The 142,328-nt window shown below is 49.5% G+C and overlaps 2 protein-coding genes across 15 annotated transcripts; one reads left to right on the top strand and one right to left on the bottom strand.

Annotated features, from left to right (window-relative positions):
* Positions 1-24,436: 24,436 nt before the first annotated feature.
* RIC3 (RIC3 acetylcholine receptor chaperone) lies at positions 24,437-75,704 on the top strand. 11 transcript variants are annotated; one of them, XR_007189577.2, is made up of 8 exons: positions 24,437-24,638; positions 42,779-43,005; positions 44,350-44,425; positions 46,466-46,559; positions 54,592-54,737; positions 65,814-65,912; positions 66,030-66,643; positions 70,527-75,704. XR_007189577.2 is itself a non-coding variant. In XM_057316638.1 (7 exons), the coding sequence occupies exons 1-7, from the start codon at positions 24,515-24,517 to the stop codon at positions 66,245-66,247; spliced, it is 984 nt and encodes a 327-aa protein (XP_057172621.1). In that variant the 5' UTR covers positions 24,481-24,514; the 3' UTR covers positions 66,248-75,704. The 11 variants fall into 11 exon arrangements, 5 of the variants coding, with proteins under 5 accessions (XP_026341925.2, XP_048073135.1, XP_057172621.1 ...); XR_007189579.2 differs by having other exon boundaries at positions 24,481-24,638; positions 66,502-66,643; XR_007189578.2 differs by having other exon boundaries at positions 24,481-24,638; positions 65,775-65,912; positions 66,502-66,643; positions 70,527-70,965.
* Positions 69,876-130,171, bottom strand: TUB (TUB bipartite transcription factor). Of its 4 annotated transcripts, none has more exons than XM_026486219.4 (12): positions 92,162-92,318; positions 83,641-83,692; positions 83,000-83,162; positions 81,357-81,500; positions 79,994-80,161; positions 78,894-79,015; positions 78,238-78,435; positions 77,839-77,951; positions 76,747-76,864; positions 75,088-75,186; positions 74,697-74,868; positions 69,876-74,245 (listed from the first exon to the last, which is right to left on the bottom strand). In XM_026486219.4, the coding sequence occupies exons 1-12, from the start codon at positions 92,197-92,199 to the stop codon at positions 74,112-74,114; spliced, it is 1,521 nt and encodes a 506-aa protein (XP_026342004.1). In that variant the 5' UTR covers positions 92,200-92,318; the 3' UTR covers positions 69,876-74,111. The 4 variants fall into 4 exon arrangements, with proteins under 4 accessions (XP_026342004.1, XP_057172619.1, XP_057172620.1 ...); XM_057316636.1 differs by having other exon boundaries at positions 69,876-74,020; XM_057316635.1 differs by lacking the exons at positions 69,876-74,245; positions 92,162-92,318 and adding exons at positions 129,462-129,509; positions 130,015-130,171 and having other exon boundaries at positions 74,671-74,868.
* Between the last annotated feature and the right edge of the window lie 12,157 nt (positions 130,172-142,328).

The raw sequence follows: 142,328 nt of genomic DNA, 5'->3' as shown, positions 1-142,328 counted from the left end.
CACCAGACATAACCCAGCTCAGGCTTAATGCCCCTGATCCCACGAAGTTGGGGAGAAATCTGCAGATCGCAGAGCTTGATGGTAGGAGTTCAGGGGTGTACTCCCCAGAGAGCCAAGGCCAGGTGCAAGGAGGGTGAAGCATCAGCAGGCCACAGGGCCCCAGCCACAGCAGGGCAAAGCCGGTCTGGGTGGAGGGAGCTTAAGAAGATGGCATCCCTGAGCAGACCACCCAATGGGGCCTTGAACCAGTTAGGATGGAGTGATCAGCCCTGGGGCATAAGGCAGGGACCAGATGTGATAGTGAGGCCAGAGTGACATCTCCTGGGCCACCCTGAGGCCACAGGTGGCTTCAGTGGCTGGTGAGAGAGGAAGGAAGGAAACCAAAGAGGCAGCAGTTCGTTCCTCTAAGCAGTTCCTTTGTTTTTCCTGTGACTCCACAGCAAGGGCTCCCGGTGCTGCTCCTCGGGGTCATTCCTGTCCTGAAGAACAGGTGCCCTTAGGGCCTGGACCTCTGTGTGGGAGGATTAACAGAGCCCCAGGCCTCTGGGGAGGCTCAGCGCTTGCTCTGAGCACAGAAAGGAGCACAGCTCATGCTCAATGATCTTTTCATCGGTGCCCTCCCTGGGGCTCTTGGTGCATCAGAAGGCTGCTGAATAACATCAAAAGCAGTTACCCATCATCCATCATTCTGCCAGGTTAAACGAGTGCCATTCTGATTCGTTAACAAACCCTCACAGAAAAATAACCTTCCATGAAGTAAGCAAAACATTGACTTGAGACCCTACGGATTAGCCCAAGCCCTAACCTACCAAATTAGCAAGTACTTCTGAAGCTTCCCAGAATGTCAAAAACAGTCCCTTCCCTTTTACAAAGATGTGCACACACATGACTTTTGCCCTCAGAGGGCTCCTTGGCCCCTCACTGAGCAAGTCTGTTCCTTTGGACACCTTGGGTTTGGGTCATCTTGTCAGATCTTGGGATTGGAGGCGAAAAGTGGGCTAGAGTCTTGGCCCCATCCCTTTTGGGGAGTGAGCATGTGACCCAAGATTGGGGGTTCTGCCTGCACAAGATGGTGCAAGAACAAGACACCCCCATCCTCCCCTGCCGGATGGAATCTGTTTTGGTTATGTGTCAGGAGGGCTACTAGACACTGGTTCCCCTTGGAGAGACTCCCATAGCCAGCTGGTGGTGGGAGAGAGAGAGAGACAGTGAGAGGTAACAATGGAACAGAGACATGGAGTGAGACATTGAGAGACTCAGAGACAGATTTGGGAGAGGCAGAGAGAGACATCAAGAGCGCTGGTTGGTTTGTGCAAGAGAGAAGGGGAGCTCTAGTCTTTGGTTAAATTATCTGGGACTCTCCTTTGGCTGCTACAGAGACTTCCTGTGTCTATGATGAGAGATACCAGGAAGGGAGTGGTGGAGGGCTGGGACCCTGGAGGTTTTCCTGACTCCAAGTCCCTATTCTGGTCTTGAGTCTCTGGCTTCCTGTGAGTCCACAGTGGGCTCATTCTGGAGCAGACAAAAAGCTGAGCTTGTTTCCAATCCCCTCTGCCCCTTCTCCTTGAAACACCGGACTCTTGGGAGCCTCCAACCAGTGTCCACCCTGACTTTGTAGATGAGGGAACTGGATCTCAGGGTGCGTCCGTGTACACACTATACCCACTGGGTCAGGTGCTGGGCTGGAACTGCAGAAACAGCCCTCTATCCCTCTTCAGTTCTCTACCTCCTGCCCAGCCCTCTTTCCCTCACCTGTCTCTATCGAGGGGGAGTCCAGGCCCCGCCACCAAAGGAAAGAAAGCCTCTGCTCACCTGAAAACCAGCCACAGAAGCAGGAGGCCCTGAGCGCGCCTGCGGAGTTTGGAGCTCCTTCAACTTCACGACTAATTGCAGAGAGGCAGTGGGCGGGCTCTTGGCAAGCGATTAGCTGTCCCGCTGCATGAATAATTTGCATAGAAAATGCTTTATTTTGGCAATCTATTAAAGGGCCCACAGTGCTGTGGCTTATCTCAGTCTCACAGCAAGGAGAAGGCTTGGCTATCTCGTTAAGTTCTGTTGATGCATAACAATTTGAAATGGGCACAAGCTAGTATGACATTTAAAGATGCCTTCACTTAATTATATTACACAAACATGGGTTGTTTATCCTTGGGAATAAAGTCTTTTTGAAGTCAAAGTTGGCATGTGCATAAAGGAGGGCATTTTAACTGATTTTTCAAGAGGGGGCCTCCTCACTTCAAACTTGGGGGGTTGCATTTTCCTAGGGCCTCGTAACACAGAGGTTCTATGGCTGAGATGCAGACTTTGAGACTGGTTCCCTTGTTCTTCTTCTCTGGGGGTGGCCTACAGTTTGGCACTTAATACAAAATCGTGGAAAGAAAAACTTATTAGAGCAAGGAAAAGAGACTCACTGTGTGACCTTGGGCGAGCCCCTCCCCATCTCTGAGCCTCTGTGGTGGCCTCCCGTGCAACATGTGGGGTGGGACTTTCCTGCTCGAAGGCAATGAACGGTGAACCACAGTGTATTTTTGCTTTCTCTTTGCCTCTCATCTGGTTGACTCTCTAAATAAAAATACAGTCTCTTTGTGAAGAGCCAAAGGGAACTCAGGTCCCCATCATGCTCTTTCTAAGGACTGGGAACATGCTAGGAAAGGGAGATTGGGGGAAACGTGGAAGGGGCTCGCAGCTGCAAAGGTGCGGGTATGTGTTTTGCTCTGCCAAGCCAGAAGGCCCCAGGAGACTACAGAGCCAGCAGCCTTGCCTCACATCCCGGAAAACCAGGAACCAGGCCCTGGCTGGAGGGAATGCAAGGAGAAGCCCTAGGGGCATTGAGAAAATCCTCAAAGCCCGAAGAAGCCTGCTCTGCCCACAAGGTGCTCAGGGAAAAGCTTACGGAGGACACTGGCTCTCTCTTCACCTCTGAGCATTAGAGCAGAGACCGTGCTGCCGTGGGAGGAGCTCTGGACACAAGGTTAGGGGGGACGGTTTCTGGCAGGGTAGAGCCTTTGATGTTTCCGGTGATAGTGCTGCCTGAGTAGGTCTTTCAAGAGAAAAAGATGCAGAGAAAGGAGGGCTTGTCCAGGGCCCTGCTTCCAGGCTCTGTGTTCCTCCTGGAGTTAAGCTTTCTGGAAAACAGACTCTCATCCTGCCTTCCAGGCCCCTCTTTGCCCCCAGGACTGAAGACTGAAATTCTCCAAAGCTCACAGACAACATGCTCCTACTCTGCCTCTTCCTGGCACTAAAAAAAAAGATTTGTGATTAATGGACACATTATCTGTGATTAAGTATGGAGACAATTCCCATTCCCTTATGACTTCCTAGAAACAAAACTGTTAAAATAATTGAGAGACTATTAATTAGCATTAATAGTTAGTTAACCTTATATTTAACTGGTGTGTACCACTTTGAATAAAACCTAAGCAAATGCTAACTCCCAGACACAATTAGGTAACTCCTTGGCTTGTCACTAACTGTTGGTCACTGCCTGCTCTAACATGATTGTCCCCCAGTCTTAAGGAACACCAATCTGGATATTGAGTATGTCAATCTTGAGTCAAAACCTTCCTGGTGGTTGCTAGAAAGAGCGTCCTCTCCAAATGTTAGCACTAAACAGTCAAGGTGGGGGAACTCACACACTGTTAGGCTTATACCATCTGGATAAGAAGAAGCAAGGTTGCCATTCACTGAGCACTTGTTTGGAACTGGGCCCCGTGTTAAGCACTTTGTTAGGCTAAACTATACAAAATTAGTGTTTTTGTAGTTCAAAAATAGCCAACTGGTGGCCACTTCATAGGACTCAACCTAATATCTGATTTAATCCTTACTATCTCCTTACCATTGTTATGACTCTTTCCATAGTACACATGAGGAGAATGAGGCACAAAGAAAGTAAATGATTTGTCCAAATTACAGAGCAAGTAAGTGGGGCCAGGGGCCATGGGCATTGACTCCATATGCCTCTAGCCCTGACACCTTACCTCTTACCAACATGTTCCTATAAGTATTTCTCATGTTTTAATCAATGGACGTGCTCAAACTGAAACTGGTACATACTGTGTGCTCAGTTAATGTTTATTAAATGAACAGACGAATGAAGGATGGATTACAGGGTGCCCGAGGCCCTGGTACCAGGATGGTACCCAGGAGTGGGCTGGCTGGATACTACCGAGCCATCGAGCACTTGGCCAAGGATCCTCACATTATCTTCTCCTCCTCCTAACCCCCCATACCAGGTTTTTTTTCCAGAGTGAAATATGGGGCCAGGCATGGCTTGAAAGGTGGTATGGAGTGGGGGGATTGACCCAGGAGCTACATGGCTGTCAAGGCAGAGCACTAGGACAGGGGTTCATTTAGAGAAGCAGAGGAAAGAGGGTAAGTGGAACCATTATGCCATTAGCCACTATGATTAGGCTAAGAAGCAGAGCCTCCCTGAATCTGGAATCCCCCTCCAGATGTAAAATGCCCACTAACATCAGAGAGTCCTTGTGCCACATCCGTCACTTCCTGAGTACTTAGAGACCTTTCTTCCTGAGCCCCAGGTCTAGTCTCTGGGCTTGAGTCAAATCTTCCCTCTCACAGCCCCTAAACCTCAGCTTCTCTTAACCTTGCCCTGTGACTGTGCCCAGGAGACTGAGGTTGGGCATATGTTGTGGCCAGCCATGGAAGAAAGGAAAGGCATGTGAGCACCGATACAAGAGACACAGGGCACCCCGTGGTGTCATGCGTGGTATGAATTAATGGGTTGTACTGTAATTTATATATTTATCAATTTTTGGCCAAACATAACTAAGAAATTGAAAACTGTAAAATGACACATAGATGCACAATAATTATAGCTCCCCTAATGAATAGCTTCCAATAATAAGAAATGGATGTAGTTAGCATAATTGTTGCTTTCGGTTTTGCACTGAGCAGTATTCCTGAAAGTGATGGATTAATAGATGCTGACGCCGCACGTTGCCCTCCCTTCGGGCGGCAGCCACACTGCACACAGTGATGGTTATAGAAGTCCGTGGTGACAGGAGGCACTTGGTGAAGTTGGAGATTCAGAATCCAGGCTATTTCCTCGAGGCCCAGAGGGATGGGTGGATGGGTGCAAAAGGAGGAAAGCTAATCCCTGGGGAATGGCAGATGCTGGAAAGCCTCACCTTCCTTGTGCCTAAAACCTCCAGATCTGGATTACTACTAAGAGTCTTCTGAAGAAAGAAGTTCAGTTTCATTCAGTGACTTACTTGGCATTTCCATACTGCCCTTATCGAGCCCTGGGGGACTACACAGAAGAACCACCCACATGTTTTGCCCTCAAGGAGCTCGCATATTTTGCCTGGCTAAGACCTTATCTTGGATGCCATGCTCAATCCTTACCGTTGCAGTCCTAACCCCACACACCATGTTTTATGATCCATAAGGCTCTTTCAATTCATTAGCTCATTTAATTTTGCAATGACCCTATAAGGGCAGAGATAATTATTCCCAGGGGAAACCGAGGCCCCAAGAGTAAGTGGCCTTTCCAAGCTCACTCAACAAGTCAGTGATGATGAAGGGACCACAACATCAACGTTTAATTTTGAGTCTGGAACTCATCCCACAAAAGCACACTACCTGCTAGGATGAGGTCGGGGGAGGAGGAGAACCCTGCTCTGCCAAGATGGATCTGGTGTGGAACAAACAGGGTAGAATTCATCTGGCCTTTGGGACTCACACAGCGAACACGAGTCTTCATGAAGACAGCGTGCAAACAGGATGGAAGAAAGCAACAAATGGACAAATCCTCTTCCAGACATGCCTACACCTGGTTGAGTGTCCTGAGTTATTTATCATTCATTTAACAAATATTAACTGAGATCCTACTGTGTGTAAGACGCTGTCCTGCAGAATATCCTGGATGTGAAAGACATCCTGTTATAATCCCCCAACTCTGTCCTCCCCCTCCTCCCGCCCTCAGTCTGGCTGTCCCAACCCCAACAGGAAGGCGGAGCATTGGTACCACGGACAGCTCAGTGGATGTAACTGAGAGCAACAGGCCAGAGCACACACACTTCCTTTCCGGGAAACAACCTCATTTCCTGGTCCCACCCACCGCCCTTACATTGAAGACAATCTATACCCCTACCCTTTTGGTGTATGGCATCCAAAGGCCTTGAAAAATGATCTGGATGCTCCAAGGCTGCCCAGAGAAACCACCCAGACCCACTCTTCCTTGCTCCTTCCTCTGCTTTTCCTTGTGACACCATCTCATGTGACTCTGTGCTCTTGCTTTACAACCCAAACTCTGATCCTACCACCGTCCTTTTAGACTTCCAGTTTGTTCTGGGTGTTTCTAGTGCATCAACTTTGCTTTTTCTTAAAATAGGGTCTGATTTAGCTTGCCCCTGTCCTGCCTTGGATAGGAGCTCCCACATGGTACCCAGACTCCCTTGTCAGCCATGTGCTTGTGTTCCCTCTAGGCTAAACCTAACAGACAGTGGGGTTGGACGTGTCTTCAAAATGGCTCACGAGGGGAGGAAAGAAAAGCCGGCGTTTGAGAACCAGCTAGAGCAAATTGACAGAGGTTGCAATTTATAATTGACAGAAAAGGGCATCAAGGGAGTTTCCCTATGAAGTTTCTTATTCCTTAGGGCTTTCTGATATGAGTGAAGTGAAGGAAGGTTTGAGGGCAGGGAATCAATTCTGAAATAGTTTCTGTGGAAAGCAGGAGACAGAGATACTGGGGACCGACAGAGGGAGGGATGGACAGTGCTGAGGGCTCGGCAGAAAGGAGCCCATAGTTCCTAGGGTTCTGGTCCTTGTGTTTGGGTAACTGTCTCCAGTAGCACTGCATGCAGAGATTAGGATAAGGAGTTTACCTACAAGGGCAGTGGGAAAATAGAGGTCAATGGAGTCAAGTGTGTTGACGAGACCCTGCTCTCTTAGCCCTGCAAAATCCTCCGCTGGGGATTCCAGAAGCCGTTGCTTTCGTTCCCATGCGCACACTGCCATCTGCTGGGAGGATGGAGGAGCAATCCAGAGGCTGCCTGGCACTTGAGCCCAAGCCAGATCCCATCCTAGGAAAGCCCCTCTCTCCTGCTAGTCCCAGCCTGTCAGTCTTCAGCTTCCCTCCCTCCCTCCCTGCCTGCTTCCTCTGGCCTCCCAAGCCCTCTGTCACACCCCATCAGGGTACTGATCCCCCTCTGGCTTAGGTTCCTCTCCCCCAACTGCCCTTCCAACCCAAGCATGGAGACACAGGCACAGAGCACAGACCTTGGGGCACGTGGCCTCTCAAGCAGGACAAGCTGCCCGTCTGCTCCATCATTCTGGACCAGGCCAGGCAGGAAAGAGGCAGCCATGGGGCCTGCCTTGTCACAGGTCTGGAGGGGAGGCTACATGGATGTGCTGTTTCCAGTCTGCCTGAGGGTTGTCGGCCCAGAGAACCAGGCCTGTTCCAGAGCTAGCTGCTCTGTAGCTGCACTGGGAACAGAGAATGGCCCCCTGTGATCCCTGGGAGGAAGGCAGGGGAGTCACCTAGTGACCACCAGAGAGGGAAGACCCTCTGAGACCTCCCAAAGGAATCCCCATTTCATGGATGAGAAAACTGAGGCCCAGAAGTAGGGTGTATCACACTGCCCCTCCTGATGAGAGGGACTATTAAAGCGCATTCCTAAAGGACTCAGAGGACATCTAGTCTAATCCTCTCTCTTCTAGGTGGGGAACACCAAGGCCTGGAGGGTAGGAGGAGGGAGGGATGCTGACCTGCTCCAGGTGGCGATGCTAGTTAGCATCTGCCCTATGCTCTCTCTGTGCACCGGGCTGCCCCGGTTTGAAGAAGTCAGCTCCTGGAGGAGGATCTGCCTGAACACAGGAGGGCTCTGGGGAGGGGGTGGGCAGGGAGGCCGCCCAGCCTTCTGGAAGAATGCTGAGACAGCTGCCACCGGCTGCCCTCTCCTGCTGCGGTGTTCCCACCCTTTCCTTTGCTGCTCAGAGCAAGGCCAAGGTAGGAGGCTTATTTATGCCTGTGCTTTTATTTATTCATCTTTTATTCATTCACATCCTGTCAGTGTATATTGTTTACATTATAAATCATATGTATTCCCACACTCCTTCTTAAGGAAAAGGCCCAAGAATACAGATTGTTGCAAAGCTGTGAACACAGTGGCGGTGGCAGCATGGTGCCTCCACCCCCCTCGGGCCTCCTGGCGGGGCTGCAGAAAGTCTTCCTTATGGCAGGCTGAGGGCTGAGACCACCTGGATCTCCACAGGCACCCACCGCATGCGGCATGCACAGCCCACCCTCAACAGAGGGAGCAGAAGAGGGAAGAGGGATGAGAGAAGGCGGGGGTCTACAGGGAAACCTCAGGATGGCATTTTCCCTGCACCCTTTCCTGAGCTGGCCAGGCTGGGCCGGGGCACCAGCTTCCTGAAGCCTTCTGAAGGGAGTGAGCCAAATCTGAGCTAGTCTGTAGGGAAAGCCTTAAGCCACCAGAGAGATGGTTGCAAATGCCAAGACCAAAAGAAGAGAAGCAGATTTGTGAAGGAGAGATGGAGCCAAGAACTGGCAACCCGGTGAGGCAGGGCATTCGAGCAGAAGTGGGTCAGGAGCAAATGCAGTGAGTTCTGGAAGGGCCTGGCGGGAAATCACGGTTTGTATTTACAGACTGCCCTAAGTGAGTGGGAGGGCCTAGAGTTCTAGCCAGACAGGGGGTTGGAAGAACTGGACTGAGCAGATGTACCCTGCAGCTGCCAGACAGAACTAATGAGAACTTGTACATAGATCTCTGTGCGGGGTTGGGGGGGAATCATTGTTTCAATCGTGTATCAAAACCTTCAGATATGTCTAAAGCTATCCTCGGAGGTGGAGTCATAGACTCAGATGCATTGTTAGACAAGATAAGTAACTAATAGCTAGTGCAACAGGCAAACAGCAAAATTGCAGTGGCTCCACACAATAAAAGTTATTTCTTGCTCATGCTACGTGCCTGTTCCAAACAGTTACTTAAAGATGCAGGCTGATAGAGAATCTTCTGTCTTGTAGCTGGACCATCTGGGACACATAGCCTACAAGGAGGAGGAGGGAGAAAACATACTGGCTCGTAACTGTTTCAATCCAGAGAAAATATACACCACTTCTGCTCACAATGCATTGGCTAGAACTAGACCCAGGGCTGATCCAAATCTCAAATGACGCTGTGATGTGTAGGGGAGTAGCGCATATATAGCCAGTGAGCACTGTCCCGCCACACATGAAACATTAAACAAGAAACAACTAAAATAAATGACTTAAGCGTCCGACTAAAGAAACTAGAAAAAAATAACAAAATCATCCTAAGAACAGTAGCAAGAAGAAATTAATAATAAAATAGAAATTCACTCATTAAGAACAACTTGTTAACTGCCCAACTGAAGAAAAGACTAAAAAAGATGAATTTCTAGTTAATCAGATCAAAAAAGAAGCAAAGAAGCACAAGTAGACAAAGTAGGGAAATAACCACAAATACAGAGAAAATTAATTATAACTTAAAAATTTTACAACTCTATGTTAATGTATTTTACAAAGTGTGTGAAATTGTTTCTAGGAAAATGATATTACCAAAATTGGCTGAAGATATCATGGAAGATACTGAGAAAAAAATATTTTAATGATTTTCTTGTATGTACACACACAGTTTCACAAGTGAATTCATTCAAATCTCTGAGGAACAAATAATTCTGGAGTTAAACTGTTCCAGTGCATAAAAAGGAAAGAAAATCTCCAAGTTATTTGTCACAGAACTAATAAAATATGGATAGCACAGCTGGACAAGGCAAAATAACTACTACAGATTAATCTCATTTTCATAACAAAACAAAAATCTTAAGTAAAATATTAGCAAGTAAAACTTAGCAGCATGTTTTTAGATAATACATAATTACCAAGTAAAATTCAAAGCAGAAATGCAAGGGTGATTTAAAATTAGGAAATATAATTTACCATATTAATACACCTAGATGTATGTTCTCAGACTAGAAGTTAGCACCATTCTTAATGCTGACACATTAAAATCATTTCCATCAACACCAAAAACAAGGTCAGAACATACTCTTGTACTATTATTAGGTAATATTGTTGTATAGGTACTGATCAATGTAAATAGCCAAAAAATAAATTCAAGATATAAAATTGAAAAGAAGAGGAAAGTCATGGTTATCTTTAAAAGACATGAAAAGTCCAAACAATTTGAGGGGAAAAAACAAATGGTAAATAACAATTAGAAAATTGATGTAAAAACTAGATGTTTTCTGTGCAAAAAATAACCAGGTTAAAAATAATATAGGGGAAAAAAGTTCACAGTCACAATGGCAACAAAACAGAAATACATTTAAGAGAAAGTGTTCAGAACCTATGAATTTTTTTTAGGGATTTATTTATTTATTTTAGAGATAATGAGTGTGGGGGGTGGCAGAGGGAGAGAATCTTCAAGCATAGTCCCCACTGAGCATGGAGCCCAACTCAGGGCTCGATCCCTTAACCCATGAGATCATCACCTGAGCTGAAACCAAGAGTTGGATCCTTAACCAACTGAGCCACTTAGGCACCTATGAATTTCTGAAGAATTAAAAGAATAGAATGAATGAAGACACAACTGGTGTTTGGCTGGGAAAACTCAAATTTTTTAATGTTTTAAAAAGATTTTATTTATTTTTTAGAGAGAGAAAGCACACTAGAGTGGGGGGGGAGCAGAGGGAGGAGCAGAGAGGAAGAGGAAGAGGGAAAAAGGATCTCAAGCAGACTCCCCGCTGAGCACGGTGCCTGAGTCAGGGCTCAATCTCACAACCCTGACAGCATGACCCTAAGATCATGACCTAAGCCAAAACCAAGGGTCAGACGTTTAACCAACTGAACCACCCAGGCAACCCTGGGAAAACTCAATTTTATAAAGATGGCAAACATCAATAAATTGATCTATGCATTCATTGTGATACCAACCCTACCAAACCACTTAGAAAGTGATTCTAAAGTTAATCTGGAAAATATATTTGTGGGAATAGGGAGTAAAATTCTGGACAAGAGAAAGAGAAATGATAATGAACTAGCTCTACCAGATAATAAAACATATTATAAAGCTTCAGTAAATAAAACAGTACACTACAGACACAATAGACTGATCACTAGCACATAATGGAGAGTTCAGAGAGAAATCAAAATGTGTGTGGATTTACTATAAGAATAGTATTTTGAATCAATGGTGGAAAGATGGTTATTCAATAAATGTTGCTGGGTCACCGGCCAGTCTTTTTCTGGGGAAGGGGAGGAAGAGGATGGGAAGAAGAAGAAGGATTCCTTTCTCGCTAGTTTAGTAAAGTGAATTTCAGATGGGTCTGATATAGACGTTGCAAATAGGAGCATGAAAGTACCAAGAGAAGATACTGATGGATGCTCTTCAAATTCTTAAAGTGGGGATGGCTTTCTTAAGCATAAAACAGAACCCCAAAGCCTTAAAGGAAAAGGTTAAAAAATTAGGCTACGAACAAGGTAAAATCTCCTCTTTAATGGAATCTGCCATAATTAAAGACAAAAGAGAAACTTGGGGGGGGGGAGTCTGCCACACATTAGGCAAATGGAGCAGCACCCATAGCTCCAGGGAGAAGGGAACAGGAGAGTGAACAGAGGAATGAGAGGAGAAAGAGCAAGATGACAGAGGAAGAAGAGGGCAGGAAGGTGGAAGCATTCAAGAAAGAAGAGAAGAATTCATTTCCTCTGCTAGGAAGTTGCTTCCCCTGGGGTGAATTTCCCTCTTTCCAGTCCACTCCTGGAAGACAGTGTGGTCAGCTCTTCCCTGCAGACAGGGAATATTCCAACACCTGGTGACTGCAGAGAGGCTTGGTGATCACAGGAAGGCTTGGTTGACCATGCACAAGAGGCTGCCAACTCTAGGCTTGCAGAAGTAGCTTAGACCTGAGCCAGTTATGTCTCACCACCAGGAAACCCGCAAGACCTTCAAACGGCAGAGGTGACTGCCTTTAGGCAAACTTGGTGACTTCTTATGGGTGCCAAGACTAGACTTAGCACCTTTGAAGTAGGCCAGTATTTTCCACAGCAGAACTCTTTTGTTTTTCAAATGAAAATTAAAAATACCTACTTACCTATCTTTCACACATTTTTCTTCTCCCCTGCCCTGGTCTATCTGTATATATGCTCAGAGATTTCTGAAATAATGTTCAAGAGTTGTAGATGGTTCTATCCAGGTGGTAGAGTTTAGGAGTGGATATTAACTTTCTTCTTTGTATCCTGTATTGTTTCTTATAGTAAACATGTGTTAGTTTCATAAAAACAAAATCAATATATTTTAAAAAGGAATTTAAACAATTAAAACAACCTATGGCTTTGAAATGTCAAGAATTAAGAGCAACGATATACAAAAATTAACTCAAAATGACTAATGGTCCTAAATGGAGAACTCACATGGAAGAAAAACATAGGAGAAATTTTCTTGACTTTAGGTTAGGCAAAGAGTTCCTAGGTATGACATCAAAAGCACAATCCAGAAAGGAAAATATTGGTAAATTGGACTTCATCAAAATTGAAACTTACGTTCTATGAAGGATACTGTTAAAAGAATGAAAAGATCAGCCACAGGTTGGGAGAAAATATTTGCAAATCATATACCAGACAAATGACTTGTACCCAGAAAATTTAAAGAACTCTCAAAACTCAACAATAAGGAAGCAATTCAGTTGTTTAAATGGCAAAGATTTGAATAGATATTTCACCAAAGAAGGCATATTAATGACAAATAAACACATGAAAAGATGCTCAACGTTGCTCATCATTAGATAAATGTGAATGAAAACCACAATAACATACTAGTATGTACACATCAGTTGGCTAAAGTTACCAAACAAAAGCTGACAATACCAAGTGCTGATGAGGATGGGGAGCAACTGGAACTCTCTTCCACTTCTGGTAGAGATGCAAAATGACACAGCTCTCTGAAAAACATAGTGTAGCAGTTTCTTTAAAAAGTGAAACATGGGACACGTGGCTGGCTCAGTCAGTGGAGCACGCAACTCTTGATCTCGGGGTTGTGAGTTCAAACCGCATGTTGGGTGTAGAGTGTACTTTTTAAAAAAATCTTTAAAAAATAAAAATTAATAAATACAGAGAGAAACATACATTTACTTATGTCCCGTGAATCCCCCTGTTTTTGTTTTCATCCTAGAGAAATGAAAACCTATGCTCACACAAAAACCTGTGCACAAAAGTTTATAGCAACATTTTGTAATCACCAAAACCTGGAAACAAAATCCAAACACCCTTCAATAGGTGAGTAAACTGAACTATATCCATACAATAGCGTACCACTCAGCAGTAAAAAGCAGTGAACTATTAATACACAACATCTTCAATGAATCTCAGATGCATTTTTCTAAGTGAAAGAACCCAGTCTCAAAAAAGATTACATACTGTATGACTCCATTATTCTGGAAAGGGCAAAAATAGAGAAACAGAAGACAGATCCATGGTTGCCTGGAATGGATATAGGGAGAGGATCTGAAGTTAAAGGAGCAGCACATGGGAATTCTCTGGGATGTTGCAATTTTTCTGTGTCCTGTGTGAGGTGGTGGTTAAAAGGATCTGGGTATGTATAAAACTCATAGGAAAAAAGCGAATTTTACATTTGTAAATTTAAAAACTTTAAGAAGACTCCCCAGTGAACATTCTGCTTTCCACATGCAAAACCTTGATGTGAATGAACAGCTGTATCAACCCAGACAGAGGGGGAGAGAGTATAGACTAATGCTTGGGGCGCCTGGTTACCAAGACTTTATGGAAAGACATAAGATTGGGCCCTTGTGGTGACACTAGTTTATTCATGAACGTAGCTGCACCCATTTCATAAGAAAAACAAAACAAAACAGAAAAAGAAGACCACCCAAAGTACCACAAATACAAAATAATTACATGTCAAAAAAATATCGAAAACAAGGGCTATTGAGGAGCATGTCTACTACTTATCAGTTTCAGCACCCAGTCAATTTCCACCTTTTTGCTTTGGTCACACAGTATTGAGAAGATTCTGATACCTAGAAAAATGTAGTGCAAATGGCAACGTATTTCGAGTTCACCTTGCAGCCTCAAGATAATCTTCTATTAACCTCAGAAGCTTGAAAGAGAACAGAAAACTGGTGTGTGTGTTTGTTTCCAACAGAGAATCACCAAAGGTATCTGACTGCTTGCATTCCTTATTAATAAATAAATAAGGTGTTACAAATGGAGAACTCCAAACTTACGTGTTATGGCCATATTTTTAAGAAATCAAATTTATTTATAGAAATGAAAGAAGAATCTTTATTCTTGGGTTCTACTTTTTAAAAAATGAGTTAACGCAACAGTAAGCATTAACACATCAGGAGTTGTCAATAGATTCAAATTTAATATATACTTAATTTGAGTATGTGTTACTCTAATTACAGTTAAAAATGTATTTGAAAAAAAATTAAGAACAAACATTGAAGAGAGCCCTGCAGCACCTGAGTTTCTACAGAATACATTTAAAAACCACTCAGCTACAGCATGATAAACACCATCCAAGCCAAACATGAGAATGTGGGTGATCAATCATTCAATGGAAACCTGTTCCCGCCTCATTTACGCGATGGTGGTTTTCAGCTGCTACATAGTTTGCATGTAACTTATTTCCAGCCAGTTTAGGAGCTTTTTCAAAGCACTTTATCTGTCGAATCTATACATTGTCATCTTCATTCATCCATTCAAAGAATAGTTATTGATACCTACCATGCACCAGGCACTGTTCTAGGCACTGGGGAAGCAGAAGAAAGCAAAACGGACCAAATTCCCTGCCCTGATGCAGCTTAGACTCTAGAGGGGAGAGAAAGGAGAGAAAGGAGAGAAGCCAAAGTAACAGGCTGCAGGAGGTGGTAAGTGTTGCTATAGATTGTATGTTTGTGCCCCTCCGAAATTCATATGTTGAAACCTAATCCCCGATGTAACGGTATTTGGAGGGAGAGCCTTTGGGAGGTGATTAAGTCATGAAGGTGATGGGCTTCATGAGTGTGATTAGCGCCCTTATGAAGGAGACCCCAGAGAGCTCCCTTGCCTCTTCCTCCATGGACACTGGAAGAAGAGGGCTATCTGGGAACCAGGAAACAGGCTCTCACCAGGACACCAAATCTGCTGCTATCCTGCCCTCAGATCACAGCCTCCAAAACTGTGAGAGAGAAAGTTCTGTTGTGGATAAGCTACCCGTCTACGGCATTTTGTTACAGCAGCCTGAACTGGCTAGGACAAGTGCCATGGAGGAAAATAGATAGGGCAGGTAAATAGAGGAGTGCTTTACCTTACATCAGGTGGCCAGGGAAGGTCTCACTGAGAACGCTGATAGTTGAGCAAAGACTCGAAGGAGGTGGGGGTTGAGCCATGCAGATGTTTGGGGCAAGAACATCCCAGGTGGAGAGCACAAGTGCAAGGACTCAGGGTGGCACTGCCCAGGCCTGTGTGAGTGTGAGCAAGGCCAACGTGGCTGCAGCTGGAAGCAGAGACATCACAGTACACGTGTCCAGAGAAGGAAGGACACTGTAAGTACAGACTCTGGCTGCTTTGGGACCCTTAACCACAAAACAGTAGGCTCCGATCCTTCTCTGCCCCTTTCCCTTCCAGGATCACTGCCTTCCGTTGCATTTGGGAGAAACAGCCTTTGTCCCAAGTGCATTCTTACCAAACATGGAGCAGACTGCCTCTCTGCCTCCACCTGGCCACCGCACAGCCCTCTGCACACATTGTTTCTTGTCATCTTGGTTGTTGGGATTAGTATTCTCTGCTGATTCAATGCTGCTCCTTCAGCCCTGGTCTTAGGAGATGAGAGGGCCTTGCTCCAAGCAGAGACCAATGCCCTAACCAGATTCCCGAGCACCAATGGCACAGCCCATGGTGTGTCACGGACTTTTCTAAGGGCTTGAGGAAACCATAAGAGGAATGCAGTGCAGGAGGAAAGCCTGGATATCACCACCCCGAAACCACCGCCCACCGAGCATCTCTCATCACAGCGAGCTCTTTCCTGGTTGACTCTCTAAGAGGCCCGCTCCTCCACCAACCACAGCACTTCAAACCCTGCTGTCTCTTCCCTAGTCCTTCGTTGTCAAACTCCTGTCTCTGCCCTCAGGAGAAGTCCCAAATCTCACAACATAACAGCCTCTCCTTGAAGAAAAACGTCACTTTATTCTGAAAAGCCCCTTGTCCTCGTTGTCTTAACCCCAGCTCCATCCAGGTGACCCTCTAGGCCTTGCCTTGCCGAGCCAGAAGGTGCCTAGAAGCATCTCCCCTGTGCCAAGGTAAGACTTCCACCATTCCCTAGAATACAGAAACACCAGCGTTTTCTAAAAATGGCAACATTTTACTTCTGTGGTGCTTGATACAATCAAAAACAATTATGTGTTATAGAAAACACAAAGCAGGAGCCACGTTACTAAAAGGTTTTAATTTCTCTTAAACCCAGAAGGAAGAATGAATTTTTAGGTAGGCGGTGTCTTGATATATAATAGTAACATATTTGTCTTTATAACAATGTAGCCATGAAATATAATTTTAAATATGTGCTATGGAGGAGGGGACCCATCAGGGCTCCCAGCAGGAGCCCCATGACAGTCCTAAAGTGACCCTGCAGCCAGTCAGAGCCTGCCATGACTTGAACCTGACCGGGGCATTCGCGCTCAGCAGTTTGCCTATGCCACGCAGACTTGGTAACAAAATTAGAGCAAAATAAACGTGATCCTTAAGCAAAATAAAATAATGTTTATTTCAAGTTATGAAAAAAGACAAAAGGGAGGAAATTAGGTAGAATTAAACTGACTTCTTTTGTGACTCTTTTTTTCTTTTTTAAGATTTTATTTGTTTATTTGAGAGTGAGGGAGAGAGAGGGCATGAGCAGGGTGGGGGCAGAGGAAGAAGCAGACTCCCCGCTGAGCAGGGAGCCTGACTCAGGGCTCCATTCCAGGACCCTGGGATCATGACCTGAGCTGAAGGCTGATGCTTAACCAACTGAGCCACCCAGGCGCCCCTTGTGACTCTTTTCTAGGCTCTAGGTCCTTGATCCATGTTCCTTTCTGGAAGCAGGTCAGACATTGAATAATAACAACATGCTCTTAATAATAATAGTAGTAATGATGGTAGTAACATTGAATCTGACGCAAGCTCTAGTCCAAGTGCTTTGCATGCAAACTCACTTATTCTTTGAGAAAGTCATGATACTTTTAGTTGCAAGAAATAGAAATCCCACTCTAGGCAGCTCTTTCTGCCCACGGATCCTGCCCCATGCTTTAATAAAAATACCTTAAAAAATAAAAAAGAAATCCAACTCTAGCAAGCAAGCTTAACACATATGAAAAAAATGGGAGAAATATATTGACTCATATGGCTGGGGAGGGTTCCGAGCAACCCACAGAATCAAAGGAGGGTAGGAGCAAGGAGAGTCTTGGGGGTGGAACCTGGATTCAACACCAGGCTTGCTCTCCATCCACCTCATTTCTGTTCCCTCATCATCTGAGAGTTGCCATAGGGCTGATAGCTCTCCAGCAGGCCAAGCTTGCTCCCCAGGTTAGAGACCAGCCTTATGCAAAGAGACGCAGGACCCCAGCTTGTACACAGGAAGTATCTGCAGGTGACCTGAAGGGTGAACCAATGGGACCTGAATGGAGCCCCTGGAACATTCACTACAATTCTTTATAGCACATGGCCTCCCAAATGGGGGAACTGCTTCTCCTCCAGCCCCAGCCCCAGCAAGCCCTGTGAGGCACCCTGATCTAGCAGGCTGAGGTCAAGTTCCCACCGTGGACCAATCACAGGTCAGGGGAACAGAAGGATGCTCCCTAGGGAGGGGGGCAGCTTCATCCGTTGGGAAAGAAAATGTTCCACTAGTCTTTTCCTCCACTCTCTTCAGTAACTAAAAGCCATATTCATCATATAAGTACTGAGTCCTAAGGCAACGACTGGCTTGGCTTTGCCCAGCGACCAAGGCGCAGACGGACACAAAACTGCCTGTTTCTCCAGTTTTCACCAACTTGATCCCCTGCAGGAAGAAGACAGTCGTTATCAAAAAGGCAATTGTCATTCTCCTCTTTAGAAAAATTCCCATTAAAGATAAAGCAAATTTTAATTAGATTAAGTATCCAATTACTGTAATTACATTTTTTAAAAATTCACATCATGAAGATGACCCTTTTTAAAAGGGCTACAGGAATAATTAGTGTATTCATATTAACCAAAATGTATTGGATAATATTTATACCCAGAAGACAAAGTACATTACACACATTTCACCTTTGGGGAAAGCTTGCAAATGTTTTGGCAGTGGCATGAATATTTATAGGCAAGAGTGTGCTTTAGCAAGATTATGTGAGGAAGCATTTAAATGCTCACCAATTTTTACCCAGGGGTAAAGTATACAGAAAATGTAGTGCAGAGATTATGGATATGCAAAGTGTGACTTAGGCAGAGAATTTCTATCAGTTTGCTTAATTAATTGGAGCCAAAGACTATTTCTTCTCATTCGAGGCAGAAAGGCCCAAGGTATCCAACTGTGACTTCTCTCTGCTCGGCATCTGCCGGGGGCAGGGGCCAGTGAGGAGAGGTGCTAGGAGAGTGGTAAGGACACTCTTACCTTGACCATACACCACCCAGAAGCCTGGGTCCTCATGCCCCCAGCCTCTGCCCTCCCACTCCCAGTAGGGGCAAGCTTTAGGGTGAGGAATAGGGGCCTTGTAGAGGCTTCCTCCCGATAGGCTTGCTCCTGAAACCGTCTCCCCTTTTCTGATTCTAGTTTTCTTCCTTTTACCTGCTTTGAGGTGTAGCTATGACTGTTGTTTCGTGTTACACCCAATTGCCTTCCAAGCTCCATCACATTTGCTAGCTCAGGGAGAGAGGCAGCACAAAATCCATTTCACAGGTGACAAAACCGGGGCTCCGGAGCTTGAAGCAACTCCCAGAACCATGCCACAGAGCCCGCCTCTCGAGGGATCTCTGCTGCCACTGCTCCCAGGCCTGCGTGGTCTCAGCTCCGCCTCTCAGGAAGCTGCTTTGGCCGCCACCAATGGCGGGGACATCCCACCTCTGCCGCCACCTAGGACCATCAAAAAAAAGCAGCCCAGCCATTGCTGTTTCCTCTCAGAGATAACTTCCAAACCGAAGTTGGGCATGAGCAGGTCTGGCTGGGGAAGCAGACCTACGCCTGGTGGCAAGGGGAAGAATAGTTTGCTGGATTCTCCATTGACAATGTGAGGCTCTTGACACCAAAGAGAGGGCATTCAAAAGATTTTGGCCATCCACCATGAACAGGTGTTTATTACATTTCCTTCATCCCCGATGGAAATTCTGCCCTTCTTCCAAGGCCTGGGTCTGATATACCCTCTGTGTGCATCGTACCCCATCTCCTGCCTCCTTCTTTAGCTTCTTCATTCTGGGCTTTGGAGTTATAGGTCTTCCTCCCTTCTGCTCAGTGTTCTCGATATTTGGGTCTCCTTTCCATGTGGACCACCCCAATTTCCTGCCTATATTAAGGGTCCATGACTTTACTGTAGTTCCTTTGGGCTCTTCTTTAAAACTGTTTTCAGAGATCAAGGTGCATCCTTGGAATCTCCTCTGGGATGGAAATCCTCAATCACAGGGGCAATTACATTTTTGGAAATAGCCAAAGTCACTGTATTTGTCTGAGTTCTCCAGAGAAAGAAGAAATTGGATATGTGTATGTGGTCAGGATGGCAGGTGGGGTTGCAGGGAGAGTAAGAAAGAGAGAGAGAGAGAAAGGGAGAGACTTATTTTAAGGAATTGGCTGATGTGACTACAGCAGTTGAGCAAGTCAAAAATCTTCAGGGTGGGCTGACAGACTGGAGATCTGGGAAGAGCCCATTCTACAGTTCACGTCCGAAGACCTCCTGCTGCAGAACTGTCTCTTACTCAGGGGAGCTCAGACTTTTGTTCTGTTCAGGACTTCAGCTGATTCGGTGAGGCCCACCCACATTATGGAGGGCAATCTACTTTATTCAAATTCCACAAATTTAAGTTAATCTCATCAAAAAAAGCACCCTCATAGAAACATCCAGAATAATGTATGACCACATATCTGGGCGCTGTGGCCCAGCCAAGCTGACACATAAAATTAACTATCATGGTCACTAGGGGGCAAATATAGTGGATGAGGTAGAGTGACCTATGGTGGGTGAAAACAGTGACTTTTTGAAATGAGACTCTTTGAGGTGACTCTATTTTTTAACCATGTCTTTTTTAATTGAAATATAAATATATTGAATATTGAAATTGATACAGAACATATTAGCTTTAAAAAGGAACATATTAATTTCAGATGTACAACATGATTCAATGTTTGCATATATTGTGAAAGGCTGACCAAAATAAGTCTAGTTAATATCTCTCATGACAGATAGTTACAATTTTTTTTCTTATAATGAGAACTTTTAAGATCTCTCTTAGCAACTTTCAAATACACAATGCATTATTACTAACTATAGTCACCATGCTGTACATGACATCCCCAGGACTTATTTATTTCATAACTGCTAGTTTATATATCTTTTGGGGTGACTCTTCAAGGAAACTCTGACTGTTGATTCCTAGGAAGATGCATAGTTGCCTTGGAGCAGTGGCAAATCAGTGTGTGTGTGTGTGTGTGTGTGTGTGTGTGTGTGTGTGTATGTGTATGTGTGTGTGAAACCAGCAGCCTCATACTTCAGTAAGTACCTACTGTGAGCCAGTTCTGTGCTTGGTCATGTCGTGGAAAGCAGACATAACCCTATCCTCCCAGGGTTCCTGCCCAGGTGAAAAGACCCAACAAACCCATGATAAACAGTGTCCACAGCAATTCAATGAAAGAAGAGCTAGCATGAGCTGGAGCACCCAGGAGAGCTTCCTGGAAGGGGTTCGGATTTATCTGGGCCTTCTATATTAGGCAAGGTCAGCTGTGAAAGGGGTGGAGGGAAGGAAATCATTGGCAGTAGCTACAGGCTAGTGGCTCCAGCTGTGGGCCCTCACGGGCTTCATTATCAGGCAGCCCTGCTGGTCATTAAAAGGCAGAGTAGAAATAGATTCCAAGGAGAAGGAGACGGAGGTCTTCCCCTTCTTTGGGGTGTAAGGCTGGGAGTGCCCTTCTCTGCTTCCTACTGCATAACCAGAGAAAGGTAGGTTTTCTGTCCTGGGTCTTGGGATCCATGAGCAGTTTGTTTCTGGGCTGAAATTGGATGTCAAGATAAGTGGAATAAAGGTAAATCAGGACTGTTGGGAAGGCAACTAGCATAGGGATAAAAACGCCAGCAACATGGGAGAAAGCTTCTAGGGAACAATACAAGCTCCACGTCAGTGGGATGGCAGGCAAGAGGAAAAAAGCTTAGTTCCAGTGCAGAACGATTAAAAAAAAAAAATACAATGAGATTAAGCACTTAACGATTAGGGTCAGGCATTTATTCAGCGTTTTGTATTATCGTCAATGCATTTCTGTATGTAAGGGACTTAGAAGTATGCCTAGGAGAGCCTGCTGCCACCAGAACCACACTCAAAACCAGCAAACAAAAAACCTACCACTCCTTACAAAAGCATGTCTTCTGGCTGCTCATTACACCTTCTGTTTCTGTCACCTTCTAACTTCCCAGTAACTCTTTATTCCAGATTTTAACACCTGGATCACTACCTTCTTTTCCACCCCACTTCTGTCCTCATACTTGGGAACTTCAACATAGTGGTGTAATCTAGGTTTCCCACTGCAGCCTCTCATCACTCTGCATGAGCCCTCTTGCTGCCGTTAGCTCCTCCCAGACCTCACTTACTATTGAAGGGCCAGTCGCTTCCATATTTGCTTCCAGCGCAAACATATCTTTTGAGCTCCAGACCCATATATCTAACTGCATAGCAGTACCTGGATATTTCATGGAACTCAAATTCAACTAGTCACAATCTGAACTCCTTGTCTCACAAACCTGATTCTTCAGTTCTCAAAATGCTGTTATATGAACTCAATGCCTATCCAGTCAACCAAGCCTGAATTTCAGGGGTGGGTCATCACAGTTTTCTCTGCAGCTCTTAGAAGCCATATCCCGTAAGATACCACCTCCATAGGCTGCACCTGTTGTCCATGAGTTCAGAGCTTCCCTAGTTCCAGAGAGTAAAACTGGTGGTTAAGAGGGCAAGTCCTGGAGTAAGCATGCCTGGGTTCAAGTAATAGCTTTCGACTGATACTGTGTAATTGTTGGGGAATTATGTAAGCTGTTTCTTGGTTGTCTCATTGTAAAATGGGTATATTGCTTACTTCATAAGATTGTTAGAATCAGTTGTTATGGTATGTAAAATACCTGGAATACAGTAAGTACTCAATAACTTTTAGTGATGTTGTGATCTCAACAATGATGCCTGAGCAAAGCTGGTAGGGGTAACCATCCGGCTGCAATAATTGAGGAACAAGATGTGGAGGATTTCACCTGCTTCTTAACTAGACTTTTTTTTTAAATGACTTTATTTATTTATTTATTTGAGAGAGCGAGAGCATGGGGGGGAGGGTCAGAGGGAGAAGCAGACTCCCTGCTGAGCAGGGAGCCCAATGCCGGACTGAATCCTGGGACTCCAGGATCACGACCTGAGCCAAAGGCAGTCGCTTAACCAACTGAGCCACCTAGGTGCCCTTAACCAGACTTTCAACCAATCCTTTATTCAGCCCCAATCCACATCTTTGCCTTTAGAGAAACTCAGTGCCTCCAATTCTTAAGACCTCCTAGGTTCTGAGGGGCAAATTGGTTTGCCTCTTAAGGGCTTTCCCTCAGTAGACACATCACTCCTTAGGCTTTACACCTGCACTGCCCAATATGGCAGCCACTAGTCAGGTGGCTATTAAGCCATTGAAATGTGACTTATGAGTGCTATACATGTTGAAATTATATTTTCGGTATATTGGGTTAAATAAAACGTATTAAATGAATTTCACCTGTTCGCTTTTTAATGTGGCTACTAGAAAATTTTAAATTATATGTGACTCACTGTATTTCTTCTATTGGAAATGTTGCATCTTACAAAATGTTGACATTTCTTGTCTGTTGTTATGTTCTCACTCATTCTCCTTAGTCTTGTAGTGGTTATACTCCATCTCTTTATTTTCATTTTTGTGAGGTGTCTGGGGGAGGAAAGGTAAATGGGTGTGTTCCATCTGCCAAGTTGAACTGGAAGTTCTATCCAGGCTTCTTACAATCTCTCTCCTGCTTATATTTGTATCCTGTCCCTTTATAGCCTCTATATTCTGTCAGGAGCCCTATGGCCCAGGCAAAATGAATCACTTGTAATCTTCGGAAGGCACACAGGCTTTCGTGCCGTTGCTTTCTCTGCACCGTTTGTCTGAATACTCTAACTCCTCCCACCTGTCTGTCTAGTCACTTACTCTTCAAAAACTCAAATTTCACCTACTTTCAGGAGCTTTTCTTGACCCCTCCTTCCAGTTGAGCTGACTGTTTCAGAGTCCGGAATACTTCCGGTATTTTCTTGTTCAGATACGGATCTGCTGCGTAAGGAAACCCGTCTTATTCATCTGACCCTATAGTACCATTTCCTGATTTGATACATTGTAGGAACTAAATGTTTATTAATCTTTGTAAAACAAAGACAGAAGGAAGGACTGTGAGAACACCGAGGAAGGAGAAGCTGACTGGAGAAGTCTCACGAGGGTAGTATTTTTCAGTTGTTCTTCAGAGAAGTTTTTCACCAGCGGAGATGGCGTTGGGAATTTCCCGGGCAGAGGGAACAGGACAAGTCAAGCTTCCCTGAAAGCAAGGAATATGCTGGGGAAAGAGCAAATGATGTAGTCTGGTGCAGCACTGCTAAGAACGGATCATTGGGGCGCCTGGGTGGCACAGCGGTTAAGCGTCTGCCTTCGGCTCAGGGCGTGATCCCGGCGTTATGGGATCGAGCCCCATGTCAGGCTCCTCCGCTATGAGCCTGCTTCTTCCTCTCCCACTTCCCCTGCTTGTGTTCCCTCTCTCGCTGGCTGTCTCTATCTCTGTCAAATAAATACAATCTTAAAAAAAAAAAAAAAGGAACGGATCGTTTAGGGCTTGGAGGTCTCGCACAAAGCAATGTGACGGTCGTGCTGAGGGTGGAGAGGCCTTTGTAGGGTTTCACACCGTGGAGCGAGGTCATCAGGGGCGCGCTGCGCTTCTCCGCTCCGGCTGCGGGCGGTGGGAGCGGCTTGCGGTAAGGAGCTGCTGGCGGGCTCGGGGCGGGTGGCCAGCGGGGCGAACGGCGGACCGGGACAAGGAAGGGCACAGCCGCCAGCCTTTCGGTGGGGCAGAACGCACCGCGGGGCGTGGAGAGGGAGGAGCTTCCCGTTGGCCCAGACCCGAGGGCGCGGGTGCGGTACGGACTCCGGGACCGCCGAGCGCGTGCCTCGCGCACTTGTCCCTCGCGCGTCGCCGTCCGCGCAGCCCGCGGTGCGGTCGGAGGAGGCCGCCGGCGCTGCGGTTCCGGTTCCGGCTGGCGTCCGCACCTGTGGCGAGGGAGGCGGCCATGGCGTACTCCACCGTGCAGAGGGTGGCCCTCGCCTCGGGGCTCGTCCTGGCCGTGTCGCTGCTGCTGCCCAAAGCCTTCCTGTCCCGCGGAAAGCGGCAGGAGCCGCCGCCGGCCCCGGAAGGTAGGCGCAGCCTAGCTCCCTCTCCGCGTTCGGAGAATGCGGCTCCAGGGTGGGGTGACTCGAGGTCTCCTCCAAACGGGCTACAGAGGGTGGACCGGGCGGTGTTTGGGAGGTGCCAAGCCCCGCGGTTCCCTTGGAGTCGGCAGACAGCCGGAGTCCACCGAGCCCGGGTCGATCCCGACCTTCTTCAGCAAGAAGGGCCGGGGATGCAGGCGTGCGTGCCTGGGTACCCTCCAGGTGGCCTCTCGCTCACCCCATGTTTGCAGCCCCTTCCCCCCACTGGCTTCACTCCGCTGTCACATCTGTTCAGGTGCTTTGAGTCCAGAGGGCCTCCCGCTTGGATTCCCCTCTCTGGGGTTTCCGTGTGCTTTGTGTCGCGCTTTTTTTACATTTTTTTATTTTAATGTTTTTTTTATTATGTTAGTCACCATACAGTACATCCCCGGTTTCCGATGTAAGGCTCGATGATTCATTAGTTGTGTATAACACCCAGTGCACCATGCAATACGTGCCCTCCTTACTACCCATCACCAGTCTATCCCATTCCCCCACCCCCCTCCCCTCTGAAGCCCGCAGTTTGTTTCTCAGAGTCCATAGTCTCTCATGTTTCATTCCCCCTTCTGATTACCCCCCTTTCTTTATCCCTTTCTTCTCCTACCGATCTTCCTAGTTCTTATGTTCCATAGATGAGAGAACTCGTATAATTGTCTTTCTCTGCTTGACTTACTTCACTTGTGTCGCGCTTTTGTATGAAGTCGAGTCAATTGGAATTGCTATTGTTAGCCTGAAATCATCTTGTACTTCCGGCTCCCCGCTTCAGGCTGGTTTTTATGCCTTTAAAAATATAATCTGAAGATTTTAATTCAAACTTCAATTACTGAGATGACCGAATTACTACATTCCCCCTAAGTGTTGGCTAATCCTTTGTTATTGGTACGGTGTATGTGGTGTTTACGAATCCACCCTGTTGGTTGCGTTCAGGGGCTTTTACAAAGTAAGGGTAAAGGGATGGATGTCCAAGCTGAGAGAAGGAACTAGAACAATTCTTTGTAGCTCCTGAAGTTCTACTGGTAACTTTTTCCTGTAAATTATCTCTGTAATACCCGTGAGGATGGTTTTACAGTTTCCAAACACTTCCACTAATGTTCAGCCTCTTGATGATTGGACAGCTCCTTTTGAACTGAAATCCAGTTCCCTGTAATGTGTGCACAGTGACTATCGTTCCATTCTCTTGCACATCATAGATAGAAATGCTGCAGATGCAAAGCACTAAGCTCTACGGGTGGAGGACAGACTGAACCCAGAATCCTCTTGTTAGAATATGCTTGATAAAGTTTAGGCTTGTGAAACTATCTCCCTGAAAGAGACTTCTAAAATATCATGTTGGGTTTTTTTTCTGCCTTATTACAAAATCCCAAAGGTTTTACTCATTTTGTCTAAGGATACTGTCTTGTCTGCCTTGAAGATTAATCATGATGATCTTGAGCCGTAAAGATTTTTCTAATTCAGTATTTTACTGAATTGAATTCCATTATGCTGAATTATGTTGAATAAGTTGTATTGAATGTGAGTGGGAGATACTCTTCTGAATGTTGCATAGAGATTAAATGTGGCTCTTTCCCTTGAGAACTCGAGTTGATATTCAATGTTCTCATCTTAGAATCTTCGCACTTTCTGTTCTTCTTATTCCTAGAGTTTCTTCCCTCAGCTTCCATCTAATTACTCAAGTTTCTGCTCAAATGTAACCTTCTCAGAGACTTTCCCTAGGGACCCTAGCTAAGATGACTCCACCCCCATCCTTCCTTGTTCCTTCATGTTGTTCTGTTTTCCTTCTTGAAGGAATTTACTGTATGATATGAAATGTTCTTATTTCCTTTTTTTCTGTTTCTACCTTCAAGAATAAAAGTTTGATGAGGGCAAGGGCTTGGTCTTGTTTACCACTGTTTCTTTAGCATCTGCCTAAAATGGCAGTTGATAAATATTTTTAAATGAATAATTCAAGTTTATGAAGCTGCTAATATTGTGAATTCTTTTCTCATTAGTTACCAACAGAGTATAACCTAGGAAAAAAACTTCTCTTAAATGATATATTTCAGTAACTGAAATTTTGCCAACTAAACTCTCTGCCCTTGGATGGACCTAAAGGGTATTATGCTAAGTGAAATAAGTCAGAAAAAGACAAATACTATGGATTTCACTTATATGTAGCATCTAAAAAATGAACAAACAAAAACAAATCCATAAATATAGAGAACTGATGTTTGCCAAGTGGGAGGGGTGGTGGGGGAATGGTCAAAATGGGTGCAGAGGAGTGGGAGATACAGGCTTCCAGTTATGAAAAGCGTAAGTCACGAGCTCCTTCTCAAGTTGGGTCTGTCCTCTGACTGCTGTCTCAGGATAGCAACAGTCGTTGCAACAGTACCAGCCATCACCTCTCACATTCCATTGTCCAGAGAAGGAGCATGTCCTTTCTTTTAAACTCTTCCTTCACTCGCACCTTACTTTTATCTACCCCGCACCCCCACCCTCGTTCTTTCCCAGTAGTTCTGGCTAACCTATGCGTGCATTTTAATGGCTTGAATTAAGTTACTTGCAGGGCTTTTGGTAGAAAGAATATATTGGTTAACTAGTGATTAACCACTATGAAGTTGAGAGAGATTCTCAAAGGGATACAGAGGTACTGGAGGAGGGAGGAAAGAGGAAGTAGAGCAGGGGAGGCTGTCATCATTAGGTAAGAGGGAGGAGAACAATTTTAAGAGCTTTTTTAAACTTTTATATTTCTCTGGTTTTTATTTTTGTTTTTATGATTCGAAATTTAACATTGTTAGAAATTTCAGTCTAAGAGCCATTTTTAAAGATTTGAGAGAGGTGCACACATGTGCGCATGTGGGTGTGGGTAGGCGCAAAGGGAGAGAGAGAATCTCAAGCAGATTCCACGCTAAGCGCAGAGCCTGACATGGGGCTTGAGCTCACGACCCTGAGATCATCCCCTGAGCCAAAATCAAGACTCGGACGCTTAACCGACTGAGCCACCCAGGCGCCCCTTAAGAGCCGTTTTTAAGTAGAATTGGAAGGGGAAGGGGAGGGAAGCATCTTGGATTAGTCTCAAGCTATTGGCTTAGGTGACTAGACAGATGGTGATGCCCTTCACCAAAATAGGAATGGAGGAAAATAGATTAAAGGGAAAGTTGGTGAGTTCAGGAATTTGAAGACTAGCGTTAGGGGCGCCTAGGTGGCTCAGTCGTTAAGCGTCTGCCTTCGGCTCAGGGCGTGATCCCGGCGTTCTGGGATCGAGTCCCACATCGGGCTTCTCCGCTGGGAGCCTGCTTCTTCCTCTCCCACTCCCCCTGCTTGTGTTCCCTCTCTCGCTGGCTCTCTCTCTCTCTGTCAAATAAATAAATAAAATCTTTAAAAAAAAATGCAGACTAGCATCATGTCCCCTTCTTCAGTCTTTTTCCTACGTTGACATCTGAAGTAGTTCATCCATTCCTCCTATGACCTAGTTCCAGGTTTCTCAGCACAGCCCTCTAGAAGGCAAATAATAGTAAGTGGAAGCCTATTAGCTCATGGAAGAGCAGACCTGTTTCCTCCCTGCCCCCAACCCTCCTTTTAAAAACTCTCGGTTTCTATTAATGCACCCTGAGGATTGCTGTAGATTTTTGGCATTTTACCTGCTGACCTTGTGATATATGGAATCCCGAGCTGCTTTTGGTTTGTGGTTGCTGCTCATCTGGGTTTTGCCCATTTTGTGCTGTTGACTTTGTTTGGGAGCACAGGTGGGTGGGTTAGCGGTCATCCTGATTTCTGCACTTGGTCTCTGTCACGGCTGCAGACACACCAGAGGCAGGGGTTTCTCCTTTCGTGGCCAGTGAAAAGGCTTGGCTGCTGGAACTGCAGGGGCACCGGTGTGTGAGGTTAGCTTTCACTCTCCCCAGCACAGGATTCACTTTGGCGCGGCGCTGGTCCTTGCTGGGCTTGTTCGCAGGGAGTGGTGGGGCTGGAGCCACTTTGGACAGCTGCCTGCCAGGCTGCGCAGGGGAAGGTGGGGCTGCACACACGGTACTGGCAAAAGAGGTGGAGAGGGTTCGTGCTGGTGTTTGCAAATGTCTGGCTGTCTAGGCTTGGGGAGGGGAAGAGAAACGGCGTTTGCCAGCACTTCTGTTGCTGGAGTCTCCTGAAGATGCCTGCGTCTCCAGCACATGGTCTGAGGTAGTAAATACATCTCCGTCACGTGTACCTCAGGCACTTTTCAAACTTGTTTCTATGCTGTGTTTAAAGCCAAGTTATTTATTATGCTTTAAGGCGAGGACTCAGTTTCCCATCTCCCTTCGGTTTTCCTGGAGTTAAGCAGGTTGATTTTTAAAGTACCCAGAGTTAAACCCTGCTGATTTTTTTTTTTTTTTTAATTCATTCGACAGAGAGAGAGACAGCCAGCGAGAGAGGGAACACAAGCAGGGGGAGTGGGAGAGGAAGAAGCAGGCTCTCAGTGGAAGAGCCTGACATGGGGCTTGATTCCAGAACGTCAGGATCACGCCCTGAGCCAAAGGCAGATGCTTAATGACTGAGCCACCCAGGCGCCCCAAACCCCGCTGATTTTAAAAGCTAAGTTAAGCTCCACTGATTTTTTTTTTTTTTCCCCAATGCCATGTGTTAATGGGGACTCATCTTCCCAGTGTGAGTCCCCAAAGCCTAGGGTGGGGTCTGATCCTCTAGCTTCTCCATGCTTGTGGCCTCCTTCCCATTTGTGGTTAGTCTTACCTGGGTTTCCCCCCCATCTCAGCTCTGCTCCTCGGCCCTTTTTCAAAGCGGCCTTCCTTCTCAGCTCCCCCCCCCCCCCCGCCAGGATTAAATGTGGAAGCACTGTTCTGCCAGTCTTCGGGTCATTCTCGGAATTAGTCGCACAGAGAGAGCTGTTATCTCTGTGTTCCCACTGCTTAAGTTCAGGACCCTCCTAGTCTGCCGTTTTCCTCACAATCTCCTGAAGAATGCTGTCTAGAATCTCATCCGAGAGCTACAGTGTGCTCACTTCTCTATAGTTGAAAAGTCCACCATCTACCTTTTACAGACTGGAACAATAGTTACCTGCTCCATTCTTTAAAATTTTTCTCTATCAACATAATTTCTTAAAGTTTTCTTTTAGTTTAATGACCTTTCTTGCAAGTTTTCTAGTCTTGGTAGAAATTACTTAGTGGACAGACTTATCCTCCTCACCCATCTGAGATTTTATTTTTGTCTTTAGGATTGCTGATTCTCTTTCATTTAACCCCAAATTTATTCCCTTTGATAGAGAATATGGAAGCAAAATAGAAGTTCAGAAGTTCTGCTTCCTCAGCATTACATTTTTATCAGGTAAATTGCCTTTTTTGCTCTAAAAATACCTCTTTCGCTTTGGCTAGCCTTTTGGTAAATCTTAGTTTATTTTGGACCTTGGCCTCCTGTGGTTCCCCCAAGTCTTGCCGCTCATTCAGTTATGTGTCTTTTTGTTCATCTTTTCTCTCTTCTCTTAGAAGAACTACCTGTATATCTTCCCCCCGCCCCTGCCTTTCCTATCTGACTGACAGTTTTTGAAATGCCCAAGCAGCAATGCATTTTAAGAGCTTTCCTCTTAGGAAAGGGTCTCATGCCGTGGGGCTCTTTGTTTTCAGAACGTAATTCTGCCTTCCTGGGGCCTGTGCCACACAACCCTTACTTTGTTGCCACAAATACTGAGTTGGCACAGTCTCTTTCTCCTGCAGTTCTCTTTTCATTTCACCGACCGGTTTCTTCGGTCAAAGTAGCAGTTCCCCTCCTTTCACCTTCGGTACCTGTGTAACGTGAAGACCTCAGCATGCGAGGCCAGGAACTTGTCAGCTGTTCCAGGGTTAGCACACTGAGGCTTCGAACAGGTGCCGAGTAGTCGAAGCTCTCCAGGGCGACAGTATGCTGCTTCTGTGCTGGAGTCGGCTTTGGGAGAGTCCAGCTCACCACCTCCACAGCTGGATCCTGGGGTGCTCCCACGACAGGGTCCTGTCTGGCATCTCTCCTCCTGCTCCTGCCTGCCCATGTTTTCCAGTGGGTGACTCACTCTGACTACTTATAAATAGGGTTCCTTACCAGTACCTCCCTAGTGGCCCTGTTCCTCTGAAATAGCTCAGACTCTTAAGTCACCGTGTTTTCCTCAGGTGAGTTCTGCCCACTGACCTTGAACTATCTAAGATGTGGAAGTATATACACACGTATGTACAGTTATGTGTCCATGTATGTGTATATATGCATATATAATACATATACGTATTTAATTTTTAAATTAGCTCTTTGTTTTGGTGTATAAGTGCTTGAGGACAAATGTATTATTTTGGTCCCTTACCTTTTTTCTCCTAACGAATCCTCAAGTCTCTGCTCTGAAAGAGTGTCAGAGAAGGGAGGAGACAATTGGAGACCCTATGAACACATGTAAATTAGGCACTTTTTCAAGTTCAGAAACTTCTAGGGGAGCAATTGTGGAGCAGAGTTGTGGGTGAGGAGCACCTTTACCAGTCACCCTGACTGTCATTTTCTGTTCTCAAAACTAAAAAACACTCAGGATAATGACGTAAAAAATTGTTAGTCCTGAGAGTAGCTAATTGTGCTGGGTCTTGAGATTCCAGTAAAGGCGAGCAGGCCCAGTGTAAGTCATCCAGGTAAGTCCAGCAAAGTATACAGCATGCAAGACCCAGAGCATACCCTGTAGGGGACCCAGGTGCAGACAAGACACTAGACTTTTATTCAAGAAGTTCACCGTTCGCCCTTCAGCCACAGAGCGCAAGGAACGCCTGTAGTTACAGAAGCTGGATTTACTACTTGCGGCAAGGGAGAACGCACCCCATGGGGGCCTGCAGCATCACAGCGAGGTTGTTAGAAAAGCTTTATTATAGGGTGTGGACATGTATTAGGTGATTTTGAAGGACGTTTAAGGATGTGGGGCTTTGCTCTGGATTGGATGCCGTCAGGAAGTAAGGCAAATTCTGCGGCTGGGTATCTTAATAGTTTATCTAAAGGGAGAACACACTAGAGAAAGGCTGAAGCTGTAATTCGTGAAGCAGCAGCAGCAGTCACTCATTGTCTGGGAATGGGGGCTATTTGATATTTTTTAGCTTGGGTAGTATTCATGTTTTGTCTGTGTTCAGGCAGCTTACAAAGTGGTCTTACTCTTTTGTCTTGATCCACGGTGGTCACAGAATGTTGATGTTCTGAGATCGCTGACGTTTAACAGGAGAACGCCAAGACCTGACTATGAGTACCAGGCCAGCTCATACCAACACCACGGCCTAGCCAATAGTACTAGGCCAGCTTCTGGATGTCAGAGGCATCTTTTCTGGTGCTCTCAAAGGATTTATAGGTTTTAGTCAGCTCCGAATAAAACTGGGTAGAAATAGAACTTAGTGGAAGATTTTATCTATTTCTGTTTCTCGGTCCATTCAAGTAGAGGCTGTAAGGCGCATAAATATAACTTTTGAATAAGGCCAGTTGTGATAAGTGCGATTAAGGAGGTTCAAGCAGTGTTTTCTTTTCTTTTTTTTCTTTTTTTTTTTTTAAAGATTTTATTAATTTATTTAACAGAGATAGAGACAGCCAGTGAGAGAGGGAACACAAGCAGGGGGAGTGGGAGAGGAAGAAGCAGGCTCATAGCGGAAGAGCCTGATGTGGGGCTCGGTCCCAGAACGCCGGGATCACGCCCTGAGCTGAAGGCAGATGCTTAACGACTGCACCGCCCAGGCGCCCCCAAGCGGTGTTTTCTAAGTGCATGGGAGTGACATGGGAAAAGGCATTGGGGATGTGGGCAGTATGTGGCCTGGGCCCTGAAGGATAAGCTGGATTTAGACATGTGGAGTTGGAGAGAAAAGCAAAACCACTGGAGTCAGCAAAAAGCAAAGGCTTAGTGGTACGAAATCACAAGGCAGGCTCAAAGCATGGTGGGAAGTCTAGTTAGGCTGAATCAGGAGTATGTAATGGGAAAGAAATATGAAGAGGTACTTTTGGACTAGATTATAGAATTCAGTTGTTTGTAGGGAAGGCAAAACCAGGATTTGTTAAATACCCACTGCGCATGCGTGGTGCATTGTATATGATATTTAGTCTGTAATCCTTCTTGTAAAGATTCTGTTTGACAGAGAAGGAGAGTGCTTGTGCATGCACACATGAGCACAAGCAGGGGGAGCAGCAGGCAGAGGCTCCCCGCTGAGCAAGAAGCCTGATTCGGGACTCGATCCCAGATCCTGGGATCCTGACTTGAGCTGAAGGCAGACATTTAACCGACTGAGCCCCCCCACGTGCCCCTAATCTGTAATCCTTGTAACAACCCTAATTATATCCGTTTTACAGATGATCAAAGTTAGCTCTAGAGAGGCTCATTTAGGGCCGTCTGGGTGGATCAGTCCATTAAGCATCTGCCTTTGGCTCAGGTCATGATCCTGGGGTTCTGGGATCAAGTCCTGCATCGGGCTCCCTGCTCAGCAGGGAGTCTGCTTCTCCCTCTGCCCCTCCTCCTGCTTCTGTGGGCGCGCGCATGCAAGCTCGCGTGCTCTCTCTCTCAAGTTAAATCTTAAAGTTTCATTTAACCTCCAGTTAAATAGTTGGAGGCCTAGCCAGTGTCTTAACTAATAGCTCTGAAAAGATAGTACTGATTTTACTCACTTTGCTGGCTCCTGTGTAACACAGTCTTGTCCTCAGTGGGAACCACTGAAAGCTTTTGATGGGAGAAATGGCAAGACCCATTAGGATTATGCTTTAGGAAGAGGACTCCTAACAAAACAGTAATAATTAATATGTGTAGGGTATATGGACTAGGCCCTGTGTTAACGACTTAGACACACAGTATCTCTTAACAGTATGTAGCATGACTTGGGAGTGGGGAGGTTGGCAAAAGATGAAGAAAAGATCTGGTTAAACCAGAAAATCAAAGCCGTGGTGGGCAGAGCCCCGCTTTAGGTAGGAGGGGATGTAACAAGATGAGGGGCCGTGGAGGAGACTGATGAGGGACAGTCAGCTGTGGTCCCAGCCTCCACTTTCAGTAATGCCGAGTTAAATTTGGCCTCTAGAATTTCCTCAGTATTTAAGGAGAAGCTTACATATCTTAAGGAATTGGCCCAGAAGGATCTTTCTTAAACTGCGGTAATCATATATAAACACATCCAGTTCTTTATTGATTGATTTGTCTTAAGAATGAAATGTTGCAGATGGTTTAATGCTGCTTTCAGAAAGCTCTTCTGTTCACAGTGCTAGAGTTTTTGTTTTTAGCAATAAGGATGGTTATTAACAAGGGAAAGTAGAACTTCACTCTGTAAAATCCAGTAAGTTTGTAGTCAAGCTTAAATGATATGCTAAGTGAAATTTTAATAATTAAATAAACCTAAATATGGGGAAAGCTTTCAATAAACAATTAGGACTTAGTCAAGTCCCATTTTAGAGAATATTTAAGTGCATATAGAGATAGTGAACACAGCTGTTTTCTATTTTGAAAAGTGCAGTTTTAATGTTCTAATATCTTTAATATTCTGATCTCTTGAGCTGTGGTTTTTTTTTATTTTTTATTTTTTATGTATTTGAGAGAGTGCAGGGTGGGGTGGGCTGGGGTGGGGGAGGAGCAGAGGGAGAGGGAGAAGCAGGCTCACCGCTGAGCAGGGAGCCTGATGTGGAGCTCAATCCCAGGACTCCAGGATCATGACCTGAGCCAAAGACAGACGCTTAACTGACTGAGCCCCCAGATGCCCCTCTTGAGCTGTTTTTGTTTGTTTGTTTCTTTAGGCAAAATTTTTTAAAAACCACAAATCCTCTTTGTAATGTAGCTATAAGGTAGAATGTTTATAATAGTGAAAAATAGAAAAGTACCTAAATATTCATCGGCTAGGGAGGAGGTGAGTAAGTTGTGATAACGGGCACACTAGGAGGTGCTATATGGTAGTTTGAGCGAATGAGCTGAAGCTACAGATATCAGTCAACAGGGTGCATCTCTCGGCCAAAATGCTAGTCCCCACCCAGAAAAGGGGCAGAAAAGGGAAGCTGCAGAAGAAGGGGTATAGTATGATATAAAGGTTTTTTTTAAATTGTGATAAAATATGCATAACATAAATTTATCACTTTAACCAGTAGGTGCACGGTTCAGTGGCAGTAAGTATATTCATATTGCTGTACGACTGTCACTACTGTCCATTCGTAATATAAAGTTTTAAAACTCAAGACAATACCGTAAATAGTTTATGAATACAGACTTCACATGGTAAAGTATAAAGTGCACATTCCGACAGTCCACGAGCCTTCCAGTTACATCTGTAGTAGGCAGGTGTACAAGTGCTCATACGTTATCATTATACTTTTTGGTACACTTGGAGTATTTCACTTAATGTCTAGTCAAAAATTTCTTTTTTAACAAATTATTTCCAAATGTTTTATAGCCCTTGAATTTCTAAACATCCTGGGTTCAGTTCTAAGAAATGTGGTACCAAGATCCAAGAGGTGAAGTTGTTCCCTGTTGAGGACAGTTAACCTTATGGAAAAAAACCTCTGAATTCTTCCAAATTGAGCATTCTGACCCTAGCCTACCATCTCAAGAATTTCCTTGGTCACAGGTGGCAGAGGTTATAGGTCTTAAGCTTAAAGGTCTGAGAGAACCACTCTGTTTAAAACAAAACAAAACAAAAACCACAGGAGAGCAGGTTTTGGAAGGTGAAAAATGAGTTTCGTTTTTAGGTTTAACATGATAGTCCAACAAAAGGACATATGTACGAATGGAATTTAGAGTAAGAGACAGGAGCCTGAGGGGGAAAGGTCAGAACTAGAGCTGTCCATTTTGAAACTTATAATGGATCCATGAGAATGAATGAATTTGTCAAAGGAAAAAGGATAAAGAAAGGATAAAGAAAAAAACATGTTGAGACCAAGATCTCAGGGAGAGGATTAAAGAGACTGAGAAGGAATAGGTTGAAAGACCAGTCGTTGGAAAAGAGCCCAGGAGAGTGGTGTGCCAGTGAGATGAAGGCAGGAGAGTTTGACAAGGAGGTGTTCAGATTCATTCCGTAGTTATTGAATGAGTAGTGTGTGAGAATCACTTTCTTGTGTTGTGGGTAAGTCATAAGAGTGAGACCTGAGGGGAAGAGCTATTGGATTTGATGGTAAGGCACAGTTGCCTTGTTGCTGGAACTGTATTGCTCATCTCTAAACCCTTTAATTTAAAGATAGGGACTCTGTGGTATTATTTTTTTTTTAAGATTTTATTTATTTATTCAATAGAGATAGAGACAGCCAGTGAGAGAGGGAACACAAGCAGGGGGAGTGGGAGAGGAAGAAGCAGGCTCATAGCGGAAGAGCCTGATGTGGGGCTCGATCCCATAACGCCAGGATCACGCCCTGAGCCGAAGGCAGACACTTAACCGTTGTGCCACCCAGGCGCCCCAGTGGTATTATTTTTTTAAAAATTTATCTATTTTAGGGAGAGGGGGAGAGAGTGTGCACACGAGTGGGAGGGGCAGAGGGAGAAGGAGAGAGAATCTCAAGCAGACTCGGAGCTGAGCACAGAGCAGGGTGCAGGGCTCAATCCCACAACCCCGAGATCATGACTAAGCCGAAACCAAGAGTCGGACGCTTAAATGGCTGCACCACCCAGGTGCCCCTGTTTTATTTATCATTTGAATCTCTGTGTCTGGCACACTGTGTTCATTAGTAAATTACGTGAAGTATTACACCAAATACAAAATGCTGAGGTTTCTCCTATGATATAAAACCTATTTTTACCACCTAGCCTATCTGTTCCATAGCTCTCCAATTCCTTCTCTTACCTTTGAAAATAGTTTTCCTCCACTTTTCAGCTCCTCTTTGTTTTTCGTTTGTTTGTTTCTAAAGATTTTATTTATTTATTTGACAGCCAGCGAGAGCAGGAACACAAGCAGGGGGAGTGGGAGAGGAAGAAGCAGGCCCCCAGTGAAGAAGCCCGATATGGGGCTTGATCCCAGGACCCTGGGATCACGCCCTGAGCCAAAGGCAGATGCTTAAGGACTGCGCCACCCAGGCGCCCCTCAGCTCCTCTTTGATTCCAGTGTACAAGCTCTTTATCAGTCGTTTCCCTCCTTCTTGCCGCATCACATTCAGTGCCGCTCTTTGAAACCCTGCATTTTATTTCCTTTCTTCCGCCCATATTAACTCAATATAAAGAAGGCTGTTCTAACAGAGCTGTTGAGAGGCGGCATGAGCTTCGTGGGGGCAATACTGAATTTCCTGTTTCATTTTCTTCAGCAAAGTCAGGACCTCCACTTAAGGAAGGTGAGGGTATTGAACTCAGGTGGTTAGACTAGATGAATTTTTTTAAAAAAAACTTTGAGATATAATTCACATACCAGGCAATTTATCTACTTAAAGTGTACAGTCAGTGGTTTTTAGTAAGTCAGAGTTGTGCAACTGTCACCACAATCAATTTTAGAACATTTTTATCACCCCTCCTACATACACAAAAAAAAACTCCATACCCATTAGCAGTCACTCTCCTTTCTGCTGCCCCCCCCCAGCCCTAAGCAACCACTAATGTACTTTCTGTCTCCACAGATTTGCCTGTTCTGAACACTTCATATTCATGGAATCACGTAACATATGGTCTTGCATGACAGACTTTTTCTTTTTTCTTTTTCTTTCTTTTTTTTTCTTTTAATTTAGCATAATGTTTGCAAAGTTCATCCATGTTGGAGCATGTATCAGTACTTCATTCTTTTTTATGACCAAATAGTATTCCTTTGCATGGGTATACCACACTGTACTTACACATTTATTGTCAGTCAATGGACTTTTTGGTAACTATGAATAATGCTGCTGTGACCAGTTTTATACAAGTTTTTGTGTGAGCCTATTCTTGACTATATACCTAAGAGTAGAATTGCTGGGTCATATGGAAACTTCGTTTACCCTTTTGAAGAACCACCAGGCTGTTTTTCAAAGTGGCTACACTTGTGTACATTCCCATCAGCAGAGTATGAGAGTTCGATTTTCTCCACATCCTTGCCAATAATTTATTATCTTTTTTTTATCATGGCATCCTAGCAGCTGGTGTAATATGGTGTATCTCATTGTGGGTTTAGTTTGCATTTCCTTGATAACTAGTGGTGTCGAACATCTTCTCATGTGCTTATTGGCCATGTGTATATCTTCTTTGGAGAGATGTCTGTTAAGAGCCTTCAACCTTTTTTAGTTGAGTGGTAGGAGTTCTTTATATATTTTGGATACTAGAACCTTACCAAATCTATGATTTACAAATATTTGCTCCCATTTAGTGTGTTGTCTTAACTTTCTTGATGGTATCCTTTGCGGCACAAAAGTTTTAAAATTTGAAGTCCGGTTTACCTATTTTTTTGTTTGTGGTTTTGGTGTCCTATCTAAAACCATTGCCTAATCCAAGGTCACAAAGATTTATGTGCTTTCTTCTAAGAGTTGTATACTTTTCTTACATTTAGGTCTTTAATCAATTTTGAGTTGATTTTTAAAAATAGTGTGGGTAAGGGTACAACTTTTCTTTTGCAGGTGGATATCTAGTTGTCTCAATACTACTTGTTGAAAGACTGGATGATTTTTAAAAAAAATTTTTTTTAAAGAGTTTATTTATTTATTTATTTATTTATTTATTTATTTATTTGACAGAGAGAGAGAGAGAGAGAGAGAGAGATAGCCAGTGAGAGAGGGAACACAGGCAGGGGGAGTGGGAGAGGAAGAAGCAGGCTCCTAGCAGAGGAGCCTGATGTGGGGCTGGCTCGATCCCAGAACACCGGGATCATGCCCTGAGCTGAAGGCAGACGCTTAACGACTGAGCCACCAGGCACCCCAACACTGGATGATTTTTAAGCCTTCTTCTGACTCTGAAGATTATATGATTCGTAGTACATTGGTTTCTGTTATTGTCTGAATAGGTGGATAGTCAAGATTTCATAGGATGACCATCCTTTTCTCAAGAATACATTGTATCTAAAAATAGGGATTGTCATTAGTCTTTCATCAGTTTCTTCAAAACTTCACATTTGCTTTCAATTCTGCTTTTTTTTTTTTTTTTTTTTTTTGGTTAAATTCTCATTTGCTTCTGGTCTTCTCTGACAGCTTCATTTTCTTTTCTTCCTCTTTTTGCTCATAAGTACACCTATTCCGCCAACACTTTTAATATGGGAATAGTTCACTCATTTTATTTTTTAATTAACTTTCTCATTTAGGTAGCTTAGAGTTTCTTCTCAAGCCTAACTATAGTCTAATAAAAATTTCTTCTGAATGTGCTACCAACACCTGGAACTTAGTGTGTGAAAAATGTGTACTCAATCTTCCCCTTGTCATAAGCCCACCCAGTTTTTTCATTACCTTTTCTTAGTATATTGAACTCCTGATGTTGGAGGTTTCTGACCTTTCCCTCATTAGCTCTGCATTCTGCTCAGTAGTAAAGGCTGCTGATCATTCTGTGCTAAGAGCCCTTGGACCTGTCGCTTCCTCCTTGTAGCTACGGCCAGCACCTCAGGCCCTTACATTTTAGAGCTTAATTACTGCCTTCTTGTTGATTTCTCAGACCCTAGTTTGTCTCCGCGTTGGGCCCTATACTCAAATGATAGATTTGATCCCTTTCAGGTAACCTTCTCATTAAGTCATTTTCCTGATCTTAGACCCATAGTATCAAATCTATTCACCAGCATTTAAACCCTCCACCTCCACTTCCCTCTCCTTACTCTCGTTACTTCCCTAAATGGAGCCAAACGAATTTGGGAGTTAGACTTCTTTATTCTTATTTCTTTGTCCTCATCTCTTTCTTGTTGCCGAGTTCTTCTTTCCTCCTGGCATGCCTTTGCTTCTTTATTCTGTCTCATTGCCTTCAATGAGTTGATCCCGTTTGACCCTCTTCCTTTTTCCTTTGCATTCTTTTAATGCTTACATATTTAGTTTATCTAGTAATAAGGTCCGTGATACCCTGTCCTTTTTTGTTGTTTTGAATATACTACTTTTTAAAAGCATTGTTCAATGTTGGAACTGTTGTTTCTATTTTATTTATGGCTCGCTCCTACCTATAGACTAGAGTCCTGAACATAATAGCTGTCCCGTAAACCTTCCTGGCTGACAGACTGTAAGTGCTGGGGAGAGAGGTGTAGTGTTTAGCGTTGTCACCATTTTTTAATTTTAGAAATGCAGATCAGAAGGGGGAATGAAGCATGAGAGACTATGGACTCTGAGAAACAAACTGAGGGCTTCAGAGGGGAGGGGGGTGGGGGAATGGGATAGACTGGTGATGGGTAGTAAGGAGGGCACGTATTGCATGGTGCACTGGGTGTTATACGCAACTGATGAATCATCGAAATTTACATCGGAAACCGGGGATGTACTGTATGGTGACTGAGACTAACATAATATAATAAAAAAACATTAAAAAAAAAAGAAACGCAAAAAAATATTTTTGTGCCATTACCTGACTTTTATTTTTAATTTTTTTTTTTTTTTGGTTTTATACCAAGTTTTGGAGACCGTGTTCTCAGTGCAGTATAATGAAGTTCAACAACATGTATTACTACAAATATTAAATCTAGTGTATTGAACACTAGCCATCTGATATATCAGATTCTCTCAAGAGAAAGGTTAGCTTCTTGGATGCTGGCTAGGCATTTTTTGAAGGTGCACTATAGCCTCAAAGCCATTACTCACGTTTATATATGAAGATCCCTGACAATTTAATAGCTACATAGTCACCAGCACCCAGAATAAGGAGTGTTGACCTGGTTTCCTTCTGCTGTCTGAAGCTCTGCTTTTGTTGCTGTCCTCTTAAAAAGCACTTCTTCCCATAATTTCCACATCCTCCAAAGTCAGTATTGGGAGGAAAAGGAGGATTATTGGAGTGGAGTTGGCTGAGAGAGCGCTACAAGGTAGAAGGCGGCTTCCCAACCTAGCAGTGGCTAGCTGTCTTACCTCTCTGCCTGCCCGCCCGCTTTCTTTCTTACCTGAGGAGCACAGTTGACTTAAAGATAGTTATCAGTTTATAGCACCTTATTAACACCGTGAGTGCAGGTTTCCTGTCTTGTTCTTTTTAACCCTTTATCTTCAGTCCCCATGCCCATTCCCTTTCCCATTCATATGTACCTACTCTGTTTATGTCCCTATAGTACCATGTATTTGCTTGAACGATATGTAGTATAATCATGTCTTCAGCTTTAATAATGGTATTTGCTTTTTACTCAGTGCCATGCTTTTTAAGATGTATTCATGTTGCTGTAAATACATCTGAAGTGTGATCTCTAAAAGCTACATAGAATTCCATATTTTGTCCACTCCATTTTGATTTTCCGTTCCTCCAGTTATCGAAATCAAAGTTACTTCAAGGTCCCTGCTACATTCTCGTCACAGCAAACATTCTCACACAGACCTATAAAGTCTGTAATTTGCTCGTAGACCATCCTATTTGAGAATTTCTCTGAAATTTATCCACCAGAGTGGGATCACTGGATCGCATAGGATGCAGACATACTTGATGTCACGAAGATCTCCTAGCAGAATGGCTGTATCTGTTTATCCTCTTCCCGACATCTTTGCTAACCTTTGCTATTATCTACCATTCTAATTTTTGCTCTTCTGATTGGTAAGAACGATGCTATCTCATTATTTTAATTTGTATTTTACTCATTGCTTTTGCTTTGAATTTGATCACCTCTTCATTTACTTGCTAATCATTTCAGCTCCTTTTTCTGTAGGTTCTCTACCCACAGCTTTTGACCATTTTTCTTTTGGGTTTCTTGTGATTTTTTTTTAATATCAAGTTGTAGAAATTCCTTATCTATTCTAGACAATTAATCTCTTATTTTAGATGTTGCAGGAGCTCTTCCTTGTCTGTCATCTATTTTAGCTCTGTTCGTTGTATTCTTTATTGAACAGAAATCTGTAATTTTGTTGAAGTCAAATCTAACAGTATTTCTGTATATAGTTTGTATTTTTGGAGTCTGATTTATGAAGTCGTCTTCTGTCTCATGTTTTCTGCTTTGTAGTGTTAGCTCCCAGTGCTTTTTCCCTACAACCCTGTTTACATGACCTTTTGAAGAGAGGTCTTTTCCTTTCTCACCTGTGGCTCTCAGGAGGCTTGGCAGTTGGTGTTAATGTTTGACTGCCCCGATGGAGGGGAAAAAATGCAAGAAAATTGGGGCATGTTCCTTCTGTGAGCCCTGTGCTTCTACTCACAGGACCCTGTGGCCCTGTTTGTGCTACGTGAATCCCGTCTGCCCAGCAGTAGCTGACCAGAGAGGAATGGATACTGCCCCGAGCAGAGTAATCAAAATCTTCCTCCAGGGAATTTGGAGCTGTGACTAGTCTCTGCGGGCCTCTCGAAGGACATGCAAACTGAAGGATTTTGGGGTGCCTATCTTCCTCCATGTTCACAAAGAAGCTAGAGAAATGGTCTGCCAGAAGAAAGAAGATCTGCACAGAGGAGCACAGGAAAAAGCCTATGGCCCCATAGAGAGGGAGACGAAAGTAGGCTGTGAGAGTAGCTGTCCCGGATCCTGATGGCTTTCCGGTTTCTGGTTCTTCTCTCTTCTGGGACCAGATTGTACTTCCTTTTCTGTAGTAGTTAAGGGTGGCTAACTGCTGGAACAGACTCCAAAGTGTATAATGGCCCTAACACAATAGAAGTTTGTTTCTCACAGAAACAGGTCCAGATGGTTCTAAGTTGGTGGGGTGGCGGCATTGGGAGGCTCTGCGCCACACAGTTATTCAGGAACCTAGACTGATGGAGGCTCTGCCATGACTTCAGAGGTCTCCCTAGGTCAGCATGAAGCCTGCAGATGGGAAATGAATGTGGAGTTTAATACACGGGAAGTTTTATAGGCCAGCCCTGGAATCAGCGCATATCACTCCCATTCCTCTGGCTGGGACTCCATTGCACGGCTACATTTAACTGCATAGGAAGCTGAAAAATGTTACCAAGCTGTGGACCTAAAAGGGAAGAGAAAATGGATTTGGTGAAGAGCTAGAGATTACCACATCATATGTATTAGCTGTGTGATACCTCTGTATCCTTATAATCAAGTTCCTGGTTAACTTGTTTCGGTTGGTTTCTGTTATTTATGCCTCAGTGCATGAGATGTGTTCATAAGAGCTATATTTAAAATAGTAGAAGAAATAAATACTGATTATTTTCTCAGGAAAGTTGGGCCGATTTCCACCCATGATGCATCATCACCAGCCGCCCTCAGATGGCCAGACCCCCGGGGCTCGCTTCCAGAGGTCTCACCTCGCAGAGGCATTTGCAAAGGCCAAAGGATCTGGTGGAGGCGCTGGAGGAGGAGGTGGTGGAAGAGGCCTGATGGCACAGATCATTCCAATCTACGGTTTTGGGATTTTTTTGTATATACTGTATATTCTATTTAAGGTAAATGGAATCATCTTGATCATATTACATCAAAAAAATCTAGTGTCATACTAATCATTTTTGGCATTAAAATTCTTTACAGTTCATAGCCTTTATTCAAGTCCTCTTTAAACCTTGCTTCCTCTTTATGAGATACTTAGGATAACTGTTATCTTGGTTTTATAGAAGAGAAGATCTTAGCTTAGAACTTAAAAGGTTTGCCCTAGAATTCCCAACTAGAAATGCAGAATCAGGATTTGAGCCTGGGTCTTCTAGTCGCTAATGCAGTGAGCAATAAAAGTCAAAGAAAGCACCCTCCCACCCCAGTTTGTTTTTGTTTTTGTTTTTTTGACTGGATGTCTTTGCAAGCTGAAAAGGCATAAAGGTATTTTAAGGAGAACTGTATTATTAGGATTGGCACCCTGACTTCCGAGTAGCTACTGTGAGGCCAAATAATGGCCATACCAACACCACTTTGTCCTCCTTTCCCTCTCCAGTAGTGTGAGGTGCTGTTTTTAACATCCACTGCAGTAATTCTGAAACAAAACTGCCAATCCGGAAATTAAGCCTGATGTCTCCCAGCTCTGGGGAGACATGCTTTGGGTCCTTTAAAAGCGGGCTCCCAGTTAAGTTCCACCTGTAGGCAAGCTTCAGCAAGCTGTGGGCCTAGACACCGTGAAGTGGAGCAGAAGTCACGTTCTGGTCCTTCCTGGAAATCTTAAATATTCACTGTGCCCTTCTAACCAGAGTAAGAGGCAAGTCCTTGCCCAGGAACTCTGCAGGGGGCCTGAGGTGCCTCTGTAAGAACGCCCTGGCGGCTGCACAGCCCCTTTTAGGTGAGTGTGGGCAAGGCAGATGACCTGGAAAGAGATTGATTGATTGATCCCTCCCTTTTTTTTTTTTTTTTTCCTATCCTTGAGCCTTGATGGTTTTTCACTTCTTGGGAACCACCTTCTTCTTCTTCTTCTTCCTCCTCTTCTTCTTCTTCTTCTTCTTCTTCTTCTTCTTCTTCTTCTTTTTTTTTTTTTTTTTAAGATTTTATTTATTTGAAAAAGAGGAGAGAGCACGAGCGGAGGGCGAGGGAGAATTCTGGAGACTCCCCGCTGAGCAGGGAACCCATACGGGACTCCATCCCAGGACCTTGAGATCATGACCTGAGCAGAAGGTGCCCCTCTTTGGAACCTTCTATTGGTTCTTTCTCTCCTCTTTTTTTTTTTTTTTTAAATGTTTTTCTGATACTTGATTTGATTTCTGACTTTATTTTTGTCTCCCAACCTTTTTTTCTTTTTTCATTTAATATGAGGGGTTCCATGACTTTGAGGTTCTGAGCTGCTGTTGATGTGCTGTACCCCCTTCAATTCTCAGCTTTCAAAGGGGAAAACTCCTGCAGAGGATCGGAAGTGCTCTACTGCCACAGCTGGAAACAGCCACCGGAAAATTAGTAAGTGCCCCTTCTCAGTACGTGCACAAGTTTTTTTGAGTCAGACCGCCATAACACAGAGGGACGGTCTGTGTGTCTTAAAAAGCATTTCTCAAAAATGGCCCCAAATTAATCTGATGCCATTTTTACCTAAGCTCTGGGAATTCTCAAGTTTCCAAATTGATGTTGGGCTTTTAAGAGAAAGAGTTACAAAAAGTACAAAACTGTCCACTTACTTTTTTTATATATTTGCAAATTAATATTTCATATTTGGAGTGGGGTACTTCTCATTTCCAGACTTTAGAATATTTGTAGCAGATACCTTTATTTCACAGAGAGGAAAACTAAGGAAGAGAGATCCGTTCGTTGCCAAAATCAGTTATTAGATCTAGGGACAGGGTTTAACCCTTCTGGCTCATGAAACATGGTCATCAGGATTTACTGACCAAGTAGAATATTCTGTGCTCTCTGGGGAAATGAAATGTATATAGCATGGCTCTTCCCCCTAAGAATTCATAGTCTGGGATGAAAAATAACTTGTGCAGAGTTTACTGTCTAGACGGGGACTTGGCGGAAGCCTTATGGGAAATGACATGGAACCAGGTCCTGCCCAATAGACAGGATGGCTTGAAGACACAGCCTGACCAAGGACGGCTGTGGGAAAGAAGGCCTTGAGGAGTAGGTGGGTTAAGCCATGTCGTTGAAGGCCTTGGAGGCCAAACTGCTTTATCCTGTGGATAATGAAGCCTCCTCAGAAGTGTTTAAAAGAAAGGCCGCAGCAGAATGAGCCGGCGGAGCCTCTGCCCTCGGCCATAACTGCTCTTTGGATTTTCTTCAGATTCTCTGTGGAAGTAGATACCCGATCACAGTCTGCATCCTATTCAGAAATCCTAAATATTCAAGAAATCCTTTAAGAAAGCTCTTGTGTTCTTAATTGAGATAATGTCTAACCAACAGTTATGGTAAATGAATTGGTAAAATTAAAAAAAAATTTTTTTTGGACTCTAAGAATAGCAAATTCTGTATCCAGTCACATTATGCATTGAAAACAGAAGTAAATAAAACAAATCCCTAAGAAGAGCTGTTTTATAATGTAGCAGTTGTATCTGCGTCTTATCCTTCAATTTTGTATCATGCAGAAAATAAAAATAACCTAAGCATTTATGTGGCACAGTCCTCTAGACACTTTGCAGATGTTAACTGCATGCGTAAGAATTTGGTTTAGAAGTATTAAAAGGCCTTTGAAATATTATATTTTACAGTGGCCTTCTGAATATATCTGGGTAGAAGGGTACTCGTGTATGAAACAGAAAACCTGGATTATCTGTATAATGAACAGCATTTTGTTTTCCTGTTCCTTAAAGTTCATTTAGTTTACTAATCGACTTATTTTTTCTGCTCTACCTCTAGGGTCTTAGTGTTAATGTCAGTAGGTCAATGTGATCTCTGTTGACCTTGTTGAGAATACTGGGGGCCAGGGTTACACCACTTCATGCCAAATGACGAGGGTAGGAAACCTTGGCTGGGAGGCTTCAGCCCTAGTTCAAGACTTCCCCTATTGAGGAACCACAGCATTGAAACCATGATCTTCCAGTATGTTTTCAGACTTCGGGTGCAGGTGAAATACTACTCATTTCAGGGTCTTAAGTCCTTTTCTAAAGTACCTTGCAGGTTTGGGACTTTTACCCTCAAGTATCATTTGGATTAGAAAGGATAGATTTATCTTCTTGATTTCTTCCTGGGTTACCGTGTTGAGGGTTTTTGGTTTTGGGGTTTTTTTTTTTTTTTTAGCTAGGTATTTTCTTTAGCTGGTCCTGCTGTATTTCTGTGTGTAAGAGGAGTGATTTGTTCATTACTCCCTAAACATGTATCCTTTAGATCTCAGTGCCCACACCTTGGTACCCTTTGTGTCCTGATTGGATTAGCTAGAGAGACGCGCGGACTCTTCTCTGAATCTCTGAACCTGCTGGCATTTTTGTAGGGTGTCACAGACAGTCAGTTTCGGAAAAGAGCTTTTGGAGTTGTGTATGATGGTTCTTAGATTTGATGCTTGTTTTTCAGCCAATTTTGAGCTTGTTCAACTGCAAGAAAAACTGAAGGAGACAGAGGAAGCCATGGAAAAATTAATCAACAGAGTGGGACCTAATGGTGAGAGGTAGGTTTTCACATAACAGGACTCAGACTATTGCCCATTTAGAAAATCAATTCAGAATTTTGTTTTTCTTTGATTTCTGGACCACTTACTTTCATTTTATGTAATTGTCAACTTATTTGTCATTTATATATTTCTCATTAAGCATTTCCGTTTTCATACCATATGCTTTCAAGAGTCTCAGCTTTCATGAGTCTTTGTTCAGTGTTGTGCACATTATTGCGAGAAGTGTCTGAGCAGTTCTGCAGGGTGAAATAATCAGGTTCTAATGAAGATGATTTCATAGCTGTCTAATAACCTGGTTTTACTTAAAATTATGCCTTTTTAAATCTGCTTGAGACAAAAAGAAGACGGCAGGTATGATCAGATCAGGCATTTATATTTTGTGTTGACTATGCCAGAATAGGATTAGACCTGTGAAGTGGGTGTCAGGAGTCACACGGGCCCTTTAGGATGCTCCACGGGGGAGGCAGCCCTCCTTCTACAAGGCTGAGGATCTGAAAAGGTGGCTTCAGGAGGCTGATGAAAGTGGGCAAAAAGGAAGAAAATATGGATGTGGGAGGCCAGGGTGGAAAAGCCAGAATGTGACATTGAGAACAAAGAGGGATTCAGTCTCCGCTAGGCCTTCCGACAAGGATGGAGGAAGAGCTGGGAGGTGAGCGGCAAAATCCCACATGCTGAAAGGTCCCTCCTGTGGGCTCACCGTGGGGTCTTTGCCCCCAGAAAACTGCTGCGCCACCGGGACCTCTTCTGTTTGCCGTCTTGGTGGTGCCAGTGCCCGTCTCCTTCTCTCGGCTCCTTGGCTCCAGCCTTGGGCATCTTTGGCTAGAGAAGGCAAGAGTGAGTGCCTCAGATTGCAGCTCCTTGGCTTGGCTTTTTCTACAATGTCTGCACTGCTGATGGAGTGACACAGATGAGGCTGAACCTTGCCTGTCTGCGCCCAGAAGCCTTACTTTTGGTCCAGAAAGCAGAGTGACTATGCAGACGGTTCGCCAGAGTGGTAGAGGAATGTGTACGTCCTCATGCATGAGTACACCTCTGTAAGTGTGTAATAACATTTGATGTTTGTTGGGCCAAGCTCTGAGTGAAGGGCTTTATATACATTATCTAACATAGGAGTATTTGTAGGAGTGTGACTAAACCAATCTGTGCAGCTGTACTTCTCTAATCTTTTCTGCCCTTACCCTGTACTACTCATAGTCTGGGTGGGGAACTATCAGCCTTTTATGGACCCTTGTCCCCCAAAAAGTGTCTATACCCTGGCTCTGGTCCATTTGAAGACCCATGCCACACCTAAGAGTCATGAAAACCATAGATGAAAACCTGTGGGCAGGGCCTCCCAGCTGGGAGCCTTAACCACTGGGCCTTGGAGTAAGAAGCCAGAGGAAGATATTTTCTCACTATTGCTGCTGTTCACTCCCTTAGCTCAAATCACACAGCTCCAGCTTCCCGCCGGTACATGCCGTCTGCGCACTGCCCAAGCCAGCGATGCGGTTCTGTGACCCTGACTACTTTCTGCTTTGTGCGACGGCTACTTCTCTGTAAGGCAGAGTCGTCCCCAGCCTGCAGCTGGAGTTCTGCCATCTCGTTGTTTCTGGGGCCACAGGTCCTAGCTCCGAATGTTTACTCCTTGTAAGATGCTAAGGTGTGGACTCCTTGAGAGCCTGTAGAGTCCAGCTGACTCTACTCCACCTTTGACATTCTCCACCTCCGCAAATGGCGCCGGCATCTACTGAATCGGCCAAAGCAGAGATCCAATATTATCCTTGATTACCTTGTCCTTCACCCCCTAGATCTCTTCAATCATTCTGTCTTGTCATTTCTTCCTAATTAATAAGTCTGTCTCCCTGCAAAAGACTCTAAGCTCTGCCAGGGCAGGGATTATCTGTATTATTCCCAGAGCTTAGCATAGGCCAACAGTAGGCTCTAAAAAAGTGTTAGTTGAAATGGAAGAATGAGACAGTGAGTGAGTGAGTGAATGCTTTTTTTTTTTTTTTTGAAATGTAGTTGACATACAGTGTTCTGTTAGTTTCAGGACACATAGTGCTTACCACAATAAGTGTAGTTACCATCTGTCACCATACATTATTACAATAGTATTCACTATATTCTCTGTGGTACTTTTCATCTTATTTATTTTATAGCTCAAAGTTTGTACCTCTTAATAATGTCCTTTACCTACTTCACCCATTTCTGCCCCTCCCTCCCACCAGCAACCACCAGTTCTCTGTATCTGAGTCTGTTTCTGTGTTTTTTTGTTCTGTTTTGTTTTTTGTTTGTTTTTGTTTCCACATGTAAGTGATAAGGTATTTTGGTATTTGTCTTTCTCCGTCTGACTTATTTCACTTAGCATAATACCCTCTAGGTCCATCCATGTTGTGAATGGCAAGATCTCATTCTTGGCTTGGTAATAGCGTTCCATTTGTGTGTGTGTGTGTGTGTGTGTGTGTGTGTGTGTACACACAACACATCATCTTTATCCATTCATCCCATCGATGGACACTTGGGTTGCTTCCATGTCTTGGCTATTGTAAATAATGCTGCAGTAAACACAGGGTGCATACTTTCTGAATTAGTGTTGCTGTTTTCTTTGGGTAATGCCCAGTGGTGGAATTACTGGATCATATAGTATTTCTGTTTTTAATTTTTTGAGGATCCTCCGTACCGTTTTCCACAGTGGCTGCAACAATTTACATTTCCACCAACAGTGTACAAGGGTTCCTTTTTCTCTATATCCCTGCCAACACTTATTATTTCTTATCTTTTTGATTCTAGCCATTCTGACAGATGTGAGGGGTATCTTATTATGGTTTTGGTTTGTATCCCCGACGATTGGCGATGTTGAGCACCTTTTCATGCATCTGTGAGCCGTATGTATGTCTTCTTTGGAAAAATATCTGTCTGGTCCTCTGCCTATTTTTAACTGGATTATTTGTTGGGGAGGCAGTTTGGTGTTGAGTTGTAAAAGTTCTTTATGTATTTTGGATATTAACCCCTTAGCAGAAGTATTGTTTGTAAATATATCTTCTCCCGTTCAGTAGGTTGCCTTTTCATTTTGTTGATGATTTCCTTCACTGTACTAAAGCTCTTTACTTCAGTGTAGTCCCAGTAATTTATTTTTACTTTTGTTTTCCTTGCCGGAGGAGACATATCTAGAAGAATGGTTTCAGGTCTCACATTTAGGTCTTTAATCCATTTTGAGTTTATTTTTGTGTATGATGTAAGAAAGTGGTCCAGTTGTATTCTTTTGCATGGAGCTGTCCAGTTTTCCCAATACCATTTATTGAGAAGACGGTCTTTTCTCCATTGTGTATTCTTCTAGCAATAGGTAGAGTAGCTATATGCTAGAAGGTTGTAGTAAAAAGTTCCAGCAAAGGTAATGAATAGGTCAGTGAGAGTGGAAATGAGAGGCCAAATCAAGGGGACTTGACAGAAGGGAGAAAAAAAAAATGCAGGCTGTTGGGTGCCTGGGTGGCTCAGTCGGTTAAGTGTCTGCTGTCAGCTCAAGTCATGATCCCAGGGTCCTAGGATCGAGTCCCACATCAGGTCCCCCGCTCAGCAGGGGGTCTGCTTCTCCCTCTTCCTCTGCCCTTCCCACCCACTTATGCTCTCACTCACTCACTCTCTCTCAAATAAAATCTTTTAAAAAAAAATTGCAGGCTGGAGGCACCTGGGTGGCTCAGTCAGAAGAGCATGTGACTCTTGATCTCAGGGTTGTGAGTTTGAGCCCCATGTTAGGTGTAGAGATTACTTAAATAAATGAATGAATAAAAAGTTCAAAAAAAAATCACAGGCTGTTTTCAGGATTCCTTGGTAGCAAACAGCCAACACTGGCTGGCAAAAATTTGGAGAAGGTGACAGAATTTATTGGAAAAGTGGGGTGCTCACCATATCAAAGGAATAGCTGAAGATCCAGGTTTCAGAAAGAGGGGGGACCAGAGCATCTCTGGGGAGTTAGAGGACAGAAACAAATGGACAGGTTCTTCAAGGACTGCTGTCAGAATGAATTAACATGAAAAGTTTTCAGATCTGGCTTATTGCATTCAACACCCAGTTTTAGGAGGAAGTACAATTGGTCCAACATGGATCCTTTCACACTCCAGGGATGGAGTGTGATGTTTGGCTTTGGGCCACGTGGCCACCCTTGAAAGAGAAAACACAGAAACACTATGAGCAAAAGAGGGGTTGGTTCCCCAAAAGGAAAACTAGGTAATAGCAATGAAAGAGAAGAAAGAGATAAAGCTGAGTTGGAGATTGTGGCCCAGACGACAAGGAAGATTATGATGTCAACCAAGATGAAAACACAAAAGGAGAAAGAAGATAAGGCTTTGGTATAGGGATCATGAGTTCAGCTTTGAATATGGTTGAGGTGCCATGGGAACATCTGTGTATGATAAACACCAACAATAGGAAATTTGGGTATTGAGGTCAGGACAAGGACACGAGTTTGGAAGTCATTTGGCTGGAGGTAAGCAAGGGCCATGGGGAGAGAGGCGATCCCATTCCTGAGGCACGTCCTACTGTGCAGTAGCTTGCAGTCTTCCTGGTCTGAGTTCTGTCCTAATCACGAATGGTGTCGTAAGAAACTGTTTCATTCTCTCTGTGCCTTACTTTGGATTCAGAACTTGATGATACCTCTGGGTTTATAACATTCGAAAGTCTGGTCTTCCAACTTGACCTTCTGTTTTTCTAGCATCTTGGAATCTGCCATACCCAGCCTCTGCAAAGCTGGCTGCTCATGCAGCGGTTCCTCGTCCTGGGCCAACTAGGCCTGGCTTTGAAGAGTGAATTTAAGGTTAACCTCATTAATAGCAAGGCCTGTAAGTTTCTGCCTCGATCACTGGAGTTGTGAGACTGGTTTTCATGTGGTAAGTCAGGATTAGAGGTAGAGTGTGGGTATCATCTGTGTAGAAGCAGTGGTTTAATTTGTGATACTGGGTCTGCTTCCTGAGGGCATGACTATAAGAATGGACAAGTGAGAGCCCAAGGATTGAGCCTTCAGGAAAACCATGTGTTTAGGAGGAGGATGGGGGGGGGGGGCGGGTAGTGAGCCAGGATCAGAGATCCAAGGAATGGTTAAAGTGGGAGGAATACAGAGGTCTCAATAGCCAAGGGAAGAGAACATCTCGAGGAGAGGATGGCCCACAGTACAGAAGAATGAAATGTAAAAAAAAGATTCTTGGACTTGAGAGTAAAGTATTACTGACGATTTTCACAAGTTTTGGTATAATGATGGAGTAGAAGCCAGATTTCAGGGAAGTGGGAGAAAACAGGTGGTAAGGAAATGGGGACCAGTTAAACTAACACATACTTACTGAGCGCTCGCAATGTTCATGGCTCTGTGCCTATACTGTCTGAATTTATCAGTGCCCTCCAGGACTATAAAACCAAGCTGAGAGAATGAGGAATCTCTGAAAACCTCATTACATAAATTCAGAAGCCGTAAGGCGGACCATGATTAATTGCCTAATGCATGACATGGACAATAAGAATGTGCATGTTCAGAGGTGAAAGAGGATGCTTTAGAATTCTCTGAGAAAGCTTCACCTGTTTCTGCTCCTAGCCAAGCTATCCCTTTTAAAATTAGGGGTTCTGGTTTTCCCTGAGTTAGGAAACAGAGTCAAGACTGTTTCATTCAGTAAAAATCAAAGCGCACGGAGTACAGTCCAGAGAAGTAGCACGTGCAGCCCAAGGGCCAGAGCTTTGTGATGAGCACAGTCTCTTTTCTTTTCCTTCCAAGTTTTTATTTAAATTCCAGTTAGTTAACATACGGTGTAATATTAGTTTCAGGTGTAGGATTTGGTGATTTATCACTCGCAACACCCAGTGCTCATCACGGCAAGTGCCCTCCTTAATCCCCATCATCCATTTAACCCACCCCCCTACCCATCTCCCTTCCAGTAACCCTCAGTTTGTTCTCCGTAGTTAAGAGTCTGTTTCTTGGTTTGCCTCTTTTTTCCTCCTATGTTCATCTGTTTTGTTTCTTAAATTCCACATATGAATGAAATCATATGGTATTTGTCTTTCTCTGCCTTTTCGCTTCGCATAGTACTGTCTAGCTCCGTCCATGGCACGATAAATGGCAAGATTTCATTCTTTTTATGGCTGAGTTATGTTCCATTGTATATGTGTAGCACGTCTTTTATCCATTCATCAGTTGATGGACATTTGGGCTCTTTCCATAGTTTGGCTATTGTTAATGCTGCCATAGACATTGGGGTGCATGTACCCCTTTGAATTGGTATTTTTGTATCCTTTGGGTAAATACCCAGTAGTGCTATTGCTGAGTCATAGGGTAGCTCTATTTTTAACTTTTTGAGGAACCTCCATACCGTTTTCCAGAGCGGCTGCACCAGTTTGCATTCCCACCAGCAGTGTAAGAGGGTTTCCCTTTCTCTGCATCCTCACCAACACCTGTTGTTTCCTGAGTTGTTGATTTTAGTTATCCTGACAGGTGTGAGGCCATATCCACCGTGGTTTTGATTTGCACTTCCCTGGTAATGAGGGATGTTGGAGCATCGTTTCATGTGTCTCTTGGCCATCTGTACGTCGTCTTCAGAAAAATGTCCATTCGTGTCTTCTGTCCATTTTTTGACTGGGTCGCTTTTTGGGGGGTGAGTTTTATAAGTTCTTTCTATATTTTGTTTCTAGCAAATAGGCTTTTTTAGCTAGGGGTGCCCTGAGCCAGAACCCCCCCACAAAGTGGGTTGTTACAGTCGTAAGAATTAGGGGTTCTACAGAGCAGATGAGAGTCGGGGTCCCCGTAGGGATAGGAAGACTAGAGCTGTAAGAGGCCCACTACGTGTAAGATTTTAGCTGAATGTGGGACAGACAGGCGTCTTCAGTTCGTGGCTTTGAGACCATTTGGTGTGGAAGAAGGGGAACTCATGGTGCTTTTTTTTTTTTTCTCCCCACTGAGGTCTGTGGGAATGTCGCACCTTTTGTTTTACGCACTTACCATGTTAACATTGGAGGGGGGACACTTTTTTCCCCTGTTAGTCATTAAGGCTAAGGTTTGCAACGCTAAGCATAAAAAAGACTGGCTGATTAGGAAAAATTGATGGCACCTCCATGAGCTAGTATTAAAGGTCATTTTTCCTTCTTGAATTTACGTTGCCTTCGAATGTTTTGGATTTTTAGGAGGAGAATAAGTGGTCTCTGTTAAATCCTGCCCCTAGAGAAAACCGGTCCCAAACCAGTTCAGTCTTTTGAGTAGAACTTTGTCGGCCTCTGAGGGTGATGCAGTGCTTCCGTCTCAAAGAAAATCAGCCTGCCATTAATCTTAAGCCTCATCTTACTTTTGTTCACATTTACCCAGAGTTATCCAGCTAAATTGGGACTCAGACCCAGGTTTTCTAAACTGGAACTTGAGCATTGTGCTGTAAGAATTGCATAGAATGCAATCAGAAGTCAGGAGACTTTAGTTGTAGTTCAGGTGCTGACATTAACTAGCAAATGGAATGAATGTAGAATTTCCCCTCTCTGGCCTCAGTTTCTCTGGTCTAGATGACTGATTTGCCAGAATGATCCAGCTCTGAAATGTTCGGCTGTATCTTTATTTCCACACAAGTAGATGCAGCCTAGTGATTCCAGGGTTGGGCTAGTAAGATATTTTTCCGCTAGAGTCTAATGACTCAGCACATTTTCTTTTAATGACCTTGCTTCAGAGAAAAGTGGCTTATAGTAAATGGGCAGTAAGAGTAACTGTGCAATTTCTTGGAGATTAGAGAATCAGGGCAGTGAGGTCTACTGAAAGAACACTGAACTGAAAGCTGAAACATCTGGGGTCTGGCTCCAGTATTGACCTTAATTCATTGTGGGACCTTGGGCAATCACTTGATCGTTCTGAGCCTTTGTTTTCCCATAACATATCTAGTTATCAGCTGTGCATTTCCAGGATCAATTTCTAGAATACTTACCTGCTGCTGTTGGACTTCCTATTCTGGGATCCAGACAGATCGTAGTGATGTCTCTGTTCATTGCCCAGGAATTCATTTATCATTAAATGGCTGGGTTGTCTGTTATCTCTAAACAGAGCACAGACTGTGACTTCTGACCAAGAAAAACGGTTGCTGCATCAGCTCCGAGAAATCACCAGGGTCATGAAAGAAGGAAAATTCACTGACAGACCCACTCCAGAGAAAGAAGCTGAGGAGGCCCCTTACATGGAGGACTGGGAAGGTAAACAGTGTCTTGTCATTTCTTGGTTAGCTGTCAGCCCAGAAAAGAGATCTTAAAAATTTTTTTAATATAATATATATATAATAAAATTTACCAGTTTTAACTATCTGGTTGGATAAGTTTTAAGAAATGTATAAAGTGGTATAATTATACCGCAATCACGTTCTAGGACGTTTCCATCCTTTCAGAAAGTTCTCTTCCCCTTTGGAGGGAATCCATTCCTTCCTCTGCCCTGGCAACAATGTAACCACTTTCTGTCCCTATAGTTGTACCTTTTCTATGTAAATGGATCATATTGCACATGCTTTTCTGTTTCTGGCTTCTTTAATTTAGCATAATGCCTTTGAGAGTCATGTGTTGAATGTATCAGTATTTTTTTTTAATCGCTGAGTAGTACTCTGCTACATGTATATACTGTTACTTGTTTTTCTGTTCACTAGTTTAGGAACATTTAGGTTGTCTCCAGCTTTGAGCTATTACGAATCAAGCTGCTATGAACTTTTGTATACACATCTTGGTTTGAACATGTATTTATTTTTCTTTTGGGTCTATCCTAGGAATGAGATTTATTTCTGGGCTTTTATGTTAAGTGTATGTTGAACATTTTTAGACGCTGTCGACCTGTTTTCCAAAGTGGCTTTGCCATTTTGCCTTCTGCCAGCGATGTATGAGTATTGTAGTTACTCCACATCCTTGGTAACACTTGGTATTGTCAGTCTCTTTACTTGTAGCCATTCTAGTGAGTATATAGTGGTTCTTCAGTTGTGACTTTAATTTGCACTTCCCCAATGACTAATAATGAACGTTTTATAATGTATTTATTTGCCATCTGTGTATCTGTAGTGAAGTGTTTGTTCACATTGTTTGCCAGTTTTTATGGCAACATTTTTATGGGTTGATTATGTTTTTATTGAGTTACAAGAGTTCTTTATTATGGATATAAGTTTATTATCAGTTATGTATTTTACAAATATTTTCTCCTACACCGTGGCTTTCCCTTCTGTTTTCTTAGTGGCATCGTTCAAAGAGCAGAAGTTCTATTTTGATGAAGTTCAGTTTATCATTTTTCTCTTTTATGATTTTTTTACTTAACCCAAGGTTTGCCTAACTCCTATGTTTTCTTCTTCTAGAAGTGTTATAGTTTTAGCTTACATTTAGGCCTATGAGCCATTTTGAGCTAGTTTTTATGTATGGTGTGAGGCATTAGGACTGAGGTTAATTTTTTTCCATGATGATATCCAATTATTCCCACTTATTTGGAACATTTAATTACTTTGGCATGTTGGTTGAAAATCATTTGACCATGTATGTGTAAGTCTATTCTGGATTCTCTTTTAAAATTTTTTTATTTATATTTAAATAACATACTTAAATAAATATATATATATAACATATATATAACATATTTATATATAAATAACATACAACATATGTTAGTTATATGTATAACTAACCTACAGTGTTACTAGTTTCAGGTGTACAGTATAATGATTCAACAATTCTATACATACTTAGTGCTCATCATAAGTGATGACTCTTAACTCCCTTTACCTATTTCATCCATCCCCCACCCATCTTTCTGGCAACCACCAGTTTGTTTTCTATATTTAAGAGTCTGCGGTTTTTTTCTTTTTTTTTTTTTTTTAAGTTTATTTATTTGAGAGAGAGAAAGAGAGAGGGAGAGAATGAGAGAGCACAAGTAGGGGAGAGTAGAGGGAGAAGAGAAGCAGACTCCCCACTGAGCAGGGAGCGTGATGTGGGGCTTAATCCCAGGACCCTGAGATCATGACCTGACCCAAAGGCAGATGCTTAACTGGCTGAGCCACCCAGGTGCTCCTGTTTCTCTTTTTTTGTTTTGTTTCTTAAAGTTCACATACGAGTAAAATCATATCTATACTTATACCAATATCACAATGTCTATACCACTATGTCTGTATATTAAGTCTTGAAATCAGGTAGCGTAAATTCAACTTGGTTTTTTCCCTTTTATTTACAAATTATTTTGGTTATTCTAGGCCCTTCATATTTTCACATAAATGTAGAATCGGTATGTCAGTTTCAATGAAAAAGCCCAGTGGGATTCTGATTGGTATCATATTGAACCTTTAGATCAACATGGAAAAATTAACATCATAGCAATATTGAATCTTCCAGTACATGAACATTTTATATCTCACCATTTATTTAGGTCTTTAATTTTTCAGCAGAGTTTATAGTTTTCAGTATATAGGTCTTGTACATGTTTTTTTAAACTTATGCTTAAGTAGTTCATATTTTTGAAGAGAATGTGTTTATTTTAAAATTTCTAATTGCTTGTTATTATATAGAAATACAACTTATTTTTGTATTCTGACCTCGTTTCCTGTCACCTTTCTAAACACACTTAGTTCTAGTAGGTTTTTTTTTTTTCTTTAGGTTTCTAAGGATCAAATTTCAAAGAATTTTCTACATAGAGAATCAAATTGTGAATAGACAGTTTTACTTCTAACTTTCTGATCTATAGGTCTTTTATTTTTCTTGCCTTATTGCACTGTTCATAAACTCTAGCACAATACTGAATGGAAGTGGTGAGGGCAGACATCCTTGCTTTCCTGGTATTAGGGAGAAGCACTCACATGTTCCCTGTTAGTGTGATATGAACTGTTGGTTTTTCATGGATGCTCTTTTTCAGGTTGAGGAAGTTTCCTCCTAGTGTTACTTTGCTAAGAGTTTTTAATCACAAATGGGTATTTAATTTTGGGGAATGCCTTTTGTTAACTGAGATCATATTTTTCTGTTTTCATCTGTTAATCCAGTGAATTACATTGATTTTTTGAATGTTTAAACAACTTTACATTCCAGGGATAAACTCTGCTTTGTTATGATGTTCTATGTGGCTAGGTTCAATTTGCTAAGGACTTTTTATTTTTGTGTTTATGGGGGATGTTGGTTTGTGCTTTTGCTTTCTTGTCATCTTTTTGGTTTTGATTTCATGGTAATGTATTACAAAGTGTTCCTTCTTATATTTTCTGGAAGAGTTTGTATAGAATTCTATTTTTTTCTTAAATATGGAATTTTCCAGTGATACCGTCAAGACCTAGAGTTTTCTTATTGGTAAGACTTATATAACTACCAATTGAATTTCTTTAACAGATACAGTGCTATTCAGATTATTTCTTCTTCAGTGAGTTTTGATAGCTTGTTTCTTTCAAAGAATTTATGTATTTCATCTATAAATGGTCAAATTTGTTATTAGTATAAAGTTGTTTGTATTCATTTAATGTATGTAATGTATAGGGATGTTCTCTGTTCTGTTCCGGATACTGGAAATTTATTCTTTAAATCTTTTCCTGATCAGACTGACCAGAGGTTTATATCTTTTCAAAGAACTATATTTTGGTTTCTGTTTCCTATTTCCTTGATTTCTGTTCTTTACTGTTCTCTTCCTTCTGCTTACTTTTGGTTTAATTTGCAGTTTCTTTTCTAGTTTCTCAAGGTGACAGCCTCGATCCTTGATTGATTCCCCCCCCCCAGCCACTTTGGCCATTATTTTATTAATGATATCTCTCTCTCTTTTTCTCTTTCTCTTTCTTTCTTTTTGTCTTTCTACCTCCTCACCACTTCTGATTCTCCAGTTGCACTTTTGTTAGACCTTGGAAATTGCCCTATAGGTCACGTATGTGTTTTTATTCATGCCATGCTTAATTTTACATAATTTTTCTTGCTGTGCCTTTAAGTTTGTTAATCTTTTCTTTAGTAGTGTATGATCCGCTCTTGGTCTCATTTAATGTATTTTTTTTAAAGATTTTATTTATTTATTTGACAGAGAGAGACAGCCAGTGAGAGAGGGAGCACAAGCAGGGGGAGTGGGAGAGGAAGAAGCAGGCTCCCAGCGGAGGAGCCTGATGTGGGGCTCGATCCCATAACGCCGGGATCATGCCCTGAGCCGAAGGCAGACGCTTAACGACTGCGCCACCCAGGCGCCCCTCATTTAATGTATTTTTAATTCAGATATTGTATTGTCATTTTTAGATGTTCTGTTTGGGTCTTTTTTATGTCTTTCACTTAAATATTTCATTTCTCATATATTCTTATACCTTCTTTAAAATATGAGGCATATTTGTAATAGCTTCTAAAACAGTCTTAGCTGCTGATCTTATCATCTGAGTCTATTTCTGGTGATTAATTTTTCTCCTTGCTGTGGGCCCTAATTTCATGCTGTTTTTGCATGCCTGGTAAATTTTGACTGGATGATGGATGTTGCAAATTTTACATTATTGGATTCTGGATTTTGTTTTAGTACTTTAGTTGTTGGACTTCTTCATAACACACAGTTACCAGAAATCAGTTGGATTCCTTTAAGGCTTGTTTTTAAGATTCGTGAGCATGGGGTCCGAGCAGCCTCTACTCTGGCTAATTTAGCCCCACTAGTAAGGCAATACCCTTCTTAGAATTCTGTCTAGTGCTCTACAGTGTTTTTCTACTCTGGCTAGTAGGAACGTGTACTATTCCCAGCTATGTATGAGTGCCCAATTTTTAGGCCTAATGCAGTGGCTCTTTTCCTGGCCTTGGGTAGTTCCTTCACGTATATGCACAGATCAGAACTCAGCTAAACATGAAGAGTTCTCTCTGAAGATTCCTGAAGCTCTTTGTCTACAAAGCTTCTTTCTTTCTAGTATTCTTCCCTGTAAATTCTAGCTGCCCTGGCCTCCCTAAATTCTAGTCTGTCTTCCCAACTTAGTGAGACCACTGGGCTCTGTTTCCCTTTTCTCAGGGATCATGCTATACTATCTATTTATGTTTGAAAATTGGCGCTTCCTTTATTTCATTTGGTTTTCTAGTTGTTTAAAGAAAGGGGTCCCCATGTTTCCATCACTGCTTGAGCAGAGTAAGAGCCTACACATTTAACAGTGAAATAATTCCAGATACACTAAGTAGTTAGGGATGGAGAAGAGGAAACTTTGAAGAGTAGAAAAAGTGGTTATGAATATGTACTGGCTCTCCAGCAGAAAAGGGTTTCTTGAGCATAGAAGCAATGCAAGATCCAGTCATAATAAAAACTCTCAGAAAAATAGGAAGGAAGGGGAATTTCATCAACCTGATAAAGAGAATCTACAACAATCTACCGCTAACATTATATTTAATAGTCAAAGGTGAATGCTTTCCCCCTGAGATTGGGAACAGGCAAGGGTGACTACTCTTCCTCGGCATAATACTAAAAATTATAAGTAATGCAGTAAGGCAAGTAAAGGAAATAAAAGGCCTCCAGGTTAAAAAGGAAGAAACAAAACTGCTCCTCTTAGAAGGTTACATGATTGGCTATGCAGAAAACCCCACGGAATCCATTTCTAAACTTCCAGAGTTGGGGCACCTGGGTGGCTCAGTCAGTGAAGTGTCCAGCTCTTGATCTCCACTCAGGCCTTGATCTCAGGGTCATGAGTTCAAGCTCCAATGTTGGACTCTACACTGGGCGTGGAGCCTACTTAACACTCCCAGAGTGTGTTCAGCAAGGTTGTAGGATACAAGATAAACATACAAAAATCATTCTGTTTCTGCATATTAGCAATGAATACGTTGATATCAGTTTTAAATTTGGTATCAAGATTTTTAATCTAAAATGACTTAGGTGTAAATTTAGCAAAACGTGTAGGACTTGTGTGCTGAAAACGATAGAACACTGACGAAAGAAATCAAAGGTGTAAATAAAGGGGGAGAGCTATCATGCTCGTATATTGGAAGACTCAGCATAATACAAATATCCATCCCCACATTGACAAACGCGTGAATGCAACCCCTACCAAAAATCTCAGCAAGATTTTTGTGTGTGTGTGGATACAAGATTATTCTAAAATATATATGGAGGGGCAGAGAAAATAGAATAAACAATTTTGGAAAAGTGGGAAGAATTAGTTTACCTGATTCCAAGACTTACTATATAGTTACAGTAATCAGACCTGTGTGATATTGGTATAGGAATAGACCCATAGATCAAAGGAATAGAACCAAGAACTCAGAACCACACAAACATATACAACTGATTTTTGACAAAGGTATAAAAGCAGTTCAGCGGAGGAAAGCTAGCCTTTTTAACAAACGGTGCACCAGCAATTGGATATCTGTAGCAAAAAATAAGCCTCGAACCAACTTCTACATATTATATGAAAATTAACTAAAGATCATGAACATAAATGGTAAAACTAAACCTCTTCAGAATAATACATAGAAAATCTTGGGAATTCGGGGTTAAGCAAAGAGTTCTTAAACTTGACATCATAAACACAGTTCATAAAAGGAAAAATTGATAAATTGGAGGTCATCAAAATCTAAAACTTTGGCTCTGCAAAAGACCCTGTTAAGATAATGAAAAGGCAAGCTACACAGTGGGAGAAAATATTTGCAAATCACATATCCAACAAAGGATTTATAGTGAGAGTATATAAGAACTCTCAGGGCGCCTAGGTGGCTCAGTCGGTGCAGCGCCCGCCTTCGGCTCGGGTCATGAGCCCAGGGTCCAGCGGGGAGTCTGATTCTCCCTCTGCTCCTCCCCCTGCTCATGCTCGCTCTCACTCAAATAAATAGAATCTTAAAAAAAAAAAACCTCAAAACTCGACAGTAAAAAAGTAATCCAGTTAGGAAATGGGCAAAAGATATGAACAGACTTTCACCAAAGAGGACCTACAGATGGCGAATACGCACACAAAAAGATGTTACACATCATTAGCCACTAGGGAAACACAGATTAAAATCACAGTGAGATAACCACCACGCATCTATCAGGATGGCTAAAATAAAAAGTAACAGCAGCAAGTGCTGGCAGGGATGTGGAGAGACTAGATCCACTCATATGTTGCTGGTGGGGATGTACACTTATTCTGCAAAACATTTTGGCAGTTTCATAAACCTCAACTACTACACAACCTGGCAGTTGTACTCCTGGGCGTGCATCACAGAGCTTGAGACTTAAATTCACACAAAACTTGTACATGGATATTTATGGCAGCTTTATTTGTAGGCACCCCAAACTGCAAACAGCCCAAACATCCTTCAACAGGTGGATGGTGACAGACTTGGTACGTTGATACTTCAGTATTATTACCCCCCGTAAAAAGAAACTGATACATGCAACAACCCGATGAACTTCCAGATAATTATACTAATTCCAAAAGGTTCCATATTGTGTGATTATATAACATTCTTGAAATGGCAAAATTATAGAAATGGAGAACAGGGGCGCCTGGGTGGCACAGCGGTTAAGTGTCTGCCTTCGGCTCAGGGCGTGATCCTGGCGTTATGGGATCGAGCCCCACATCAGGCTCCTCTGCTATGAGCCTGCTTCTTCCTCTCCCACTCCCCCTGCTTGTGTTCCCTCTCTCGCTGGCTGTCTCTGTCTCTGTTGAATAAATAAATAAAATCTTAAAAAAAAAAAAAAAAAGAAATGGAGAACAGACTGGTAGTTGCCAGAGGTTAAGGAGGACATAGGGGCAGGAGGGAATAGGTGTAGCAATAAAAGGGCATAAGGGATTCTTGTGATAGAAATGTTGTGTGTATTGACTCTGTCAATAATATCCTGGTTGTGTACCGTCACATCGTTTAGCAAGATATTACCATTGGGAGAAACCGGTTAAAGGGTACATGGGATTTCTAACTTTTTTTACAACTACATGTGAATCTGCAATTAAATTTTTTAAAAGCAATGAAGAAAATTATAAGGGAAAGGATAATGTAGCCTGAATACGTAAAACCTTTCCTTTCTGTAGATTAGAGAATATCACTCAATTTAAAGCCAACACTAAACTAGAAAAAGTATTTGTGACCAATGACTGAGAAGTTGATACCTTCAATATATACAGTCCTGTAATTTATAAAACAGATATCCTTCTGTGTAAGCAGTACACAAAAAATGCATCTTGCTACAAAACTTTAAAAAGTATTTCAGTCTCTCTAGTAATCAAAGAAATGAAAATTGGAATTCATTTTCTCCTCTAAATTGCAAATCTTTTTCTATAACCTTGTTCCCAAATAAGGTAAAATCTTTATCATGTTTATTTTCTGTCTTCCTCTTAGGTGGTGTTGAAATTATATAGAATTTTAGCTCCAAGTGATACTAACTTTCAAATATATTAGCCTGTTTTAAGTATTTCAACAATGGCATTAAATTTCTAACCACATTATCAATAATTAGTTTACATTGATAATTCATATTGATTCATTGTTCACCACTTTCTCATATACAGTATGTTCTTTCTCAAATTATAAAAATTTTTTTTGTATTTGTCAGAATTTTTAAGTACCTCTTCCCCTACCCTCTCACCCCCTTATAGATTTGTGTACTTTCTGAGTCCTTGGGTATCCACACACACCATTTTCCACCTTTATACAAATAATTATTTGATCATGCCATTTTCCTTTTTAAGTCTGAAAACACTGCTATATTATCTTTCATTTGATGTTGAAAATGAGAAATCTTATCACAGTCTGATTCTTTTTCTCAATAGGCAATCTGTTTTTAGTTTGTTTTCTGGCTGGAAACATAAAATCTTTTAATACTTAAACATTTGACTTTGGGCGGGTTCACTGGTACATAACTGAGCCTGTGGAGGTATGTGGATTTTTCAGTGTTTTTGCCGATAGCATCTAGTGACTCTTTTCCATCTGAAGACTTGAGTCTTTCTTCAGCTAAGTGATATTTTCTTTTATAACTTTTTTTTGGTTATTGCTTTCATTTAACCTACTCTGCCCTCATTCTGGAATTCCAGTAATTTGGAGATTGGTTGTCCTGGATCAGTTTTCAATGCAGTCTGTATTTTTTTTCCTCACAATTTCCTTTTTTTTTTTTTTTTTTTGGTCATATTTACCTTTGTCTTGGAAGAATTTCTATACTTCGACTTCTAATATACTAATTTGGCTTTTAGCCATGTCCATTTTAATCTATTTTCTACCTTTCTCAAGTTTAAATATTTTCTATTTCTAATACCTCTTATTTCCTGTTTGCTCCCCTTTTTAAATTGAAGTCTAGCTGGGTTTTATCAGTGCAGTTGCATTTTGAATATTACTGGGAGTATCCGGTACAATTTGATTGATATTAACTCCTGTTTCCAGCCTTGACTGTTGTTTTTTTTTACGGGCTGTTTACACTGCTTAGTTTGGGTCCCCTGCTGACTCCCTCGCAGGATCAGTGAGTTTGATAGCTCGCTCATATTGTTAATGAAGTTCTTGGATAACCAGCGATGTGGGCTGTTAACGGGCTCCCTCAGCAGCCCACGTGTGAGTCACTGTCAGGTTTTCCCTAGCAGGCCTTCCCCTGTTAAACCAAAGCAGATAGCATGCGACTCCACGGGTAAGCTTTGTCCTTGGTGTGGGGAGGAGGTAGGAATATGCTAGAAAATGGACTTCTCTGAAGTACTCAGTGGCTGGGAGCCAACTAGCAAGTAAGCTTCTCCAGCCCCTCCCTTGACCAAGGAGGCTGTGAGGCCTCGGGTGGCCACGCTTGTTTTAGCCCGCATTCCGTCCGCAGTGGGTTAAGCCAGCGGGCGACGCTGCCTCGGCTAGATTCTGCCCGTGCTACTGGCAGTGACGGGAGGATGTGATCAGATGGACAATTTTTTACGTCACTGGTAGAAGAATATACATTCTTCTGGAAAGCAGTTTGATGGAGTGTGAGAACAGGCTTTGAAAATGTCTAATCCCTTTGTTCTCACATTTCTAGCGGTCTGTCTGAAAGAAATAGGGAAATGGATTGATATTCGGAGCTCTTAACTGCCATGTTACTTAGAGTAGGGGAAAGCGGAGGAACCTACTCGTCTTACAGAAGAGCCGCGGCCAGTCGTGTCAGTTATGTAGCCGTGCGATGGGGTATTTTGCAGCTCATGATAGAATCGCTGAATGAAAAAAATCAGTGTAACGTTTTACACACAGTATGTTTATATATGATAAAAAGGCCAGAAGTAATACAACAAATTATTATCAGTGGTAGGATTCTGGGTGACTTGTGTTTTCTTTTTAAAACTTGTCTGTTTTCAAAAATTTTTTCTGTAGTGAGTTTGTATGACTTTTATAATCACAAAAAAAAAAAAACCCAAACAGTAAATGATGTTAAAATATGTCTGTCCACACTCTCCACTGCATCCAAAAAGACCCCTGCTTTTCAGAATTTGCAGGCAAAAAGTGGTGTGCGTTAGGGTTGAATTGCCGGTTATCACAGTGTGCAAGTGGATTTTGGACGCTCCGGCTTCTCGCATCGCGTAGGGCGCGCGGCTGCCGTGCCAGTGCCGGCACGTGAGCCCCAGCGAGGCCCGTCTGCCGCTCCGGCGCTGCGTGCCCGCCACAGATTTATCTCCTTTCATGCTTTCATTTGGCAGCATCTCGTCTTTTCTCATTATCACAGCTGGGATTCAGTACCAGTATTATTCATTTTGTTTACTGGTTTGTTGTCTTCTTTTGTTCCATTTTGTGGAGACGAAGAAGCCAACAGTGGGGTTGGTGTCTCGTGCAAACGCAGCACTTGTCCTTTGGGATCTTGGGCATGTCTTGCTGAAGGGTGCTCTCTCTGACACTTGCAAGCCGTTTCACTTTCAATCAGTCGAAGCCTTTGGGGTATTTTTTTTTTCCCCAAAGAGCTTAGTCTTCCTTTCCTCCCCCCTCCCCGCCCCCAGGAAGATTTGGAAATGGATCCAAATAGAAATTATAAACATTAGGCTTGAGCTATGCTCTCTCCATTTGGTGTTTGGTACTTTTTTTTTTTAACTGAAGGCTCCTGTTGTTTAATCTTCGTCACTACTGCAGAAGCCAGAGGGGCGAGACTTCTCCTCTGCCCTAACCACCCAGCACTTGAGAAGGGATTTTCTTCTGAGCTGGTTTGTATTCAGAAAACACTGGGATAGTCTGCCAGATTGCTAAGAATTTACGCAAGTAAAACTTTAGAACTGTTAGAGTCATCTTAGAGATTTCTCGAATGGGTTTGTTGGGATAGGAGGGCGGCTGCCTGAGAAGCCTCTTTGAGCCTGATACGTTCTGTTGAGCGACATTCTTTGTAAGATTTTGTGCTACTTTTTTCTCTAGGTTACCCTGAAGAGACTTACCCAATTTATGACCTTTCAGATTGCATCAGGCGTAGGCAAGAAACAGTCCTGGTGGATTACCCTGACCCTAAGGAGCCCTCTGCCGAAGAACTAGCTGAAAGAATGGGAGTGCTGGGAGGTGAGGAATCAGACCATCTGCGTTGGGAAACGCCCACTGACCCCATAGCTCAGGAAGAGAATTCTGTTACCTCATGGGACCCAAAGCCACAAACCTGTTCCTGCTGTTTTCATGAAGAAGAGGATCCTGCGGTCTTGGCGGAGAATGCTGGATTCAGTGCGGACACTTACCCCGAGCAAGAGGAAGCCACCGAAGAAGGATGGCCCCAAGACTTCAGAGATGAAGGCCTGGGCGTCAGCCCTGATAAAGGACATACAGGTGGCATGTTGAGGAAGCGGAACCCCCAGGGTTTTGAGTTGAAAACAGCTGGTTTGGGGAAGTATCCATTACTCTAGTCCCAAGGTGACCTTTCTCTCCTCTCTCAGATTTCATCCTTGGCCCTGTGCCCTGAACTTCATCCTGTATTTAAATACCCTAGCTAATCAGGCCACTACCATGGATATCGTGTATCCTTCCTGGTGCTCACACACCTGTCACCTTGTAAAACACCACAGCAATTAGTAGGAACACAGTACAGCTTCGCTCTATCTCTTCATGCCTTTCCTCCAGCAGAGTCGATCCACTGAGTAACTCTTTGTTGTGCACTCAGGGGCAGAGGTCTGACTCTTCGTGCTAGGAGTAGCAGAAGGTTTACCTGTGAACAAACCGCAGTTTACACATGATGAGGACGTAAGGCTGCGAAAGTGAAGATTACAGAGTCCAAGATGCCTTACTCTGTGGGCCTTGAGCAGGTTAGTGGTCCCCTGGGTTCAAGAAGAGAACGTTTTGTTAGTGGGTATGATGGGGCCAGAGCAGGGTAAGACTCTGCTGTGTGAACTGAAGCCCCTTCCTCACAGCGCAGGCCTTTTTAGGGGCACTGTGGCTGCCTCGGGTACCCGCTTTTCTCCAGAGTAGCCGAAGGCTCCCAGCGACCTGTGAGTGAGCCCAGAGACCAGCTGGGGACTGTTACTCTGGTATCACTGGGTCTCTAGCTTCCTTTATCCCTGTTCTGTTTCACGGAGCTGCAGGCTCGTTTGTACCTCTGGCCTTCAGTGGCCAGAGGATGCTTTAGATCGAGGCTTTAATCCTTGCCCTGCAGACACGAAAGCCGGCGTAAGGGTGCTGGTTCTCCATGAGACACTCAGGCCAGAGCCAGGGGTAGGGAGAGAACCCATGTACTTGAGGACAGTCCTTGCCTAGAAACTGTTGCTAAATGCTGTGCCCTCTGGGAAATTTGTTCTTACTGCCAATGAACTGAAACAGAAATGAAGAGGACTGAGCTTACAGACACAGTGCCAGCCCGAAAGGAAAGTTGCAGTGTGTGTCCGTTGCAGAGAACCTATAGCAGTGCCCGGGGGAAGAGACTTTTCTGTATTCAGGTATCTGGGTGTTTTGAGAAAGCTGGGAAAAGGAGGAGGTAGGTTAAGACTGGGAGGATTTTGACCAAACTAATAGCTGAATCTCTGAGGTGCCACCTGTTCTGTGTCGTCTTGAGATAAGATGGCACCCACGTATCCTGTCTGGTCAGGATGAATGTAGTTTACATCTAAGACCTGAGAGTTTAAAAAGGACACATTCCCGAGAACATTCCTCGTCATGAGACGTGAAGACTTGAAAACTAAGAAATGGTGTAAAGGTCAGTAGGGCTTTTGGAGTTCCATTGTTCCTGGTCGACTAAAATGCCAGGAAAATAGTTGAAATCAAACGTAAGCATATAGACTGCTGTCAGAAGGTTATGGGATCGTATTTAGATAACATGTCAGCTACTACTGGGCATTTCTTGTTAATGAAATGAACATTTCTTGTTACGGAGAAAAGTCATTGAAGGTGACTGTAGGAAAGTATACCGCATCCGTCGGTGTGTGGGACCTTTGACTTTAGAGAGTATGGTTTGAAACGTACGGAAGTGATGTAGGTGTGGTGTAATGCTCAAGGTAAAAACAATGTAGGTGCTCTTTACTGTTCCGGGACATCATTTTCCCTGTTATTTCCCTTCTTTCACCATGAGGGGTTGGTTTATAAGGAGTCCTGGATCCCTGGTTCCTTCTTTTTTGCCTTAGTATATATGGTTCCCTTGTTAGAGATGTGTGTTTCTTTCTAGCTTATTCGTTCATTCATTTAGCAGACACTGCCCAGAGCGGGGCAGTAGGAACAGAGCCTCAATTCCTGCCTTTAAGAAACAAAAACGTTTAGTGTGGGAGCCTTGTCCAATTTTTTTTAAATGAATGGTTAACTGTAAAGGAGCTCGTGATTGTGAACTCTGCAGGCAGAGAAATACCGGTCATGATTCCATCCCTGCCTGTTCTATCTGTAGACGCGTGGTGGCTCCTTAGCCCTCCCGAGCCTTGGCTTCCTCCTGACACAGGAGAGTCGAAGTCCTGCTCTCCCGGGTGGGGGCGGGAGGATTAAATGTGATCATCAGGGCGTGTAAAGCAGCGTCGGCCCTTCCACGCTAACCACTCACTGGGTGGTAGCTCATTTATTGTACAGGGTTTTATGCTGTAATTGAGACGTGGACCCAAATCCCCAGGAACATAAAGATCATTTTTGCCAAAGTACTTCCAAGAAGCTTTACTGGGGCCGAGGAGGAGTGCGGCCATTCTTGGCAGAAAGCACCGTGCCAGACAAAACAGTGCAAGTGTGGAAATATGTGGATGTTCAGGTATTTTTATGAGGCCGGTATGTGAGGTGTGTGTAACCAACTCTTTATTTTGAATGTTAATCTTTGGGAGAAACTGGCTTATGCAGCTCTCTCCTGCCAGAAGCACTAGGAGCGCAGGATGGCTCCCGCGCCCTCACGCTTGGTTGGCTCATACAGCTGGGATATATTAACATATTTCTGTTTCAGAAATTTTGATGTATTTGGTCATTTAGATGAGTGGTCTTTTTGGACTTTTCCAGAATTATTTTATCCTTCAGGGATGACAATTATGTGTATATACAACCCAGGATGACCAGAATCATAGGACTGGTTTTTGTCGTCATGTGTGCTCTTTCCTTATGGGCTTTACTTCTCAGAACTGGTCTAGGCTGTGAACTTGATCAGCCCCCAGGTACTAGGTCCTCGGTGACCTTTGAGCACTGTGGTGCAGAGCATGAAGTCCTAGCCTGGGGGTGGATAAACGTTCTAGGAAACAAGGGCGTCACCCGGGACCGTGCTTGGTTAAGTCAGGTGGGCGAGCCGGTCAGAAAGCGCCTCGTGAGCGCCAAGACCAGCGGTGCGCACGCTCTAAAAACCTAGGCCCGGGAAGGAAGGCATGTTGAAGAATGGAGGCATCCTGACCTTTAGAAGACGTGGCCTATAGAACCACTCTGTACCTTCTATGGCTTTGCTGGTCAGATAACTCACGGTCCAAACTAAGGCAGCTTGCGAAGCGGGAGCTTTAATGATGCCAGGACAATAGGCATAAACCGGGACCGCCCTGGACCTATAGTCACCCTGTTCACGGCTAGTTAAAAGATTTGTCGAATTTCACCTGACCACTAACCAACAAAAACCTCTGGTAAGAACCCGCAACTGCTGTTTCCCACAGAGGCAGAGCCGAGGAGCTGGGCCACATAAACACTGCAAATCTAGGGTAAAGAAATAAACCAGCTCTACTTAACTTTTGTCCTAAGAACCAGGCGCCTAGGGGCACACTGAGGAGCTAAGCTGCCCATGCTTGCAGAGGACTGCTCTAGCCAAAGCCTCTTCTCGCCAGCCCTCGAGCTCGGCCAGAGCATTGCCAAACAAGCCGGGAGCCCCTCCCACCCACCCCCGCCCCCAGGCTCTTAGGACAGACGGAACTGGCGCAGGAAAACATTTGTAGGTAAGAAATGTTTTCTCCCCTTTTATAGGAAACAAAAGTGCTCCACAGTTGAAACAGTTCAAGTTTAATTTGTTGCTGTATGGTCTGTAGACAAACACTAAGGTCTACAACACAGTGTCAACACGGGGACACCAGCTCTGTCATTGCACATACCAGTAAATAAATACATTTGCTCAAGGATACCAAAGAGTTTATTCAAAAAGTCACTTTTAATAAAAGCACAGTTTTGCAAGTTTGTCTAAAACTCCAGATAATTTGGAACAAAAATAAAATGACCACTCCAGAACAGGAAAAGACAATCTTGTGCAAACGGACATACACATTCTAGGCGTTAGGAGAACTAGCTAAATGGATGCTCCCAGCGAAAGAAGTGCCGCCCATCCTGACCAAGTCCCCTCCGAAACTCTGCAGGATTCCAGAGGCAGGCTTCCCTTTCTAAAAGCCACTCGAATTACACTCTAGGGAACTCTGGCTCTTGGCCTCATCTGCAGCTCTGCCTGGACCTTGATGGGGGAAGGGAGAGGGGCAGTTGAACAGAAGAGAGGAATGGGTGTGACATGTTTTTGAGGAAAGAAAAAAGGCACAGTAATGAACCAGAAAAGGTAGTAATGAAAGCAAGGATCCAGTTTTCATTCACCCCGATTCTTACTGAAAGCTTTGACAGCCCAGCCGCCTCAGTGTGTGGATGAGACAACAACCTAGGAAAATCATGTGGTTCGTGCCGAATCCCATAGCTAAGTGCAGCAGTGCTCTAAGACCAACGCGCCTCTCACCTTGGTCAGCAAACTAATCTATGCCCACACTTCTGCTATGCCTCGCCCCCCAGATCCTGAGATGACAAGATGGAGGTACAGAACGACAGGGAACCAGTACGAACCCGAGCCCTGGCCTGTTCCTGGGGGCCGCTGCCGTTCAACGCTGGGCCCCACGACACAGCAGATCCTTCGGCTCTCTGGAAAAGTGTGCTCTGAGGGCCACCTGGTATCCTGAGGTCACAGGTAGAGCCCAGCTGGGGCAGAGTGCGCTGGCGAGGGGAAGGCCAGGGCTGCCGCAGTGCGGGGACACCAGGGTCTCTGGCTGGGAGAGTTTGTGCTTGCAGAACAGAGCCCCGGCCAGCCCAGCGGCTCCCCTCCCCGCAGACCCCCCGCTGGGAGGAAAGCATGTTCTTATGAGGCTTGAAATCATCACTGCTGCTTGTTAAATTTAGAATTTCCTCTAAACGTAAACTTCCTTAGAGGTAAATGCTCTGCTATTTCCAGACCAAAGACAAGCTTCTGCTTCTGTAATTTTGTTGCCCTTTTGGTCACTGAGGGACACAGACTCCAAATTTCACACTCGCTGGCCTCTAGCACCTGTCTGCAGCATGTGTCTGGACCTTACCTGCTCCTTCTGAACTAGTGTCGTGATTTTTAAGGCACATTCACTAGAATATGTTCGAATTCATCCAAAAGCCCGCATATCACATACCAGTTTCTTCAGGTAATGCGAAATGGAACTGAAAAACTAAAATTTCTTGGATGGTATCCTCCTAATCTTTCTCCCAAGGAAGACCTGGTACTTTCCCAGGTTTACTTTCTGACCAAAGAGCATGAAATGAACGAACAAAATCCACAGGTGATCATAATATCCTTATTCCTTTCCTACTCACCTTTAGACATGGTCATAGTAAGAAACCTCAGTTGGTGATTTGCAGATTGCCCTTTTCCCCAAATATACACAGACACACAGACACACAGACAGACACAGAGCACCTTGGAGCCAGAAGGAAAGAAAAGCTAGAATTGGAGAAGAGTGGGGAAGTCAACATCACTGCTCTACAGAAGAGCTGTTTGTTTGGGGGAAGAGGGTGTGGCCCCAGGAACAGTGACAGGAGCTGCCTGAGGTCCCAGCTGCCCACCACCCTTAGGGCTTGCTCATTCCATCATCCAGTTCCCGGCCCACTCAAGGCCCATCTGGGTAGAGGGTATGAAGGACAAGAGCTCTTACCCCCGGAGATGCGAAGCCCAGATGGCCTCCAAGGGCCTTGGCAGCTTTTTTGAGTCTTTGGGCCCATGGCTAGGAGGCCAGTGGTCAGGGAAAACCAGCATCACCAGGAATGCAGTCTTGAGAACAGACCTTGTGAAGCTGGGTCTCGAGCAGCTGACTCAACTGCTCTTGTCACTCCGTGCCCAACAGAGTCTAGCTGCTGAGCCACCTTCCCCACGTTCAGGCTGGGAAGCTGAAGCCATGTTCCTGACCACGCCCCCCCCCCCCCCCCCCCCGCCGCATATTCAGTGGGATGGAGGCGCTGAGAGTTTGCCCTTGTGCTTCTGCCTTTTCCACGCGGCTTCCCTCCCTCCCTCTAGGCTCTCGAATCAGCCTGTTCTACTTCAAAGTCCAAGAACCAGAGAAACAGCTTAAACTAGATTTCAGACATCCAGCTTCCAGCATCCCAAATGTCAGCAGGTGTCCTCCCAGTCACAAGGATAAGAAAGAGCCCAACAGGACTGGAAAAGTGGACTGGCCCCAGTAAAAAAGTCTAGTGCCCTCAGAATGACCCCAAGAGTGGTCCAGAAACTGGACCCGTGGAGGGGCCTCACACGGAGCCCCCCTGCCAGAACAGCTGCACCTTGCTCTGAGCATTCCACGTAGGAAATCTTAGTTTCTAAGGAAACGAGGACACACTACTACTTCCACTTGGGTCAAAACAACTCCCTCACTACGGAGCCTCAAATGTTTCAAGTAAGACTTATTTAAAACAAAAATTTCTATGCAGCCTTTCTAAGCACATCTACTCTGAAGGGAGGAACAACCCCTGCTTGCTTCCCACTGATTTCGGACCTCCATCTGGGCAAGTAGCCTCTGCCAGGGTACAGGACAGGCAAGGGCTTAGCGTTCCCAAGTGCTCCGGGTCGGGGGTGCCATCCGAGGAGGACGGAGATCAGGCCCAGCCCGGGAACACGCAGGCCTCAGCCACCACACCCAGACAGAGGAAGGCAAGGGCCTCGGCAGGGCCTGCCCTCGGGCAGAAGCCAGCTTTCTTTCAGCAGGGAACCGCCTAATTGCCCACTGAAACGGTTTCAATTTCATACATCAACTCCAGCATTTCTAAGTCTCTGTAATCAGGCAAAAGAGTGAGGGCATGCGACCGGGGTCCCAGGAAGACCAGAGAACCAGAGAGAGCAGTTTCTCAGGGGATGTAGGAACAAAGAAATCGAAGGAGTGGAAGTTCTGAACTCTGCCACTGAGCAGCTAGTTGGCCCGGTGCAAGTCCATCTTCTAAATGTGAGTCACCTCAAGTGACACATTGTACTAGTTCATCTCTAAGGCTCCCACCACCTCTCATCTCTCGTGGTTCTGATATACGCCCTGCCCCATTCCCGCCCCAGAAGAACCACATGCGTGAAGTCCTCAGCAGCCATGACCCAGGCTGAGCACAAGGGGTGCGAGGCACAGGCCAGAGCCCCTGGACCTAGACTTTCTTCCTGGACCACGCCCTGGCTTAGGGCTGGTGCTCTGCCGGCCGCCGGCCCAGGCATGCCTACCTGGCTGCACACTGAGGCTGCGGCCCCTGGCCCTGTCCACATTTCCTGGGCACTGTGCAGGAGCCGCTCAGCAGAAAGCTCCTCGGGCTGACGGGCCTCCCAACATAGCCCTGGTCCAGGGAGCCTGGTCCATGCACCTCCTGCAAGCTGAGCCTGGGTCCTGCAGGCCCTGGCCTCTAAGACCTCTGGCCTCCTGCTGCCTCTGTACAGAGAAAATCTAGAGAAATCAAATGAGCGGGCACCCTAGGCCACCAACCAATTCCCACAGCCGTAGCCAGGCCCTTGCAGTCCTAACAAGGTTGCCACTCACCTTTCCCAAACACCCATAACTTCTTCTAGCCTGGCCGAGGCCTTCCGAAGTCAGAGGACTTTCTGGAGTTAGCAAAGGGCCTGGAAGCCGATCCTAGCCCTTCTGTGTAAAATGATGTACCCACCACACATACACACCCATACTACGCCCTGCACTGTTGGGGACCGGTTGTCACCGGACTCCTAGACTGAGTGGATGGCTGGACCGCAGCAGCCCTGCACTGTGCTTCCTCTCCGTCCACGTTTCTTCCTACCTTCCCGGCTGAAGAGGCCGCCCAGCGTGGCAAACACGATCGCAGCAGGATACGAACTCAAGAGCGGGGGTGTGCGTATGGACCTTGGGGCACAGGAAGAGTTCACGCTGGCCCCTTCACACACACACCTCTCCCACCTAGTCCTCTGTCTCAGCGGTGGAGGCAGGGGAGCCAGGTCCGAGCCGGCTGGGCCAGGGAGCCGCTGAGAGCTGAAGGTTCGTCTGGCAGGAGGCCTATGTACAGAGAGAGGGTAAGCAGGGCTGTCTCCGCAGGCAGGCGGCTCCGCTCCAGGCTGGGCAATCCCGAAGGGCACAAGGAGGCCCTCTACTCGCAGGCCAGCTTGCTGTCGAAGCTGGACAGGGCGATGGCAAAGGCCTGCAGCGCGCACAGTGGGTAGTTGTAATCCATGGTGAACACGTCCTCCGCCACGCGGCCGAACTGCATCACGATGTAGTCCGCTGCAGCCGGGCGCGCACGCAGCACAGCGCAGCGACAGTGCAGGGGAGGACGGACAGACAGACAGGTCACAGTGGGCGGAGAACGTGAGAAGCGCAGATGCCCAAAGGAGGGAAGACAATGGGGAGAAGCGGTGGAAAGGAGGAGCAGGTGACAGAGGAGAATGAGAGGCACACAAATACCGAGGGACAGAGAAGAGAAGAGGTCCGTTCAGAGGGCGTTCCCGCACCGGGGACTCTGCTGCGTGCACAGAATCTAGGGGCACGGCTCCGAAGAAGGCTCTTCCGCGGGCCTCCCAGTCACAGGGTCAGAGGATTTCTGACCTCGGATCAAAGCCATATAACCCACATCCTTGAGCTCTGGCCTATGAAGGCAGGGCTGGGTGAGCTGAACCCTGAGCTCAAGGCCCTGGGTGCCATGGGGACAATCATGAGGAAGGGCAGAAACACTCACGGTCATTGCCATGGATGATCTGGAAGTTCTTCACAGAGGCCTGTGTGACGCGCCCATGGAAGTTGAGTACGTAGGACTGCGTGTCGTCGTTCCAGACAGGGGTCTTGTTTTGCAGCTCGATGATACTCTCTGTGTTCTTATTCTGCCAGCGTGCCAGCAGCGTCTCATGCTCCTGGGAAGGCAGCCTCGCCTGAGTCAGGCCCGGCCCCAGGCCTCGGCCACATGACCGCCCTAAAAAGGGATCTGCCCCTGGGGGCGGAGTCCTTACATCTCCCTAGACCTCCACCTAGAGCCCCGGCTTCTTACGCTGCGTCCCCGACAGACACCCAGCAGCTCAGCTCTGCTCCTGGAAGCGCATGCACCCGCTGGGATGACGGGGGCGCGCACTCACGTTTCGTGGCCGGATGGAGACTCTCTCGTGAACCATGTTCATGCCTGGGACAATCACACTCATCTTCCGAGGCCCCTTGAAACCTAAGACGTTTGTCTCCTGGGGGAGAGAGAGAGGACTCAACACCGGCCATCTGAGGACTCTACGTACCTAAGGGAGAGACTGGGAAGACGGGACTAGAGCTGACGAGCTTGTTTGCACCGTCTCCACCTGAGCGGCTGACAGGCATCTCTACACTTAACCCGTCCAGAACTGAGCCCCCGAGTCTGCACTCTGCCCAAACCAGCGCCTCCCCATCGCCTTCCTCGCTTCAGTTAACAACTCAGTTCTTCCATTTACTCAGGCAACCTACTTCGAGTCGTTCTTAACTCCTTTCTCTCACACCCACTTCTAATCCATCAGCAGATGACGTCACCCCTACCTGCAAATTCTTTCTGGAACTCAACCACTTTTTTACCAGCACCGCCTCTCCCCGAGGTCACAGGACTAGCCTTTATCTGGATTCCTGGTTTCTGACCTTGCCCTGCCCATCTGTTCACACAGCGAGTGGTCCCGTTGTTGTCACGTCCATTGCCTCCAGTGTTCACGCAGATTAAAAGCTGAAGGTCTTACCTTGACTGCGGGGCCTCACGTGGTATGGCCCCACTACCTTCCTCTCCCCACCACCTGCTCTCCTCTGCACTCGCTCTGCCCCCTCACTATTCCCCACACACGCCCGTCACTCAGGACATTAGTTAGCACTGGCTGTTTTCCACGACACCTACGTGGCTGGCTCTCCCTTCCTTCCAGCCTTTACCCAAGTGCTACCTCCAGGAGGCCCTCCCTGCCATCGTTACTAAAAGCTTACACGCACCTGAGCATTTCCTTGCTTTATTGTTTCTTAGCCACATTTGTTTTGCTTGTAAGTACGTTTTACAGCTTGTCTCCCCACCAGGGGTTTAAGTCCCATGAAGGTATAAATTTATGTCTCTTGTTCACTGCTGTATCCTCAGCGCCTCAAACAGTATTAATATTAGCCGGGGCGCAAGGAGCATTTTCAGAGATTCAGGCTGCCTCCCCAAAGGTGACCAGCAGGTGGCACCCCAGGCTCATACAGAACAGCTATGGCTTTCCCAGTCGGCCTCCAAGACGTACCCAGGCCCAAATCAATAACAATGCCTCGTTTTAAAATAAGGTAGAAAAATTCCCTGTATTTACATTCCAGTTTGGTCACTTATGCATATGACGTTGGCAAGTGACCCAACCTCTGAGCCTCAGTTTCCTCATCTATACAGTAGAGGAAATAGGACTGAGCTCTTAGGTCATGAGTTCCGTGAGATGACCATGCAAAGGGCCTTGTAGCCCATGGGGGGCCCAGGTACTGGAGGGAGGGGTGGAGAGAGGCACCGACAAGAACTCAGGCCTCCTGCTGCCTCCTTTCCTGGAGATTCCCAGGCTGGGCGGCACAGAGCTCAGCCCGCTTCCCAGAGCCCCCCGGGCAGATGGCTATCTGTGGTCTGAGCTCTGAGGACAGGCAGGGGCCGCTCCGACAGAGGGCAGCCCAACTCTGTACGGTCCTGTCTACTCACAAAGATAGATGGGACAGCCCACAGACTGGGTGGCAAGTCCGCAGTGTCATGTCTAACTTGGAGACCAGAGACCCAGGAACGCACGACTCACGTAGCACACAGCGGCCAGCTCCTGACGCAGGGCTCCACTTTCCAACGTAGAGGATGATGCTTTCTGAGGGTTGACTCCATTGTCATAAACGGTGAACTTAGTGCCCATGAGGTTGGACCTGGAGGACAGGCGACCAACAGAGGATCATGCACCCTCTGCCTCAGGGCAGGGACCGCTCGGGCTGTCCAACGAGGAGCCTACCGAGCACTCTGGGCTCGGCCAGGGCCAGACCTGGGAGCGCACTGCACCCTGAATCCCATCTCTGAAGGTCCTTCTTGGGGAGAAGGCCTCGGGCTGTCCAACAAGGAGCCTACCGAGCACTCTGGGCTCGGCCAGGGCCAGACCTGGGAGCGCACTGCACCCTGAATCCCATCTCTAAAGGTCCTTCTTGGGGAGAAGGCCTGGACTTGCTCTGAACAGAATCAAAGGGCATCTTAGTTCAGCGAGGGAGATTCCAGGAGGTAAGTCAGAGTTCCACAGGCTTCCCTGGAGGAACAGGAGCGCGCCCCTCACGGGAGGCGAGCAAGCGGATGGCATCTGGCGAGATTGCAGAAGGCACTCAACATCCCACGGAGAGTGGCTGAGACGACCTCCTCTCTCCCGGACAGCCTGCGAGTGCTGGTCCAGCCCCATCTCCAGCATTAGCTCCTCACCTCGAAACCTGATCTGTGCTCCCCACATCGGGCACTCTGTTCCTCGGCAACCACTCCCCGAGACCTAGCTCAGAGCCTTCCCCCGACAGCACGGGCTCACTCCCAGCCCTGCCCTCTGGCACTGACCACGGGGCCGAGGCAGGTCTTCCGTGGTGGCCTACATCTTCAGTGACTTGCTGAGGTTCGATCTGTCCCTCTTGGGCCTACGCCCCACCTACCCGGGACCAGCTTAGGGTCGGGTATGTGAGCGCCATCTCCGAGTCTGGCTCTAGGCTGGCACAGACCCGGGTCTATGGTTGGAGCTGACGGACAGAGAGGATTCTATGAGAGGACCTGACCCCTGACCTAGATCTCCCTCAGGGACAAGACATGCCCTCTCCAGAGTCTGGCCCTGCCCCTCCCTCCCACCCCCACCTGCTTCCTAGGGGATTGTTAGTACCGCAGTTTCCCGATGTAGCTGTCCCCTCCTCGAGACAAGTCTGTTGGGTCCACAGAGATGAGGTAATTGGAGGTTTTACTCTTCTTTCTCTTCCTTCCCGCCAAAAGGAACACCTTGGGGAAGGGAGCAAGGTCACGTTCCAGGCCAGCCTCTGGTCACACACAATCACAGGTGCCCCCCCCCACACACGACTCCCTCTGGCTTCAGCTCCTGAACACGTGTGTGTACACACCAGCGCACATGCACGAGCAAACATAGAGGTACGCTGACCAGGCACGGAGGCTTCCGTCCCTTTGGGGAGCTGAAAGGTCAGTGCTGGACCTGAGGCTGCCAGTCACATGCCAGCCCCCAGGACCTCAAGCCTGCCTCGCTGAAACTGCAGGTTCGGGCCCACCTCACCTTCTTCCCGTCCTCGCGGTCCAGGTGCAAGAAGTAGGTGGGGTACATCCCCCGGTCCATGCCCTTCTTGTCCCGTGTGATGCGGCACTTGATGGTGATACCTTGGGGGGCCGGCCGCAGTGCAAACTCCTCAAGATCCTGGACCTCGACATCCGCCGAGGGCTCTGGGGCTGTCGGGCTGGGGGCCGAGGCTGCCTCCTACAGGGGAGAGAGGGAGCCCGAGCGCCAGAGACCCTGAGCAGCTGCAAGTGGCGGTCCGGGACCCAAAGCTGCCCCCTGATGTGCTGGTGGCGGTGGGAACCGGGACAGGGTCCTTGGGAGGTGGGCCCGGCCATCCTGGCCCTGGGGTCAGCAGCTAGCTCCTCAGCCCTTCCCCCACCTCGGCCGTCCCCAGGGGTGGAGATGGAGGCTGTGGGCAGGTTCCCAGGGCCCTCCTGTCCCACGCAGGCCCCCCGCTGCTGGCCTGGCTGGAGAGGAGAGGAAGCAGGAGAGGACAGAAGAGCCCCAGCCGGAAAAGCTCCTGCTCGGTTTCTAGGCCCAGTCCCAGGACAGCCACCTCTCCATTTCTTCACACCCATTCCCCCCCTCAACCTGGATGACCAGACCTCCGCGGGCTGCCGTCCGCCCCCCATCCCCCGGGCAGGAAGGCGCCTCACCCGGACGGACTTCCTGCTGGTGGCGGAGCTGGGGCGGGTGTTGCTGTTGAGCTGGGAGGAGCTGGAGCTGTTTTCGTCCTCGTCCTCCTCTTCCTCCTCAAAGCTCATGCTGCTGGAGAGCCCTGGGCCGGGCAGAGGAACCGGAAGGGAAGAGTGGTCACATACACACGCCGGATACGCGTGCCAAAGCACCGAGTCACCTGTACACACAGAGTCGTGTACACACACGTCCACACACACACAGCCAAATACACGCAAGGACACATTCTCTTGAGTGTCTGCATGAGCTGGGGCTGGTCACCATCCTTGGGGTGTAACCCCCCCCCCCCAGCTTCAGCTCAGTCCTCCCATGAGACCCGACCTCCAGCAGTCAGTGCCCATCTGCGCAGCGAGGCCTGAGTGGAGTTGACCCTGCTGGGAGCCTTGGTGTCTACTGGAGGCCTCAGCTGTCACAGGCCTGGAATCTGCTAGGGGAGAGGCCAGCTCCCTCCTCCCCCAGCCTGATGCGCATGGCCCACGGACTCCTCTCTCAGCCTGCCTGTGGCCGTCTGTCTACACATTTCTTCCCACCTGGAATGCTGTCCCCAGCCTCCTGCCTCAATGGCCCTTTCTCCAGGAGCCAGCCCTGATCTCATTTCTTGGAACGTGTGGCGCTGCCAGGCTTCCTTCTGCTACCCTGTGCCGGGGACTCCTGGGGCGGGGCTCGTGGTGGGGAAACTCTCTGGGCAGCAGGTTTTCTGGGAGGATCTGCCCTGCCTCTTGGCATTCTGGCCCCACTCCCTGAGCTCAGCAGATGTAGGGGAAACATTTTCAAAAGGACCTTTTTCAAAGGAACCAAAGGGCAAGGAAAGCTATCTCCAAACCTGGGCCTCCCTGGGGACAGGAAATGCAGGTGGGGAGAGAGGACTGGGCTGTGGACTGCTTGCTTTCCCTAGTTGACATTTATTTCCCTGAACCTGGCCTTATCAGGGGCCCCTACACCCAAGTTTCTCATTGGTCTTGCACTGTGCCCCCCACCAGGGCCATGTTCCCCAAGAACGGTGCATCCGAGAACCTGGGACTGAGCTTTGGGGGTGTCGCTGAACCCCCACAGGGCTCACCCTTCCTCTGCATCGTGGCACGGAGGTCCTGCCCACTGGGCTGTGCGCCCCCGCCGGCTGCCGTCTCCCCCGCGTCCTGAGCGTGGTCTGACTGGCCCACAGTCAGGATCCGCACCGGGTCTTGGGCCTCAGACTTGTCTTCTGCCAGTGCTGCCGGCCCGCTGGTGCCTGCAGGCCACGGAGACTCCTGAGTCCCGGGGGGGGGGGGGGGGGAGCCTGCATTCTCTGACGTCCTTGAAGTGGGTGAGGGATGAGCGGGGGAACCCTCTGCAAACCTGATTCTTAAAAAACACTAATGACTGCTGCCAGCGCCTTAATGATCACAAGCTACAAAGGGACATGGGCTTCGTTTCTTCTGCAGTTCCCCCAAATCAGTTGCCGAGGGTTGGTCTGAAATGCCTCCCACCCCTAGACAGAAGACAGCCATCTACAAAACCAACTGCACAGTGAAAAAGACAAGATGGAGAACAAGGATCGATCACGACCATGGCCAAGGCCACCACTTACCCCCAGACACGGCCAACTCCCAGGTATCAGTGCTGACCTTCTCGCTCACACACACAACACACACACGCACCCGTAACTCACAGACAGCATTCGAAACACACGGGGCCCCTTGAAAAAGACGGAGGTCGGCATACACTCCCTTCCCACATGGAAGATCTCCCATCCCACGTCACCCTGCCCCAGGTGCCCGAGTAACAGAAGGCCTGGCCCACACAGGTGGCAGTCGCCCTGCCCCCCAATGCTGCAGTCGGCTCCACAAGCCTGTGAACCCTGACACACCACTGTCCAACCATGTCCCAGATGCCTGGGAATCACTGCCCACACACACAGGTTGGGGACACAGGGTGTCTCGCTGGCAGAGACAGGACTCGTGGCAGGAGCCACCACAATGGTCCTTGATCTCTGGGGATCTTTTCTAGAGTGAGGGGAACAGAGAGAACAGACTGGTCTGTGGGCCCAGAGGGCGGAGTCAGGACTAGAGCAGAAAGTCGAGAAAGCCCTCATGACAACTGTGAGTACCACACAGGATACGGCAGGAGGCCCAGGGCAGGACAGAGATGGAGGGTGCTCAAGCCAGGTGCGGGGGGTGGGGGGGACCGCCTGGGCTGGACACAGGCGAGGTGCGCTTCACTTCCTGGCAGTGTGGGGAGCTGGCCCACGCCCACAGGCCAGCCCAGGGACCCCATGAGCGAGAGGAAGCCCGTGAGCCAGCTGGGTGGGGGCCTGAGTGCCCTTCTGTGCCTTCACGGAGGCTTCCCACCCTGCCCCTTACCTCCAAGTCTGGAGGAGAAGCCTCCCCCCAACCCTCCAGTGGGAGCCAGGCCTCCTGAGGAGGGCTGTCGGGGAGGAAGCCAACCTTTGTGCTTCCCCTTCTTCTCCTTCCTAGAGGCCCCACCCTGGCCCCCCGCCGCAGCTGCTGCCTTGGTTCTCTTGGCTGAGGCTGGTGCTGTTGGGCGGGCAGCTCCCAGCTGCGCACTGGAGAGTGAGTCGGCCTCTTGAACTGCTCAGGAGAGAGTCGGGGGGAGAGGGGGAGAGGGAGAGAGAGAGAGAGGAACATGGGCCCTAGGTGAGACCAGAGCTCTAAGTGGAACTCACTTCTCAGCACACTTCCCGGGGCCCCACCACCACCCAAGCCCTACCAGGGCCTCTGTACCGTGCATCTCTACGAGACAAAGGGGCCGGGGCAGGCCAAGCTGGAAGGAAGGGTGCCCCAGCCCAGGGTCATGAAGTCCACAGGAAGCACTGTAGTCAAAGGTCTGGGCAGGGGCAGGGAGAGCATCTGGGAGAACGTGGGTCACTCAAGGTCTGAAGATGGAAAAGGCTGCATTTCCTAGAAGAGCCCAGAACTCGCAGGGCAAGCACTCCAGGGAGCCTGCATCGGCCTGCACGGGACGAGCCCACGGGAGCCTGGCAGGCCGGAGTACCCCGCGCAGGAGAGACGCTCCGGCTACAAGGAGCTGCGCGCACCCACGGAGAGGTCTCACGGGGCTCACAGCGGGGGGGCCTCCACGGTCTGCACACAGAACCCCAACCTGCTCAAGGCCTGAGTGACTTCCCATTGCTCATAACATGAAGACCAACCTTCTCCTGCAAGGCTGGCCCCTCCAGCCCCCTTCCGCTTGGCCTTGGCCTTCATGGCACACCCCCTCATCTCCCAGGCACCCCAAGTCCCAGCCCCACCAGGCCCTTTCAGTGCCTTGTGCACAGCGTCCTCCCTCCTGCCACAGGGGCTTTGCTCTAGTTGTCCCACTGTCTGCACTGTCCTCACTGTGGACGCTGGCCCCCTGACCCCAACTAAACTCCCACTCAACCGGCAGTCACCTCCTCCGGGAAGGCTTCCCTAGCCCTCGTCTGGGCGCAGTCTCTCCGCCATTCACTCACAGAGCCTGGTTTCTCTCCACGAAGCACACCCGTGATTCTGTGCTTAACTCTCTCCCTTCCTAGACCTCCAGGTCCGGGAACAAACAGACAGCACACCTGTTTTGTGCTTCCCCGGAACCCTCGGCCTCGAATCCAGAGCCTGACACAAAGTAAGTCCTCAGTCGATATTTAGGAAACGAATGTACGACATAAACGTGAAACGCTGTCGTCTGCTGGGAGAATCCGTTCTCACCGATGTCCAAGTCCCCTCTCGCGGGCTGGAAACGAGCCCGTGTACTTAACACCAGGAGCCAGCAGAGGGCAGAGCAGGAGGCAGCTAAAGCCGCAATTTGCGAAGCCCCAAGGCACAGAATGTTCCTCAACTTTACGAGGGCAGAAAACAGGCCCAGAGAGGGTAAGTGACTTGCTCCAGGTCACGAGGGAGCAGGCGCCCTAGGGTGGCGTGACCAGAAACGATCTTCCGACTGGGGCGGGAGCCGGGCACACAGTCCGCGCTCAGGACGCAGCTGCCGGCACGACTGCGACAGCCCGGCAGCCTCGGGACGCCCCGGTACAGGCCAGCGGCCTCCCTCCACCGGGGCCTTAGCCCCCGACGCGACGCGGCCCTCGCGGCCCTACCTTGGTAGCCGGTGCTGCCGCTGCTGCTGACGTAGGACTCCACCAGGGGCGCTTGCTCCTCCGACTGCCGGGCCCGCCGGCTCCGCGGCCGCCCGTCCGCGTTCGCCTGCACCATCAGGGGCTCCTGACGCTTCTTCTTCTGCTTCTGCTCCAGCAGGGCCCGCTGCGGACACACCGGACAGGCTCAGGAGTCGGCGGCCCCGAGAGCGCGGCCCGGCGTGTCCACCCGGAGGTCAGGCTCCCCACTGGGCCCAGAGAGAAGGCCCCGATGGCTAGAGCTCGGGTCTCGAGGTTGCCAGGGGGTCCACAGCCCGCTCTGGGCCAAGGCGTCTTGCCTCTGGCCCTTTGAGACCCAGGGTCCAGGAAAAGGAGGCACAAGTCAGCCCAGGTAGCCGCCCCAGCAGGACCGCGGCATGGATGCCCAGTGCTCCGACTGCGGGCACCTGCTGCCTGCCCGGCAAGAGCCCCGGGCTCTGGGGCGGCGCTCGTGCTGAGCTGGTCAAGAGAAGGCTCGCCTCTCTTCCGTGAGAGCCTCGTCCCCACCAGCCAGGTCCTCCCTCCCCAGGAAGGGAGACAATTCTCCCTCTCCATGCAGGCTGGTAAGTGCTGACTGCCCGTCCACCCGGCCCAGCCCCGCTCACCTGCCGGTCCAGCTTCTGCTGCCTCAGGTTGCTGCCCTCATCATCTAAGACACTGCAGAGGGAGACAGGGCACTCAGGGCCGGCCCGCCGGCCGCCACGATGGCGCCCACAGCCCAGCGCCCACCCACCCCGCACATCTGGGTTCTTTAAACCCCTCCCGTCATGACTCCGGGAACACAGGAGAGTGAGGAAGGGTGGAGCTACTATCTGGAAACTGGCTCCAGATGAAAAGCTGGGAGCTGTAATTCTGCCACTTTAGGAGCTTTCTCCTGCTGGAGTCCCTGCTGACGAAGGAATTCCTAGTCAGCCTGGCCCCAGTAAGTACAGGAGGAGACTTTCCCTCTGGGCCCATGAGCAGGGACATGCCTGAGATCCAGGGGAATCTGTCCAGAGGCATCAGGTGCAAGCCGGGCCCGAGGCTGGGCTCCAGGTCCCTCTCGCACCTCACCAGCTCCTCCCGCCTTTCTGTCCTTCCTAGAGGAGGCTCGATCCTTTGAGACGGACTCTTTCCTCTTCTATTCAAACTCCTGGCTCTCCGAGAGGTGGCAGACCAGAGGTGCTAACACCGCCCACCCCGCTTCCCCTCTTAAAGAAGGCTGAGGGTCCCCCTCATAAAAGATCAACCGGTCCCTGAAGGCAGGGCTAGGGCTGGGGGGATGTCTGCAGGCAGACACAGCGCATCAGTGCACAGCCCAGCAACCAGCCAGCACGGTGCATGGGGCACCATGGCATCAAATCCTTGAGTCCCTAAGGTCTTGGAACGGGCAGTGTTGTCTCGCGTAGACTGGACCCGCCTCCCAGGAAGACAAGCATAATTAGGGAGCTCTAACCACTCAGCCTTCCTTCTAGTCCAAGACACATTCACGAGACGTAGCCGCAAATTCTATGAAAGCCAAGGTTAGGGGGTAGGGCTGGAGGCTGAGGATCGGAGCCCTGGAAGCCCCAGATGACCCTGGCCCAGTGCCGCTGGAGCCCGCCCAGCACCAGACCTCGAGCGGGGACCCGCACAGGCGTACCTGCGTGCATCAGCTCTGCACGTAAAGCTCTGTGTGTATGCCGTGCGTGTGCGCACTCCGGGACGTGTCCAAATACAAGAGCGCGTCTACACGTGTGAGCACACACCTGCAGACGCGCACACTCACGAACGCCTGTGTAAGAGGTGGGTGTGCTTGTGTGCGGGCGAGCACGGCACGCGTGAAGGAGCAAGTCACCCCGAAGGCAAGCCGCAGCCGGTGCCGCCGCCTCCTGGCGACAGAAGCACTTTCTAGCTGAACAGTCACCCACCTGCAATGTCCCCTCGGCTCATCCAAACTGCCTGTGTGTCCGTGTGCTGGGGGAGCCAGCCGAGCGCGGCGGGAAGGCCGTGGAGTCCACAGCCCACGGGCCACCTCTAGCTCTACCCACCCACCTCCCTGGCCACAGCCTAGGACAACTGCCTGTTTTTAACTGGCAGCGGTCCTCCTCACTTGAAGGCCTGTCCTGACAACACGGGCTGCTCTGCACTGAAGACGAGCCCCAACCGTGACCTGAGTCTGTTCACAGCCTTATTCTCCAAAAGCCTTGGCTGCCAGAGCACAAGAGAAAACACTACTAAACAGACGGGCTTCGAAGTCAAGGCCTCAGTCCACCTCAAATCGCCCACAGCTGCATGTGGGACTCCCTGAGGGCACTGCCAGGACCAGACGACAGCGACCCGGCTCCTGAAACTTCAAGCTGGCTGGGACAGTGCCCCTCGGAGGAAGCAGGCCCCACAGGCTGGAGTTCTGAGGGGAGGCCGCATTTATTGGGGTAAGATGCCTAGGGTCTCTCCACCTTACGTCGGGCCTCACTGAGGAGCACTGAGGCAAAGCGTCTGCTCCCACAGACTTCAAAGGCTCGGTCCACAATCACCACCGCCCACCGGGCTCTGCTGCACAAGCAACGAGATCCCTTTAAAACTGCAGGACAGGGCTAGAAACGGCCCTCCGGACGCCGGCTGAAATGCAGCTGTGCTCTGCTTGCCGAGCTCTGTGCCTGGGTCCACGCGGGGCAGCCTGTCATCTCAGTCGTTCGCTAGCGGCCAGGCCCAGGAGCCCACGTCACCTCCACAAGACTGGCGGCTCCGCTCCCTGCTGGCAGGAGGCAGCTCCATGGCTCCCTGGGATGACGTGAGTTCCCTGCCCTTTCGCAGGGCAGGGCCAGGGGCAGCCAGGTCATCCCCGTGCTGAGCTTGGTGAGACGCCTTCCATGGTGCTGACGCAAACATCTAGGGTCGTTCAGAAAAGGGGACACCCGCCTGCCTGCGAGTTAAGCTGACATGAGCAAAGCCACCTCCAGAACCGCCGGGTCACAGCGGCAGCTCGACGGACAAAGGCGGCCCCAGCCACGGTGGCCTTGCCGCCCAGGGCGTCTAGTGTCCCTCTCCATGCCGGGGAGGGGGGCACATTCCTAGCCCAGGCTGCTGTCTCACTGCCATGGACTCGCCACAGGTCACGCCCGGGGAGGAGGCTGCTCTCCTCCTGCTCCAGCCCAGCCCCACCCCCTGATGGGGAGCAGCAGCGCAGGCGTCAGTCAACAGGTGGCACGCACTTCACCACGGGCCCTCACAGAAAGATGGATGAACAACGGGTAAGCTTCTGAGGAGAGTCCAGAACCGCCCAGAGCCTGGAAGTGCCTGGAGAGCCGCCCCCACGTCCCTCGCCACCAGGCACACTGGAGCAGCGGGGGCCGGCGTGTGCAGGCCGGGGGGGCGCTGCTGGGAGAAGCAACCTGCGCCCCAGTGAGGACAGCCCGGCTGCGCGGGACCCCCCAGGAGGCCCGCAATCCACGCACCTCCGCGGCCGGGAAAGCAGCTTCCTGCTTCGGCCCTGTTTCTAGGAAAGCCGCAAAGGTCCGAGGCCGACCACGGTCCCTGGCAGGGACGGCCCCCGGCGGGGACAAGCCCGGACTGCCTGACAGCACAGCGCTGTGTCTGAGGCGCACATCTGTCCCTGACGGCTGACAAATCCCCGCAAGTCCCCGTGGCTGCGGAGAAGCCCGGCAACAAGGGTGGTCTCCAGGGAGCGGAAGGAAACCTCTCCCCTCCTGGGCAGGCCCCGGCCCCCCACCCCCTCCGGGCAGCCCTGCCCCTCAGCTCCCACCAGGGCACCTTCCTTCCTTTCCCGAGACACCCCCCGGCTTGCCTCTACCCGACGGGCGCTGTTCTAGGCAGGACTAAATGATAACCACAGAAGAGACGGTAATGGCTTTTTAACAATTCGGGCTCCAATTACGGAATCACTGCCAAGCCCAGGCTGCCAGCTGCGGCCCCGCCAGGAGACTCGCACTGGAGACAGGGCAACTGATGGATGGGTCCTCCCGCTGACCCTGGCGGCTCCTTCATCAAGGTCACCTCCTGCTGGGGACTGGACCAGGGACATCCAGGAACACACAGGCCACTGACTCCTGTGGGTCGGGAAAACCCGGTCTGCAGTGTCCACCAATCCACGCACTCTGCCCAGGGCCAACAAGGTGGCCCCTTCGGCTCTCAGGGAGACAGCCCCTCCATATGCTCTTGCTTCCCCCGAACTGCCCAACAGAGATCTGGAGAGAAAACCATGCCTGATAACAAACGAGAGCAGGGGCACTTCTCCCATGGGATGGAAAAGCCAGCCGTGGACAACACATTTAGGAAGCCGAGTTCCTGCCTCTCTTTAGACTCCACCCTGCGTGCTCGGCTAACCCACCAGTGCTGACCAGAAGCCGGGGGGCCAGGCTACCTAGGCACAGGCCCGTGCTCCACGCCCAGTTCACCCTCCCCTTTTACGTCCTCTTTCCTTCCACTCGGTCACAGAGGAAGCTGCCCCCGTTGGACCAAGGGAATCAGAGGAGGAAAGGCTACCCAGGGGGCCAGGCTGCAAGCCCTGTAGCTGTGCCAGACTGCCCCACCCCCACCCCAGCACGCCCAGATCTGCCCCTAGTGGCTGCCTGGAACATCAGGGAAACAGTACGGGTGGGAACAGAGGCAGCCCCAGGAGGGAGAAGCCCACAGGGCTCACCAGAGTCCCAGCCTCCCAGGATGGGCCCTCTCCATTCCTGCCACGGGCTCCAACGCTTCGCCGGTCATTAAAACTGCTGTGCGCACTTGGCCCTGACTCGGTGATTCAGAACTGCTGGGGAAGCTACCCCAGGATCAATCCCTCACCTCATTTTCTCTCTTAAAGCAAGAAACATAGGTGATTTTGATGCTCAGTCATGTAAACGGGGACCACGAGCCACAGCTGGTGAGCTCTAAAGAACAAAAAAGAAATGGGAGAGTTGCTGGAAGTACGGAAACGCAGCCTTCTGCTCAGATGGGGGAAGAAATCACAGTCGGTAGATGGGTCAGTCTTACACAGCCCCAGGTAAGATCATGGGCCGGTTCACCGAAGAGCCAGAAGACCCAGTGATCAGCAGGAGTGAGTCCAGTCCACCAGCAAGTCAGGGCACATGCCCCCAGACCGATCCGGGACCACGGGAGGGCAGCTCAGCCGGGCTGCCACATGGAACCGCAGGGACCAGTGACGGTCACTCGTGGGCAGGAGAAAGCAGTGTTTGGCGTGCCCCTCCCAGGAGACAGGTCCGTGCAACAGTAAGGCACGCCCTGACCAGAGGGGGCTTCCAGCACCCTGCTTCCCTTGCTTAGCCTGTCTACTGATGACCTGAAGACAAGGCAGGCCTCTCGGCAGACTTACAAGCGACACAAAGCCGAAGCGATACTAAACTGTTCATTGAGACAGCGTGACTTCAGAAGACACTGGACAGCTCGCAGAGTCTGACCGATGCAACCCTGACAGGAGAGGGTCATGCCTTACATGTGGGTCCCCACACAGCCAGAATGGGGGGACACAGGGCTTGACATCGCCCGGATGAGACTTTGGGGTTCTGTTGACATAGGCCTCAAGGTGACGAGTCAGGTAGCTGAAGCTGTCCCCCACGACAGGGAGGACTCAAGGTCAACAACGGGAGCAGGGCCCCCAGCAAGGAAGTGACAGCTTCCCTCTGCTGGGTGTAGGACAGGCCAGGAAGCTGCAGGTGGCCCCACACTGGGGGGCTGGAGGAGGGCGGAGACCAACCTGAGGGCATCCAAGCGGTCCCTGCGCCCCGGAGTCCTCTCTATCACCCGTTTCCTGCTCCTCCCACCCTCAGCAGCAGCGGGGAGCCTTCCCCAGGGCGCCGGGTGGGGAGCAGAGATGCTGTCCCTCGTCCCGGCCGCCGTGGCATCCAGGGCCCCCCAAGGCTTCCCACACAGGCAGAGCCCAGGGAGTCTGGTCTTGCTCAGGCTCCCACTCCCCAGAAAGCGCAGTCTGGAAGTGGTGGGAGGACCCTCACAAGAGCCAAGAGGAGGGAAAACCCAGAGGCACGCCCAGGCTCACCCCAAGAAGAGCTTTCTAACGGTCACAGTCACGCGACAGAAGGGAGCATTCGCACAAAGGACCCGAGAGCCTGTAAGGGCCCTTGCGGCTCGACGGGCACGCTTCTCCAGCAGTGTTCCTCTCCGAGGGGAGGCTGCTACACGCCTCGGGTGTGCGGAGAACCGGGTGTGCGGCCACGAAAGCCAGAAAGTCCAAAAAGCTATCTGGAGATGCCTCTTTGATTCAAAGTAGAGCGCCTCTTGTCTCTGCTGGGCACGCCAGGCGCGCAGCCCAGGACCAGATGGGGTCCCTGCTCTCCAGGAGCTCGGGGCCGGGTGGGAGGAGACAGGCAGAGAGAGCACTGAGGACAGGGCCCGCCTCGCTCCCGCGCTCTTAATGCTTCACCTGCAACTCATAAAAGGTTGTGAAGCCAGGGAGGAGGGGCATTTAATACTCAAGAAGAACACAGATGAAGACAAAATGGCAGACGTGAAAATTATTAGTACTAGTAATAGAAAAAAATCAAAAGACAAAACATGATTCCAGTTGTTCAACTTTATAAACTAAATGGCTCCCTTCTGAGTCAGAATGTGAGATTAATCCATGATCATTATAAACTGAGCCACAATTACCCGTAAGAAGATTATCGCCAACTGGCAGTTGCTTCAGAGAAAATGAGCCAGGCCTAGGGAAGGCAGGTGCGGCCATCACAGAGGGAGTAAAACCCCCACCAGGACAGCTAACAAGAAATCGACCGACCTCTCTCCCCCACACGGAAGGACGCATTCCAGGTCTGACATGCTGTGACACTGGGGAAACCTCATACCGAAGCACGTGCTCGTGTGCCCATCCCCCTCGTCGGCAAGAAAGCGGCCTTGCCTGTCTTCTGCCCCAGTTTTCTGCGATCACGCAGGCATGTGGCTTTAACTGCAATCAGCAGCCCAGTTAATGCGAGAGGCAATTTGCATCTCCTCTTAGCCCAGGTCTCCCCGTTCTAGAAGTCTACACCCGAAGTCCAGGGTTTTCCCAGGCTCAGGGCACGCTCAGAAAGACCCCCCGAAGGCAGGAGAGATTCTGGCAACTTCTGACTATAGCCTGCCCCCAGCTCGAGACCCACCGTCCCTGCCACAGAGCCAGACGGCAGGGTTACAGAGCAGTGGGACCGCAAGCAGGGAGGGCCGCAGGAGTGCCAAGCTGCTAGGGACAGGCTTCCAGGGTGATAGGGCTCTGTGCTCCAGATGGCGTGTGCGGCCAGAAAGGAGCGGCCTTCTCTAAGACTCATGCACTTACTCGACATATTCTTCTGGTCCTTGGCTCCTGGGAGAGGCTTCCTTCAACCTTGATCTGGGCTGGGCCCCCATGTGCCAGATCCTAAACACGCCTTTGTATCTACGGCCACAAGTCCTGTCCCTTCCTGCCCTCCTAAGTTTGTGCCCACCACCCTGCCACGTGCCTCCCCATACTCGTACTTCCACAGCATTAGAGGCCACGCAGCCCGCAGGTGCTACCCAGGCACCTCTGCTGGGTGGCTGGAAAAGGTTAATGGTATTCCATGGGGCTGCACGGTCTTCTAGGAGGTCCTCAGCACAGACGTGTCAAGCCAGGATGCTCCAGAAACTACCCGTGCCCCTAGCCTGGGTGCCTGGTGCAGGGCAGCAGCTCTGGAGTCAGCAAAGCCCCAGTCTCCCGCTGGGGGTGTCTCCCTGATCTGTGGGAGACGCTGAGGTGTGACTGCATTATGTCTGCAGGAAACCCTATGGGTGACTCGTGTGTGCGCACGTGCGTATGTTGGTGGGAGGGGCACCCACAAATTCTAACTTGGGAAGCCCTAAAGCCCCCAAAACAGCTTAGAGACAACAGTTCTCGAGAGCAACCCTGGATCCCCAGGTCAGTGGCAGGTGCTTGTTTGCTGAAGGATCTGCTTTTAACAAGCCTCAGGCTGTTTCAGCCGGTTTCCATTTTGGATGCTGTCTGGACAGACTCCTAGAAGAGCTGTCAGAAGTATTTTGTCGGTGACTAGAATCAGGTCCCTTCCCAAGAGCTGGCCGTGTTACAGGGCAGGTCCTGAGGGTCTGCTCCTCCAACCCGCAGGCATGAGCACCCAGGCGGGCAATAACATAGTGGCCCTGGGCAGTCCAGCACCCATCTTACACACAGGCCTCTCTGGGAGGCCTAGAGACAGCCCCGTAGCCCATGGCAACCAGGAGCCAATAGGTGGCCAAGGATCTGGCGCTGCCATGACGATGAGCTCTATTCCAGGGGTAATGGAGAGAATGAAGAGTGGATGGGGGAAAGGCCTGCACCTGTGTGAGAACCACCCAACACCCCTCCCCCACCCCAACCACCAGGCAACTGGCAAAGCCCATCTATCCTTGGGACAGACCACAGAGTCTGGCGACACTGGGCAGCCCTGCTTTCGTGAGTGCTCGTATGAACGTAAAGGCAGTCTATGTATTGTGAGTTGGTGGGTGTCCAGGTATAGACCTGTTCGCGAGTGGATTTCCGAGTCTCTGATAGATACCAGTAGTACCTGTGAGCGGGTAGCAGGTGTCAGGCATTGTCCAAATACAGGATGTGTATGGGCACAGAGAGTAGGAGTACACCTGTGCGAGACCAAGACTCAGCGTGTGTGGAGACGTACGGGGTGCATGTGTGTATGAGCGGCCTGTGCTCTTGGTTCACAATAACTGTCTCCAGGAATTCATGCTCTGCGTGTGTGAACAGACCAGCAGGAGCGTCTCTGGCCCGATGCACCCACGGGGGGTGCATGCCTGTAGCTGTACGGCTGTCTGTCCACAGGTCTACCGGCGTGTGACCCGGTGTGCTGGGCCTAGGAGGGGGCTCAGAGCAGTGCGCTCCCTCCCCGGGCGGCCACATGGCGCTGCCCGACCCAGCACGGCCCCGCACAGGCCCAGAGCACCGGCCCCTTCCAGCAACCCCGGCGGACAAGAGATGGAGCAGGGCAGGCCAATTCAGTCCGCCCGGGGCCCAAAGTTGGGGTAGGAAGGCCCCGCGCCTCCAGCCCGCGCCCGCAGTGTGGGATGGGATGGGTACAGGGGCCCCGCGCCCCGGGTCGGGGTGCTGGGCGCCGCTCGCCCTGAGCGCTGCAGGGTAGTGGGCCGAGCCCGCGCCCCCGAGCTGAAGGGGAGGTGGGACCGGCGCCCGCGTACCTGTAGGGAATCCAGTCGGAATGCGGCTTGGAAGTCATGTCTCCCGGGGGCGGGGCGGCGGCTGCGGCTCTGGAAGCCGGGGCCCGTGGGGGACGGCGCGGGGGCCCTGCTCAGCTCCCGGGCCGCCCCGGGCCGCATCCTCCCGGGCCGGGGCGCTGGGCCCCGCCGAGGCCCGCGCTGCACGCCAGGGCCCCGGCCGCGGGCTCGGCGAGCGGCTGTCTGCGCGGCGCGATGGGCGAAGCGGCGGAGCGCGCGGGGCCGCGGCGGGCGTGCGCGCGCGTGGAGGCGGGAGAGGCCGGCCCGCACCGCCGGGAGCCGCTGGAGGGGCTCGGGCCCGCGCCGAGGGGCCGGAGCGCTGCGTGGCGGCCCGCCCCCGCCCCCTCGCCCCGCCCCGGGCGGAGACCCCACCCCCGGCCGGCGCTCGCAACGCCCCCGCGCCTTCCCCGAAGCCCCGGGGGCTCCCGCGCCGCACACGTGACCGCGCCCACCCTGGGCTGAGGCCGCTGCCGCTGGGCGGGCTCCCAGACCTCCGAACCTCAGTTTCTTTCTCTGTGAAGCGGGGATATTTCGAACTCCTACCTGCCGGCCTGGCTTGCCTATCTCCACTAAAGGATGGGAACCGCCGCTCAGATGGGGGGGTGGGAGGAGCAGAGGGGGTGCGATCCTTCCTTGCGGGAAGGGGCTGAGGCCCGAACAGAACCAAAGAGGTCTCAGGAACCTGCAGGTCCGAAGCCTGGATGCTGGCCTTCCCCTCGCTGCCCCTTCCACTCCCCCCTCCCCTGCGTCCCCACAGACCCCAGGGGAACCTTTGTTTTTTAGTAAGGGAGCGGCTAGAGCCCTGGGTCTCTCCTCTAAGCTGTAGCAGTCGAGAGAAGAGTAACATATGCTGTGTATTGCATTCCCAGCCCTTATAAATGTGTATTATTTAAGCTCCACAACAGCCTTGAGAGGCAAGTATTGTATTCCTATTTCCAGGGAACAAAGCCTCAGTGACGCAAGGATGCCCGAGGACGTAAAGCTACAAAGCGTCGGAGCTCTAGTGGAACCAGGGTCTCCATCCTCCAAAGCTCCTTCTAGGGGCCACACTTAAAAGGAGGCAAAAACTTCTTTTAAAAGTCATCTTAGGGGCGCCTGGGTGGCACAGCGGTTAAGCATCTGCCTTCGGCTCAGGGCGTGATCCCGGCGTTATGGGATCGAACCCCACATCAGGCTCCTCCGCTGGGAGCCTGCTTCTTCCTCTCCCACTCCCCCTGCTTGTGTTCCCTCTCTCGCTGGCTGTCTCTATCTCTGTCGAATAAATAAATAAAATCTTTAAAAAAAAAAAAAGTCATCTTAAAGTCTCTGCATGCTGACAGGGTCTTGGCTGTGACTCACGCCAACTTTAAAGCACAAGCCATGGGATGATGAGGCGAAGGGCCGTGAATCCCCAGCCCGGGGGAGAGAACAGGTGACGGGGCGAGGTCTGCTGAGGGACACAGTCTCCACACTCCGTGTGGGTGTCCTCACGTGCTCGCTGGCTTCAGCAGCGCGCACACCCCGCAACCGTGCGGGTCCATGTGGGGACCCTGTGGTGCGGAATAGACCATCATGATTGCATCACTGGGAGGGACAGAGTGCGGAGCAGCAGCTGGGCTGAGGGAGGGCCCCATCCTGCTGCCCTAGGTCCACAGCCAGGACTCCCCAGCCGAGGACTCTCCCAGCCTTTCTGCCCGGCCTGGCCTTCCCCATTAACTATAAAAACAATAACCAACATGTTTGGAGCATTTGCTGAGCCCCAGGTGCTCTCTACACGGTAACTCATTTCATGCTCACAGCCATCCTAGGAAGTGGATGCTATTATCATACCCATTTCACAGCAGAAGAAACTGGGGCACAGAGAAGGCAAAGATCTTGCCCGACGTCATAGAGCTGTTCAGTGGTGAAGCTAAGACTCATACACAGCAGTCTGGGCCCACAGCCCTTGCCCTTAGCCTCCTTCCTGCCTAGCACGGTTCATGCTGTGCACATGCCACACACCCGGTCTCCTTCTTCGGGTTTCTGGAGTGCAGGACAGGACAGATTCATCTCTGTCTGGCACAGCATCGACACTCTCTGAAGGCTGCGACCTCTGATTATTTATCAACCTCCAAGAGCTATCACTGTCACAGCAGACAGAGAACAGACAAAAGAAATCACCCCACAGTGAGGTGCAGGGGGCAGGAAGCAGAGCTGTTTCCTTGCCTGCTGGGACACTTGGCATGGGCCTGGGTTCCACCCGCCGGTTTCCCAGGAAGGTCAGCAGAAAGGGACTGGCCCCTGCTTTGGAGGCCAAAGCACTACCCTGAGGGCCTCTGTCCTTTAGGACCAGAGGACAGAGCCCTGTTTAGCAACAAGAGGCTGGTCCCACCCTCCAGACCACCCTTCCCCAAACTGCCGTCAGCAGCTACCACTTCAGTGAGGACTGGAGCCTGGAAGACTCCCCTTCAAGAATGTGAATGCTTTCCCCATTTATTCCCAAATTATCTGACACCTTAAAGCAATCAGAATCAAGTTGGAAGGTCTCAGGAGCCTAAAGTAATTGAATCTATTAAATAGATACTTTAGGTTCTGTCCTAAGAGAGCAAAATCTGGAGGCAGAGTGAGGTGCAGAAGTAAGACAGCTCCCCGTGTCTCTTCCTGCAGAGGCTGTGCGTGTGCCCATGGGATGTGTGGGAGCCAGTGCGACTGCGTGCCGTGTACCCATGAGTGTGCAGGAGTGTGTGTGTGAGGTGCCCCTGCAGCTGACTGGGTCTGCACAAGAACATTCGTTGGATGGCGTGTTGGTGTGCGTGGAAAGGATCTCAGGTGCTTCTGTGAGTTCGAAGGGGCGTGTAAGTGTTCACGCTCAACTCAGAACTGGCAGTGGGTTTTCCTGCTCCGATAGCTTCCCTGGTTGACAGTTTAAGTGTATGCCCTTGGCTTCCATCGAAAAGCCACCCAGAAAGCCACATGAGGTAGACTGTACTAGGCCATGGTTAGAATACAACTGAGCTACGGGGTGACCTTTTGAGAAAGGGCCTAAGCTTTTCAGATGTAGCCTGTGGAACTAGGTGATCTCTCCCAACATGCCCGCCTCGCCACCTGCCCCAATCCTACGAGGGTGGATTTAAATTCTCCCTGTTGCCGTTTAACTTGTCGAACTTGGCCACGGCTTGTGAGGGGAGTGCAAGAGTTTAGACCGAAGGAGACTCTCCCATGCGCGACCCCAGCTGGGAGACCGCGGTGCAAGCTTCCCTCAGCAAGACTAGCTCCCCCAAGGAAGAAGGTTCGCACCTTCTTTCGGCACCTTGCTGCTTCCGGGTGGAGTCTTGAATGTTCTGTTTCTAATTTAACGGTTGTATTGAATGTGGGCCACGTCTAATCAGTTTTGGAAGGAACAGGATATGAATGATAAGGGAATATCTACTCAGATTGGGCACCCAGTCCCAAGGTGCACCGCCTCGGAGCTTGGCGCTGCACCCTTGCGGGCGGAGGGAGGCGACGGACTCGACCGGCCCGGGCTCACAGGTCCGTGCAGGGCTCTGGCAGGCGCCAGGCCCGGTTCTGCCCTCGGGGAGCTCTCCTGGCAGGAGAGACGCGGAGCACCGACGTGCTGGGCTTCCAGCTCAGCGGTACAGAGTGCTGGGGGCACAGAGGATGGGCAGCCGGTGGAGCAGGGGGAGAGGAGCCAGGTTAGGACAAATCTGTCCTGAGAGTGAAAAAGATGACATCTGAATTGGTCGTTGAAGGATGAGCAGGATTTTAATAGGCTGATGAGAAAGGAAGGGGACAGTGTACCAGTTACTGAGACTCCACAACTGCCCCAGGGCCGGGCTGGGCTCTTTTACCAAAGGGCATCTAGACACGAAGATGACATGAGCAAAGCCACGGGGATATGAGAACATGCCACCACTGCTGCTGGTGCCAAGCCGCACGGTAGCACGGAGGCCAGTGGTTCCATGTGGCAGGAGGAGGGCCTCGAAAGTTAAGGGAGGGCCAGGTCGCATGGCACCCTGCACACCGGGCTGAAGAGCTTGAGTATTATCCTATAGCCAACGGGGAGCCACCAAAGGGTTTTCAGCCAAGAGTAACCTGCCCAGATGTACTTTTAGAAACACAGAATTGGCAGCAAAATGGAGGACAGACAAGGCCAGACGTATCGACAGCTGCTCTCTGGGTGATGGGAAAGTCCAGGACGGAGAGGAGCAGGCCCTAAACCAGAGCTCAGGGCCTCTTCAGAGCTGTTGAGCAGACACGATGGCAAAATGGTAGCGTAAGCGCGGCGGCCACGCAATGCGCTCCAAAATTCGCAAATAACTGCGGAATATACAAAGACCTCGGCCCCGTTTCTGCCTGACTCAAGGGAGATAAACAGGCTTACTGATGTATTTGAAAAAATGTAGGGTAAGCACTCACAGAACTAAAAACAATATGTCTATTTTCCAACAAACTGCCGGAGATAATAGCAAATTGAAACCACCACCATCACCACCAGCACCACCAGCACCACAAGCACGGCCTAAAGAAAACAGAACACTGGGACAGAGCCAAACGTAATAGTGACGGAGTGAGTGTGAGCGCGGGGCCTGCGCAGGGGACCACGTACACCGTCGCGGGCTGCGTGCGCGCTCTGGGCCAGGCACTCCTCCCCGGTTTCACAGAAAGCAAATGTGGGCAACGGGGTGACGAACTACAACTCTCCGTCGAGGCTCCTCGTGAGCAGATGTCCCATTGCGAAGTGCGGTGGGATAAACCCGACCACGCAGGACTTGCAAGGGAGGCGGCGCACACCTGGGTCTGTACCGTTAGCCGACGCCTACCTCTAAACTATTAGAGGCTTAAAGAGGAATTTTAGAGAGAGCCTCAGGGTCTGCTGGACCCTCAGTGGAAGCGGGGAAAGGCACATGGCTTTTGCCTCAAATCCAGAGAGGGGGGCTTGAAGGAGACCCCCTAGGACGGTCCTGAGGTCACGGGCACAGGCAAAGGATCCATGCCTGCAAATCCGAAGAGCAGGTGGTGGGCGGCTGCCCTGATGGCCGAGAGGGCACTGCTGCTTCAGGGTCAGGCTCGCGGGCTAAAGAGACGGAGCTTTTCCTGTGGACCAGAGTGGGTCCCAGCATGAAGGCTGCATGTGGTTATCTTAGAGCTCAGCCAGGAGGGCCCCGTTGTGGGAGGACGTGAGAGTGGGGAGAAGGGATGAGCCCAGGTGTCCCAGGGCCTGAGAAAGGAACCACAGTGTCCTGTGGAGCTAAGGGGAGGGGGGATCACCCACATCAAGGGAGCGGAGTTAATGGAGACAGCCCAAGCGAGGAAGTGGTGTCCAAGAACCCCCAAAAACACCCAGATGGGGGGGAGAATTTTCCCACTTCTCTCCTCGCTTCTTTGCCTCCCTCCCTTCATGGTGGACCCTGGAGAGGGTCAGAACTCCAAGCTGGACCCTCTCCCGCAGGCAGCTGGCTCGCAGCACACCGACATGGGCAAGAAGAGTTGGTGTAAATCGCAAATTTGAAGACTTTTTTTCATTACAACAGACAGGGCATATTAATTACTGACAGGACAACCTTTGGTTACCTGGAAATGGCCAGAGAAGTCATGGGACTTACCCTCAATTTCATCTAGGTTGGGGGTGGGGAGCAGACCCATAGAATAAAATTAAAGAGACCGTGGGAGACAAAAATAAAGTTTGCTTTATGATTACATCTCATGAGTCATGCCTATTCAACCTAACCTAACACATGGCTCCGCTCACCGACTCCTCACACCGCTAGGAGGTAGGTACTATTATTATCCCCATTTTACAGGTGAAGAAATGGGAGGTTACATAACCTGCCTAAGTCACAGATCATAAGTGGGAGAGTTCTAGAGCCACAGGCTTAACTGCAATCCTCTAGAGAAAACCAGATGATGAGAGCGCCTTAGCCCTTTGACTCGTTGATTCCGGTTCTAGAAACCTAGCCAAGGGAGCCATGCAGTGGAGTCAAAACTTAACAGAGATCGTTGGCACTGCTTTATTTCTAATGGGAGAAATAGGCAGGAGTCGGGGGTACGAAACATCTATCAGTTGGCACTTGGTTGTAAGTCAAGAATTCTGCGTTCACAGGACGGATCATTAAGCATCCTTTACAGGGAGGTTTTAACGACGGAGGAGCGGGGTTATGAGACGGGGTACGGTACGGCCGGAAGTAACGTGCTCTGAAGCAGCCCCAGGTGCCGGCACGTGCATGTGGGCTCTCATAAAAAGCCGCGCTGGGGGCAGAGAGACATGGTCAGTGCCCTCCCGCTAGGGCCAGTGCTAGGCCACCCGCGGGTCCCACCCTCTCTGCTGGTGGCTCCTCCTTCCAGGTGTTGGCTTCCTCTCGTCAGGGCCTAGTCACCCCTAAAGAGCCCAGACGACACCCTGGGCCCCGGTGGTGGTGGGGAAGGGGCAGTAAACACCGGCCGTGCACAGTGGATTTCGTAAGTCAGTCAGTCCATATTTTGAGGGCTGTGCAGTTGGGATCTCTGTAGTCGCCTAGTGGAGTGTGATCTGTCACCAAGATGCCACCCAGGTGGCCGCACTGCAATGGGTGCCGGCACTGGAGACGCCTGCAATTTGGGGCCAGGTGATTTATCTTGGAGGGGCACAGGGTGTGTGGGGGAAGGAGGCTGAATCTTCACACCTGCCCTGTACCCCCTCCACTGGCTCCACTCTGAGAATCTGCTAAGTTTCCTGCTCAGGGGTCCCCGTGCCAGGAGCTGTGAGGCTGGGCGCTGACGCTCAGAGGCCCAGTCCTGGAAAGGCTGTCACTCCCAGACAAGTCCTGCCCCCCCCCCCCCCGCCCCTCTTCCTGATGGGGCTTCTAGGCCCTGTTCTCCAGGGAGCAGGGGCCGAGGTTATAAACACAAAAAGGCTTCTGAGAAGGAGCAGCCAGGCCCCAGGGCTCGGCCTGCGGGAGGGGTCTGTTTTACCAGCCTTATTGGATTTGCAGATAAGCAACAAGGAATTAAGCTGATCAGGAAGAGAGGGACAGAGCTCTCATTTGTTCATAATGCAGGATTTATCTAGCAGAGCCCTCTCCTTTGTCAAACAGAGAGCTGGTGCCTTCATATCCTCCAGCAAAGAACATTTTATTTTGTAACCTTTCAGAAAAGCCTATGAGTGTGCGTTTTTGACCTGTTATTCTCCTTTACCTAAGAAAACCTTGGTTATTTAAAATGTGAAATGCATTTTAAACAATCCTACTCTGAATTCATAAACCAATCTCTCTAGCAAGAGGAATCGGACCCTGAAATGCAATTTAAACTATTTGCAAAGTTTATTACTCCCAATATACCAATATTGCGCTCCACGGCCTTCCCTTTTGCTAAGGACGGTTCGCAAATACCAGACTAGCCCCACCAGGTTACTGAGGACGCGGTGTCCTCAAAGACACTGCTGGGGGACTGGAGTCAACAGTTTTGCCTCTCTGGCCCAGTTTTCCGATCTCAGAAATGGGGATAAAAGTTCCAAGACCTAGAACAGTAGTGAGTATAGAAGAAAGAACACCAGACCCACGTTCCAGTGCTGGCTCTGCACTAATGTGCTGTGTGACCTTGAGTGAGCCGTGTAGCCTCTCTGTGGCTCATGAAAAGCAGTGGGTGGAACCATCTCCAAGGCTCCCTCCTGCCAGCACTAAATTTCTCTGACATTTTGACTTTACAGCAAAGCTGTTAGAAGACAAAGACGGTTATGGCTTGCTCAACTCTGAAATAAGGATAAAAGTTTTATATTTTATAGAAGAAATACACAAGAGTGAAAACAGGCTAGAGATATAGGAGAGCTGAATTCTTATCCTCTCTGTGCTGCCAACTCACTGGGTGGCCAGGGACCACTGGCCCAGAATTGCCTGTTTCCTCATCTGTGAAGTGGGGACAATGCACGTCTTGCCAACCGCACAGGGTGTGAGCAGTGGAACTGAGGGAAGGAGTGAGACCACCGGGTGGGAAGTCGGAAGCGCCCTGGAGGGGGGACAAGGATTAGCGATTAGCGCTCCCCCTTAGGAGCCCCGAACCGGTCTGTGCTAAGTGGGGCTGCATTATCTGACTGCTCACGCCCCCCGAGGGCCAGCACACAGAGGGAGGCAGAAGCGCTGGCAGTCACAACAGCCAGGATTTCCTCAGTCCTGGCCAAAGACCATGCCTCAGAGCCCCAGTCTCAGCTGAGGAGGAAGATAGAAGTCCCAGGGGCGGCTGCCTTGCCTGAGCTCTACGAGGCAGGAGACGTCCGCCTACCCCTCCTCGTCACCCTGCTCTGGCCCAGGAAGGAGGCCCTGTGGAGCCCGTCCAGGCTTCCTTGGATGAGGGAAGGGCCGGACAGCTGGTGGGCCTGGGCGAGGCAGCGTCCACTTCTGCCTTTCTCCAACTCTGGGCTGCTTCCCACCTCTCCGCATCTCTCCCTGAGTCCCAGTGCCCCTCACAGCCCACCTTCCCTCCTGTCTCCTCCTCAGGCACCAGCCTCCCAGCTGCCACAGAGCCTGCACCTTCCCGACCCTACCACCTTGAGGCTGGCAGGGAGGGGCGCCTTGGGGACAGGGGTTCCACTCAGCAGGACAAGGCCCTGGATTCTGAACTGGTCATCGAAGGCCAGTTGGCCCTCTCCTGGCCGTCACACTCATCAGGACGTCTGAGGTCTCCCTGGAGATGGGCAAGCCGGGCCTGCCCTTTGAATAGACTTCGGGCTGGGACCCTGGGAGGTGCCAGTTACTCACCCGCTCTGCCCAGCCTCCTGACTACCTGCTCCCAAATCCCCCAGGTCTCTGTAATGTGTCTGAGCTCCCCATACTCACACCGCAGCCCATCCAGCTTTCGTGAGGTATTCATACCCCTTCCTCTGGCTCCAGCAACTTGTTCTCCGCTTCGCCCCACCCCACCTCTTGGCTGTGACACTGCAGGATCCTCCCCCGGCCCCCCACCAGGACAGGCGACCACACACTTGCAGACATTGCTCACAGCACCTTCCCTTGCCCTGAAGATGCCGCTAATGTCTGGATGTTGGGAAACCTGAGATCCAGGTGTCAGTCCCTGGCCTCCTATGTGACAAGAGACAAGTCCTGCCCCAGTTTTCTTGGCCTTTGTGTATCAGTTTATAAGATGAGGGGTGGATTGATGTCTAGAGCCCCCAATATCACTCGAGTTCCATTATCTAGAGCCCCATCAGACAATGTGCATGAAAAGGACACACATTTCTCACGTCCTATCCCAATCGCCCTTGGAGAGCAGAGTGGTGAACACTCAGATCGGGCTCACGTTGCTCTCAGAGCCCCCAAGCAAAAGGTGTGATGAGCAGAGACCCATCCCTTACCCAGCCACACACCCAGAAGACAGACAGAAGGGGCAGGATGCACCCTGGCAAGGGAGTCAGAATTCCCTCCCTCCCTCCCCGTGAAAAAGAGTAGACGTGATGTGCACATATGAACAACCCAATGGAAAAGTGAACAGACAAGTCCCAGAGAAACTCCAAATGGCCACAAACACGTGGGAAAATGGGTACCTTGATATCGCCCCCCATCCTGGTATCCAATCCCTTGCCAAGTCCCTTGCTACTGAACACTAAGTATCTCTTCCATTGGTCCCCTCCTCCCCACCTCCAATGCCACCCCCATGGGCCCAACTACGCCATCTGTGGCCTGGGACAGCCTGTGGTGCTTAGGAGAGGGCTCCCGAGCCAGATCTGCTGGTTCCAAACCAGGCTCTGCCGTGAACGACCCATGTGCCCGGGGACTGGAGAGTTAATACGCACGAGCCCCTGCAAGCAGCACCTGGTTCACAGGGGGGAGACGTAGGCCTTAGCTGTTACTTAAGGGTGTGCACCCCCTTTCCCTCTGGTCGCCCTGCAGTCTGCTCTCACATGGGAGCAAGAGTGATCTTTTCACCGTGCAAATCTGCCATTGCACCTGCTGCCTCCAACTCTTCCCTGACTTCCCTTGCTCACAGACCGAACATTCTAAAGTGTCTACGAAGCTGTTCTCCATACCGGTCTGCTTTCAGGCAAGCCCTGCTCATGCTCGCTCCAGCTCTGCGGGCACCGCCTTCTTGGTCTGGAATCTACCTCTCACCCCACTGCTCCCAGTCCCAAGCCCTGTGGCCCAGCCCAAGGCGGCCGTTCCATGGGGATGGAACGGGCCCAACAACCTGTATCTTTAAAAAGTTACTGAGGGCAACACTGATGAATAGTCATTAGTCTACTATATTAGAAAGGTGGAGTCATAATTTATATTATTGTAAGTGATACACTGTATAGGGGATCCTGAGAAGACATAAGGGGATCAACGAGAAAACCTCTAGAATCAGAAAGTTCGATGAAGTTGCCAGATAAAAAGATAAAAACAGCCAATAACCTTTCTGTTATTATTACAAAATAATGTTTTACAGAATGAAAATGAAGATATTTCATTTACAATGGCAAGACTGTGTGAACTGTTTTAAAATAATATTAATGAGACTTATTTGTGATTCATATGAAGGAAATGATAAAATACTTGAGATTTAGCAAAAGAACGTGAAGAAGCGGAGATTCCTAGGATATTCCTATGTGATAAGAAGACTATTTTAAAGACAGTAATTCCTCCGAAATTAGATTTCATTTAATTCAAAGCAAAATACCACGGGATTCTGAAGCTTAAAGTGCAGGGATTTCGTAAGGTTCCCTCAGATGATGGTCTAAAGAAGGGAGGTGAGCCAGCGGGTTTGTGAACGTGGGCTCCGTGAGAAGAAAGCTGAAGGGACCACCTGACTTGCTCACGTCAATCACCAGTGTTCCTGAATTTTGTCTCACAGAGCGGTTGGGTCAGTGATATAATTAGGTGTTTACTCTGTACCTCGATGGAGCATTTTCAAGGAGTAAATAGGCTAAGGAGAGGTAAGGTAATTTTGAGGTAACAACCCTCTGGGGAGTGGGCAGTGAGAGGCAGACACTTGCACCAGCGCAAAAAGATCTAGGGGTGGAGACGGACTCCTCAGGAAGCCTGGGTCCTTGACGGCAGGTGGGAATGCCGCGGGGCACAGCCGGGGCTGTTCAGGGCACACGTGAGCCAGGCCTGCTCCCCGGATTGCCCCCTACTCCCGAAGCTGCCCCAGGGGTCCTGGTCTCAGGGAACGCCACGGTTCCAGCACAGCAGAAGTGGGGACAGCGGTGAGGGAGGGGGAGTCAGGGAGCTGGTGACAATACTTCCTTGTTTGCCTCTTTCACTGGATCCGCGGGCCTCTTCCGTTTTCAGAGCCTGGAGCTGAGAGTGCTTGACTCCATTGACCTCTGTCAATACCCACGATGAGGGCAGCCTACGATAAACTACTCACTGCCCTGAATTCCTCTAGCGAACCCAGGTAAAACTATTCCAGAACAAAAGTAGGTAAGAAAATAAAGAAAATTCCGATGATGATGGTTAAAGAGAGGAGGACCGGCCCCACCGGATAGTAAAACGTGTTATAAAGCCGCCACAACTAACACTGTGCGGTAATGGACGTGAGTCACACAGAAACACCGAGGGAAGAACATAAGCGACCCAGAAATACCCCCATTCTCCACAAGAACCGAATTTAAATGTCAATGACCAAAAAAGCATACTAAATCAGAACACGAGAATGCAGAATTGTGATCACAGATCACCAGTGAGAGCGCACCAGCGACCCGGGCAGGACGAGGCCGGCAGAGCTGGCAGCCGGGGCTGGTTCGCAGTCATTGTCGCTACCCCAGCAGGCAGCTTACACAGACAAAGAGCAAAGAAGAGAGAGCAGTTCAGGGTCGAGCAAGGACTCTGGGCACAAGGCTGGGGTCTGAATTCTAGCCACAGCACCCCCCCCCCCAGGCCAACATTACAAAGATAAAGGACTGACGCAGATGACCTCTACTGGCCCTTCCGGCTCAGCCCTTCTGGGAGCTGACCATGTGGGAATCATCCGCATTTCTGGTTTCCGCGGCAGGGTGAGATGGGAGAACAGGAAGACGTGCAGCCCTTCCCTGCGCCCCATCAGCAGGTGGCACTTCAGGGCTGAGGCTCGCTCTGCACTCAGCCTGGCAGTCAGTGGGGCCCAGAGGTGAGCGAGACCCGGCGCCAGCCTGTGAAGCCCGCGGGGCAGCGCTGGACGTGGCACGGGTGGACGCAGATGCAGCGAAGGGTAATCCCAGGTGCAGGGAAGTCGAGCGTCTAGAAGGCCGAGAGCTGTGCGGATGCAGGGGAGAGGGCGGTGGAGTCTGGCAGGGGTGCGGGGCGGGGGGCGGGGGGTCAGGCAGGGCTCTGCAGCAGACAGGGCCTTTGAGGCCGGACTGAAGTTTATAAAGGTAGCGGGGGAGACACGGGAGGCAGGAGTGTGCTGAGGTGGGTGGTGTGAGTGGGACCTGTGAGCAGGAGTTGAGTGGGGGGACGAGGGGAGGTTACTCGGTGCCCGGCTGAGTGTTTGGCCTTGAATCTCTCAGCAATGGGAAGTCCCGGGGGCTGCTGGCATTGGGGACATGACATGACGCGGTCCCGCCCCGTGAGGGAGAAGCTCACAGGCAGCCCTTGGAGCAGGGATCCAGGGTGCGGGCTCTTCGGTAGCCGGACCAGAGCGGCCTGGCCAGGGGCAGAGGAGGGGACGGGCCGGGGGGTCCTGGCGGGCCCAGAGGACCCGAGGCGGCGCGGCACGGGATAGCCCAGCCCTTGGAGACAGCTTCTGAGGCCAGACCGCCATAGCCTCACCCTGGCTCTGCCCTCTACTAGCGGTAGGGCCCTGGGACTTATTTAACCAGCCCGGCCGCAGTTTTCTCCTCTGCAAATAACGGCAACTCTTTCTCGGGCGCGGCAAGAGATGAAGTGACTGGACGCGCGAAAGCCTTCAGAACTGTGCCCGACGGGGCAGCACGCAGTTGGCTGGCGGTGATGCTATGACGTCGCGATGAAGACGGCGATGGGGGGCAGCCGCATACGGGGACCCTCTCGGGGAGTGCCGTGGGGGAGCAGCTTTGAGTCTGGGGCTCAGGTGTGCTAGGTTCCAGCATCTGGAGGACACGGCGCCCCAGGGGGGTGCAACAGGCACATGGAGCTCAGTGAGGGGAGGGTCAGGAGACGGAAATTCGGGGGGGGGTGTCCTGCAGGGAAGATGCAGACTGGGAGGGGGGGGCTGCCAGCAGAGGCTCCAGTTTGTAGCTGTGGAAACAAGAAGAATCTGAACTCCCCAAGGGCAGGCATTTCCCTGTTTTGCTCCCTGCCCTGTCCCCTGTACCTGGGAGAGTGCCTAGAACAAGGCAGAAGATTGACACAAATTTGCTGAGTGAATAAATGAGCAAAATTCTTCCAGTCATCTACTCTGAATATGAGGCACGAAGTAATAACAGAAGCTAGCAGGTATTTAAAACACCTACTATGTGCTAAAAGCTGCACATGCAAGGTCTCATTTAATCTTTAGGGCAGCCCTGTAGCGAAGGGTCCCATTTTACAGACCAGGAAACAGGTGCCAAAAGGTGACACCGTGCCCGAGTCCTGGCATGGCTACTAGGGAGCAGAGCCGGGGGCCGAACCCCGCGCTGTGTGATCCGTGGATGCCCTCCCTGACACCGGCGAAACAGGAAGGAAACTGGGGGGAAAACCCTGCTCACCACAATCGCATTGTGCTAGCCCCCAGTGCTCAGTGAAGAGTGGGTGTTGCTAATCTTGGTGGTGGAAGAACGAGCCAGAAGCAGGGGCTGGAGAAGCAGGACCTGGTTAGTGTCAGACTTAGTGGGACCATTGACAGAGCAGTGGCTTGTGAGGCCAGCTGCGGAAGAACGGGGAGCAGATGAGAAAGCGAGAGCAACGATTGTAGGGGTTCAAGGTTCAGAACGGATATCAGCGACGAGGCCCACCTCCACGTCATGATGGCAGTGTGCGGGTGGGGAAAGAAGGGGGCTGCCCAGGGATCCAGGCAGTCCAGACAGATCCTGGGTCGGCCCCGGGCCATTTGCAAGGTGCAGGACTGCATTGCCCGCGGAGGCCGAGCTTGTGCAGGCGGCTTTTGGCCCCCTCAGACTGCTTCTGCAAGCCCGGCCCAAGTCCCAGAACACCCCAGCATTATTGGTCTCACAAGTAGCCTAGCTCCTAGACCACAGGTCCAACTCTGCCCTCTGCTGCATGCCTAGCACAAGCACAGCACCTGACACTTGAGGGCATTTTCCAGAAAGGGACTCGGAATCAGACAGGCTAGATAGAGTATGCCAGGTCTCCAGCTTGCAGGGGACAGAATGGGACTCAGAACCCGAGAATCCTCTTGCCCCACAGCTATGGTGCCCAGAGCAGGTGGCCCCGGGGGGAAGGCAGGAGCAGCTACAGCCTGACTCTACCCCAATGTGTGCATCCTTTGCACGGTCCTCCCGCCCCCAGAGAGGAGTAAGGTCCAACCCCCCTGCACAGTGAGGGACCAGGCCTGGGATCGGGGCCAGCGCATATGCAGCAGGCCTGCCCAGGGACTGAACCCAGGGCCAGCTCCCCCGGAACCGCAGGGAGTTGCCTAGTCCCTCCATCCTTACCCACTCCTGCCCCGGGCTCGGTGCCCCCCGAACCTCTCACGTCTGTGCTATCGGCCTCCAGTAACGGCTCCTGCAGGGCCAAGGCTGTCCTGCCGGGTGCCAGATGGGACCTCGGCCCGGTGCCTGAGCACGCTGGCTGCCACCTGCCCGTGTCAGAGCCCCGTGTGAGACAGGAGAACTGCTGAGCGTTCCCCGCACACACATGGTCCCAGGGACCTCAGGGCAGCTTCCTGCTGGCCCCACCCTCCTCAGCCAACGCTAGGATGACACAGTCGATCAGGCACAGACTACCAGCCAGAGCGCTAACCCCGGCATACGCCTTGGTCCCTGTCTGTCAAACCCCAAGCTGGACTCCGGGGTCACAGAGAGAAACTCCCCACATCGGTAGGATTCTGAGGTCAACAGAGGTCAGCAGCCACAGAAAGCACTCGACCCTGCTCCAGGCACTTGCGGAGGGAGAAGGCCGGCCACTGGCATCTGCTAGGCACCAACTATCTGTGCTGAGCACCTCCCCGTATTTGTTTCAGCCACTACACTGAGTAGCTCCATCTTCCAGAACAGGAGACCGAAGCTCAGCGATGTTAAACTGAGGTCGCATGGTAGCACCCAGATCGGACCAGGGTGTGTGAATGCCAAGTCCATACTTCTGCTGCACCCAGCCATGTCTCAACTCCGTCAGGTCACCGTTTGGGGGTCCTGGGGCACTGACCATGTCTCCTCTGTCCATGGCCACCTGCCCTAGCTGCACCCAAGCTGGCCCCATGAACAGCAGGCCAGGAATGAGAGCGAAAGCGGATCTGCTGCCTGACCACAGCCTGGAGGACCTAGGTGGGCCCAGGAGAACTCCCTGCTACCCAACGATGGGCATGCTTCACCTTCAGCCTAATGCCTTCCATCTGGGCTTGCCCTCTGCACACGGGAACCCTGGCCAAATGCAGCCCTTGGGCTGGAACGTGGACCCCCTGCCCAGCTTCTGCCAATTCCCCTCCAAGAGGCTGGGTCCTCCTGTCTGCACCACATACTGTCCTACCTTCCCCCAGCATCATGCTTCTGCATGGAGAGGCCCCTGATACAGAAACTCTAAGACCCCCTTGGTTTTACAAACTGCCCTCCTGCTCCACCCTGCCCAGAACACACTTGAACGTCCATATCTCTTTATTCTCCAGTTTTCGGAGTCCTCTGACACTGTGACGTCAGCCTGCTCTGCTAGTTCCCACTGGCCACCAGCCACGTCTGCTTGGACCCTCCTCCGGCATCTGGCCTGTCTGTTCTGAGATCAGAGGGTGCCCCGCAGCCCTGCCTGCAACAGCCACGGCACCCAGATGTCAGCACTGGGTATCGTGCCTCTAACCTCACTACCTCTGTCTTGAGTCCCGGATTGCACTGATGCCCCCTCTCTTCATTATCTGCAGGCCACAGTCTCGGACCCTGACTCAAGGCAATGTTCCCTAAGGCCCTTTTTTTTTTTTCCCCATACTCCCCCTGCTTGAACCTCAGCCAAGACACAAGGGCCCAGACCTTAAGAAACACTCCTGGTCTTACCCAGCCAGCTGTTGGTCAAACTCTGGTTTGACAGGCAATAGGCGAACTCTTGGTGCAGCTCTCCTAATGATCTTCAGGATCGAGACAACAGCTAAGTGTACTACAAAGCCTCAAATCTGGTTTCTCCCCATGTCCACAGGCACAAGCACAGCATGGTAATCCGTGCACCCAGAAGGCCAGAGCCAGGCAGGTTGCTGTGTCGTCCCCCAGCACAGCATGCCGGGCCAGGGACGAGCATGGGGCCAACGGGGTTCCCTCGCCCCTTCATTTCAGTCCTCCCCAGGTCAAGTGCTTCTGCTTCCAAAGCACACTCAGAATCACAGCATCTGGGACAGTGGCCCTGGGGGGCATGCTGGCCTACTGCTGGGGGCTGTGGACTAAGCCCAGAGAACCAAAACTGTTTCCCGGCCCTGGTCCAGGCTTTGACTCAGAGATGACCCCACCATAATCCCTGCAGGGCAAATGATGGCCATCGGGGTCTTGGGGTCCTGCACACCGTGCCTGGCATCACCGTCATTACAGTAATACACACTGAAAACAACCCGACGGCACCACTCCTGACCAATACGGCGCTGGGAAAAATCAAAACCCAACAGTACAGCTCCAAATACAGAAAACAATGAACCTTAATATTGGTGGGCTGGAGGGACCAGCCGTACATAATTGGTGTCACGGTAAACAGGTTCGGAATTTCTGAAGAACTCTCTAGTAACATGTGACAAGAGCTACAAAATTGCTCGCGCCCTTTGACCTCGTAATTCCACTTGGGGAACGCTTCCCAGTCAGATACTAAGAAAGTAATTTGTACAGAGATATTCATAGCAGTGTTATTTATAATAGCAAGGAATTGGAAAGAGCCCAAGGGCTCAGCACTTGGGGACTGGTGCAGCGAACTGGGTCGCGCGGGCACCTCGGCTGTTCCACAGCCAGGAGGCAGGGAAGCGAGCGGCGCCAGGCGGGGGTGGGGGCGCCCAGCCGGACAGGAAAGGCTCAGGCCGGCTCGGACTCCCGCAAACGTCCCCGCGGTCACTTCATGTCAATTCAGTGGTCAGTAGCCTTCGTGTTAATGATGAGGACTTTCAGGGTCATTTTAAATTAAGTGGATTCCTTTTTGTTTTTAGATACATTAAAGACGTTCAAAGGCAACTCCATCAACAAAATTCCGCAACTCTCCTTGGGACGACTGCCTTCCGAGCAGTCCACTCTCTGACCCCTATTCTCCTTCCTCGGACGTCTGCACAGTCCAAGCCAGGCTCCCCCGTGGGGCTGATGGGGCAGTGCAGGGCTCGGGGTGGCCCCGGGCGCCTCGCATGCTGAGCCCCAGGCACTGGGCTGCGAGGACCCTTCCTCCTGAGGCTCCTGGGCCTGCATCCCTCTCCTTTCTAAGTCTTTCTCCCTCATGGGCCCACCCGGTTCACCGTTCTTTCTCCTCTTGTGCCCCAGGAAGAGGTCACTGAAGAGCACGTTGGGTCTCCCCCTTGCGTGAGATTCTGCAGTCAGATCATCTGCAAGGGCAAAGCAGGAGCGCCGAATGGCGGCACCTCAGGCAGCGGCCTGGCCTTCCCCACGCCTACGATAGGACTGGCCCAGGGTGGGCGTCCCCCTACAGCAATGGTTTCTCACCCGGCTACGGCTGTCTATCAGAATCACCAGGGGGTTTTAAAAATAGAGATTCCTGGGTCCCATCCCAGACTCTTTGGTGGCAGGGCCTAGGAATGTGTATTTTTTAAACCCTCTCAGAGGTTCACATGCGGCAAACCACTTTTCTAGAGACTCTGATGACTAAGAGAGAAGACACGGCCTGCATTCCTGGGTTCCTGAGTTCAGAGGGCTCTTAATTTGGGCCAATGAAGTCAGTAGTCACGGCAGAGACCACAGCCCCTCATTGTGCAAACACACACACGCACGCACTACTCAAGGGAAGACCCCAGCCAGGTGGCCTAGAACATCAGGAGGGCCCACCACAGGCCCCTAAGAGCCCCGGGGCTCCCTCATTGCGCGGAGGCCCAGAGCCAGCCTCCACCGCTGCCCCAGCACTTGTGTTTCCCTGCCTCCGGTAGCCTCCCAGCTCTCCGGGGTCCCCCGCTGCCTGCTGCAGGTGCTCCTGGTCCGTGCCCAAGTCCCAGGGTGAGCAGTGGGGGCCTACGGCCCCGCCTGCCCTCGGCCATACTTACGGAGTCATTTTATAAAGCTGCGTCCTCCTCTCAAACAGCGACCCTCCCCAGGCCCAGGGCCACACCCCGGCCATGGGCATGGCCTGGACAGACTCGGTCTCACTGCCCCCTGTCTCCACGACACTCTTCAGCTTCACATTGGTGCTTGAGTCCCCCAGCCTGTTGTCAGGAAACACCGAGAGTCGTGACCCCTGCCCCCACGCCGCCACCCTACCGAGTGAGAGCTGGTCCAAGCGGCCTCTGTGGTCCTGGGGAACCCAGAGAACACGGGGAGGTAGAGGGAGGGACTCCAGGGAGGGGCTGGGGGGGCTCCTCTCAGGGCCTTGGAGAAACTTTCTGAGCCCATCTAGGATACTGAGGAGAGGACAGGGAGGAGGCCACTTCCAACTGTCCCTAAGGTAGCAAGAGACCCCACGTGCCCTTTATCCTTTAGGGGGTCAGGGGCAGAACAACCTTCCCAGCAATGGGAGGGTCATATATGCTGGGATACGAGCTTGGGCTGAAGGTACATGGGGAGCTGTGACCCCTCTGAGTTCACCTGAGAACCCCAGAGCCGGCTGCCCCCCCTCAGCTCGGAGGCCCTGCCCTGAGGGAGGGGAGCCAGGCATGGGCTTCCCAGCGATGTGAGTCCCACAGTCCTGAAGGTCCTGGTTTCCCTCCAGAGGCACTGGAAGGGCACTGGGCTCCCACTCTGGGGCCTCCCCTCTTGTGGCCCCCCCCACTCCGGTCTAGCCCCAGCCTTGCCTCCAGTTTGCTGACAGTGCCTGGCCGTCAGGGATGTCTGGGGAGCTTGGGGGGGCTGGAGGGCAGCCAGGGCGTACCCTGCTGAGGCCTCCAGCACAGTGGGCCCCATCGCGGAGGTCAAGCTTGGGGAAGAACCCAAGTGTTTCGTGTCCTGGTCTGAGAACCTGTGCTCTCTGGAGAGACCACAGAGAACAGCAAGGGACAAGGAGGCTGACTTGCTGCTCCCAGCCAGCCTTACGCTGCATTTGGCCTGGGAACAGAGCAGAAGGGCCCGCGTCACACGGACCCCACCTGCGACACACTGATGGCAGAGGCTGGTGACCCGCCAGCCAGGAGGAGGAAGCAAACTGAGCTGCACCCACGACTGCTGTCACCTACGAGCAGGTAGAGCTGGGGCCTATGTGACTGTGGGCACGACTGTGACCCTGCTACATGGGAAATGTGCACTGAGGCCCACACAGTGTTCCTAAGAGGATACTTGGTTTCTCACTGTGTTTATTACTCTTCCGTCTCAGTGTCTATGTTGACAAGGCTTCACAGACTTGGGGTTCTTTGACCCAGTGGTTTTTAGCCGGCAGCCAACATAGAAAACAAAAAAGCCAGCGGCTCTGGATGAAACTGGGGGTGGGGCGGGGACTGGAGTACCAGCTCTCAGCTGCTCCTCTTCTCCCCACTGCTTCCCTGGGGATGCTTCTGGGTGACCCCAGGGCTCCAAATGTCATTTGAAAGTCACTGGTCTGGTCCAACCTTCTCTTTGGCAGATGAAAAAGCTGAGGCCCAGAGTGAGTAGTGATTTGCCAAGGTCACACAGCAAGTTGGTAGCAGAGCCAGGACTGGAGCTAGAAACAGGGCCCCATGACTCCTAACTATCGTGGCTTCCAGCTTTTCACTGAAGGCAGCCAGCTGCCCACTTATGGTTCTGAACTCCTCCAATCCTCTCCAGCCCACTCTCTGGCTCTCCTGCGTGGAGGGACCTGGCAATTGGGCTACACCTTCCAGAAATGAGACCAAGACAGACACCTGAGTTCCTGACCCTTTGGGACCAAATCTGGACAGCTGTTTGAGACTCTCATTCTGTGTGCTCCCAGGTGACCTGTCCACTCCCATAGCTGCCCCACCTGTCTGCAGGGGCTACCAAATCTACTTACTGGGGGCTCCCCTGAATTCTTAATGCCTCTGGGCTCCTCCAGAACCACCCCCAAGTCTCCAGGTCCAAACCTGAATGTCTCTTCCTCCAGATCTGCTCTTTTTCCTATTTCTGGCAACATTACAGGCCCCGCCATGCACTCCATCGCCAGCCCAGAAGCCCAGATCCACCCTATCTCCCCTTCTAGCCCCGTTATTGGACCTCTGGCCTCCTCTGTGGGCCCCTCCCTGTCCCCGCCTCTGTCTGGGTTTAGCACCCTCCCCCAGTGTCTCCAGCCTCTTCCAGGCTCCCTATGTGCAGTTCTGCCACTTCCAAGAGCACACACTTTCCACACACTGCCCCCTCCCAGAGCACACAGCAGCCTATCACCTGTCTGCTGACAAGGATCCTTTGCCCCTCATTCCACAGGATAGAATACCCCCCCTTCATGAGGCCTGGCCTCTGCCTCCTGGCCCTCTCTGCCCTCCCCCTATCCCACCAGGCTGGCCCAACTCTGCTTTGCTCCAGCCACCCTGACCTCCCAAGGCAACTTCATCTTTCTTGTCTCGCTGGAACAATGTTTCTCTAAGTGTGGCCTGAGGGCCACCTGCTTCCCCAACCCCCAGCACTCCGCAGACTCCCGGGCACCGCCCTGCCCACACCTGCCAAGAGGGAGTCTCTGCATTTTTACCAGACATCCCATGGGGGCTGCGCACTCAATGCCGAGGACCACTGCTTCAGGTGGAACACCCCGTTCTCCCTGTCCCAGCCCTCCTCCTTCTCCAGCTGGACAAGCCATCTCCTGCCTGTCCTCCTTCCCCCACTCTCCAGGGAGTAACCGGCTGTGACCGGGTGTCTCCTCCTCTGGGCCATGAGCACGTCTTCCCCTTTCTGTGACTCCCCAGCACGGGGCACCGAGAAGGGGCTTAGGCAGTGCATACAGAATGAACGTATGCCAGGTGAGCTCTGGCCACCTGGCCCAGGACCAGGAGGAAGTCACAGCTGAGCTGCTGACAAGCTGCATCTTTTCTGGAAATCCGAGAAGCTGCTCCCGTGCCTCTGCAAGTTGCACCTGCCCTCCTTCACCTCCCCTCCTGTGGGATAAAGGAGGCCTGTCGGGGCTTGTGGGTAACTGGGGCCTAGTGAGAGCTTGAAAGAGCCACGGTTAGCACCCGGCTCTCCAAAAAGATGTTTGCAGGCATACATACGTACGTTTATTATAAATTTTACTGATCTGAAGGCTGTATGGCACATAGCTTACAAATAAAAACTCCATATAGCCATTTGATTGTCTCAGAAATCAACGTATTCATTGATTCTTGCCTCACTGTTTGTCTGGCGCCCGCTTACGGCTGCAATGACAAGTGAGCGGTGTTCCAACTCGAATGTTTGTCGATACTTTCATTTAACAAGTAAGATGAAAGTGAAACAAAAGAAATATGCCACAACTTCACTTATTCATCAGTGATCTGAGTGACTTCTTTGCTCACTTGGTTAATCGTTTTTGAACAGGGAGAGAATATTTCTTCAGTATTTGGGCTCGAGAGCTATGCTGAATACAAGCGAATACGACGTAGCAGCCACAGACGGACAAGCTCTGAAGTTTATCTGCGCGACTCCTGTCTAAACATCAACGAGTCAAGTCCTCATCAGCACTTCCTGACTAGCGCGGAATAAATGCCCCGTCTGGCCAGTTTTGTGACAGTGTGGAGCTGGGAAGACTGTTTCTACCACACAGACACAACCGGCGGCCTCACGTCAAGAGCACGGGCGCAGTCAGATGTAGCTGAAAAAAAAGTGGTGAGTTTTGTGTATTTACCACCTTCGTTTTAAATTTATTTACGTTTATGGAGTTCGATTCTTAATAGCAGCTACGTTTAACAACTGACTTAACGACTTTCTGAGGCCGTGCGGACCGGCTTCAGTGCAGTCAGCCCGCAGAACCGAACATGAGCCGCCTAAGCCAGCGGGCCGCCGGAGGGGCCAGGCCCGGCCCCCGGCCTCTAGTCTCGGCTGTGGGCTGCCAGAGATGGGACCTCTGTGACCCTCAGGCTCATCTTTTCAGGGGACAATCGTGGCCACCATCTCTCAAGGTGTAGGGAGGATTCTATGCCCACGCGTTCCTTCTCCAACATGCTCTGCACTCAGGCGCTCGCCCATGTGCGTCACCCCCCCAAATGCACACGGCACCTCACACGTACCATGCACATATTCTGAACCCACATATCGCCCTTCTCCCTCCCAAGCCACACCACACGCACTGACACGTCGGCCCCTCCTCCCTCACGCACAGACAAGTCCGCGTGTCCACGGCCGCCTCCCACATATTACCTCAGACACTCCACGTACACGTTTGTCTCCAGCTGTGTCTCACACACACCCCTCGCCCACCTGCCCAAACCACCACACGGTACTCACACTTGCATATGTACGTGAAACTCCTTCACGTACTTCAAACACGCACATCCCCACCAAGTACCTATCACCCCCCAGTTCAAGGCATTTCCCACAGCAGCGGAAACTTACCCTACCCACCACACAGCCCCCTCACTCCAGACAGACCCCACACAGCTCCTGCCCTCTGCAAAACATACACCCACACCACGCATGCATACGCACCATGGCCTACCTACCTCCATCTCTCTCCACGCTAGCGTATCACAGGCGCCTGCACATGCGACCCCATCCACTGAGCTCTCACACTCAACACATTCCCGTATCACCCCCAGGTTCCAAGACAGAAGACCCCTCTGCCAGTCCCTAAGCCCACCCCCGGATCCAGGAGCATGCGGGTGATCCAGGCAGCAGGAGGTGGGAGAGCTGGAGTGAGACTCCTTGGGTTGACAGCATGCTTCCCTGGAGATCAGGCTCTGGCCGGAGATGCAGGGGGAAGTAAGGGGACTTGGGCGGGGGAGATGGGACAAGGACTGCTGGCTAAACACCCTGGTTTCCTTTAGGCCCAGCCTCAAGCATATGTGGGAGGGGGGCTCCAGCAGCCCACCTCCTTGCTGCTCTCCCCAGGATCCCCATCTGCTTCTGGAAGCTCCTCCCATACCCAGCAAGAGCAGGCCTCTATGGGGGTATATGGGCCTTGCTCAGGGTGCAGTGAATGCTGAGCTCAGGCTCTCCTGGGCTCACAGAAGGGACCAGAAGGCCAGAGGCACAGGATCCCGGTGGGGAGCCGTTGGTAGGAAGGCAAATAGGGAAGTCAGGGCTCCCAACTACAAACCCCACAGATACTCTCAGAGCCCCAGAGCATGTCCCCTTCCTGCACCCTGCCAGACTAAGGCCGTGATAGAGGCACATCCCACCCTTGGCCATCCCAAATCCCAGCTCCATCTGAGGGTCGGGGCCTGCCCAGTTCCTCTGACCATCATCCTGTACTCCGGCACTGTCCTCGCCTCCAGGCCCATCAGTGGTAGAGGTGAGTCCTGGGGTGAGGGGTCTGGGTCTGCTCCCGCCACCCCCGTGTCCGTGTGGCCTGGGTGAGCGCCTCTCTCCTGGACCACCCCATCATCTGAGGGAGGAGGAGCCAGCGTCGAGCAACTGCCAGCCGGGCTCCAAGGCCCATGACGGGCAGAAGCCAGCACTGCCAGCTCACTCTGAGAGCGGTCTCAGCCTGGACCCTGACAGACACAAGGAGGCCACCTCAACAGCACATTGCCCCTTCTTACAGCATCACCCAGCAATGATCCAGAGTGATGGACCAGGCCTGAAAGGATGCTAGTGGGGTGGGTACTGCCCTTTTTAGAAAGTATGTGCTTGTTCTCACTCTTGTGTGTGCGCAGGCTCGTTCTCTCTCTCCCTCTCTCTCTCTCTCTCACACACACACACACACACACACACACACACACACACACACGTGCGCACACACTTGGGCCCAAAGACAGGCCATTCTAGACTGGCCCCACCCTAGTGCCGCCTGTTCTCTCTGGACTCTGCATCCTGGTCCTCCCAGAAGACACTGCTTGCAGGTTTCCATGGCAACAGCAGTTGGGTCCCCAATTGATGCGTTACAATAAGTCCTTCCTCTGTCTAGCCTGGGGAGTTTCCAGGGGACACAGGCTGAGCATCTAGGTCTGGGCTCCAGTCTTGGCTTGGCCGTGACTCATCTCTGGCGGGAGACAAGTCTCTAATCCCCTGGTGTCAGTGTCCCCGGGGCTCAGGGAGGGAGGCTGCACTCTGACCCTTTTAGCTCTGACACACTGACTCTCAATAATTCCCCTACATATCAGAGACCTCTAGTTAAAAAGATAACTTCAAGAGCTCTTACTCACAAAAGCAACAGAAGAACGAACAGATCCTGGGAAACTTTACAAGAAGTATCTTGGACATACACAAAAACACACTAAAACGCTAATAAAACAAACATGAAATCTTACCTGTACAAACACCCACGATAAAAAGAGACTCCCCCCGTTCCTGTATGGCCCTGTAATTTTGTCAAATCACTGTACAGATTCGGATGCCATTCTAATCACAAGCACAGTAGGATTTCTGTTTTCAATGGGACAAATTTATTTCAAAATTCATCTGGAGAAATAAGTCAGTTTTCCAAGATAACCAAGAAAATGTGCTAAGAGAAACGGAATAAGGACTTGCCACACCAGCTACGAGACTGTACCTCGAACCTGAAATAAAAGAGCGGTACTGCTTCGGGGATGACCGATGGACCCACGCGATGTGGAAACAGACCCCCCTCTGCAGAGGAAACCGGGTTATGATAGAGATGGCCTCACAGAATGCTGACGAAATGTTTAGTCAGTGTTTCCAGATCAACTTGCTACCCACCTGGGGAGCACAAGAGTTCTACCCTCCCTCACGTCACACACAAGAACTACCAGAGGGATTAAAGACGTATTGTAAAAACAGAAGAAAACAAGAAGGCTACAATAGGAAGTGTTGGAGAATAGTTTTCTAATCGTGTGTAGGAGCTTTTCTAAGTATGTTCCTAGATCCAGAAGCCACATGGATTTTATCAGGTTAAAAACAACAGTCTCCTGTTCGGCAAGAGACGCCGTGCATGGGACTGAAGATAAAGCTGGCAAACAGCACTGAGGGAGGCAGTGTCTGGGGTGGGGGGTATTCTCATGGGGAGTCTTTCTGGAAGGAAATGTGATCCTATGAACGCACCAAAGACCTTTAATGAATATCTCGGAGGCAGTCGTCATTTTCGAGCCAGGAATTTCCCTTCCCTGAAGCTGTTCTAAGGAAGTTACCAGGTGAGCATGGAAATTTACAGACAAAGATGATCACCATGGAGGGTTCTGAAATTCTTGAAATGACCCAGATAGGAAAATGGTTAAATACATTTCAGAAAGTCCATAAAAAGAACCAAGATATAGTCATTAAAACAAAATTCATCTAATAATGTTTAATGATATGTAAAAACATGTTACATGAAAAATCGAGAGAACCAGCTACACAACTTTAAGATACGCACACACAAACATGTAACTGCCACTTGTGAACAAACTCATACTGTACATTTTTTCAGATAACACCCGAAAAGATTTTTTTCCAAAATAGGACCTTAAGAGAATTGAAACCCATTTTTTTTTTTTTTAAGTAGGCTCCACACCCAGCATGGTGCCCAACGTGGGGCTCGAACTCACAACACCGAGATCCAGACCTGAGCTGAGATCAAGAGTCGGATGCTTAACTGACTGAGGCACCCCAGTGCCCCTGAAATCCATTTTTTTTAATGAACAATTTTCTGAAGAAACAACACAACACAAAACAACCTTACTTTTGGATCTACTCTGCAAAGCCCACAACGCCCCTCCACTCCCTATTGTCCCCAGCAGCACAGCATCAGGGACTAGCTGTGGGCACGAGCCACCTGAGGCTTCCTTCCTGACCCTGAGCTGAAGCTCTCCTCTGTGACAGCAGCCTTTCTTTGAAGACTATTCGTGCGAAGTTCATAAAAACGTATCCTTCCCCAAAATACCAATGCTATTGTAAAAATTAAATGGTTGAGAAAAGCACAGGGAGAAAGAGGTAAGAGAGAGAATAGCCACAGAGCATATATTTTCTTTTAAGTCTAAGATAGGCAGAACTTACTTTTAAGACGACAGACTTCACTAGAAGGGAAAATAACACACGACTTTACCCAGGAATTTCTGCTTTATGGTGCATCTTACTCGTTTTCTTTTTTCTTGTTCTCTTTTTCCCCTCTCTTAATGAACTAGGGGTTACCAGGGTGGGCGCATAAGTAAAAGATTAAAAAGAAATGCACTGGGCCGCCTGGGTGGCTCAGTCAGTTAAGTGTCTGCCTTCGGCTCAGGTCATGCATGATTCCCGGGTCCTGGGATCGAGCCTGCCTTGGGCTCCCTGCTCGGCGGAGAGTCTGCTTCTCACTCTACCCTTCCCCCCTTTTCGTGCTCACTCTCTGTGTCAAATAAATAAAATCATTAAAAAAAGAAAGAAAAGCATGAAGGAGAAGAGGTTCAATTTTATTATTCACTGGGGAGAGACAATTCCAACAGCACGACCAACAGAGCACGCTCATCAGAACAGCTAACGTAAGACAGGAAAAATCAAAGTTTGGTGAGGATGTGGAGCAAACCGGCCTCACGCCCACTGCTGCGGAAAGGGTACTGGCAAAACCATCTTGGAAAACTCTGGCAGCATTTACTAACGCTGAACAGAAAACTCAGCAATTGCACACCTGGGTACCTGCCATGGAAATGCACACACGTGTGCACCAAAGGACATGGACAAGCCTGTTCCTAACAGCACTAGGTCATGACCACCAAATACTTCAAAATCCTGAAATGCCACCCAGAGTAGGATGGGTGTATAAATTGTGCTGTCATCACACAATTAAATTCTGTATAGTGACGATAAGTGAACGACCGTGGAGCTATAGACCTAACGCAGATGGATCTCCCCAATATCACAGTGACCGAAACAAGGCACGCTCAAATCGGGATATTATCCCATTTATAGAAATGCCGGATGCGAGCAAACTTAATCAATGATATTAGGAGTCCGGACAACTGCTTTGGGAGGAGGCAGTTATCGGAAGCGGCTCAAAGGGAGCTTCTAGGGTGCTGGCAACATTCTGTTTCTGGGTTTTGTTAACATGACTGTGTTCAGCTGTGAAAATGTATTATAAACTGTGCACAAAAAATCTATGCTTTTTAAAAATTTTATTTTATTTTTAATTTGAAGTAAGCTCTAGGCCCAACATGGGGCTGAAACTCATGGCCCTGAGATCAAGAGTGGCACGCTCCACTGACTGAGCCAGCCAGAGATTCCAATTTGTGTTTTTATGTATACTATTTATACTTTGAAAACTTAAAAGAAATAAATCAAAAAGTTAACAGGAATTATCTCTAGGTATTGGGATTATAGCTAATCTCATTTTTCTTCCTTATACTGTTTCATGTGTTCCAAATTTACTATAACGTTTTAATCTACTTTACAATACATGTTCACACCACATGATGACACCGTGCTTCTAAAAAATGTGTTGTGGAGCTGGCCTGGGCAAGAAGCTACCACTTCTTTTCCTAAGGAGTATCTACTTCCTTTTTTCCTGAGCCTGGGCCAGTGGTTCCCAAATCTGTCTGGACATCAGAGTCAACTGGGTAGCTATTAAAAATTCCAATTCTAGGGTCTCACTCCCAGAGACTGGGATTCAGTTGGTCTAGGATGGGCTCCAATATGGCGTCCCTCAAGCTCTAAAGTACCGGGAGTTTGCACCACAGTGTCAGAACTGTCCCAGCTTCAGCTCCCCCTGCTGGACAGGGGCTGGGAAAGCCTGCCTGGGGCACCCAGAGTCCCCCTCGGTAGGGCTGGGAAATGAGGACTAGGCCCTAGGATTTGGGAGCTTCCTGGGAGAGAGAGAGCTTGGAAAGCCCAAGGCAGCCCTGCTTCAGCCAGTCTATAGGACAGGGAGTAGAGCAAAGCCCTTAAGATCACAGATATACAGTTAAGTAGACAAGGGCTCGCATCCTGCTCTGTAACAAGCTCCATGACCTTGGACTTAATCTCTCTAAGCCTTAGCTATCTCACAGAAATTCTAACACCTATTTCACAGAATTATGAATATGGAAGAAGACAGCGTATGTAAAACTGTTAACACAAAGCCTGGCATGTAGTAAGATCACAATGTTAATAGTAATGATATATGCTATGTGTAAGGATTATGAAATACTCAATACTTGCAGTATTACTACATTTGTATATGTTTAATATTCTATATAACTATATAATGTTATATATATATAGTAGAGAGAGATGTATTGATATTGAATAGGAATAGTCCCAATTACGGAAAATCGGATGTTTTGATGATTGTTTTAGGAAATACACTTTTATCTATTATGGCCTCCTTTTGCAGATGTTATAAATCAAAATTCATTCATTCATTCATTCATTCATTCATTCATTCAACAGAAGTTAAGGGTACAATCTTTGAAAATTTGCCTCACCAGTGATGTGACAACGTGACTTTGGGCAACTTACTGTCCGCCCCATGTTCACATTCTTCATTTGCGAAATGAGAATGACAATAGGACCCACCTCAGAGGGCGGCTGTCACTACTGCATGAATCTGTATAAATGGCTAGAAGCATCTGTGGTGCACTGTAAGTTGTCAGTAAATTTCAGCTGTGCTTGTCCCTTCGACATATATCTATGAGTGCTTGCTGTGTCTCTGCACTGCCGGCTGAGGACACAACAATGAGAAAGACAGGCATGGCTCCTGTCTTCATGCAGCGTGTCATCGAATCACAGTAAAGTGTATACTTTTTAAGTGGCCGAGCAAGTGGGACCTTTCCCAGCAGAGTCGCGGTGCGTGGCCGCACACCCCAGTCATCATAGCCCTTCATCACACCCTAGCCTAAAATCTCCTTTTGATAAGAATTTCCTGTGACACAGCAGGCTTCCTGTGGCACGATTTATGACCCTCGTGCAGGAGAAGGCTCTGCTAAGAAGCCCAAAGCCCAGCCACCCTAAGACCGTCCATGGGCTCAGCCCACGCTGGCTGCGATGAGGTCTTAGAGCTCCCTCTGAAGCAGGCATCATGCAGCCACAGGCAAGCTCGCACAAGGCTAGCCCCTGCGCAGCAGACCAGGGGAGAGCAGAGACCCTCAACCCAGGCCCGTCCCACTCTAGAAGGAAGGCTCTGCTGCACGGAGTCCCTCTGCTCTGGGTCAGAGAGCCCTGGAGACATCCAAGCATTGGAAGGCAGCTGGCCTGGGGTCTCCTTGTTTCCACCAGCCACGCCTCCATACCCAGCTTTCATTCACTCGCTGCACTTACATGGAGCACCTACTCTGTGCATAGTCCTCACTAAGGGTACAGAGCCAAGCCAGACAGGGCCTTACCCTTAGAGTCACAGCCAACTAGCACATTTAGATGGAACCCATGATTAAAGCTAAGACCGATGCTAGCGTTTAGCACTTTGTGTGACTGAGGACGACTGAGCAGGCTTCCTGGCAGAGGTGGCCCTGAACCCTGAAGGATGATGGGAAGTTTGCCAGGTGAAGATACGGAAGGAACCACAGGTACAGCCCCGAAATGGAAGACAGACCGTGAGTTTGCAGGACTGGTGCAGATGGGAAAGAGATCAAATCGTCGGCTGAGTGCTGACCTGATGTGAGGTCGGCAACAAATCACCAGAGAGGCGCAGGCAGAAGAGTCCCAGAGACTCTCAGAAGGCTGGGGATAGCTTGTGCTGCTACCAGTCAGAGTATGAAGACCTCGTAACACACAGGACGTCAGGCAGAGCCCTACTGGCTGAGTGGTGAGGTGGGACTAGCCCTTGGCTAGAGGCTGCTCTGGCCCTACCCCAGCAAAGATGAAAACAAAACCGCAAAAGGGTCCAAATTCCAAACAATTTAACTGAGTCAGAACAAAGCCCAACACTTTTTAAAGGAGTAAAACAAAGCCCAGCACCCAACAATGCAAAATTCACAGCAACCATCCTTGAATCAAAAATTACCAAACATGCAAAAAAATCAGGAGTATCAAACACATACTTACAAGAAAAATCAGTCACGAGGAAAATACCTGGAGATGACAAAGATGACAGCATTAGCAGACCAGAACTTGAGAAGAGCTGTTACGGCCTTACTCCATATAGAAACGAAGGGAGAAGAAACTAAGACTATAATAAGGAGAGAAAATCGAAGATGTAGCTAAGACCCAAATCAAACTTCTGGAGTTGAAAAACACAAGAGCTGAAACCAAAAATACGCTACATAAAATTAGATACTGCAGAAGAAAAGACTACGAATTCAAAGACACAGCAATAGAAATATTCCAAAATAAAGCTCAGGAAAAAGTGCTGAAAAAAGAAGTTACCAGTGAGTTGTAGAACAGACCAAGTTGTCCGACATACATGTAATTGGAATTCCGGGGGGGGGGGGGCGGGGGCAGAAAAAAATATTTGAAGAAATAATGCCCCAAATCTTTTCAAATTGGATGAAAATTATAAACCCACAAGTCCAACAACTTCGAAAGACTTCAAGCAGAAGAAATATAAAGAAAGCTACACCAAGATTCCTCATGATCAAATTGTTGAAAGTTGGTGATAAAGAAAAAAATCTTAAAAGCAGCCAGAATAGGGGAAGGGAATGCACACTGCAAACAGGGACAAAGAAAAGAAAGGCGGCACACGCCTCATGAAATCATGCAAACCGGAAGACAGTGCCGCAACATCTTTACAGCACTGGGTGTGGGCGGGGGGAAGCCCTGTCAATTTTAATTCTATTTCTCATACACACACACACACGCACACGCAAATCCTGAATCCAGCAACATATAAAAAAGGATTATGCATCTTGGTCAAGTAGGACTTATTCCGGGGACGCAAAGGGGTCTTATCTAAAAATCAGTCTTAACACGATACACAATATCAATAGAAAAAAAGGAGAAAAACCACATAAATGTCTAGTAGATGCAGAAAAAGCATTTGAAAAAATTCGATACCTCTTCATGATAAAATCATTCAACAAACCAGGGATAGAAGGGGATTTCCTCAACCTGATAAAGGGCACCTATGAAAAACCAAAAACCAAAATCATACTTAACAGTGAAAGACTGAATGCATCATCTACCCCTAAGATCAAGACAAGGATGCTCGCTCTTGACAAATCCGTTCGACGTTGTACTAGAGGTTCTAGCTAAGGTGGTTAGGCAAGACAATGAAATAAAAGGCATCCAGATTAAAAAGGAAGAAGCCAAACTATCTGTATTCATTGACGACATGATTTTGTGTAAAGAATATCTAAGGTATCCGCCAAAAAACTATTAGAATAAACAAGTTCCACAAGCTTGCAGGATACAGACCAGTAACGTTTCTATACACCTGCAGTGAACGATCCACAAAATAAAATTAAGAAAACAATTCAACGTGCAAGAGCATCAAAGAGAATAAAATACTTGGGAATAAATTTTAAAAAAGAAGTGCAAGACTTTACAATGGAAACTGCAAACTTCTTTGAAAGAAATTAAAGAAGATCCAAATAAATAAAAAGGCATCCTGTGTTTATGGATCAGAAGTTGAAATGTTTTTAAGATGGTGATACTCCTCAAATTGATCTACAGATGATTAAACAAAACCCACATCAGAATACCAGCTGGGGGGCGCCTGGGTAGCACAGCGGTTAAGCGTCTGCCTTCGGCTCAGGGTGTGATCCCGGCGTTCTGGGATCGAGCCCCACATCAGGCTCCTCCGCTATGAGCCTGCTTCTTCCTCTCCCACTCCCCCTGCTTGTGTTCCCTCTCTCGCTGGCTGTCTCTCTCTCTGTCAAATAAATAAATAAAATCTTTAAAAAAAAAAAAAAAAAGAATACCAGCTGGTTTCTCTGTCAGAAATTGACAAGCTGGCCCTAAAATCATATGGAAATGCAAGGGACCCAGCACAGCCAAAACAATCTTTAGAAAGAACAAATTTGGAGAGCTCATACTTCTTGACTTCAAAAACTTAGAACAAAGCTACAGTAATCAAGACAGTGTGGCATTGGTGTAAGGACAGACACATCAGTCAAGGCAGTAAATGGAGAATCCAGAAACAAACTCACATTTATAAATCAATGACTTTTTGGCAAGGATGCCGGGACCATATAACGGCGGAAAGAATAGTTTTTTCAGCAAATGGTGCTGAGACAATTGAATATCTAAAATGAGAAAGACTTGGCACCCTCTACCTCACACTCTACAAAAATTAACTCAAAACGAACCAAATACCTAAATGCAAGTGCTACAACTGTGAAACTCTTAGAAGAAAGTGTAGGCACAAGTCTTTGTGACCTTGGATTAAGCAATGATTTCTTAGATAGGACATCAAAAGCACAAGCAACAAAAGAAAAAATAGATAAACTAGACTTAATCAAAATTTAAACTTTGGTGTTGCAAAGGGCACCATCAAGAAAGTGAAAAGATAAGCCACAGAATTCGATAAAGCATTTGCAAATCATGATCTGATAATGGACTTGTATCTAGAATATCTAACAAATGCTTACGACTCAGTAATAAAGAGACAAATAACCCATTTTTAAAATGGGCAAAGGATCTGACTAGACATTTTCCCAAAGATATACAAATGGCCTGTAGGCACATCATTAGTCATTATTAGTCATCAGGGAAATATACATCAGAACAACGAGATCCCACTTCACACTCACTAGGCTAGCCATCATAAAAACCACAAATAAAACATTTATTGGCAAAGATGTGGAGAGATTAGAAACCTCATACAATGCTTGTGGGTATGTGAAACGGTGCAGCCACTTTGAAAAACAGTCTGGCAATTCCTCAAAAGGCTGAACAGTAGATTCCCAGAACTTCTACTTCCAGGAAGGTACCCAAGAGAAATGAAACGTGTCCACAAATTTTCACAGCAACATCATTTATAACAGCAAAAAAGTGAAAACAATCCAAATATCCATCAATTGACTAATGGATAAACAAAATATGTCCATACGATGGAATATTATTTGGCAATGAAAAGAAATTAACTATTGAGACATACTACCACGTAGATGAACCTTGAAGCCTTTCTACTAAGGTAAGAAGCCAGTCACAAAGACCACATATTATGTGATTTCATTCATGTGAAATGTCCATGACAGGCAAATCTTTAGAGAAAATAAGTTAGCAGTAGCCTAGGGCTGGGGGTGGGTAGAAGAAAGGGGAGTGACAGCTGATGGGCATGCAGCTTTTTTCGGGGGTGGAGCAGAGATAATGAAAATGTTCTAAGACTGATTGTAGTGATGGTTGCACGACCTAAAACCCACAGTCTGTACATTACATAGGGATGAATTGTACGGTATATGAATGAAGAAGTTATTTTTTAAGAAAGAGATAATTGACTGTTTAAAGCAAAAAAATATATAATGGTGTATTGTTGGGTTTATATCATAGCTAAAAACAAAATGCATGGCAATAGTTCAAAAGACAGGAAGGAGAAATGAAGTGTAACACTGTTGTAAAGTTCTCAGTAATATTCATGAATGATATAATATTATTTTAAGGTTGAAGATGTATAATATAAACCCTGGAGCAGCCACTAATAAAAACAAACAAAAAAAGAATTACAACTAATAAGCTAAGAATGGAAATAAAATAGACTCACCAAAACAAAACAAAACAAAACAAAAAAGAAACCACCCAATCTAAAAGAGAGCAAAAAAAAGACAAAGGAACAAAGAACAAGTAGGACAAAAAGAATACCAATGGGCAAGATGGCAGATTTAAAGTTAACCATACTGATAACAGCATTAAATGTAAATGGTCTAAACACTCCAGTTAAAAAGCCAAGTTTGTCAATTGGATAAGAATAACACAATGATATGCTTTCTAAAATATAAAAAAAAAAAAGCCTTTTAAAATGTAAAGTTAGAGAGATGAAGGTACAAGGATAGAAAAATATATGCCACGTAAACACTAGTCAACCGAAAGCCAGAGTGATTGCACAGACTGACTGGAAATATTACCAGAGATGAAGAACATTTCATATTAAAGAAGGGATTAACTTCTCGAGAAGATATAACAACCTGAAATGTTTATGCACCTAAGAACAGAGCTTCAAAACACATGATGCAGAAGGTGATAGACCTGAAAAGAAAAAAAGGAAACGAAGGAGAAATGTCTAGGTAGCAGCTGTGGTCATCAGCTTAGAGATGGAAGTCGAAGCCACGGCAATCAGCTCCATCAGCAGAAACAAGTGGAAGGGAGGAAAGACACCAGGACAGAATGCTGGACCACTTCAGCACGGCCACGGCGAACAGAAGAAGAAACTCTCAAGAAGCAAACAGAGAAATAACTATCAGAAGAGGAGGCAGAAAAGGAGAGTGCGAGGTCACGGAACTTAAGAGAAGAGCGCTTCGAAAGGCAGAGCTGCTCAGCTACGTCAAATGCCGCGGAGATGAACTAGGACCTCGCAGGCTGCAGCAGGATTTATGGAAAGAATCACTGGAGACATGGGCACGAGAAGTGCAGGTGGATAATGGGAACAGAAGCCAGTGGGTTGAGCAGGAGTTGAGGAGATGGAGAGCATAAACACGGATTTTTATTTCAACAGGCTTGGCTGAGAAGACAGAGGAGGTTGTGAAGTCACGGCAGTTTTGTTTTGTTTCCTAACTGGGTTACAATGGAAGGAGCCAGGAGAGTGGAGACGATGCAGATCCAGGCGACAGGGAATGAGCATCAGAAGGGGGTCCTTGGGCAGGGGTTGAGGGGAGGGTTACCAGATCTCTGTGGAGTGGCTAACTGGAAGAGGGACATCTATCTCTCGGTATAATGGGGGCCAGAGGCATGGATGGGCATGGATGCAGGTCAGTTTGGAGCCCAAGGCAGAGGTTAAAGAAATTATCTCCTGGTAGGTTTTCTTTTCCTTATGGAGAGTCTAGGTCAGCTGCTGGGAGTGAGTGGGGAAGCTGTGTGTGGAAAAGCAGAGGGGTATGTGAGAGCTCTGAAATAGCTGGCGGTGGGGTGTGGTTGGAGTAGACGTCAGCAGCGGGACTGCTGGGCACTGCTTGGGGGCTCAGTTGAGGCTTTGGACCATGAAGTTGGACAAGGGTCAATTCATGAAGGGATTCCCACCCCCCATCTCAGCCCTCTAATAAGTCAGGACTGGAGAAGGCAGGCAGTTACCATGTTCTAGGGGTGGGGTGGGAGGCTACGGCTCCAGGTGGTGAATGGTGAGCTGTTCAAGGAACAGGCCATAGTGTCCAGATTGGAGCTTGGAGGGGAACAAGAGCTGATTCGGGGTGAGGGGAAAAAGGAAGAGGCAGGAGCCTGAAGGTTTCTATGAACAGATATGGTGGAGGCAGGGGAGACAGAGCACACAGGAGGTACACGGAGATGAAAACTTCAGAGGCGGAATGGTTTCAAATGATGACCAGATCATGGTAATGGGTTGCTGAAACAGAGGTGATGGTCAGTGAGTTGAAGACAACAAGTAACTCAGAAGCCGGGGTTTGCAGGAGCTGTCTTCATAGACACAGAAGCTCCTGGTATGATGGTAGAACCTCGGACAAAAGCACTGTGACGAAGTTCTGCCGTCTGGGTCCGTACGTAGCTGGACCATGTAACTTTGCCCTTAATTATGACTATTTCCAGCCTGCAGAGATACAGCCTTGTAACTCAGCCTTCATCCCTGAGGCTGCCTGGTTCCTCGCCTCCCTTGTCCATCTAGTTACAGCCTCGTGTGCCCTGACAGGACCGGCCATGGGTGAAAAGTCACGCCTGTTGGCAGCATCTTGAGTTACACAGTTTTTAAAGATACTGGCAGAGCCTTTAAACATGGAAGAGCTGGAATGGTGTTGAGAGCCCGGTGTGAGAGGCACCAAATCCCAGAAACCCAGGATGGCCAGGAGTGCCTGCCAGCTAGCCATCGGCCAAATATACAGTCACAGCATGCTCAGAGCCTCCGTCTACATGAAGCAAGGTCATAACCAAAAGACCACACACTCCCAGTAAGCCCCTTGACTCCCCCACAGTGAGGCTGGCTCCCTGGCCTGCAGTGAAGAGAAAGGGCCTTGAGCAGGGGGCCTAGGTTCTGGTCCTGACTCTGCCATGAACTTGCAGTGTGACCCTGCCCTGAGGCCTCAGTTTGCCTGTTAAACAAGGGCGGTGGGATCTCAAAGACTCTTGTGGCCGTGATGGTCTATGGGTGGTGGGTGTAGGAAGGAGATGCTGTCAGCTCACCGTGCTCAGGATGCATGAGCTGCAGAAGACAAATGAGCGGAAGCCTTCAAGCTTCACGAGAGCCATATGCAGAGTCATCCCTCTGGGGTTCACTCCCTGCATCCCCTCCTCCTCCTCCTTCCCTAGAGCCTCTGCAGTAAGCTCAAGCGGCACCCCCATGCCTCCCATCTTTCTCTTCATGAGATTTTCTTTAGGCTAGAAAGTCAACTTGGTTTGAGGCTCTGTGTTGAAGAGGAGAACACAGGGGGCCCCAGACATGCGGTCATACCAGAGACCCATGGCTCTGCACAGAGCCTCCCTCGTAGGGCATATGCATCACAAACCCCATCAGAAATCCAGGACCAACATCCACGAGAGCTCCAGATGCCCCCGTATTCCTCTAGCCTGGTGCCTGGAAGGCAGGCAGATTCCTCAGTACAAGGAACCCTCAACACCCCATGTTGCAGCTGGTGAGGGGATCCCATCATGTTGCCTCATCTGTACCCAGGACTGAGCCCCCTCCTTCACAAGGTAGCTGTTTCTGCCTATCCTGTGGGCCAATGATACATCCTGGGGCCCTTGACGTCAGTGAAAACAAATGAGGTCCTGTCAGGAGTCTTAGAAAAGATCTACTTTGTGACTGTAAAAGACAGGCCTGGGTTGCCAGCCTGGGGCAGGTAGCATGGGGGTCTGGCTATGTGGACAATGGGGAGGAATTCCCTCAGTGGTCCTGGGCCACAGCTCGAGGACACCTCCTCTCTGGGGGAGGCCTGGCCAAGAGTCCCAGGATAGGAGGGGAGCAGAGCCTGGGATTCTGGGCGGCACCACCTGGCTGGAACAGGGCAGAAGGATCACAGAAGGATCTAAGAGGAACAAACCAAGGTCACAACAGCCATAGTGAGTACAGCCTTTGCCTGGGGTCACCCCTCCCCTGGGCCCCATTTCACACACACCCCCAGCGCACACAGGGTCCATGGCCGCCGAGCTGCTCATGTCCTTCCCTCCCCTCCACCTCCCTGCAGTCTCCTGTGAGTGGCCCTCTCCCAGTCAGCGCTCCCTCCTCCCCTGACAGCTCACCGAGCGATCTCCCTTCCTTCCTTCCAGTGCTTCTTCCTGGTTGTTCTCCTGAGGGGGAAAGGAATGGGTGACTCCACGCTGCTGTCGCCTCACTTCTTCATTCCTGCCCCTTGTCTGGCCAGACCATGGTCACTCAAGGCCCCTCTCAGGGCCTTGGTCTTGGCCACTTCAGCTGGGAATCCAATGGGATCAGGGTGGAGGGGCTCTGGGACAGCAAGCAGGCAGCCCAGAATGAGGACAGTAATGAGCAGCACCGGGGGCGAAGCGTGGGGGCGGGTGGAGACCGGGAAGAGAAGCCCACCAGAAGAGACGGAGGGCAGGGGTGCGGAGCTGCCAAGGGCAGAGGCCTCACTCCCATGGTGGAGGAAATCTCTCCCATCTGGGGCAGGGGGAGGAGTACAGCCTCCCTGTTCACCTGTCTAGAGCCTGCGGCTGTGGGAGGACTGTGGGACCCCATGTGGTAACGGGGAAGGGGAAGGTCCAGGAGGGTGGGTGGGTAGGGGGGACCCGAGGGTGGGACCTCAGGCTAAAGGCAGCGCTGCCGGATGCTTACCGATCTCTTCGGTGGCCCCGTTTCAGGGCCCCAGGCTTCCTGTGGCGCTTTGAATGCTGAGATCCCATGGGCCAGGGAGTGCCTCCTGGGAACAAAACCCCTGTCTCGGCAAAGGGGTGCCAACCCAGGAAGAAAGCAGAGGGTCCTGCCCTCCATGGCAGCCAAAGGCCGGGGAGTCCGGAGGCTGGTGCTGCTTCAGGCTGCACACAGAGACCGGGAGCCTGTTGCAATTCCTGCTGCTCTCAGCTCCCAACCGGAGCTGCCACAGCCACCTGGGTGTCTCCCTCCATCACCGTGGCAACAGTCACACCAACAACCACCATCACCATCATGGATTCACCGGGACACAGAAACCCTCTCCACTGGTCACGGTCCCCCTCCCAGGCCCTTCCGGACCAGCCTGAATCCCCAAGGCCTCAGTGGCCATGCCACTCCGGGACACCCAGCTGCTGGTTTCCATGGCAACACAGAGACCCCCTGTATGCCTGCATCTGCGGTTACTATAGCAACCCAGGCAGAGCCAGGTGCACTGAGGACAAAGTCCCCATCTGGAGGAACCACAGCCAGAAAACACGTTCATTGCCGCTCTCTGCCCGCCCTGGGCTGGTCGCAGGCTCTGCGCTGGTGCATCTTTGAGACACTGATGGGGGATCTGGGATTTCCTCGTCTGTGTCCTCAGCCTTTGTCCTCCCACTCCACCTAAAAGGCACCTGAGGGATCTTCCCCTCACAGGGCTTCACCTCCCAAAACCCTTTTTTTTTTCCTGAGAGAGAGAGAGAGAAAGACGGACAAGAGAGGGAGGGAGAGAGAGAGCGCTCGTGCAGGCGCACATCGGTGGGGAGGGGCAGAGGGAGAGAGAGAATCTGAAGCAGGCTCCACACCCAGCGCAGAGCCTGATGCGGGGCTCCATCTTACAACCCTGAGATCACAACCTGAGCTGAAATCAAGAGTCAGACGCTCAACCAACTGAGCCACTCAGGCCCCCCCACCTCCCACAACCCAAGAACATCCATGCCTGCATCGTGGGCCCACTCCTCTCCTAAACTCCAGAACCCTCTACCCACCTGCTCCCTGGACACATCCCCTGAATGTCTCACACGCTCACAGCAGCTCGCACTGAAGTACGCGGCTTAGGACTTCCTGTGAGTCTCATCTTATAGACAAGACTTATTTATTCTGTCTCTGTGAGTGACACATCAGGCCCCCAAGGCGCCAGCGTAGCTTCCTGCTTTTTCCGTCCACCTCCCCTGCCCAGGCCAGCAGCCATGAAGCCCTTCTGATGTCAGCCAGCAAGCATCTGTCCACTCCCTTCCCTAGGTCCACATCCTCAGGAGGGCGTCCCTGTTGCCCAGATCTTGGCATCAGGACAGCATCTGCCTCCAGTTTGCTCCCCTCAAGGCCCTCCTCCACGGGCACCAGAGTGACCGATCTAAATGCCAATCTGATCCTGTCTCTTGACCTTGCTTAAACCCTTCAGAAGCTCTCCACTGCCTCAGGACAGAAGCTAAGCCGATGTACTCGGCCCCAGTCCTGCCAACCCCTCCAGCGCCCCTGCGACCAGGCGCCCACGCTAACTCCTGGATCACATCACGTCTCCTCTCTCCCCTACCTCCACCACCCCACTTCTTCCCCTTTCTTGCCCATCCCTGGCCATGTTCTCACAAAAATGATACCCAGACTTTCAATGAGGTGCCTAGATCAATAATTAGGAATCTTTGGGTTGTAATTTCAAATTTCTGAGGGGAAAATAATGTCTAGATGCAAAACCGGACATTGCCGACCCCACTCTGACTAGACCTGAAAACCTCGGCTCCAAGGTCTGCCCAGCAGACAGACAAGAGACTCATGAAGACCCCCGAAGTGGTCATGGAGGAGAAGCAACTCTCATGGGTTCCACAAAGCAGGAGACCCCAGACCATCAGAGGGCACTTCAACCCCTCCCCGTCAGGTCCCAGCCGGGAAAATCAGGCTCAGAGGGAGGAAGGTCCAAGACAGGTCTCCCAACTCTCTGCCTATGGTTCTCTCCAAAGCTCGTGTGGGGAAGTCAGCACAAAGGGTTCGTGTGCGGGTGTGCTGCATGGGGCAGTTTCCAGGTAGGGGAGCACATGTGTGTGCCCATCTGGAATTAGAGACCTCATCCCTCCACCTCTCCTAACTTCTCTTTCAGATGCCTTCTGTCCTACTGCAGGCAGAATGGCTACTTCTTCCAGTCAGAGGGCATCTCAAACCAATATTCAGGTCAGTACTTCCTCAAACACAAGGTCCTCCAGTTCTCCTTCCCGCTCAAGTTCTCCAGTTTCTACACTGGTCTATACATGAGGGCAGGGAATGGGGAACAGGAAAAAGCCAGCGAAGCCAGCTTCCTCACCTCCAGGCCGCTGCGGGTGGAGGTGGGGTGGGGCAGCTTCAGGACACTGGGAGAAGTCACACTCAAGGTCACACCCAGGGGCGGGAAGTCCTTGGGAAGCTAAGCTGATGGACAGGTGATAATGAAACCCCTCCATGCACATTGCCAGCACCGGTGTGCTCACTCCTTCTAGAGTGGTCCCTCCATCTCGGCCGTTGGCGATTTCTTCTTCACTTCGAGCCCAAATAAACTTCCCTTTGGTTCCAGTTCTGTCCTCCAGAGCCCCGCGGAGCATGACTTTTCAGTCTGTCACGGTGCTTTGATTACATGTTAGCTCTTACTGGTGAGCACATCCCCCAAGGGAGGGCACGATCATCAGTATTTCCCGGAAGAGGAAACCGAGGCCCAGAGCGGAAGTGCCTTGCCCGGTAAGTGGCAGAGCGGGTGCTGGATGACAGACTGCCAGGCCAGGTGATGGAGAGGGTGCCATCCCGTGGTGCCGCGGAGGCCTCGGAAGGGAGCTTGAGCAGAACGGCAAGGGCAGGCCTGCTTCTGACACGGCGCCCCTGAGACGTCGAGCCGCCTACCGGGACAGCAACTGGACACCGAGCGGCTGAACTACCTGCCTCTGGACCTTGACGTGACAACGCCCCAAGACCCGGAGAGGATCTGGCGTCCTGGGAGCCCCTTCCACGCCGATCTTCCTGAAATATTTGTTTAGCTGAGCCTGGCCTGGGGGGGGGGGCAGGGCAAGGGGAGGGCGGGCAGCCTTCCATGCGGTGTGCCTCGGCTCACAGACTGCGCTCAGCAGCGCGGACGCCCTTCAGGGACGCCGACCTGCCCCCTGCGGAGGCTGGTGAGCCAGCACCCTCGTTCACGTCAGCGCCCTGCCTCCCTGTCACAGACGGACCTTCGTGGCGCTCCATGCTGTCCTCTCCCTGGGAGGGATTCCCAAAGATGTGACACTCTCCGTCTCCACACGCGAGCCGCCTTTGAGATTCGTGCATCAGGGACTCTGTCAGGCATGTGGGCACTCACCCAGGCCTGGCTGGACGGGATCATGGGACAGCAGGGACACCTGCATGCTCTGTCTGCCCAGGACTAGGCAGCTACTGGCAGTTACCATGGCAACCTGCGGGCCTCATGGAGGGGTCCAGAGGGATGGAGTGGAGGATGGGCACCGGGAAGGCCAGCCCAGGCTCGGGGCCCCCCTCAGAGAGAAGCTGAGCCCTGGCCAGACGTAGTACACACAAAGAAATGGAGGGAGCAAGGGTTAGGGCCCCACAGGAAATGAGGGGGAGCTGAATGAGGTGCCAAAAGACTCAGCCATCAAGAGAATATTTTAAGCTGAACTGAATGCAAAAATACCCCCCATACACAAAACCATCACATTCTAAACAATGACAAGGTCCTAGAGGGGCCGGAATTAGTGTGAGGCAGGGAGGCCAAATGCTGCAATCGAGGGTAGGACCCTCTAGTCACATTTTGATTTTGTTCATTATGGATGTTTTTGCATTAATTTTGATTTTCAAAAGTATTGCACTGAAATATTAGTTATGTCAATTACTGAGCTTGTCAGTGGTCCCTGAAATTTTGTGCCTGAGGTAAATAAAGGCCCCACGTGCCTCATGCTGGTCTCACGCTGCCTCACGCTGGCCTGAAGGGGAGGACAGAGGAGTTGGGGCAAGAGGGCCCCTACGGCAGGTGAAAATACACCATATGACAAGGAGCCAGGAGACATGCGTTCTGCAAACCACAGGGATCCCTCTCAGTTCTGAAAGAATCTGGATTCAGACTTCCCGAGACTCTGCTACACGAGATGGCCAATGAAGAGCCCAGGGGCCCAGCGTGCACAGGGGCCCCTACGTGAGGGGGGGGACAGTGACTCAGAAGGTGGCTCCCCTCTCCTGCCCTCCCTCAGGCTGGCTGCTTAGGGGAGGGGAGGGGAGAAGGAGAGAGGGGAACAGGGAACAGAGGGGGCGAGGGGGCGGGCAGGGAAGAGGCTGGCAGTGACAGGGAGCAGGAACCGCAGATTAGCTGTAATTGCCTGAAGCTGAGAGAGGCTGTTGATAAATGTTACTAATAATCAACCGTCAGATCTGACACCCAGCTCAGGCTGGGATTACTGTTTTGAATGGAAATCGAACCCAAACCAGCAATTACCCCAGTGAATGATGCCAGTCTTACGGTGGAGCCTGTTCCAGGCAGAGAAATGGCACCTGCCTGTCCGTGTCAGTCCATCAGGGAGAAGACCCTGCAAGGGGCTCCTTCCCAGGGTCACACCCGAGAGCACAAGCTGGCCTGGCCTCTGCTGACTCAATGGGACACAGTCTCCACCCTTCTTCCTAGGAACTACAGCGGGTGAGGGATGCTCGACAATCATCCCCCTCAGGCAGGGGCCCGACTTCACACCTCACTCACACTCCGCTCTGGGGCTCGGTGGGGGTCCCTTCTTGACATCATCCCTAGCTATCAGAATCCCTTGTTTGGGGAGGGGTCCTCCCCAACACAGATGCAGTCCTCCAAACCTTCCTAGGGGACACTGGGACAGCCACTCAGTTGGGCGCTGTTAGACTGGGAGGCTCCTGGAACCGTCCGAGCGGGGGCCAGGTGAGGGGGCAAGGCCACCACAGATGCGGTAGTATGTCCCAGCCCCTCTCTCCGGTCCTGATGAGTGCGTGCTTGCTCCCAGTGCCGGACAACGCCAGGTATGCCTGGACACTCTCCCTGGAAACAAGCAGCCTCCTATGGCCCTAGCCCGTGTCCCCTGGGCACCTCTTCCTCTCTAGAGGCCCCCTAGAATGCTGGCACCGACAGGACCAGGCCAGAGAGGGAAAGGCTACTCCTGTCTCCGAACCAACGGCCCAGGCGGAGGCAGAGCAGACTGACGTCCCCCCGCACCTAGTCTGGCACCAGGGGAAGGGGTGGCGTACCCGCCCTCCCCCCACTTCCCAAGGCTCAGGGAAAGCAGAGGGAGGGAGGAGCAAGCCAGCCTCCCCCCACCCCCCCCCAAGTCTATTCTCTCCAGCGCACCTGCGCCAGCGGCGAGCAGGAGTGGCAACACTGTCTCTAGTGTACACCACTCGCAGCACACACCCCCGCTGCAGTGCCGAGCCCTGTGCTCCAGAGAGTAGGCCCGTCCCTGCCTTCAGGGAGCCCTGTCTGGATGAGGATAAGCAGGCAGGCAATGAGCATTAGGACTGCAGGTCATCCCCAGTGACCCCTTCGGACTCCCACGTAAAAATGCCCTGAAGTCCAGAGTCTGGACGGCAGACAGAGCTGGTCAGCCTGGCGGGATTCGGAATGTGGGGGACCACAGCCTTGCAGGCTGTGATTAGACTAAGGGTAAGCGTTAGAACCCGCAGGCCCTCCCCAGCAGGAGCCGGCACCTCGAGGGCGCCACCTGGCGATGGCGCGGCAGGACTGCAGCTCTGTCTTCAGGCCCTGGGGCTTCCCTGGCTCCTGCTCTTCCCCGGAACTCAGCTGTGGGAACAGGAACTGAAGAAAAGGGTCTAGTCTTGTTCACAAAGGCTTGAGGCTTGGGGTAAAGAGGGCACACTGGGCCGCAGGGTCTGGAAGCTATAAGACAGCAGGCAGGGGAGAGCCCCTGCCGCTGGAGCTCCCCGGCTCCCTCCAGAGCATTCTGGTGCCCTACAATTATCTGTTCACACAGCACTGTCTCCCCACCATTCCACGGGGACCTCAGCTGTCACCTGCTCCTGGCCTGGCCCACAGGGAGAGGTGACAGGAAGCCCGCACCAGAACTGGTCTGCTCAGCCCCTCGGGCCAGACTAAGGTGCTCACCGTCAGCTAACCCACCTTGCTCCTTGTTCAGCTTGGGGTCGGACAGGGGTGCTGCAGGGCTCAACCCTCAGCTCTCGGAGAACCTGCTGGATTCGGGACTACGTGCTGCCCCTGGTTATCTTCGCTTCTTGCCAGAGAAAGCAGCAGTGACAAGATGTGAAGAGGTGGTCCCCGAGGTCTGTGTTTCCCGGTGCAGAGAGCGCTCAGCCTGGCTGAGCCAGTGAGCAGGGCATGCCGGGCAAAGGCAGGGAACCAGCCCGGGCGCAGGGTAAAAAGGAGAGGAGCCAGGACCGCAGAATAGGAGGAGGGTGGGCAAGCGTTTTCTTAAAGGGCCAGAGAGTAATCGTACATATTCTAGGCTTGCAAGCGGAGCTGTACTCAGCTCCGAGGCTGTCGTGTGAAAACAGCCAAAGACAAGATGTTAACAAGTAGATGTGCCTGGGTCCCATTAAACTATTTACAAAAACAGGCTGCTGATCCAATGCAACCTCACTGCCCCTGCAGCGGTTGTCCACGTTGGACCACCCGAGGCCACAGCCCAACATGCCAACTGTACCAGATGCTCAATGGAGCACCAGCCTACTTTGCCAGGCCTGCCTCTTAGGGCAAGGCCGGGTGTGGTGTCATAAGGGGTAGGGTGTGGGGAGCCGGAGTAGAAAAGGTCAGGGTGGTGAGGTGGTGAGGCCCGGACCCACAGACCTCAGTCCTGCCCTCCCCCTTTCCCAGCACGCACTCAGGGCTCCCGACACTCACCTGCAGCGGGAGGCTCTGCAGGGTCGCCACTGCTCCCCTTCCTTCCCCAAGGGGCTCTCTGTCCTTCTCGCTGATTCCCCTCCAGCCCCTTCCCGAGCAGGAAACCCCCAAAGCCAGGCGGGGGATGGGACTGAACTGCCCCAAGGATGCGTGGCTGGACAGATGACACCCCAGGGAGGGTGAGGCGGGAGGACGTGTAACCCGGCACCGCGACTCAGGGGCCTACAAGAGGCCAGGCTGGACCCAAACCCCCTGCCCAAAGAGGCTGGGCCGGCTGGCCCCCACCCGGTCCCGGGACAGTCCCCTCTGGGCTGGCCCGGCCTTCCCACCCCAGCTGCGGTCCCCACAGGGCAGCACCGTGCTGAGAAGATCACCAGTGGCAGGCTCGGGTGAGCCCTGAGCTCTCCAGTTACACTAAAAGTGAGACCATGTTAGATGGTATCAGGCCATGAGAAGGTAGCTTGGGCTCATCCAACATTGATGCGGCCTGGGATTGCCCCCGAGCCCCCAGCGGCAGAAGCAGGGTTCCTGCTTCCAGCTCCTTTGGGATGGACCCAGGGGGCAGGATCCTCCCCCCCCGCCCGTAGCTCATCACCCAAAGCCACCCAGATGTCTATCCACTCCCACATCTAAGCGGCCCCTCCTGCACCTCAGAGACTTGCTTGTCTGCCACGCTTCTGCAGCCCCCAGCCATGCTGAAGCTCCCAGCCAGGGGAGGCTCGTGCCCCCCACCACGCCTAGTCTTGCACCAGGGAAAGTGGTAGTGTGCCCGGCCTCCCCCCACTTCCCAAGGCATTGAGGAAGAAGAGGCAGGGAGAGAGCGACCAGTCTCTCCCCTCCCCACCGCCCCCACCCCCAAGTCAATTCTCTCCGGCACAACTGCTTCTGAATACATGACACACACACGTCCACATAGCCACTCTTGGTGGCACATATGCAGCTCCCTGCAAAGGTGCACAAACTCACCCATATACACTCAGTGGTGCACACCCCCCCCCCCCCCGGCACAACGTACTCGTACCCCAGCTACACAGTCACTGGTGCACACACACAGTTGCCTGAAAAACACACTCTCAGAGGCCTTCTCCCGGGGTGCCCAAACCATCACTGCATCGGCTCTCCGACACTTGGCGATGGTGGGACGGGAGTGCCACCCAGACTGTCCCACCAGGGCAAACCAGACTGTGGAGGGAGGGGCCGGTGCCAGGAGCGTGCCCTCTGGGTGCACTGTGGGTTCCTGGCTCTGCGATCAGTGGGTCCGTGGTGCTGGAGAGTGCCCAGAGGTAAAGCCGGGGTGGGATTAAATCTTTGCTGAGGAATGTGACCTTGTAAGAAGATAATACTGGGTCCCTGTTACCCTGATGCAGGCTCTGCCTGATTCCAAAGGTTCCTGGATGCCGGGCCCTCATCCCCCTGGCCTGACTCTCTGCCCGTCATTCTGACACTAGGCTCCAGTCGGCTGGCACAGTTCTCTAGCATCGTTAGCTGGCAACAGCATGGGCAAGCTGTTCCCTGATGCCCACAGCCTTCCCCACAGCCTGGCCGGGTGCTCATCAGCAGACCCCACCCCACACACATATCTGTCTAGGGTTCTCTTTGTTACTCCTCAGATTAGAGGAGACCAAAACATTTGCTCAGAGTTTGAGGGGGCGCTGATTCGGAACACACACCTGAGCCAGGAACTCTAACTGCTCGGACTTCAGGACAGACCACACTGCTCCGGATGGCCTTCCAAGTACCTGCTGGGTCAGAACGCCCCAGATGAGACCCAGGCTCAGCACTTATCTATCGTCAGAGCACAGGAGTTTTCAGAATGAAGGAGTCAGATGTCAAGTGAATCCCCGCTTAACGACTGTCCTCCAGACTGTGCCTTTCTTTCCACCTTTGGTCACAGAAATGATGTCCCTGCCCCCAGGGTCTTTCTGCTTTTGTTTGAAAGCATCCTGTCACCCTACCTGGGAAACCATACTGTCTGATGACTTCCAACCTCAGTGTGGGCAAGAAATCCTTGCCTCACATCCATGACTTACTCCTGTCTATACTCCCTTAACACCCTGAGCCCCAGTCACACCACCTGCATGGGAGATAGACCACCTCCGTCACAGCCCCCTCCTCCAGGAAGGCCTCCACTATCACTGCACCGCCACTCCCATTTGCCCCACCCAGTACAGCTATAAATCCATCAAAAGATAAGTAGCTATGTTCCAAAAGCTCTGGAACAGAGCAGAACCTCCAATCACCTGGGCCGGGTGTCCACCCCAGCCTCCCCCGCCAGCAACGTGGAAGCTGGCACTGCCATGGCCAGGACCTCCAATCCCAGTCGGCCCCACTGCCATCCCCCACCCTGGCCTTGCCGGCCACAGAGTACACACCGAGGCCATGGGTCATGTACTCACAGAACACCAGAACTCCAAGAGTGCTCAGCCAACCAGCCCAGCCTCTTCACCTTCAGGGGAAATAGGCCCAGAGAGCCAAGTGACTTGCCCAGAGACAGAATGGGAATTAATGGAGTAGCCAGAATGAAATCCTGGATTTCGAACTCCCTTCACAGTGCTCTTTACAACACATGTTCCTGCTTCAGAAAACCCAGGAAAAGCATCACCTCCATCCCAGAATAAGCTGCTTGTGAACTTACCTGCCACAGCGGTCTGGCCGCCCCCATGCCTGCTCTGCCCCTCTACTGCCCTGTCCCCCCAGCTTCTCTGCTGGTTCTGGCCCGCCAGCAGCAGGGACTAGAATCAGCCAGCTCATCTCTCGCTCTGTGTGGTCTCTCAGCAGCTGCGGCCTGAGTCCAAGTCCTAAGGGAAGGGTCTGTCTCAGTGTCCTGATGTGCCTGTGAATTCTTCACTGGGGCTAAATGCCTGGCCCTTTTGAGGAAGCTGAACCTTGTCACCCATGCCTCAGGTACTGGCTAAGGTCCCCAGCCCCCAAGATCCCATCTGACCCTTCTTTTCATCCCTAGCCTGGAGGTCCTGCCATTGCGCCCCCCTCACCCAACCGGTCCCAACTGGTCCCCACCAGGTCCTCATCAGCCCTGTCTCTTCAGTCTTTGGACTACTCCCTAGGTGCCTCAGCCTCCTTCTCTTACCTGCCCACTCCCCTCACACAACTCCACTTTGGGGCAGGCCTGCCCGGGCCACCACACCTATCCCTGTTCTAGAAATGACCTAACTTTCAGATTCAACAGGACAGGAAGTCCAGATATTCGTAGAGGAGCCTTGCTATGTACCAGCTAAATAGCACTCACCACGTGCCAGGCGTTGTCCCAAGCACTCTGTATTTATTAAGCCTCACAAATATTAAGTCACTGAGTCCTCACAACGACAGGTGCTATTTCCTGGAGATACTATTAAGCCCATTTTAGTGATGAGGCCACGGAGGATCACAGCAGATAAATAGCTTTCCCAAGGTCACAGATGCCCTGTGCAAGTGCTTTGAATACTGCGAACTTTCTGGAACATTAGGAAGCTGAAGCCAGAGCCCTTGTTCGGGAGCCTGCAGACACTGACTCGTGTCCGCCCCCTGCCCCCAGCCCCACTCTGGCCAAAAGTACGTGGCTTTGCTGACATCAAGTAGGTTTAAGAATGAGGGGAGCCTAACATTTTCTTCTTGTGACAACAGGGCCTGCCTTTTGAAAACAGAAGCACACACTGTGTTAATGTCAAGTCCTCTCCCAGCGGGGAAGTGCGCACTGAATGCAAAGAGCTGCTTTTACAATAAGAATTTGGCTACTTTGTCAACGTGGCAGAAACTACCTCTGCCGGGAGCATCACCAGCACCGCGTGTCCTGTGTGGGAACCAAGGAGCCAAGATGTGTTGCAGAGACTCCTGGACAGCGGTCCCCTTGTCACAAATGAGCTCCAGGAGCCTCGCTTTACCTGATCCTCGAGTGGACATGCGTGCGGTCTGTCGCTAACTCTCAGCCTATCTGAGAGTGCACACGATCCCATTCTCACTATGACCCCGCACTGCAAGAAAATCATCACCCCGATTTTAGAGATGGGGAAGCAGACTAAAGGATATTAAGTAGCTATCTACTTGATACACTTCTAAACTCTTTCAACTTTGCTTCTATTTCTACAAGTGGCACACACGATTTTTATAATCAACCAAAACAATAAAGACTTTCCCACCTGGGCTACATTTACACAGCTGGTTAGAGATGGGGCTGGGATTTGAACCGGGTCCGTCTAATAACAAAGCTCAAGCTCTTTCTACGCCCCCTCTGTGCCATCTCAGCGACCCAGTCTCTTGGAAGTCCCAGCCCTCCCTAGACATGTTTAGTACGGGCACGTCTTGCTTCCTTGCCCTTCTCTCCTATTCAGAACTTACTATAGGGGCACCTGGGTGGTGCTGTCGGTTAAGCATCGACTCTTGGTTTCAGCTCAGGTCATGATCTCAGGGTTGTGAGTTCGAGCCCCGAGTCGAGCCCTGCATCAGGCTCCACACTGAGCACGGAGCCTGCTCGGGATTCTCTCTCTTCCTCTCCCTCTGCCCCACCTCCAACATGCACACTCGCTCGCCATCTCTCTCAAAACAAAACAACTTATTACAAAGCTGCAGTAATCAAAACAGTGAGGTTTGGTATAAGGATAGATATACAGACCAACTGAAAGTCCAGGAATAAATTCATGCATCTATGGCAAATTGATTTTTGACAAGAGTGCCAAGTCCATTCTATAGTGTCTTCAACAAATGGCACTGAGACAACTGAACACTGGATTTCTGCACACCAAGGAATGGAATTGGACCCACATCTGACAAAAATGATCTCAAAGTGGATCAATGACCTAAATATATGCTCTAAAACCACTTAGAAGAAAACGGTAAATCTTCATGATTGTGGATTTGGCAGTGAAATTGTAAATATGATACCAAAAGCATAAACAAAAGAAGAAAATAGATAAATTGGACCTCCTCCAAATTAAAAACTTGTGCTTCAAAGGGCATTATCAAGAAAGTAAACCTTGTTCACGGTTGGTGGGGCTGTAAATTGGTACCACCGCTACGGAAAATAGTATAGGTTTCTCAAAAAATTAAAAATAGAGCTAGAACGACCATATGACCTAAAATCCTCCTTCAGTGCATATTTCCAGAGGAAATGAAATCTGGATCTCAAAGGGATATTTCCACTCCTATGCTCCTCACAGCATCATTCACAATAGCCCAGATACGGCAACAACCTAAATGTTGTTGACAAAGGAATGGATAAAAAAAATGTGATACACACACACACACACACACACACACACACAATGAAATATTATTCAGCCTGAAAAAATAAGGTAGTTGCCATGTGGGACCACATGGATGAACCTGGAAGACATGACGCTAAGTGACATATGCCAGACAAGAAAACTACTGCCTGATCTCACTTTATGTGGAATCTAAAATAGTCAAAGTCATAGAA

Source organism: Ursus arctos, unplaced genomic scaffold, assembly GCF_023065955.2.
Source record: "Ursus arctos isolate Adak ecotype North America unplaced genomic scaffold, UrsArc2.0 scaffold_22, whole genome shotgun sequence".
NCBI classification, from domain to species: domain Eukaryota; kingdom Metazoa; phylum Chordata; class Mammalia; order Carnivora; family Ursidae; genus Ursus; species Ursus arctos.
Note: the sequence above shows the minus strand (reverse complement) of the source record. Positions and strands in the feature narration are given on the sequence as shown.

Bases quoted from the DNA above. Each gene is read 5' to 3' on its own strand.
- RIC3 (XM_048217178.2), top strand. From the start codon at position 24,515: ATGGCGTACTCCACCGTGCAGAGGGTGGCCCTCGCCTCGGGGCTCGTC. The intron at 43,006-44,349 runs GTAAATGGAATC...TTCAATTCTCAG, and splicing joins TACTGTATATTCTATTTAAG to CTTTCAAAGGGGAAAACTCC. The intron at 46,560-54,591 runs GTAGGTTTTCAC...ATCTCTAAACAG, and splicing joins GTGGGACCTAATGGTGAGAG to AGCACAGACTGTGACTTCTG.
- TUB (XM_026486219.4), bottom strand. From the start codon at position 92,199: ATGACTTCCAAGCCGCATTCCGACTGGATTCCCTACAG. The intron at 83,693-92,161 runs GTACGCGGGCGC...CTCCCTCTGCAG, and splicing joins TCCGACTGGATTCCCTACAG to TGTCTTAGATGATGAGGGCA. The intron at 83,163-83,640 runs GTGAGCGGGGCT...GTGTGTCCGCAG, and splicing joins AGCAGAAGCTGGACCGGCAG to CGGGCCCTGCTGGAGCAGAA.